At 40.6% G+C, this 121,896-nt stretch overlaps 4 protein-coding genes across 12 annotated transcripts; 1 reads left to right on the top strand and 3 right to left on the bottom strand.

Moving 5' to 3' along the window:
- Positions 1–12,807: 12,807 nt before the first annotated feature.
- On the bottom strand, positions 12,808–19,558 carry C5H9orf40 (chromosome 5 C9orf40 homolog). The gene is made up of 2 exons (XM_077817578.1): positions 18,982–19,558; positions 12,808–14,240 (listed from the first exon to the last, which is right to left on the bottom strand). The coding sequence occupies exons 1-2, from the start codon at positions 19,339–19,341 to the stop codon at positions 14,082–14,084; spliced, it is 519 nt and encodes a 172-aa protein (XP_077673704.1). The 5' UTR covers positions 19,342–19,558; the 3' UTR covers positions 12,808–14,081.
- Positions 19,559–23,387: 3,829 nt separating this feature from the next.
- Positions 23,388–56,305, bottom strand: CARNMT1 (carnosine N-methyltransferase 1). 2 transcript variants are annotated; one of them, XM_077817568.1, is made up of 8 exons: positions 56,131–56,305; positions 53,099–53,294; positions 51,892–52,055; positions 36,172–36,312; positions 26,726–26,904; positions 24,815–24,928; positions 24,053–24,169; positions 23,388–23,767 (listed from the first exon to the last, which is right to left on the bottom strand). In XM_077817568.1, exons 1-8 carry the CDS (start codon positions 56,202–56,204, stop codon positions 23,727–23,729), a joined length of 1,026 nt encoding a protein of 341 aa, XP_077673694.1. In that variant the 5' UTR covers positions 56,205–56,305; the 3' UTR covers positions 23,388–23,726. The 2 variants fall into 2 exon arrangements, with proteins under 2 accessions (XP_077673694.1, XP_077673693.1); XM_077817567.1 differs by having other exon boundaries at positions 24,066–24,169; positions 56,131–56,304.
- Positions 56,306–58,418: 2,113 nt separating this feature from the next.
- Positions 58,419–74,173, bottom strand: NMRK1 (nicotinamide riboside kinase 1). 8 transcript variants are annotated; one of them, XM_077817570.1, is made up of 9 exons: positions 73,841–73,928; positions 72,330–72,390; positions 71,393–71,483; positions 70,336–70,384; positions 68,310–68,481; positions 68,132–68,203; positions 66,394–66,500; positions 62,154–62,238; positions 58,419–60,451 (listed from the first exon to the last, which is right to left on the bottom strand). In XM_077817570.1, exons 1-9 carry the CDS (start codon positions 73,884–73,886, stop codon positions 60,448–60,450), a joined length of 687 nt encoding a protein of 228 aa, XP_077673696.1. In that variant the 5' UTR covers positions 73,887–73,928; the 3' UTR covers positions 58,419–60,447. The 8 variants fall into 8 exon arrangements, with proteins under 8 accessions (XP_077673696.1, XP_077673698.1, XP_077673700.1 ...); XM_077817572.1 differs by lacking the exons at positions 62,154–62,238; positions 73,841–73,928 and adding an exon at positions 73,954–74,173 and having other exon boundaries at positions 72,330–72,418; XM_077817574.1 differs by lacking the exons at positions 62,154–62,238; positions 73,841–73,928 and adding an exon at positions 73,954–74,173.
- Positions 74,174–74,340: 167 nt separating this feature from the next.
- Positions 74,341–101,453, top strand: OSTF1 (osteoclast stimulating factor 1). The gene is made up of 10 exons (XM_077817566.1): positions 74,341–74,634; positions 88,412–88,458; positions 90,630–90,680; positions 90,781–90,844; positions 95,083–95,136; positions 95,742–95,849; positions 96,393–96,442; positions 96,561–96,639; positions 97,112–97,210; positions 100,412–101,453. The coding sequence occupies exons 1-10, from the start codon at positions 74,601–74,603 to the stop codon at positions 100,468–100,470; spliced, it is 645 nt and encodes a 214-aa protein (XP_077673692.1). The 5' UTR covers positions 74,341–74,600; the 3' UTR covers positions 100,471–101,453.
- Positions 101,454–121,896: the final 20,443 nt, after the last annotated feature.

Below are 121,896 nucleotides of genomic sequence, written 5' to 3'. Positions count from 1 at the left end.
TAGAAGGGAGAAGAAAAGGGAAGATACACATCTCCTCTTTGCTGCCGTAAACGGCAACTGCCAGTCATGCTTTCCCAGGTGGGAAAAGGCACAATTGTCCTTCATCCAGTTTCTACTTTGCATTTGTGAGTTTCCAGTACAAACATCTATGGAACTGATAATTTTAGAGCAACAAATTAGATTGACTGACATCAAAATTCTTCATTACAGACACTGTACTAGACAGGGGCAAGAAGGAGCAATGAGAGGGAGAAAACTGGGGTTCCTCACTGCAAAGTTGAGTTTTAGGATGCAATATAGAAGACTGGTGTCTGCTTATCTTCATAATTTAATGACTGCAGTCAAATCTGTCCAACTCTAATATCACAAGAAGCTTTAGTAATGATTTATATATTCTGGTCATGAGACTGTCACCCACACACCTCTCCCTTCCACTCCCCCCTCCCCTTTTTTTCTATATTGTAGTTAATCTTTCATAGTAGCTTTTCCATTGTACCTGCTAATTACTAGATTTTATAATTAAGCTATGGATTTTAAATGCTATGTTACTTGTACACAGGTACTTAACAACTGGAAAAAATATATCTCCCTGTCTACAGGTTGTCCTTCATACCCGTGGGGATTCATGCTTTATAGAAATCATCAAAGCAAGTATGTTAAGTAATACAGAGCTGTACAAGAGAGCAATGACATACGATTGTTTTTTAATTGTGTAAACCTCTATACGAGATACCCTTAGGCAACCAACTGCCAAATTTAAAGTTTTTACTCCTAAACATGCGGGTGCTAAAACTTCTCAAAGAAAAAGGTCACTATGACTTTTTACCATAGGCAAAAAGTATTTTTCTTTAACCTTATTCTCAGAACCAGCTGAGTCATTCTGGGTGACATTTTCCAACAAATAAATTAATTCAGTCTGAGGCAGACACCCAGCATGGAAATTTTCAGCCCAAACAGCTAAATTTTGGTAAACCTATAAACAATTAAAAACTGGGTCTTACAGTGGGAACTGTGGGACAACTTTAGTAACAGACATTGCTACTAGCACTGCCTATAATGTAGGTCCTGGCTGTGCAATGAGTTGTGTACAGGTATACCCAAGCACCCTCATAGAGCCTCATAGGCTTCATTGTGTGTCCAAGAAGGAGCACGCATCTGCCTGTGTTCATTTCAGTGAGGGACCGAGGGCATTTGGCATTTTCACAATTCAATGTTTCTCACACCTCATTACAAACTATATGAATTCTTTCAGTCATGACAGATTTTATGTTTTCCCTGGCATTGGACAGGGCTCAATGTGGGTCATCTCTAGAACTAATTGTATAAAAATAAAGAAATCTGGTGTAGTATACTCCACCAATCCAATCACCTTAACGCCCTTGTAAACTTTACCACTATATTCACCAACATCTGATACATGGATTTTCTAAAGACCTGATATTTGGTACCTCCGGATATATCTAACCTCACATAAGCTAACTCGGGCTTGCGGGGATTGGGCTGCAAGGCTATAAAACTGCAGTGTAAATGTTTGGGTTCGGGCTGGAGCCTGAACATGTCTGAACATCTACACTACAATTTTACAGCCCTGCAAGCATAAGTCAACTGACAAGGACCAGCTGCAGGTGTTTATTGCAGTGTAGACATACCCTCAGAGACCACTTAACTATCAAGTTAATCATCAGGAATCTATGTAGAGTGTACCTCTTTACCACATTATCTCCTTGTGTCTGAATTATTGAGATGTTCCTATTACAATTTCCCTAGAAAGATCAATCAATCCTATTTCAATGGGACTCGCCTTCAGACCAGAGAGCTCATTTACCCATCCTTTGTCTTCAATGTATCATTTCTTATCTGTAAGGTATGGCTAAAAGCAACAACATCTACAAGAATAGGTGAGCTTAGCCAGGGGCTCTCTTATACCCACTAGAATCAAGTCTTCAGAGTGGCACATTCCTGGCTTCTGATATTCTGCCTGAGTGTAGTGTCTTCTTTTGACCACAATCCAGATATCATAGAATTGCAGGGTTGGAAGGGACCTTAGAAAGTCATCTAGTCCAACCCCCTGCTCAAAGCAGGACCAATCCCCAACTAAATCATCCAGAACAACTCAACCAAAAAGATAAGTTTGAGAACAGCAGATGTTCTTTTCCAGCTTTGTTAAGGGTATAAGAATTTCTCTTCAAAATAGAGGTGATTTTAGGGAAACCAATATCCACTTGTTTCCATGCCATATCCAGAACATACCTAACATATGTCCACTCTGGTCTGATGGATCAAGCCTACTGTTCAGGAAATATACAAAACCAGGATACTTCACTAGCCTGGCTTTAGCCAGGCAAGATCTACTGTAGGAATGTCCATATTTAATTTTGTGCTGAAAGAGGCAACACCCAACTCTGACATACATGCAAAGCTGCTACATAGGGAACTCCCAACATGTTTCTTTGTTTCTTCCTCCCCAAACACAAACTTTGGAAATAGGGTTTTACAAGTCTCTATCTCTGACTTTCTTTCACCTCTTCCTTAGCACTTTGGCTGAGAATAAGGGTTGAGGTGAAGACAAGAATGAGGAATGAAGTAATTATTGGTAACAATTGCCTATATGGTTCCTTTCTTCATCTCTAAATCTATGAGCCCTCATTTGAAAATCTTTAATACTAGTAAAGATGCTGCTCTAGGCCCTGAGTCAGATAGACCACAGGTAGAATTCTAAAGTAGATTGTAATATTCACATTTAAATTTGTCCAGGAAACAGGATTAACACCGTTACTCTATAAAAGTAGTCTATTAACTTTATATATGTAATGGTAATTATATTCATAAACTTTTCATAATGCAATATATCTTATACACACACACCATGTTATTATTAAAATACATTACACAATGTTAATGTAATGCAGAAAGTTGCTATATTGAGAATAGGGATAGAACTGGTCAAATAAAGTTAATCAGAATGTAATTTGTCCCCTATGTTATTTGATAAATACTCTTTAAGCCCTCATTTAGTAAAGCACTAAAGCGCATGCTTGAGCTTTGATTTCAGTGAGACTTAGCACATGCTTAAGAGTTTTGATGAATCAGGGCCATAGAGCCAGGGGAATAATTCAAAAATATCTGTGTATATGTATTCTGCAGATATTTTATTTGTAATATTCTTTCTTCAATTTACACCCAGATCTAATTTGGAATATTTTTTTTTAAAAAAACCCTGAATTCGCTTTGTCTTTCTTCGTGAAACCTAAAACTTTTTTAAAGTTAATTTTAATTAGTTCTAATGTTCACCTAGCTGTTGAAGGGGTAAATATAACCAAGTGTATTAGCTGAAAATTCACTTCACACAGGAGTAGTTAATACATGTTGTTGCTGCCAGACATCTCTACATGGACTAAGGACCACCCAAACTGTGACACTGATCAGTAGCTCTTTCAATATTTGTCATTAGAGCTAAAAGTTAATGTTATTTTAGACTCAAAAAAAGTTCGAGTTTACAAAATCTTTTGGAATTCATTTGAACATTTAAAAAACATAACTGCATTTGTTTCTTTACAAAAATAATAAAAAAAATCTAAAAATGATCACAGCTGCCCAGGCAAATTATAACATATAAGGGCAAACTTGAAACCACCTTTAACTCTTGAACACAAAGGCACAGCCACCTTGGTCCCACCAGCTTGGGTTCTGGATTTAGATCAATTCAGTCAGACCCAAAGATCAAATACTTCAGTCCTTCAAGCACTTGTATGTAAATTTTCTCACTTGAGTATTCCCATTAATTTAAATGGTATGATTTATGTGTTAAGTACACATACATTTGAAGGATCTGGGCCTTAATAAAGTGAAACATTTTTCTGGTCACAGATATTGGTATAGGAATAATACAGGTTGAGAGTGGGAGCATGGTAGCTGTACATACTACATATTTCCACGGTGGATAGACCATTTATGAGCAATCTATCCATGTTTTAAAACTGTAAAAAATGAAGTTGAACATTTAGAACTTTGCTTTCTGCAACTATCCTTTCTGTAATAAACATACAGTACTAGTACCTCTCCATGGTTCTGATCCTGCAAACCTGTGCTCATGGGAATGAATAATCTTTACTCGCAGGAGGAAGAGTTTGCAAGATCAAACTCCACGAGATGGGATAGTGTACAGCTTCAAGGGTTCTCTCCTAGTACCTAGGTTTCTTGTAGGATCAAGTCCATATTCCTTGAATAGTTGAAACGCAACTATATACAAAGAGAGCTGAAGTGTGGACGTAAGATTTTCCAATAATAATAAATAATAATAATATATTTATCATGCCCTCCAGAGTCTGCAAGTTCAAGTCCCTGCTGAATGGAGAACAAAGTGGTCTATTTTAAAGTAATGAGATGTCATATTAATTGTGTTGTACCTGTTGTCAATGGTTATATTGTAACAATTAATTTCTAGTTCTTGAGTGGCACAGAAATATTCGGTTTTAGTAACTGTGCCACAGCTGTAAGACAAAAATGAACTTTAAGATGTATCAAGGATTGATAAAAATACAAAGAATAAAGGTAATGGAAAATAATTTAATTTTAGTTAAAACTGTCTAGAACAGAAAAAGATACATCAAAAACCGGACAACACCCCAAAACAAAGCCCCAAAATTCAACTTCCCCATCAGTATTTTACAAGCAATTTAGAGCCTGATACTGAGATACTGAGTGAGCAAGCTATTATAGTCTTATGTATTTACTTTTTTATTTTTTGAGGTGCTCAGTTACTACAGTCATGGTGTCTCATAAAAACTTATCTTAGATAAATTGGCAGATAGATGGATCCATCACTGACAAAAAAGAAATCTAACTACTTTGTTTTTGAGAATGCTGTTTAAGTTTTCCTGCTCTTAGGAACATATTAAATCCTTTGAGTGAAATCCTGGCCCCACAAAAATTAAATGGAATTTTGCCACTGATTTTAATGAGGCCAGGATTTAACCCATTGTATACTATTTTGAATTCATTATCTGTTGAAACATTGCTGTTTTGCCGAGTGATGCGTTTCTTTTCTCCAGTTTTTTAATAGATTTTGTAACACTCAGACTGCAGTGAAATTCTGCTCTCTGCTGTGCAAATGGTGCTTCCATAAACAGGTCAAAGGGAGTCACGTGCTTGCATATTAGTTGTGTATGTGAACACAGGTATTGACCTCTAGTAGTATTTGTATTTTGATTCTCTAAGGCGAACTGAAAATCTATCTTTATAAATAAGTAACTTGCATCCCCAAATAAATATAAAATATGTATAGATGATGTGGAGAATACAAATAAATATATTGTTTAAATAATTGGAAATTATTGTCTCCTTGATTACTTATCTGCTGAGTCCTAAGGGCTTAATCCTGCAAACGCTTACTACTAAACTTAGTGTTTAATACTGTGGACGGCCCTATTGAAGTCACCATTTTAGTGTCTAAGTCTTATGGCAGTAAAGTACTACTCTTTTAATGTCTGCAGGATTGAGCTCTAAATTAGAAAACTGCATTTCCCCTGCAGAAACTGATGCTATTTCTATCTCTTATAGTAGAACAATACAGAAGAAACACAGACCTTGAAAATTAGGTCTTGAAAGGCAAAATGTTTCTTATTTTTATTAATGGGGAGTCTGAATGCATATATTCACAAACAAAAGGGGGAAAAAAACAAAAAAAATCCTACTACATAAAATGAGTTAAGATTGAGAGTAGTTATCAGTAATTGAAGGGCAAAAAAAACAAAAACAAAAAACCCAACCAACCAATCCAAACCACCACCTCCTTATATTAAAGGATGATAATGCACATTTAAGGCATCAAAGAAATCTATACCTTACCTTGTAGTTACACCATGCAATCATATTGCTTGTGACTAAGGCATTTTACTATTTGGGTTCCAGTTCAAGCTAATTTTTTTAAATCACTTCAGTTTGGATATTATTCATTTTAAGAGGTTTTATTCTGGGGGGAAGGGAAGTTTGCACTGCTCCCTGCCCCTCGCCTTCAGGGTGTCACTATAGAGTGCAACTGAAAGTACAATTTGGCTGTCAACATTGAACGAGTTTGATACACCTGATTATAAGAAAAAAGCTGTAAATTTTCTTCCTTCATGCCATGCATTCCTTGTTAGGATATAGATAATCAGGCCTGTCTGCAAAGGCCTGTACTTCAAGAATTTAGGTGTATTCTTATCACTTGGCTAGTTATGGAGGTATAAAAGAAAGAATCAAAATCACTGTCTGCTGGTGTAAGGTCCTTCTCTTACTGTGACAGTCTGAGGCCCTGTTCTTAGGCTAAGGCCTTTGGCTAAGCAACAGGCAGCCATAAACTGGGAAGGTTTCAGAGTAACAGCCGTGTTAGTCTGTATTCGCAAAAAGAAAAGGAGTACTTGTGGCACCTTAGAGACTAACCAATTTATTTGAGCATAAGCTTTCGTGAGCTACAGCTCACTTCATCGGATGCATACTGTGGAAAATACAGAAGATGAGCTTATGCTCAGATAAATTGGTTAGTCTCTAAGGTGCCACAAGTACTCCTTTTCTTTTTGCATAAACTGGGAAGCAATCGGTCACATCCTCACATTCCAAACTAGTCACACTGAAAGAAGGTACTATTGGGCTGTTAGGAATACAATCTTGTCCTGATACTGCCTATCACCTCCAGAGAAAGGAAAGTGCCTAGAAAATGTAAAAGGAAACTTAGTTTGATAGCATCCTGCCTGGCAAGAACCCACTTATCAATATCTAGGATGTGAAATCCTCACTTCTGTATTGTTTTGTTCCCACTTTGCTATTGTTTGTCTGTATAATCTCTGTCTGGTTCTGTGATTGTTCCTGTCTGCTGTATAATTAATTTTGCTGGGTGTAAACTAATTAAGGTGATGGGATATAATTGGTTACATAATTATATTACAATATGTTAGGATTGGTTAGTTAAATTTCAGGAAAATGATTGGTTAAGGTATAGCTAAGCAGAACTCAAGTTTTACTATATAGTCTGCAGTCAATCAGGAAGTGAGGGGGTGGGTGTGTGGGTGGGAAAATGGGAACAGGGAATGGGGGTAAGGAAATTGGAATCATGTTTTGCTAAGGGCAGGAATGGGAACAGGGACACAGGTGTAAGGCTCTGTGGTGTCAGAGCTGGGAAGGAGGATACTAAGGAAGGAAACTGGAATCATGCTTGCTGGAAGTTCACCCCAATAAACATTGAATTGTTTGCACCTTTGCACTTCAGGTATTGTTGCTCTCTGTTCATGCGAGAAGGACCAGGGAAGTAAATGGGTGAAGGAATAAGCCCCCTAACATTCCTCCTTAAATTCCATGTTATCTACAAGGAAGTACAAAGTTTTCTCTGAAACATAGTGCTACGCCATTTAACCACAGAAGGTTTTCCAACGTTCAGAAAAATTAGTACTTAAAAAGCACATTAATAACTCTGTAATATGAGCATAGTAGCAAGATTTTATGATACTGTATGGTCAAAATATACTGTGATTTACAAGCGACAATTGTAAAACTGTGTGGCATTTAGTCTATATCTGTTTATATAAATGCTGTACACATTAATTTGATAATCAGAAGCAAAATGTATCTGTTTGAGATCCCAAGAAGAAAAGGGAGAGGAAACAAACTAACAAAAAAATTGCAGAATCTGGAATATAAATACACTCAGCACTTTCCCTTTATAAAGAAAAGGGAGGTTTGACACTTAAGGTTTGATCCTATGAGACTAAATTTTATGTATTTCAATGTAATTAGAAGCATATTATGCATTGTTCCAATCAAGGGTATTACAAAACTGAGCTGTGTGTGGTGTCATATATTGTGTAAAAGTTCTATGGTCCTATATATAAAAACTAGAGATAATTAACATTTTCCTTCAAGTTTTCATTGAGGCCACAACTTTTTCTTTTAATTTCCTCTTCACAGCCTCATATTTCTCATGCAGTTTTGTTTCCACCATATTCAAATCAGATCCCTAAAAAATTCTGCCATCATAAAAAACAAAACAAACAAACAAAGAGGTACTTCACAAGCCTCTGTTCCCACTTTCATCAGTTCACAGTCATTCCAAGAAAATCCAAAGGTAATCTGTCCGATTGCCCATACAGTCTCAACTATGAAATGATATTATTAGAAAACAATTTTCCAGTTTTTCAGATGCTAGCAATAAATAGCATTAAGGAAACTGTTTTTACTTCAGACAAGAAACAGTCCATAACACTTTGGGATGATTTGCATGGGTTTAATTTAGGAAGACTGGTTTTAAGTACATTTGTTACTATTGGCTACCATTTCATTGCACAGAAGTGCTCAAATCACTTTCATATTAACAGTACAGTTCACTTAAAGAAAAACACTGATGATTAAAAACTGCATAGCTTACTGTATTGAAATCAAATCCCATAATATGCACTTTAAATTCAAGATCATTTTAATGAAGGAAACATATTCTTGTTTTCACTAGTTACTAAAAGGCAGAATCATTCATTAAAACTGTAAGAACACATTAGAAATTTCATCACATTTTAAATGCCAGTTATCTGTATACAAATTCTTAAATATTGCCCCTAACAATAACCCTCATTCTTATGAGTTAACATACTTACCTTCTTCATCCCTATGACTAATGAATAAACTTCATGTAGCCTTCAGCCACTGAATTTTAGACTGAAGTTTCCATACACCACACAATCAGATAAAGCTTGCTTTGCAATTGCAGTTAATGGAAACAGTGCTAAGAAACAATTACTACAAATTTCCACATGCTTAAATTGAAAAGCTTTCAGAGAGAGGAACAGGGTGATTGACTGTGAAAACTCTGGTGAACTGTTTTTATTGTAATGAAATTGAAGAGCTTGTGTTACCTTGTAATCAGGAACTTGTGCCTTCATCTGCTTTCAGTTGCAAATCACAGTAAATAAATGATTAACATTCACAATGTCACTTACTTGGATTTTCAGCAACAGTTCAGGATAACATTCCAATGATAACAAAATGTTCCGTTTTACAATAGTTTATTGTGTATGTACACTGCCACCTACAGTTTCAAGGTTATAACTGTATGCTCTGAAATAATTAACCCAGCCAAATGTACAGGTTGGTCTAAAAGTTATTTAACATCATAAGAACGGCCATACTGGGTCAGACCAAAGGTCCATCTAACCCAGTATCCTGTCTTCTGACAGTGGCCAATGCCACGTGCCCCATAGGTAATGAACAGAACAGGTAATCATCAAGTTATAGAGTAATGGTGTTAATCCTGTTTCCTGGACAAATTTAAATGTGAACATTACAATCTACCTTAGAATTCTACCTGTGGTTTATCTGACTCAGGGCCTAGAGCAGCATCTTTACTAGTATTAAAGATTTTCAAATGAGGGCTCATAGATTTAGAGATGAAGAAAGGAACCATATAGGCAATTGTTACCAATAATTATTTCATTCCTCATTCTTGTCTTCACCTCAACCCTTATTCTCAGCCAAATTGCTAAGGAAGAGGTGAAAGAAAGTCAGAGATAGAGACTTGTAAAACCCTATTTCCAAAGTTTGTGTTTGGGGAGAAGAAACAAAGAAACATGTTGGGAGTTCCCTATGTAGCAGCTTTGCATGTATGTCAGAGTTGGGTGTTGCCTCTTTCAGCACAAAATTAAATATGGACATTCCTACAGTAGATCTTGCCTGGCTAAAGCCAGGCTAGTGAAGTATCCTGGTTTTGTATATTTCCTGAACAGTAGGCTTGATCCATCAGACCAGAGTGGACATATGTTAGGTATGTTCTGGATATGGCATGGAAACAAGTGGATATTGGTTTCCCTAAAATCACCTCTGTTTTGAAGAGAAATTCTTATACCCTTAACAAAGCTGGAAAAGAACATCTGCTGTTCTCAAACTTATCTTTTTGGTTGAGTTGTTCTGGATGATTTAGTTGGGGATTGGTCCTGCTTTGAGCAGGGGGTTGGACTAGATGACCTTCTAAGGTCCCTTCCAAGCCTGCTATTTTATGATATCTATGAAGTGATCCATCCCATCACCCATTCCCAGCTTCTGGCAAACAGAGGCTAGGGACACCATCCCAGCCCATCCTGGTTAATAGCCATTGATGGAGCTATTCTCCATGAATTTATTGAGCTCTTTTTTGAACCGTTATAGTCTTGGTCTTCACAACATCCTCTGGCAAAGAGTTCCATAGGTTGACTGTGCGTCGTGTGAAAAAAATACTTTGTTTTAAACCTGCTCCCTATTAATTTCATTTGGTGACCTGTAATTCGTGCGTTATGACGAGGAGAAAATAACACTTCCTTATTTACTTTCTCCACACTCTATCATATCCCCCCCTTCATCCTCTCTTTTCCAGGCTGAAAAGTCCGAGTTTTATTAATCTCTCTTCATGCGACGGCCGTTCCATACCCCTAATAATTTTTGTTGCCCTTTTCTGAACCTTTTCCAATTCCAATATATTTTTTTTTGAGATGGGGCGACCACATCTGCACACAGTATTCAAGATGTGGGCATACCATGGATTTATATAGTGGCAATATGATATTTTATTATCAATCCCTTTCTTTAGGATTCCCAACATTCTGTTCGCTTTTTTGACTCGCTGCACATTGAGTAGATGTTCTCAGAGAACTATCCATAATGATTCCAAGATCTTTCTTTAGTGGTAACGGCCAATTTTGACCCAATTACGTATGTATAGTTGTGATTATATTTTCCAATGTGCATTACTTTGCATTTATCAACATTGAATTTCATCTACCATTTTGTTGCCCAGTCACCCCGTTTTGAGAGATCCTTTTGTAGCTCTTTGCACTCTGCCTGGGTCTTCACTATCTTGAGTGGTTTTGTATCATTTGCAAATTTTGCCACCTCACTGTTTACCCCTTTTTTCAGATCATTTATGAATACGTTAAATAGGACTGGGCCCAGTACAGATCCCTGGGGGACACCAGCATCACCTAAGGAACACAAGAATTGTTTTATCACACCAGTAGTCCATCCAATCTAGTATCATCTCTAACTATGCCATACCAGATGCTTCAAGAAAACATGCAAGAATTATGGGCTAACATGCTCCTAGCATAAGTGTCTTCCTACAACCTCTTCCCCCACAAACTCACCCTAAGGATCCTCTACATGCTTTACTTCTGGGGGAATTCTGCACCAAAAAATTAAAAATTCCGTGCACAACATTTTGAGTTGTCTGAGCCATTTTAGTGATTATCTTCAAAAAGTCATGGAAGACTGGAGAAATTCCAGAGAACTGGAAAAGGGCAAATATAGTGCCCATCTATAAAAAAAAAATAAGGACAACCCGGGGAAGTACAGACCAGTCAGCTTAACTTCAGTACCTGGAAAGATAATGGAGAAAATAATCAAGCAATCAATTTGTAAACACCTAGAAAATAAGTAACAAGTTAGCACGGATTTATCAAGAACAAATTGTGTCAAACCAACCTAATAGCTTTCTTTGACAGGGAAACAAGCCTTGGGGGTAGGACGGAAGTGGTAGATGTGGTATATCTTTACTTTAGTAAGGCTTTTGATACGGTCACGCACGCCCTTCTCAAAAAAAACCAAAAACTCCTTTGCCAACTAGACACTTCAAGGGGCATTGTGCCCAAAAGCCATTAAGGGGTATGATTTGTGTTCTAATCTTGAGAATGAGAAGAGTTCTGTGTCTTGTACTAAAGAACACATGACCTAGGAGTGAGAATCCTGCACAGATGATATATAGAAAAGAATCATACTCGTAACCAAATTTGCCTTTTCAGCATATGTAGTGTAAGATGTTTAATTTCACACACACACCATTTTTTTAAAAAAAATTCTAAATTCTTCTACCTCACATTTTCTTACCTGGAATTTTGAAGGTAACTGTAGCACTTTTTGAAACAGTAATTAGTTCTAGTCAGTGTTTGGTTCAATAGGCTGCTAAATAACTGGGTAGTGGAGTATGACCATAACCTTTGTGAATGTGCATGTTATTCATGTTTTACAGAAACACTGCCAGAAATATTAGCTTAAAACATCAAATTAAAAGTAATTTTAAGTACTACGCTTGCACCTGACTCCCTTGAGAGTCTGATTTTATAATATTTTCCTATTTTTAAAAATGATTTTTCTACTTTTCAGTTGGGTAAATAAACCACAAGAACTTATGGAAATAGGGAGACTGGCCACACACAAAGATGTCATCAAATACACAAAATAAACCAACTACGAAAAAAAAGAAAAATCTTACTTTCTACTAACTTCTTTCAGTTATAGTAAAGAGATGTTACTGAAAAGCACATAATTTAAAAATTATGCACAATTGACTTTTTAAAAAAAATTGACTGTGTCCCTTTAAATCCAAGATACTGTAAAACTTAAATAAAAATTATACAGTCAAAACAAACACTGAAAGCTTTAAAAATGGACCTCGATATAGTAGCAATGATCAGAGCATTAGATACACCTCTGGAGATGTAGGATCACATACAAATTAAAAAGAAATTTATTTTGTTTTGCTATAGTGCAACTGAGGTCTAGTCAAATAAAAACACCAACACAATCTGACAAATATCCAGAAATACTGGCCACTTGAGTTCAAGAAGTCTATTTAGGGAAACGCAGCAAAGGGGAACATTGAGGAGAGAACAAGGATACACTGAAGCAGCATGGTAAGAAAGATTTCCAGCAAAAGCTTCATGCTATGCCCAGGTCTAGCCCCGTTCTTCACCTCTGTGCGTACCACAAAAAAATGAATTCAAGCTGCACACAGTGTAAAAACTGAAGACAAAGTACAAATACTAAAGGATTTTCGAAATGTTTACTAAGTAGGCCATCCAACTTAGTACTGTAACCAAACATATCCAAGCAATAACAAATTACAATTACATGAGTAACATTCTGAAGACAGAAGAAAAAATGGGTAATTTAAATATAGTACAAAAATGCTCAAATATACATTGAAAACTTTATTGTTCTTTAGCAAAATAAGTTTTTTAAAAATTCACCAAAACCTTCTCAAAGCAGATATGATACCAACAAAAATATCTCATTTCCAGGATACTTGGAGACAAATCACATGAAATCAAAGTTCACTGATAAGACATGACATCTAATTTCGGACAATTATTAGTGACAAAAGTGTATCAAATAAAAAAAAATGAGCACTAAGGTCCCATTCCTGCAGCAGCACATGAATTTAATGGGACTACATAGGTGTGAAAAGTTATGTACGTGCACAAGTCTTTGCAGGACTGGGACCTAAATCACTCAACCCTGAAAAAGTGTGCCTGATCATTTCACTCTGCTCTTCTTGTCAGCTTTGTACATCTCAGGCAGTTCAACCCCACAAAATGCTCTAATCCCAATGACAACAAAAAATGGGAATAGCACTAACTTGAGCACGTGAAAAAGAAAACAATACACTCATAAGCCACCTACTGATTCAAGTTATCACTAGTGAGAAGGTGAAGTAACTTAGGGCAGCTCTCAGCAGAAAAGAAAATCCCACCATAGTCATTTCTGGTTTGCATAGAAATACTTGTATCTGATTTTTGTTTGTTTTTGTTCAACATCTAAAGCAAAAACATCAGAAAAGATTGTAAAGGTGGTTGTTTTGGTGTAGATTTTTTAAATAAGTGCATGGTATAAAAATCTCACTTTTATGTATGTCAGCTACATCTTTTCTGTTCAGGGCAGGTGGAATGTTTTGGCATTTGTCTTCTACCGGTAGCGCTCCAAGCTATTCATTTTGCTGGCTATGAAAGTCCAGAAATAAATTCTGATTTTCTACACATTGTTATACATCCATTTTTCAAATATTTCTGCCAGTACTGTGTCAGTAGCCTTCTCGCCATTGTATAGGTAAATTCACCTTTCCAATTTATTGGCAAGTGTCCAACAACGACCCTTCAATCAATGTAGACAAACCCATCCTTACTTATGCAGATTGGAACAGTAAGTATGTTTCTGACATTTTGAAAAAAGAATGTTATACTTTTGTCAAAGTAGGAAAAACCTGAATACAAACAAAAACAAGCCCCCTCAAAATAGATTTGCTACAAGGAATTAATTACTCAGGTCTCCATTTCAGTCTCTATGATTTCAGTCCTGGAAGTAGTTCTTGCATCTGTCATGTTCTCCCCATCTAAGTCCAGAATGCCAGACAGATCAATAGCAGGTAATGGTGCTCTCCAGTACTGGAATGAGTTGTATTGCCAAATTTCTTCCTCATGCTTTGGAAATAAAACATAACACGTTAATGTATGGCACTGCAGTAGAAAGAAGAGAATAACCCCCTTTGCAAAAGAAACTGAGCCAAGAGGTATTTCCCAGATGGTTTTAGGGTTATATATTTTACTTTCTTAAATGTTCTAAGAAAACGTAATACATTAAAAAATAATGGACAATCCTAACCAAATAATTTGCTTCTGTTTTTGGCGTAATTATTTAAATATTTTTGCTGAGGACTATTGTATTGTCTTTGGGTACCTTGTGTACAACCTTGTCTACTGCAGCTCACAGTTTATGCATGCAATGATATTTAAGAGGCAATGTTTCTGCACTTTAACTTTACACAAATCAAAATTGTTCATCACAAACCCTCCTTTGCTGCCTCTCACACAATATACGAACACTATGGACAATTTCAAAGTCTGAGACTCATGAGACGTTTCTTAGCTTAAGGAACATTCCAAAAGTGGTATCAGTCACAAGAATCGTAAGTATTTCCCCAGTAGAGAGCTGAATACATCTATGGTAGATTTATTTAAAGAATGGTAGCTACAGTGAAAGCAAAATATTAGAAAAGATTTCTAATATTTTCTGTTCATTTTTTCTTTCAATATCTACATATATGTAAAGACAAACAAAGCAAAGTTAATAATGAATTTTCACCAGGGTATATGATAAGCAGTGCAGATGACAACTAATAAGACTGGAACAAATTCATTACTGATTTACTCTGCAGACAGATTTGTTACAAAAAACTGTTTTCCCCCCCTTCTGTTGGCAAATCTATCTGTTTTTAGCCAGAGATCATTACTCAAATAAGCAGCACTAAAGTTAATGGAGTGAGACACTCCAAGCAAAGACTGTTTCTGTTGAAGAAACACAGACCATAAAAAAGGGAACATAATTAAACCTCCAAGTCATCCACTGTGGGATATATAAAATATTTGTTATGTATAAAAGTTGCTCCTCCAGACTCATGATTCCTTCCTACCCTAAGGGACTAAGCAAAAACAATTACTCCTGTCACAACTTAAAATGACATGTATTTCTGTATAATTTTGTTTTACTGTATTGTTTCTAATACTCAGAATCTTGAAACAATTCTTTCCATTTCTATTGGAGTTTGAAATTAATATGGTATTTCTAACTGCAGAATTGGCATCATTCAGTGTAGACATTGCTTTTGAAATAAAATTTTGCACCCTCTGCTGGCTCTGCAGTAGACGAAAACAAAATGTGATCAAATAATTACATAGAATTATCAGGCAGTCATTTGGTGTCATAGTATTAAGTGTTTGAACCCAACATGCAGTTTTTATGAAGATCTCTAGGCATTTTGCAAAGCCTACATCCACATACATGTGCACAAATACACTATGTTTTTAGCTAACAGCACTTTATCATCATTATTATTTACTATTTGTATTACCATAGTGCCTAGGAACTCTAGTCAAGGACCAGAACACCATTATGCTAAGCACTGTAGTGCTTTACTATCACAAATTGTGTTTTTCATTTATACGAGATCTTTGGAGACAGACTAAAACAGCATAGTATGCCCATACGTTAGATGTCTGTGACACAAGCAGTAGGAGAATGTAGTGCCATAGAGATAGAAAGGCTATTTACATTTTAATTAAAATAAAGACAAAATTACATTCATAATATAGGGGATTATATGCATCAAAATCTTTCAAATTTAAATTTTTATATTGCATAGTATCAATGATGCACGTAAAAAGTAACGATTTACATTGCTGAAGCTTCTAGAGGCTTCAAACAAGTTAAGGTACGATTGTGCTAGGAACTGTACAACCATATAGTAGACAATCCCTGCTCCCAAGTGGTTACAATGTAGGGCCCCAATGCAAAGACCACTCCTGCTTAACTTTAAGCATGGGCGTAAGCTGTTGTAGGAACAGGACTTCAGCTTATTTACCTAAAGGAAAAAATAAACAAAGAGTCCCTTTGTATCATGCACAACCTATACTGCCAAAGAAAGGATAACTTCAGACCACAAACGATCGCTGCAAGCGCCAAACACTAGCAAAAAGAATGTGTGGGAAGGGTCAGATCTTTTGTATAACTTTGGAATATTTTTAAAACAGGGCTTTGAAAATCCACTTGCCAAGGGTAAGTGGAAAGCCTACAGGCCTTAAACCATCTATATCTATAGAATTTAATCTTTCGTTTGAAAAGACTGATTTTTTCTAACTCTACCAATACAAAGATAAACTCCCAAATGTGACAAACGATGCTGTCTTCTTGAGTCTGCAAAGTCAGCTCTAGGACAACTGCAGTTATTCACAGCTTTGCCAAGCAGCAGCATGAAATTAAAAAAAAAAAAAAAGATTCCGATCCGTTTTGCTACTGTTATTATGACATCTATAGGAAGCAATAAAATTGTGAATAATGTCAATTTCATTATGCTGCTGTTTGGGAGAGCTATGAGTAGTAGAAACATCAATGGAAGAGTTAGCAGTTTGCTGGACCCCAAATAAACAGGTTAGAGGGGTAGAGTAACCAAGTAGCTCTGTTATCAGAAAACTCCACCTCTTCAGGAGTGTGTATGTCTGATAAATTTGGAACTAGAGGATATCAAAAAAGAAGCACCCTAAGCAGAGTTTATAGACACTAGTAAATTTGTCAAGACTTATTTGTCAACATATAGCCCAAAAGATACTTTAAAAACAGACATTTAAAAATCTTTCTGCAGAATTATTTTCAGCAAGTCGTATCTATCTCCTTAGTAAGACAGAACAAGGTATGTTTACAGCCTTCTATACAGGAAAAAAGGTTTACATCATTACAATTGGTAATTACAATTACCCTGACTTAAGGTAAAAACAGAGATAAATAATGAACTCAACATTTCCAATACAAATCCTTAAACCAACTTGTGCTATCAAAATACTCAGTGGAGGAAGGAGTCGGTCTTTTCTCCTTCCAAACAGAGATATGTTCTTGTATGAAGCATGGCATAGTATGGGTTTTCCATTGGATTAAAAAATCCTTCCTCACTTCATTTGTGGGATAATTCTACATATTTCATATGTACATTTCTGAGCATGAGGGAAAGAAAGAGGAGCAAGAGAAGAGAACACGATACTGTACATGGAAAGCAGAAAGCCCAACACAGCTGTCAGTTGTACATAGTTATGTCTTCAAGGACCCAGATTTTAAAAAATGGTTACCTAAAACTGGGGTTTTAAGTCTATAATTGGCCAGATTTTCAAAAATACTAAGTCTCCAAGAACTCCCCATTAATTTGGTCAAGGCTTCTATTTTCAGTTAAAACAGCTAAGTTGGCAGGGAGATGAACTAATAGATCTTTTCTACCCCAGCTTCTATAATTTATACTTGGGGAGGAGGTTTTACAGTTGTTTTATTCAGGAATTTCCTTCAACAAAAGTTAAGTGTTGTAGAACTCTTGCCTATCATTGCCATTTAGTTTTATTTTTTAAATATGCATTTATTTTTCTGCCTCATGACAGGTTTAAAGATGTGCAACAGGTTAAAAGTATGTACTTTCCCCCTATAATATTGAATATAATGGGCAGTATCACAGATCTGCGAATTGCACTTTTATAATAATAATAATAATTTAACTGATACTTATTTGTGACATCTTCCCACTGGACCAGTTGCTTCAAGTGGGTCACTCTGGAAGCACTGCACAGAACAGCTGTGCCAGGGAAAAATTTCAGTGCAAAGTTAGTCTCTGAGAAACCTCAACTCTGTGGATTTAATAATCTAGAAATGATGTCAGCCATTAACATGGAATCCTTCTTGTATGTATTCCAATGGTGAAGTGAAGTCAAACTAAACTGTCATGTGTTCAGAAAAAGTTCAGTTTTACCTTCTGCCTGGAGAATGAGCACTACAGAGAGGGAGAGTGGTGACACAAGTCCTCGTAGTGTTCCAGTGAGATGAAAGACCCCTGAAGGAGGCATGCGTAATCTATGGAAGACTCCATTTACAGGAGGCACAAGCTACACAGAAATCTTAGAAATACAGAGTAAGGTATCTTATCTAGTTAAAATTCAAGTGAGGTCTGTGCACTGTGTTAAACCAGTAAGTTTTGTGCAGTGGCGGTGGAACAATCTGTATAGTGGGGCCGCTGAGAGCCATTGAACCTAACTGTAAACCCTGTATACCATGCATGGAAACTACTTTAAGTACCTACGGTTTTGTGGTTAGAGACTGATGCAAATAACCTTTATATATTGCCCAGCTGAAGAACCACCTGTGTAGGAAAGCACTCACTTGGTCCAGCTACAAAAGATGTTTTGTTAAAAAGCAGAGATGATAATGCTCAACCTTCAAACAAGATTTACACAGAAGTAGCGGGGAGGAACAGCTGTATCTGGACAGTGAACAACCACCAGGTGTTTCAGATAAGCCCAGCACTTGTTTGGCCATACCCATGAATGGCAAGTGCCTTCTGTAGGCACAAAAAAGAGTTTGGTGTGAAGAGAGCAGCTAGGCAGGGGCAAGAGAGGGGCACGCTGTGCTTTCTGCACTGACTTTACCGGGCTGTTACCCATGCGGGACACACCCCCCACAGAGGAGCCGTGTGTCCGAGTCTCTCCCACCCCGCCTTTCCCCTCAGTGCCTCCAGCGCCTGGCACAGGGGCCCTGAACCGCCGAAACCAAGCCCGGTCTGCAGGCTAGGACCCTCTCGAAGCCCTAACAGCCGATCCACCCGAATCAGCACGACCCCTCCCCCGCCCCGGCCTTTACCTCCTCGGGTCCCCGCTCTTCCCCCAGAGGATCCGGGCCGCCTGCCCGCATCGCCGGTTCCGGCCGGGGCCCTACGTCCCCCCTGCGCTGTTGCCGCCTCCTCCCTCCCGGGCTGGCGGGGTCTCCAGGCTCCCTCCCAGGCCTGTTGCCTCTGAGCCCAGGCCGCTTCCCCGGAGGCGCCTCGGCCTCCTCCAGTTTCCGCTTCTTGTCCGGGCCCCCGGATACCGCGCGGCCGGGGCTCCACAGCTCGGGGCCGTCCCGCAGGCACCTCCCGGGCACGCGGAGCAACGGAGGGGGTTCGGGCAGGAAACGCTTCCAGGGCACGTGACACACTAACGGCTCCGCGTGCCGCTTGGCCATCAGCTGGCTGAGCGCGAGCAGCTGTACCTCCGCGGCGCGCGCGGCCCCAAGCACTTCTCTCCCAGCGGGCGGGACAGGGCTAGGTGCGCATGCGACTTGTGGGGGGCATAACGTCCTTCCCTCCCCTTCCGCGTCTCGTAGTGCCCTCTAAGGGGCGTGCTCATGCCGCCAGCTCTCTCGCTGCGCGGTGGGGTGGGCTGGAAGCCGCCATCTCCACACCAATGCAGGGGGGAACACTAGAGCCTGCCACGAGTTCTGGCTGTTACCGCGCGAACCTCTTGCCCGGCTGGTCACTTATCTATGCCACCCCGTCCCGCGCCTTTCCTGGTTGGGCTGCTTGCTTCGGAACTCTCTCCTGTTTTGTAGCTACCCAGTGTTGGAGCGGGGGGACGAAGCTGTACAACCTCACTAACCACCTGTAATTTACCAGGCTCCAGCTGTTTAGGACCCTTGGTATAAACTAGAGCTAAGCACTGCTGATTTAATGCCGCCCGGGACAGAGGAGCTACGTTTCAGCCCCTGTCTTTATCTTGGCGCAGGATGAGACCTACAATTCACCACAAGGGTCCAGCTGTGGGCATACCAAAGTCACATGAAGAGGGATTTAGTACATCCCTGCTTAGGGACATATCTCTGGGGATGAAGTTCAAATGTGGATTCACCTTGTTGCAGCTTTAGCCCATTACAAACTTTGCTGTCGCTTTAGCATAACTGCGTTCCAGGTCTAGGACTGAGACTTTTTTGGGGCTTAGCATGCAACAAGTTGATATTTCTAGTAATGATTATCTAAATAAAATCAGAAACACAGTGTGCAGACAGGTTTCAGAGTAACAGCCGTGTTAGGCTGTATTCGCAAAAACAAAAGGAGTACTTGTGGCACCTTAGAGACTAACCAATTTATTTGAGCATATGCTCAAATAAATTGGTTAGTCTCTAAGGTGCCACAAGTACTCCTTTTCTTTCAGTGTGCAGACAGATAGAGGAAAAAATGCATTCTGAAATAAAAGGGCAAGAGCAACTGGGCAATAATACAGGTGTAAAGGGACTGTATGATCAACATTTACCCTAAGTGTACCTTATTTTAATAAATTTAAAAATGCAAAAGGCTTTTTGAAAGTATCTATCTATAAAGAATTAAAGTAGATTGTACACACACACACAAAAAGCCACAGAAGACCATCAGTTGCCTTCTTAAGGCAACAGGTTTATTTATTTTTATTTCCCTTAATGGCAGCATCTAAACTTTCAACAGGCTTTACTTAAGGTTGGACTAATTTATTTTTATTAAAAAAGCAAAAATCTGGTTCCTTTTAGAAAGTTCAGACTACCTGCAAGTAAACCTTTACTGAAACTGCTGTAAGTCCAATATTTTTTCTGGCTAGGGATCTGAGCAGAACAGTTTTTAAAAATGTGCAAGTATTATACAGTCCTAGACAGCATTTAAAATAGTAAATGCTTTTTTGCCCATGTGAACTTTAAAATTGTACTTTCAATTAAAGCAAAATTGGACGCGTGAAATATCTGCCTTAAAAACAGAAAGCAAAAAATGACCCAAGAAAAAGGGACCACAGCTAGATGAGTGAGAGTAAGTTTAAAATACCATAAATTTTAAAATCTATTATCCCTGGAAAAGGCTTGATTCCCTACCATACCTTTTTTTACTTTTAAAAGGATTTTCAAAGGGGATGATAGTATAGCTAAATTAACCATTAGATTAATGTAAGGAGAACACCACAATTAATTTGATCCTTCCTCTAAACACAAGCTGTTTAATAATTATTCTCATAGAAAATATTTATATAACTTCAAAATACAAAACGATTGTATGAAATTACAATCTGTGGATTAATATCCATCTAATTTATTTAGTAGGTAATTTACTTAGAACAAGGAAACATAATATTAGAGGTAGATTTAAAGTACCAAGGGTAAATTGCCTTAAAGGTCCAACCAAGTATCCAACAATTAACCCAGGTATGCTGAAACAAATACAGAACTTGTTGCTAACAGTCAGAGGGACTGGTGGGCAGGCACACGGGGTCACATGTCCCCCCAAGATTTCTACCAGGGTTCACACCAGAAGGTCAGAAATACGAGGGTTGCTGCAGAGGCAAATTTAATGGTTCTGTAACAAATCCTGGCAGCAGAGGCAACGTGTGCAGGTGGGAGGGCGTGCCATATGATCTAATAGGCACTCGTTGAGCCTTCTTCAGTGCAATGCACAGCACCTCCCAGCTCAAAGCCAGCTCCCTGCCCTCTGTCCAGCCCCACCTTTGGCCATACACTCCCAGCGCAGCCTGGCCTTTGGCCACAAGATCCCAGCTCCCTGGACTCTATTCCTGGCTCTGTGATGGACTTTGAGAGCTGGGACAAGGCAGCTGGGCCCAGTTTGCGCACACATGCCTGCACAGCTGCATGAGGTTAAATGCAAGTCCTCTCCCTCTGTATAATGAGGGATCCCCACCTCACTCCTAGCAGTGCAATGCAGCTTGTAAAGCACTTTGAGACACTGCTGGAGCACAGCAAGCTGATTGCTGCTCTAGACATGCCCTGTGAGCCAGCTTCAGAGCCTACCCATGCTGAACTGAGACCTCCAGATTTCTGCCAGCCTGGGGGTAGCTTTGAATGACCTTCGGTCCTTGGGCAGTAACCCTCCATCTGTCCCCCATCTTCAGCAGGTAGCTTACACTGTCTGGACGGGCTGAGCCCCTACGCTCAGCCAAGGGCACATACATGAGGCTGCCCTAGCTGGCTGCTGCTGCTGCTGTCTGTGCAAAAGGGCAGACGGTGCCATCTGCAGGGAAGGGAAGGAGCCAGGATCCCTAACCCTTACTCTCGGTAGGCTAGGGTATGGTGTCTTCTCCTCCTCCTCTGTGCCAGATCCCAACACCTCTGCAGGTTCCCTGGGCTAGTGCACAATGCACCCTTAACTCCTTCCTGTCTGTGCTGGAGCTGGGCAACAGGAGGTGGCTGGTTTATGTCAATGGGCAGCAGCAACCTTGAGGCAGTAGCTGCCTTTCCATCATGGGAAGGGACAGAGCTGCTTCCACCAGCACGTGTGAGGAGGGGGTAAGGGATGAGCTCTGCAAAGACACAGGTCAGGGGAAGCTCCTGCGCAAGGCAAAGGTGCTTCACATAGGATTTGCTTAATTTTAAATTTAATGACTCCCCATTATTACAGCACAGCTGTACACTCTGGGCACAGTTGTCCCAACTGTGTAAACTGCTTTCTAAAAAGAAAAGAAAGTTGCAGGATTTTTCTATTGTCTAGTAATCCTTAAAATAAATGCTTCAAACACTTTATTTAAGCAACAGATAAGTTACACTGATAAACTTCAAATGGGCAAAGTGAGAGTGCAGCTCCTGCATTACCAGACCAAGTCTTATTTCCATTTCAAGGTTAATTTACTCCCGCTACTTTGTGACATGATGCTTTGCTTCACTCCGTACTATGATTTCATATACCAATATTCAAATTACCAAAGCCAACAAACTATTAGAATAGATTGCTAAGCTTAGCATGGCCAGAAAATTAAAATATTTTAGAAGCTCTTAAATTATATCTTTTGTTTCTATTTTCAGTCCTACAGAAAATGGTCCCAGGAGCGCTAAGTCACAATGAATGCAGCTTTCAAGAAACATTTTAGCACTGTTCAATAATTTCAGATTTTGTAAATTTTCTATTTTTAAATTGATGTTAAGAAATCCTTCTCTAAACTGTGGCTCAGCTTGTATCATACCTCTAAACATTCATAAAGCCACAAGGAAAAATGAAAACAATTAGAATTTTGTTTAAAAACTGAGGCAGAATACAAACATTTTTGTTTTAAGCCTCAGATCAAAAGTGGAAATAATATTCCCAGTACTGATATCAAACACAGAATTGTACATCCTTTCCAACAGGTCCTGAGAGCTGTAGATTGTGCATGTTACAGACAGCTGCAGATAAAAGGGAAATTATTTTGGATTTCAGTATTGTTTAGTAATGATTAAACCAGCCTTATCAAGACAACCTCATGGCAGACATAAAACCAGGAGTTTTAGACTTATGAAAATGGGATGTTTTTATGGATTCTGATGAATGAGGGCAGTGTATCTGTACATTTTCTTCCATTTTCACTAGTACAGTACAAATATGCATGGCACAGTATATATCTGGATAGCAATACAGGTATTAAGAAAATAGACACTCTCAAATTCCTGTTAAGAATAAACAAGGCACCACTGATTTGAGGTTGTATCCAGTCATTACCTAGTCCATTGTGTGTTGTAAATTTTAGCATTATCTCCAGCACTTTTTCTGAAGAATCTATTTGAAACACTTCAACTCTGGTTTCCTAACCACAAACAACACACATTCATAGTAGTATTTCATCATGGATAGTTCATTCACAGTGTATGTTGATAATACAGATTCTTTCTCCACCTGAAAATAAAAATTGAAGTTTTCAGAATATTTTCTGAAATTGCACCTGAAGCAATTCCCTCCAAAATGTGTATTTCTCCTCTGAACAGGCATCACTTATGTGTTTACACTCAGTGTTATTTGCCCTTTAATGAATTAAAAACCAGACAACTTAAATATAACTACAATTGGCAACATTAACATGTAAGCATCTTAAAAGTTAAAAATCTATATTCAACATTTAAAGGTAAAGCCCTAATATGTATAGTTTTGGTTGACCCATCTACTCCAATAAGTATTACTCACAATCTATCCGTACCTCTAGATGGAATCCATACTGTAATATAACATTTTTTATATCCTCATAACTCAATTCTATAGAAAGTTCATTTGCCAAGTTCTCAAAGTGGTAAAGGAGAGGACCTAGAATACAAAGATAAAGGGATTCAGTAACACTAATACCAATTTTATTGTCAGAAGTACACTTTTATCTAAAGTCAACTCTATAGCATTTCAGCTAAGTATTAAGCCAACAAAAAAAAAGTCTGACACACTGAGCTGTAAAATAAACTGATAATACGTAGAGCTAGCTGACAGTGGTGCCTGTAATTAGGTTGTCTACCATTTTCCATTATTAGCCCATTTTCAGTTGCTTTACCAAACTAAAATTTCAGCAACAAATGGTTCAGCCATCTGAGAGAACAAGACTGGGGGGAAAATACACTGTTTTGCCAATGTTAAAAAGAAATGGTTAAAGAATTTAAGAAACTGAGCACCTCAGTGCTTTGGAGTATGGATGTGACACTTTGAAGGGTGCAGTCCTCAGGCCAGGGAGATGTATTTTGTTTCCTTATGAAAATTCACTCAGATTTGGCTGAATCATAAGAAACTGAAAATCACTCTTGACACATGTTCAGAGGCTTGAGAGAATGAGGTAGCTAAAAATGCTGAAGATTCCATGGCTATGAATGCTGAGCAAAACCTCCCCTCTAAATGCTCCTCCCACTCACCAGGGGCCATTGGTCATGCCAGGCAATAGAAGTGAGAGCAAGATGATGAACAATTTACCTAAATTTATCCATATTCCTCCTGGTTTGAGAATTTTCCATATTGTATCAATGTAATCAATGACATTATGCGCTGTGTCTATGAAGAAGCAGGTTGCTATGCAGTCCCACATATCTGTACAAAGAAAATATATTATCGAGTGCACATGATCAGTTTTAACATCAATCCTCTGTGCAAGACTTCAGAGTTGGCTTGTATTTAGCATTTAGTATCAGAATATATAGGTATTTAGTCACACCTAAGATCAGCTTTCTCTAACAGTAAAGAGAATGGCTAGAAGTTAAATATTTCCTGACATTTTATTGAAAGGAAACCAGTAATACTGTATTACTGTAAAAGCTGGACAAAAACGGTATGCCTACACTGCAATTAAAAACCCTGGGCTGGCTCATAACAGCTGACATGGGCTCAGGCTGCTTAATTGTGGGGTAGACATTTGAGGTCAGGCTGCAGACAGAACTCTGGGACCCTCCTTCCTTGCAGCTACTGGAGTCTGGGCTCCAGCACAAGCCTGAACTTCCATAACACATTTAAACAGACCCTTCCCCTGAGCCCTGCCAGCACTGGGTTTTTAATTGCACTTTAGATCAGAGGTTCTCAAACTGAGTGGCAGAATACATTTAGGCGAAGAGGGATGAGAGAAGCTTTATGAAAAAAACAAACAAAAAAAGAAACATTTAATGTGGACATTTTACCCACAGCAATGAATAACTAGAGCAAAACGGATTCCTCTGCGCATATCAGGTCTTCAGATGACACTGTGCATTTGACTCTACATGGGGCTGCGCATTTTGATAGATTTCCATTAAGCTTGCACAGTATTACACAAACTTGTTGCCATCTGTACATTAATCTGTCTGCTATAATGCGGAGTGTACATTTAACTGTAAGCAGGGACCACAACTACAGTTTTGCTTTTGCTCTTATTACAATGGATCACTGGCTCATTCGTGCCACCGGCGGTGGGGGAGACAAGCAAAAAACAAAGAAGCTGAAAGTGATTCAAGTGAAGCACCACTGTCGCATATATGGGTATATGTACTTGTGTGGCGGCAACAGAGATTTAAAACTACTACAATACAAAGAAGGGGGACACGATCAAATAAGTTTGAGAACTACTGGTGTTCACGTACCCTTAGGGCCAAGGAAGGAAGAGCACCAGCTGGTTATTTAGTACTTTGTATAGACAAGTAACCTCCAGATAAAAGAAAGAAATCCATCATCACTTCCAGTCTTACTAGCACTAGGAACTGAAGTGGAAAATATTTAAGTACAGTTATCTTCTGTACATGAAATAGGGGAGAAAAATTACCTCATCAGTTGCAACAAAAATTATTTGTCCAGACAGATTTCACAAGTGACAATAAAGATGTTTCTGTTGACAGGAACATTGTGATCCTTGAAATACTGGTCATTGATATTTAATGAATATCTATTTGTTTTATTTGTAAATAAACTGTTTTAGTAATAATTTGCTATGTTTATTTTTAAACCAACAATAAATAATTAGACTTCACTTTATTTATATCCATGTAAAGCATATGCTGTTTATATTGTGCATTTCTTTAACATCAATCATTCGTCTAATTCAAGGAAAGAAAATAGGCATGAAAGATCAGTGTTGGAAGTTGTCCAAGATGTCACTGTTCTCATTAAAAGAGCAGAGCATATATAACCCTACAACAAGGATACAATTTAGACACTTAAATATGCGAGAGCACACATAACTTTTGCTTCTTTCAATTCAACTCATTTTGGTTGAGAAGAATCTAGTCGCAATATACAACTTTAGTGCCTACTTTAATGATCCAAGCCATAATTTGGTTTTAATTTTAAATAGAATTCTGTTCTTCCATACTTGGTATATATCTAGTATGTTCATGAATTCTGACCTCTAATTTCTCTACTTACTGCACTCTGAGTAAATTTCTTGAAAATCCCCTGCTGTCATAGAAAAGTTTGCACCAGAAGGAAGACTGTGGGGGTCAACATCAGGGAAATAAACTGGTCGTATCTGATCAGCAGATCTCCTGTTATTGCTAAACTGATGAATCCAGGGATAAAGTTTATGAGAGTTAATTTCTGAGCATCTGCAAAATATGAAAGTCAGAACGATTCAGTTTCAACTAACTGCTCATTATTACTTAGAAAAGTAAGTGTTTTGCAATAAAATTGGTAAGTATAAAATGATTTGATTTTCAACAATATGTATGATGAATTTAGTTGCTAATCTGGATGTTATAAAGTATTTCTGTAGGCTTTTACTTAGGTTATTATTCCAACTTCTTCAAGACAAATAAAACACACTAAGTTTTATTGAAGGGCGGGGGGGGGGGGGTCTTCTTTTTGCTTCCTGTATTTCAACCATGTTTTATATTTACCTTAAAAGAAAACCAATAGTGTAGTTCTTTCTGTAAGATGAGTGAAAATTGTCATTACATATGTTCAGTTGTGCTAAACCATTAGAATTCCCATTTTGTTTGTCATGGAAGAGGATACTTGTTTATTTTATAAATAAAGAGAAGAGTGATGACTTAAGTCCTTTCTTATTTTTATATTTTCCCAAGAATACCTATTTTCATTCTAGATTCTTGCTGAGAGTTGCCTTTCTTGAGTCAGAATAAAAGAGACTTTACAATACAGCAAAGTAAAAACATTTTTCTGAAACTGTCATTCTTTAAACAAAAATATGTATTTAGATTATTTCAATAGATCTGCAAAGTAAAATAATTTGCCAATGGGCAGTTTTACTAATATCATTTGAGCATATACATCCACAGTACTGCAATTAATCTTAACAGCCTCATGCCATTTCTCTTTCTGTACACCGCAATGTGGACCAACACATAGCAAAGTAACATGGACCCCTTACAAATTATTTCAACTATGAAAAGTGACTAAAATGACATAGTGGAGTCCCATGTTTATTGTATCAACGTCTCCAGATCACACTTGCTCAGTTTATTAAAAGATGCTTTTCGGATATCCCTGCAGACTCATCCTGGAATCAGAAGGTGAAGCTGTTTTCATTCTATCCAATGCATCACCAATAAAATACTGCAGAAAATTTTTGCCCTCAGTTATACTCACTCAGTCCCAATAATGGAAGTGGGATTGCAGAGACATAACTTTGAGGATAGTTGAAATGTGTAGGAATAACTGAGGATATAAATTGTCCTGCAAAATTTATGTTTCCTAGAACTTTGGATATTAGAGGAGTCGGGGGTGAGGAGACGGATGCGTACAGTAGACCTGATGAACACTGAAAGTGAAAGGCATCCCTCAAGGATCAGTGACACCACCCACCTCTGAAGAAGAGCTAGGTTCGTTTCCTGTTTATTGCCATGGCAGACAGTTCTATTCCACGGGTGCCCCATTGCTGGAATACATGGAGAGGTATGATGAAGCCCCCCCCCCCAATTCATGTTCTTGAGAAAAGTGCCTGCTGAAGGTGTTTGCAGTCATATTCTGAATTCCTGGAAGGGAAGCTGCTGTGATGACAAACAGCCTCAGTGCAGGAGGAGGGGGATCTTGCCCATCCTTGCAGGTTGATATAGAACACGCATTGCATGTTGTCCATCATGACCTTTATCTGTTTGCTCCAGATTAGTGGTAGGAACTAAAAGCAGGTATATCCGACAGCCCTTAGTTCCAGGAGGTTGATGTGCATAGTGGTTTCTGGAGGCAACTACCTGCTCCGGGCCATGCGTGTGTCCAGATGTGCTCCACACATCAAGAGGGCTGCATGTGTCATGATGACAACCATTGGGGGAGGGCAGGTGAAAGGGACTCCCTGCACAAACACTGTGAGGGTATTTCCACCAACTGAGAAATTCCCTTATGAAGGGGAGTATGGAAAGTAGTGTAGTTAGACTGTATACTGAGCCACTGCTGAAGGCAATGCATTCACAGTCTTGCATGGTCTATAATGAAAGAGACAGCAGCTATATACCCCAACAGCTGAAGACAGTTCGTGACCAGGTTTTGAGGGCTGATCTGGATTGCACTGACTATGTTGGATAGGGCCACGCATCTGTGCATTGGGAGGCCTGCCTTGCCACTACTGAATTGAGACAAGCTCCTATGAATTCCAACTTTTGCACAGGGGTCAAGGTGGACGTTTTGAATGTTCAATAGTAGGCCTAACCTGAGGAAGAGGTCTGTGGCTTCACAACATGCCCGTGAAGTTACATCCAGGGAGCAACATTTCAGAAGTTGTCTAGATAAGGGAACACAAGATTTCCTTTTCTGTGGAGGTATGCCCCTACTACTGACAATTTTTGAAAAGGCCCCTGGGACAGAAAATAGGCTGAAAAGATGCACTGTGAACTATAAATGGTCCTGACCAACAGTAAAACATAGGACTCTTTTGTGAGATTTTTGGATCGCAATATGGCAATGAGTGTTGTGAAGGTCGAGGGCCAAGAACCAATCCCCTTGGTTCAGCGATAGAATTATTGCTGCAAGTGTCACCATTTTGAATTTTGGGGCCTTCACAAAGGTGTTAGTAGCCTTATAGCTGGGATGGGTCTCTAACCCCCATTCTTTTTTGAAACCAGGAAAATACTGAGAATAAAACTCTTTCCCTCTGTACTGCACAGGAACAATTCTTCAGCCCCCAAGAAAAGGAGAGAGCACATTTAGTTTTGTAGCAGGTTCTTGTGAGAGGGGTCCCTGAAGATGGGCAGGAAAGGGTCGTTGGCAAATGGAAGAGAAGTAAAATGGATGGAGTACCCTATGCAGTTGATCTCCAAAATCCATTTGTCCATAGTGATTGACTCCCAAGCCTGCCAGGAGTGATAAAAGGTTGAGAAGTGGGTGGTGTTCTTCCCTGGAATCTCTGTCTCTTTCATTGAGGTTCATATAGTCTCTGGGGGAGCTCAACAATTGGGTAGGATGAAATCTCTTCACCAATGGGAAATTACTAAGCTTTCTCTTTTGGGCAGCTGTATGGATCCTGAGAGAATGCAAAGTAGCCCTGGAGTCCTTCAATGTATGCAGAGATTCGTCCACGCTGTTAACGAATAATGTATCAAAATGGAGGTCTTCGACCGTATTTTCAACCTGCTTTGGAAATCCTGAGAGCTGGAGCCAGCAGGCCTGCCTCATAACTACCGCTGTAGAAATCGAACAGGCGGTAGTATCAGCAGCATCGAGGGAGCCGGCAGAGGCCTGAGCAGCTAGCCTTCTGTAATAATTGGCTGGAATTGCTCTCTGTGTTCTGCTGGTAGATGCTTAATGAGTTCAGCTTGACATAACTGGTATGACTGTACTTTACCATTAACAGCTGGTAGCTGGCAATTCTGAATTGCAAAGTACTGACGAATATGATTTTCTACCCAACAGGTCAAGGTGCTTATGCTCCTTGTGGTAGGTCATAGATTTAGCATGGTGCTGCCTCCCACATTCATTAATTGCGTCAACCACAAAGGAGTTAGGAAAGGGATGAGAAAATAAAAATTTTGCGTCCTTAGACTGAATATAATACAGGAACTCCTCACTTAACATGGTAGTATGTTCCTGAAAAATGCGACTTTAAGCGAAACCATGTTAAGCGAATCCAATTTCCCCATAAGACTTAATGTAAATGAGGGGGTTAGGTTCCAGGGAAATTTTTTTCACCAGACAAAAGACTGTATTTTATTTTTTATATATATATATACACACACACACACACACACACACAATAAGCTTTAAACAAACAATTTAATACTGGTACACAGTGATGATGATTGTGAAGCTTGGTTGAGGTGGAAGAGTCAAGAGGGTGGGTTATTTCCCAGGGAATGCCTTACTGCTAAATGAAATAGCAATTGGCTGAGCCCTCAATGGTTAACTCTCACACTCTACAAGGCAGAAGGAAAGGTGGGAGGGCAGGCAAGCAGACAGGCAGACACACACCCCTGTGTGTGTTTGAGAGACAGAGATGCGCATTTCCCTTTTAAGTATGAAGAGTGGGGTCAGAAGTACACTGCCTTGTTAATTAGATCAGCAAGTTGAGACCAGGGGGCAGCTGCAGCTGCTGCCTTCCCTCTCTCTGTGTGTCCCCTCTGCTCTATGGAAGATGAGGTAAGCGGGGTGCAGGAGCGGGGGGAGGAGGATACCCTGACATTAGCCCCCCTCTTCTTCCCCTCCCCCCCACACAGTAAGCAAGAGTCTCGGGAAGCAGCTCCAAGGTAGAGGGCAGGAGCAGCATGTCAGTGGGGGAAGGGACAGCTGAACTGCAGGCAATTGATAGCCTGCTGAGCAGCGCTGCACAGGGAACTTAGGGAAGGGGGGAGCTGAAAGGGGGGCTGCCGGTCCACTCTGGTTCCAACCACCCACCAGCTAGCTGCAACAGGCTGCTCTTCTTGCAAGCAGTGAACAAAGCAGGTGGCTGCCACACGACATAAGAAGGGAGCATCACACAACTTTAAACGAGCATGATCCCTAATTGATCAGCAACGAAACAACGTTAACCGGGAGGAGTTCCTGCATTTCTTATCTGCTCCCTTGCATGTAGGTGGAGAGGGTGTGCCATATAACCTTTGCAGGGTCCAGTAGGGCCTCTAACAGCAAAGGTAACACAGACAGATGAAGCTGTTTGAAGGATATGAAGCAGCTTACGGTGTGGATCTTTAACCTTCTCAGGAAGGATCTGCAAAGAATCCACAATTCAATCAGCAAGTTCTTGAAATTGCTTGAAGTCATCCACCAAGGATGGAAGCGTCGGCATAGCTGCCTCATCCAGGGATGAAGAAGAGAGGTCGGCTGGTGGAGAGACCTTTTCATCAGCCCTAGATTCCTGTTCCTCAAAAGGTTTCTTCCTGCAGTTCTGGTCTCCTAGGGAGGGAGAGTGATGACTCTCTTTGTGGGTACCAGGTCAGTGAGTAGTTTTCAGAGTAGCAGCTGTGTTAGTCTGTATCCACAAAAAGAAAAGGAGTACTTGTGGCACCTTAGAGACTAACAAATTTATTTGAGCGTAAGCTTTCGTGAGCTACAGCTCACTTCATCGGATGCCACAAGTACTCCTTTTCTTTTTGTGAGTAGTGGTTCTCAAGGGCTAGAAAATTACTGATGATAGGCTGTCCAAAGGTCCCAGTATGGCCAAAGGGGTGGTGCATGTGGCATGGGTGGAGGCATCCATAAGTGTTCATACCAGCGAGACAGTGGTCAAGCCATTTCTGACAAGCAACACCAATCTCCTCAGATATCTCTGGAAAAGAGCCTCAATAGGAACAGAGGGAGAGCTTTGCAGAGATATTTGGGAGATTAAGGCAAGATCTTCATCAAAATCATCCTCTTCCAAATCACTCTGTAGTTGTGGAGCACCGGAAGAAAGATGAAACCATCAGTACCAGGTGAATGTCTAGAAATCTGGAAGCCCTCGGTAATGGGAGTATATCGGAGCCATGTAATGATGAGCTGGGCACAGCAAAGTCACGGGGAAAGCAAACTCCTGTGATACCAAGTGTTGTCGGTACCTTGTCCATGGCCTGCGCTGAAATAATAGTGGCTGAAGGAGTTGACAGTACCATGAATCTCAACTGCTTTGAGGACAATACAGAGCCGAGTGTGCTTCTCCAGTACTGGGTGAGAAGAGATAGAGCTCTTCTTGAAGCTTTGCTCCACTGGTAGTATCGATGACCTCCTGGAGCTTAAGACTCTGCAGCAGTGGTCCCCAAACTTTTCAGGGTCACACCCCCCTTTACCCCATCTGCATCCTGGCTGGAAGTGGAGCTGTAGCTCGGGGGTGGGTGGGTGGTGGGATGTGTGGACAGCGGTAAGGAGGCTGGTGCTGGCAGCCAGGGCCCCAGGAACGAGGCCAGGAGCGGAGCTAGGTGGCACTCCCTCCCCACCCCCTATGGGGGCTGGCCCGAGCGCTAGCCACGCCCCCCCCAAAGTTCCTTCATGCCCCTCCGGCGGGCACGCCCCACAGTTTGGGGACCTCTGCTCTACAGTCTTCAGGTTTGACTGGCCTGAAGAATCAGCAGCCTTGTGGGTACTAGGTCAGAGAGCAGTGGGTGCTGAAATACAGGAGTCATCGGAGACCACAACTTCTTAGAGGCAGATTTGCTACATGAAGAAACTTGAGGGACGGTCTTTGTGAATATTATGGAGGAATCTTGGGTCTTCCTCTTAGATGCCCTCAAGGAGAGCAGTTCATAAACAGTGACGGCAGCAGACTTATTCACAGACTGGTGTACAGAGGGAGTCCCCTGGCCAGGGGTAGAGGCCAGGTGCAGTGAACTCTTCATCATGAGGAATCGAAGTTTGATCTCCCTGTTTTTCTGGCTCTAGATTTTTAATGCCACATAGCACTTTTGGGAAATATAAGATTCTCTGAGTACAGATGCACTAGGACTAACCATCACTCATTGGGATTGCTTCCTGGCATGACAGGCAACATTTGAGACCAGGAGATCCCAGCATACCCTCCAAGAAAAATCAAACTCCCAGGAGAGGAGAAACTATCTACAGGGTACTAAAAAAATAGCTATATATTTATATTTAAACTACTACAGCCAAAATTACTACTAACTACTAAAAAAACCTCCTGGGACACAGTGGAGGTAAAAACTCAGATAACTGCTAAGGCTCCATCTCAGGCCGAGAAGGAACTGAAGGCGGTTCATCCACGCAGTGCTATATAACAGCACAGAGCACGAGACTAAGTAACATGCATGTGCAGGCCAAACGGATACTACGATGAGAAATCTCTGACCAAAGGTGCAGGAGTCTCAAGCACACTTAGAATGGAGCACCCATAGGGACGTTACTCGAAGAACCAGTGGCTTACAGAATATATTAATTATACCACATAACTAACTGGGGATGGATGAGATAACCTCTTGAAGTCCTTTCCAGACCTTTTTATGATTTTTATACAGGAGGGGACTTTGCATTTAGGGGTCTCAACACAACACAGGAAATCAGGTGTGTTAACCTACACATCTAAGAGAGATTACTCATTTATGAATGATAAAAGTGGGAACACTAAACATAAGCAGTTTCCCAACCACCAGATATCACTGCCTATCACGATGAACAACAAAGTCATTATTTCCTTTCTCTCCTCTCCCCCGTTTGTCTGTACATATACATCTGTTGGCTCTTGTTTATATTTAAGTATGTCGACACTGTAATTAGACACCAATGGCTGGACCGTGCCAGCTCACTCAGGCCAAGGGACTGTTTAATTGCAGCGTAGACGTTGTGGCTCGGGCTGCCGCCTGAGCCCAAATGTCTATGCCGCAATTAAACAACCTCTTAGCCTGAGCACAAGTCAACTGGCCCGGGCCAGTCACAGGTTTTTAATTGCAGTGTACACACAACTTTAGACTATAAACTCTTTGGGGCAAGGGCCATTTTTCTGATATATGTTTGTACAATGCTATCACAGCGATGTCCTGGTCCATAACTAGGGTTCCTGGATGCTACAGTAATAAACTTTTTTTAAAAAAAAAATTGTAAGAATCAAAGTATTAAGTGTTTTCACAGGTGTGCGTCACTTCAGACAGATGAGCCAGTCTACTGGCTATCTGGTTCCTTTTGAACCTTGGGAGATAATAAATGTGGTATCCTCCCATATACTTGCTGGCATTCCAACTCAAGGTAAGAACAACTATTGTATCTTGATATCTCCCCTCCCCAAATCCACTTTCTGTTCTTCCTCTAAACAGCTTATCAGTAGTAGGATTGGCTATTTCCTTTCTCGGACTTTGATAACAGCCAACCACTCTTCTCTCTCTGCTTCCCCATCAAATTCCCATGGTTCCTAAATTTGCATACAATGCTTTTGAATCAAATATTAACTTCACTCACTTAAATACAAATCTGAACCAAGTGTTTGATGGCAAACATGTTTAGAGAGGGATGCGATTTTAATTACACATTAATAGTCCATATCAATTTAGAAGTATGGAAGTTGTTTGAGTAGATGCTAAAGGCAAACAATTAGATAGGATTTTAGTATCCATCAAAAACTAGCTACATTAGCAGCATGTTTTTGAAACAATTTTTTTTTCAAAATGTGATAAACAAGATATGGACAAAGGAAAAGAGAGGAATGCTATCTACACTTTACATCTAGATATAATACATAAGAGTCCTTTTTACTAAATTAAGCACGAGGGCTTGTTTGTTTTTTAAAAGTCAGTAAATAAAAATGCAAGTACCAAAAGAGAAAGTATCGAATAAAAAAAATGGTTAGCAACTCACTTCATATGTGAAGCTTTTATAGTCCTGCTGGAACAGACTCTGAATTTAGAGCTTCTGCAGTGAGATCTTTCTAAATGAAATTTAGAGCATTAGCCAGAAACTGACTAAAAGTGGCACCAGATTCCTGCTCATATCATTTTTCAGATAATGTATTGTTGGAGATAACTGGTGAGGTACAAAACAGAAAGCAGCTTAACAGATAAAGAAAGATTGGAGCACTCCTGATTCAGTATTGTTTTGACTTGTCAACTGAAGATTAGTTATGGAAATAATTCTATTCTATATAGGTTCTTATACTGCACTCATTAACATACAATCTGAGCGCCTTCCAGTAGCGCATTCAGCAACATGACTAATATCTGTCATTAATGGAAAATGAACACGGGACATCAACATGTCACGCTTCTAATTAAGTGTGTGGTGTAATGCTTATATCATAGCCTCACTTAAACTTAACACTTATAGTGGATTCTACAGCTGTGAGCCTATGAGTAATTAGAAGGTGTACACAGCCGCTGGATGAGAAAGCTTGCCTAATACGTGTTTTGATATTTTTATAGCAATGAGGCATCTATTAATATTTTTCTGTCAAACAACAAAAAATGTATACGTAAAATTAAATAAATACTTGTGGAAATTTGCCTGAACTTTTAGCAATAAATGCAACCTATTTTATTTTTATTTATAAGTTTTCTTTGATGATTATCACCATAGTATCAGAACTCCTTGAACATATGAATCAATTTATACTCAACATTTTTATGAGATGGGAAGTATGTCCATTTTACAGATTTAAAACAGAAGCACAGAAATTATATAACTTACTCAAGCTCAAATTTGTGGCTGAGCCAAGATCTCCTGAGTTCCAGTTCAGTGCTTAAATCACAAGGCAATTCTTGCTTCTACAATCTTTATGACATACAGGTATGGTGATAGTAAATTTCCAAGTCAAATTTTGGAATAATCTCCCATTCCTCCCTCCTACCCTCTCCCAGACATTTACATGAATGCAAGAGATCTAAAAGATCTGGTTATCTAGATTAGGGATTTAGAAATTTATTTTGATTGGTTATTACTTTATTAAAGGATTGGTCACTGATTTTTGCCTCCCTAGTATATATAGGTTGCAACCAGCAAGTAAAATATAAGCTAAGTACCTGTTGAGTACAAAATTAGAAGAAAAGAGCATAAAGAGGCTCCATTCATTTCCTTGGCAAGCATAACCGAGCATAGCTATTTCCCAGGCCAATCTACCTAGCCCAGCACCAGGTACCAGGATATTAACTTTGGAGAGATCCCTGCAACAAAACAAAAATAGTAGTTAATCCTTTAGCCAATACGTCTTAATAGAATGTCTATGGTCTGGCTAAATACTGTGATTTTCATATATTTAAACAGAGATAATTCGATAAGAATTTTCATTTATATGTTATGATTTCGCCGTAGACAAATCAGACTTGTTGTGAACAGGTGCCCTGGGGGGAAAAAGCCCATCATACTGTAACAGAGTAAGTTATGGAATCTCGAAGTATTCTTTTTTTTTTTTTTGGGGGGGGGGGGGGGTCGGGAAGAAGAGAAATTAAAAAAAATCTATAGGCAAAAACCTGATTTGTGAAAAACAACATTCACACCGAATAAAAGATAAAATAATTCACACTTAAGCAATCCTTAGTTGCGGTGTAATACAAAATTAAAAGACAGCTATTCTTCAAATAGTTTTCTTAACTTTTCAGATGAGCCCTCTAAAAACAACTCTGTTTGTAAAGGTGACTTGCAAAAGAAAAAAACAGGTTTGTGCCCTTTCCCCCCCGCCTTCTCTTGATGCAGAGTGACAACCTATTAAATTTTTAAATATTAGAAATTCAGGTCTTGTTTACCCTAAAAGAGTGCTTTTCCTTAAGGACTATGGACAATTGCAGACCTAGTAGGGTTTGACATCAGAAACAGAAAATAAATGAAATCTTATTTATTGACATGGAAGTATTCAGCTGATTGAAAACTGTTAATATATTTAACTCAAGTACTTTTTATACATTCAGTACCCCCTTTGATTATGGATTTGGGAGCTCTTTCAAACTTTATTTATGTCACTGCAGGGCGTCTACCAATAAGAACAGAAAAGGTAAGACTTGATATTCCTGATGTTTCTAGAAAAGAACAAGCAGACAAAAACTGAGGGAGGAAAGAAGGGGGAGAAAATTTCAGGCCCCTTTTGTATGTCAAAAGCAAAAAATAGTGTGCACTCAACTTCTTCTCCCCCTTTGCAAGTCACCTTTAAGTCAAGAAGTCATTAAACGGATGTAACTAAGACACTTAAAAACAGCATCCGACTAGTATGCAAGACAAGACAATCCCAATTTTCAAGATGTGGAGGTGGGATAAAATGAAATGCAGTCTTCAGAATATTGAGAACCAGGTAGCCAGAATGGTTACAAAGAGTTGGCATTACCATGTTTCCAAAGCATAAAGAGGAGTGGGGAAAGTCAGCTTTGGAAAGACTGGCTTCAAGAGACAAATCCAGATTGCAGCGAAGAAAATGCTGACCAGCTTTAAAGATGGTCTTCTTTAAAAAAGACCATGCATGCAGTATAATTATAGCCATGTCGGTCAGGTAATATCTTTTATTGGACTAACTTCTTTCTCTCTCATCTACATAAGTCGGTTCAATAAAAGATATTACACCATCCACCTTAAAAAAAAAGTTACAAACTTGTTCCTTGAGATGTGTTGCACATGTCCCTTCCACTTCAGGTGTGTGCGCCCAGTGCACTGTTGGAGAGTTTCCCCTCAGAAGTACCCATCTGCTGCCCTGCGCTAATGCATGGTGGTATACAGGGTGGAACCACCCCAAATCCAATCAGTTCCTTTTTACTGGAGAGAACGATATGGAGGGTTAGTTATAGAATGGGCACATGCAACTTACGTCCAAGAACAACAGTTACTGAACAGGTTAGTAACTGTTTCTTTAAGTGATTGCACATATCCATTCTACTTTAGGTGACTCACAAGCAGTTCAATCCCACCTCCAGCTTGGAACCTACCTGAATAAGGACTGGACGACCACATACCCAAATACAGTATCATCTCTAGATTGCTGAGAGTCAACAATGTGAGGCAAAGGTAAGCACTGAAGACCAAGTTGCTGCTTTACAAATGTCTAGGACAGGCACATGAGCTCGTAAGGCTGCAGAGGCTGCATGTGATGTAGAAGAACGTGCTTGTATTCTGCTTAGTGAAGCTACACTGGCCAAGTCATAACACAAGCCTATACAGGAGGATATTCAAGTTGAGATCCTTTGAGAAGAGACTGGGAGACCTTTCCTCCTATCTGCAACTGCCACAAACAACTGTGAGAATGATCTAAACTGTTTGTTAGTATTCTACTTGGACAGGACCACTCTCCTGATATCCAAAGCGTGGAGTCTCTCCATCCTCATGAGCATGAGGCTTCGGGAAGAAAGAAGGTAAGTACATTGCTTGACTGATACGAAAATGAGACACACCTTAGTAAGAAATTTTGGATGTGGACCTAGATAAACCTTGTCTTTGTAGAAGACAGTGTATGGAGGAGAAGACAGAGCATACAACTCACCTACTCTCCTGGCAGAAGTGATTATCAGGGTACTCTTTTTGGTGCCAGAGACACATAACAAGGAGCATATAGCTAACAATTCAAAGGAAGGAACCATAAGTTTTGACAACACCAAACTCAAATCCCAAGGAGGAACAGGATGCTCCACCTGAGAGTACCACCTTTCCAAACCCTTCAAAAACCTTATTGACATAGTATTGGGGGGAAAAACAGAATTATCAATTGGAGTGTAGAAACCTAAAATAGCTGCTAAATGAACCTTAATTAAATGAATAGCCAGACATTGTTTCAGGAACAACAGATAGCTCAGAATATGATGTGGTGGAAACTGGACTTGGAAGACCTCTTTCTAGTGGGACAAGATGAAGAATCGTTTCCATTTAATCAGATAAGTATACTTAGTGTATGGTTTTCTATTCTTTAAAAGTGGATTTTGAATTTCCTTTGAACAAACTTCTTCCTGGGGCATTAACCACAGAGCATCCAGGCTGTCAGGTAGAGGACCTGCAGGTTGGGGAGGTGACTGTGGTCCTGGGAGACCAGATTTTGATCCAGTGGTAGTCAGCAGATCTTTGACCGAGAGGGACAGCAGAGTGGAAAACACTGCTGATGTCATGCTGGAGCTGCAACTTTGACTTGGGCATGAGCCTGCCTCATTTTCAACAATATTCTTGGTATGAGTGGGAGTGGAGCAAGTGTATACAAGAGCACGCTTGCCCAGGGCAACAGGAAAGGGTCCGTGAGGGACCCTGGACTGTGACCTTGTTGAGAACAAAACTGATTACACTTCCTGCTGACTTATGTTGCAAAGACATCTACACAGGGAGTCCCCCACAGCCACAAAACGGATGTGGCAATGTCCTGATGGACAGACCACTTATCATGACTAGTAAATGATCTGCTTAACCAGTCTGCCAGACCATTCTTCACACTTGCAATGTGAGAGGCTTTGAGGCTGATTGAACTGGCGATGCACAAGTCTCACAGCCTGAATGACTCTTGGCATAGCAGAGTCAACCAGATCCTCCTTGTCTATAGGTACACGTAGACTTCTCTTGATATGAGGAAGGAAGACTTGACAAATCAGTTGAATGGCCCTCAATTCTCTGATGTTTATATGCAGAGTTAAATCCTGTATAGATCATAAAACTTGTGTCTGCAGAGAACCCAGGTGAGACCACCTGCCTGAGGGCAGAAGCATCTGTAACTAGGATTAAAGCTGATTGAGGAGAAGCAAATGGCACTCCAGCCACACACTTGAGGGGTCTGTCCCCCAGCCCAGCATAGCCAGAATTTGAGTGGGCATTTGCACTACCACATCTAGAGGGTGATGAATTGGCAAGTAAACTGAAGCCAGCCATCCTTGCCATTTCCTGAGATGGAGCCTGGCATGCTGGACTACATAAATGCATGAAGCCATACGCCCCAGAAGCCTGAGGCAATTTCATATTGTCATGGTGGGGATGAATTTTCAGGTCTAAAAGACTAGCCAGCATCATCTGGAATTGTAATTGCAGGACAAATGCCTTGGCTTCTGCAGAGTTCAAGACTGCTCCTATGAACTATTTTTTGCACTGGAGACAGGACTTCTCTGTGCTGATAAGCAACCCTAGTGTATCGAAGATAGAATGGATGACTGTCACGCTGGACAGCAGCTGAGTCTTGGACTGGCCTCTCACCAACCAGTTGTCCAGGTAGGGAAAAACTTGAAATCTTGATTTTCTAAGAAATGCCACCACGACTGTCACACAGTTTGCAAACATACATAGGGAGCTGAACAGGCCAAATGGTAGGCATGCAAATTGGTAATGGCACTGGTTGACCATATATCTCAGGAATTTCCTGGGGCTCTGATGTATTGGCACATGGAAACCTGAGTCTTTCAAATTGATGGCAGCATACCCATCTCCAGGGAAGAGATAATAGAAGACAACATGACAATGTTAAATTTTATCTTTTTCCAGAGAGGTCTGTTGAGCTACCGCAGGTCTAGCATGGGTCTCCTTTTGCTTTTAGGACCAGGAAATAGCAGGAATAAAATCCCTTTTCTATGAGAAACTGCGGAACCTCCTCTGTGGCTGCCAAATGGAGGAGAGATTGCACCTCCCAAAGCAGAGCTTCCTCATGAGAGTGGTCCCTGAAGAGAGACTGGGAAGGGGCTTGGATAGGGTGACCAGATAGCAAGTGTGAAAAATCAGAATGGGTTGGGAGGTATATAGGTGCCTAGCTAAGACAAAGCCCCAAATATCAGGACATCTCATCACCCTGGGCTTGGAAAAAGGGGGACAGAAATGAACTAAAGGGTGTATTCCAATTCCACTGTACTTAAGACCCACTGGTCTCCAACGATTTGAGACCAAGCACTTGAGCAGGTAGATAGCAGGCTGGTAAACAGAGGGATAGGATAGGCTGCATGCTGTCCTTGACATAAACAAAAATATTTGCTTAGAACTCCTAGTCTGTCTGGATGAACTAGAAGCTGCTGCAGAAGAAGGGGGGAAGTTTTCTCCAGTAATCTCTGTTCTTTTTCCTCATTGGGTCATGGTAGTGAGGAATGAAAGCAACTAGTGATGTGGTTCCTGAGGACAAAACAGCTTTTAAATGCCCGAATATCAGGCCATGCAGCCTGTCAGTCTGCTCAGAGAAGAGTGACAACCCTTCAAAAGGAAGGTCTTGTATGGTCTGTTGGACCTCGAGGGAAACCTGGCAACTGGAGACATGAACATCTGTGAATCATAATGGCTGATGCAGTGACCCTAGCAGCAGAGTCGGCAGTGTCCACCCCCACCTGAAGTGAGGTTCTAGCCACTAATTTACCTCTTCAACAAGGCAAGAATATCTCTTTTAATATACCAAACCTCGGAAGTTGAAGTCATAGCACCCTAACAACCCCTGCAGTTAGCAATCCTGAAATGCAGGCCAGCCATCGAATAAAGCTTTCTGCAACAGGTCAAGTTTTGTAGCAGCCTTTGACTGCAAGGTAGACAATTGTTGCCCCTGGTGCTTTCTCATCGGCAGCTGAGACCACCAGCAACCCCGGAGAGAGGTGGGTGCAGAGGTGCTCAAACCATGGAGAGGGCTTGACAAAGGTCTGGCTGGAATGATTTAGTTGGGATTGATCCTGCTTTGAGGACCAGATGACCTCCTGAGGTCTCTTTCAACCCTAATCTTCTATGAGGGTACATGATATCTGCGCTCAGCTCGCTCTGATGTGGGGGAAGGAAAGATAGAGTCCACCACAGAACCTTGGTGGGCTCCAGGACAGCTACATTAATCAGAGCGCCACCCAAGAAGTCTAGCAGTTGCTAAAATGTCAATCAGCCTGTGGAATGACAAGAAAATCTCTTCCACCTGGATAGCCAAGGCAGAAACCACCCTTTTTAAAAGGTCCTGGTGGGCCCTTTAATCATCTGAACCACTGCCTCATCAGGTAATGAAGAGGACAAAGCCATAATCGGCTGAGGTGGAGCCCTCTCTGGCCTTTCAAAGGGAGAGTCGCCTGAGCAATATCTTCCTGCATGGTACTGAGCGTCGTATTGGTCACTGACTCCTGGTGTACTTGGCAGGATGGTTCTTAACACCTACTTGATGTTACAGAAGTGGGTGGGCACAAAGAGTACCCAGACATCTGTGGGAATCCCAAAGCATTCCAGAATGGCACTGGGAAAGCCCAGAAACTCAATTACTTTTGGCCCATGGATCCCTACAGGCTGGCCTGGAAGGGCTCTACTGTGGATACAAGGAGTGGTAAGCCCTCTGAGGGAAACGGCAAGGTGCACGACATGACTGTGAGACGTATGAACAGACCTTTTAGTCTGAAGATAAATCAGCCTCTTCTGACCAAGGCAGGCTGGGGGACTGATCCTGTCGGTGCCTGTGATCAGCATTGGGAGCCTGCGGACAACGATACTGGAGAAATCGTCGCTGGCTTTCCTCTTCACAGCACTGTATGATAGACATTTGGATATCCAGAGGTGCCCACAGTACTTAACGCAGTATTGTAGTAGCTGGCAAAGTGTGACCTGCAGTTGTCGGTACCGTGTGAAAAGACACCTGTATCACGAGCAACACCGGTACCTAGAGGCTGATCAAGTCCCTTGTCGCAGCAAATGCCTCCTGAGTTGATGGCACAAGGATAGCCTCCAGTTGGTGGGCAGAAGCAGACTGCACTGATTAGCTCGATGATGCCATCTCAGGGGATGGTCTTGATAATGCCTGTGCTGGAGTCGATGGTCTCAGCTTCAAATTGACTATTTCCATTGTCTGCATGCCTGCCAGCCTTCAGTACAGGGGATCGCCCTTTCACTGATGTTGAGTCCTTGGAGGCCAACTTGCAATGTTTCTCTCAGCTCTGAGGAAGACAATCAGTGCTGGGACTCAGCCAATAGAGGTGGAGCACTCCTCACTGAAACCAAAGTGCTTTGGCACCCATTTGAAACAGGAAAGTCTCTCAGATGGAGGGAGCAGAGCTGAATCTATCAGGAGAAATTAAAGTCTGGCCTCCCTGTGTCTCTTGGTTCTAGTTTAAAGTCCCTACAAATTTGACACCAATCGCTGACATGCAACTCTGCATCACACTTCAGGCAACTTGGAGTGGGGGGAGGGCGTCTCTCACTAGCACTGGTTTCTTGCAGGAGTGGCAGGGCTTGTATCCTGGTGACTGAGGCATGCCTTGGCGATGGTAACAATACTCAGAACAGGAACTGAAGTGTTTAAAAAGATAAACACCATAAAAAAAAATTAACTATCACTAACTAATACTATAAACTACTAACCTATCGGTGCCAGTAACAAGGACCTGTACTAAGGCAGAGATGATGTACTCCATCCAGGAACTTGAGTGGTGGTGATAGAGGTTTTGAGGAAATTCCTTGTACTCAAGTGAATCAGCTCTAGCCAATGCCTGGACTCATGTTAGCTAACTTTAAGGGTTAAACATTTCTTCAGTCCTTGGATCGTGAGAAATTAATCTCTATGTGCCTTTGTAAAGGAGGAAAGAGATGTTCATTGTGCTTTTGCATAAGAATTATTCACAAAAAGAAAAGGAGTACTTGTGGCACCTTAGAGACTAACCAATTTATTTGAGCATAAGCTTTCGTGAGCTACAGCTCACTTCATTGGATGCATGCTGATGAAGTGAGCTGTTGCTCATGAAAGCTTATGCTCAAATAAATTGGTTAGTCTCTAAGGTGCCACAAGTACTCCTTTTCTCTTTTTGCAAATACAGACTAACACGGCTGTTACTCTGAAACTTATCATTATGGAAGGCACTGCATTTAGCCGTATGGAGTGGAAATCTATCAACTGCATGAAAAAACTTGTACAGATACAGTCAGACATAGTCTTCCTTTCCAAATGCAAACAGATGGACATCGTACCAAAAGGACTGAAGGTAAAAAATCCATTACAATCTACATACCACACAGACTATGCTGACAGCTTGTGCCACATGCTCTCAAAGAAACTGCAGAATCACCTGATCAACATCCTCTACAGCAAACAGGGAAAGATTAAGAATGAGCTCTCAGAAATGGATACTCTCATAAAAAAAACAACCTTCCACACAAACTTCCTTGTGGCTGGACTTTACTAAAACTAGACAAGCCATTTACAACACACACTTTGCTTCTCTACAAAAGAAAAAAGACACTACACTTTCTAACCTACTACATGTCACAAGGGGCCACATCAACGGTTTCCTCAACCCACCCAGCAATATTGTTAACCTATCCAACTATACTCTCAGCCCAGCAGAAGCAGCTGTCCTATCTCGGGGCCTCTCCTTCTGCCCCTCCACCCCCACAAACGTGATACAGTTCTGTGGTGACCTAGAATCCTATTTTAGACATCTCCGACTCAAGGAATATTTCCAACATACCTCTGAACAACATACTAATCCACAGAGACCTCCCTACCAACACTACAAAAAGAAGGATTTTAGGTGGACTCCTCCTGAAGGTTGAAACAGCAGACTGGACTTCTACAGAGTGTGCTTCCGCCGACGTGCACGGGCTGAAATTGTGGAAAAGCGGCATCACTTGCGCCATACCCTCAGCCGTGCAGAACACAATGCCATCCACAGCCTCAGAAACAACTCTGACATCATAATCAAAAAGGCTGACAAAGGAGGTGCTGTTGTCATCATGAATAGGTCGGAATATGAACAAGAGGCTGCTCGGCAGCTCTCCAACACCACTTTCTACAAGCCATTACCCTCTGATCCCACAGAGTTACCAAAAGAAACTACAGCATTTGCTTAAGAAACTCCCTGAAAAAGCACAAGATCAAATCTGCACACACACAACCCTGGAACCCCGACCTGGGATATTCTATCTAGTACCCAAATCCATAAACCTGGAAATCCTGGGTGCCCCATCATCTCAGGCATTGGCACCCTGACAGCACGACTGTCTGGCTATGTAGACTCCCTCCTCAGGCCCTACGCTACCAGCACTCCCAGCTACCTTCGAGACACCACTGACTTCCTGAGGAAACTACAATCCATCGGTGATCTTCCAGATAACACCATCCTGGCCACTATGGATGTAGAAGCCCTCTACACCAACATTCCACACAAAGATGGACTACAAGCCATTAGGAACAATATCCCCAATAATGTCACGGCTAACCTGGTAGCTGAACTTTGTGACTTTGTCCTCACCCATAACTATTTCACATTTGGGGACAATGTATACCTTCAGATCAGCGGCACTGCTATGGGTACCCGCATGGCCCCACAGTATGCCAACATTTTTATGGCTGATTTAGAACAACGCTTCCTCGAGCTCTCGTCCCCTAACGCCCCTACTCTACTTGTGCTATATTGATGACATCTTCATCATCTGGACCCATGGAAAAGAAGCCCCTGAGGAATTCCACCATGATTTCAACAATTTCCATCCCACCATCAACTTCAGCCTGGTCCAGTCCACACAAGAGATCTGCTTCCTGGACACTACAGTGCTAATAAACGATGGTCACATAACCACCACCCTACACCGGAAACCTACTGACCGCTATTCCTACCTACATGCCTCCAGCTTTCACCCTAACCACACCACACGATCCATCGTCTACAGCCAAGCTCTGCGATACAACCGCATTTGCTCCAACCCCTCAGACAGAGGCACACACCTACAAGATCTCTATCAAGCATTCTTACAACTACAATACCCACCTGCGGAAGTGAAGAAACAGATGGATAGAGCCAGAAGAGTTCCCAGAAGTCACCTACTACAGGACAGGCCTAACAAAGAAAATAACAGAACGCCACTAGCCGTCACCTTCAGCCCCCAACTAAAACCCCTCCAACGCATTATTAAGGACCTACAACCTATCCCGAAGGATGACCCAACACTCTCACAAATCTTGGAAGACAGGCCAGTCCTTGCCTACAGACAGCCCCCCAACCTGAAGCAAATACTCACCAGCAACCACATACCAAACAATCAGGAACCTATCCTTGCAACAAAGCCCGTTGCCAACTGTGCCCACATATCTATTCAGGGGACATCATAGGGCCTAATCACATCAACCACACTATCAGAGGCTCGTTCACCTGCGCATCCACCAATGTGATATATGCCATCATGTGCCAGCAATGCCCCTCTGCCATGTACATTGGTCAAACTGGACAGTCTCTACGTAAAAGAATAAATGGACACAAATCAGATGTCAAGAATTATAACATTCATAAACCAGTCGGAGAACACTTCAATCTCTCTGGTCACGCGATTACAGACATGAAAGTTGCTATATTACAACAAAAAAACTTCAAATCTAGACTCCAGCGAGAAACTGTTGACCTGGAATTCATTTGCAAATTTGATACAATTAACTTAGGCTTGAATAGAGACTGGTAGTGGCTAAGTCATTATGCAAGGTAACCTATTTCCCCTTGTTTTTTCCTACCCCCCAGACGTTCTTGTTAAACCCTGGATTTGTGCTGGAAATGGCCCACCTTGATTATCATACACATTGTAAGGAGAGTGGTCACTTTAGATAAGCTATTACCAACAGGAGAGTGGGGTGGGAGGAGGTATTTTTTCATGCTTTGTGTGTATATATAAAGATCTTCTACACTTTTCCACAGTATGCATCCGATGAAGTGAGCTGTAGCTCACGAAAGCTTATGCTCAAATAAATTGGTTAGTCTCCAAGGTGCCACAAGTACTCCTATTCTTTTTGCGAATATAGACTAACACGGCTGTTACTCTGAAACCAGGAACATACAGTGTGCCATCAATCCTTCTCCTGCTCTTGGCATCACCACTCTGCCTACAGCATGATCCTATCATGGGGGCCATACAGAATGGCAGTAGAAGGTCACATAAGTTTGCACTGCTCTGAAAGAATTACACATGAGCCACAGTGAGGGCTGGAATCTGGCCCAATATGAGAATAGAAAACAAGTGATGATATGGTACCTGAGTGCATGGAGCTATAAACAAGCTGTCAATGTGGCTTGGGCATTTCTTTAAGAGATAACATATGAAACCAGCTATGTCAGATCCTCATGTTCACTGTCTAGACAACTGTGCTACCTTATAGAACTCCCATCCATTTTATTCTTAACACTAGAGTGTGTGAACCAATACAAATTATTCTAACTAGGTACTTCATGTATAATTCTAGCAAAACAAAGTTTAAAAGAAACTACCAGGTGACTCTTATCCTGACAATTCTCATACTGATAACCGTTTGTGTATATATTTTCCCGTAACCACACTTGACATCTAGGTGAATCTGTTGACATTACCAATCTCCATAGCATTCCTTAAATGTTATTTTCTAGGTGAGAGGTCATGTTCATACCAGAGAGTTTCATCCTCAAAGTGCACTTAGAGCAGACCTCCATAAAAGAGAATTCCAGAATTCCATGGCCATACTCGAAAGTTTAAGAGTTATAAACTCTGTATATAGTTAGATAAAAGTCCCATTTTCTAAGTCTAGTCAGAAGTTCTACCCATTGGTTTGATCACAAGATCCTGTGGCTGCTTTTCCCATTAGAAGCAAAGAGAAATGAATTTTAATTTTCAGCTTCCAACATCTCTAAGATTCCCACTCCCCAACCTTCTAGAACCAACTCTGATGGAAGAAAGGGGAAACACCATCTGCCCCATATTCAACAGCGAGAGTACCTTAAACACTGCTCTCTGCTCAGATGGGGCACCTTGCATTCCCTTCCATATCTTAACAAACTTGATTCCTCCTGTGAAGGGAAGCAGCTGTTCCCCACCAACATCCAAAAAGAGGAAGCAGGTTAGTAATATCCTTTTTTGCCCATACAAGTTTCTTCTTCTACAGAGTGGGCAAGGATGATGGGAAGAGAACACTGCTAGTAAACTCCAAAAATAGATGAACATACAAAATGGGTACTACTCTGTACTGCATCTGTACAACACTCTGTGTTGCCCTAAAGAGGCATAATAATCTGAAGCCAGAGATCTTCCAGATTTTAGCAAATAAACCACCCTGGATATGAGCATAGACATGATACACTGCAGAGAGAAATAAATGTATTATGTAAGCACCACTCACATTTCCATCATTGAGTAGTGTTTTAAACATAGCAAATTCTTTTAAATTACTATAGTATGCACTAAAGAAATCCAACGTATAGTATTAAAACATAGAAAAGATGTTTGTGCTTTTATTTCACAGAAACTCAGCTGAAGTGGAACTGAGATATGATTGAGTGGCCTAAACTAAACCAATGGGGACTAAAAACAATGCTAGACCTCCAACCAGCATTTTAGAACAAATATCTTGGTCATATAGCTACTGGGATGGAACCGATATCAAATATTTTGTCTAAGTGAAAAAAAATAACTCTTAAAATCATCATGTAGCTGTCAACTGAAGTCAATCTATGCCAGGATATTGCTTCCTACATGCAAGTGTAAAGTTTGACTTGAGTTTGTTGATCACAAATCAAAGGTTTTGACTTTTACCACTTCAGGCATACAGTGTTAAGATGCTGAAACACAGTGAGCTTTTCCATGGCCAAATTTTTGAAAATTTTAACCTGAGAGTTAATTTTTAACATTAAGACCATTACTCTTAAAAGTTAATTGAATATGATCCCTCCTTTAGCTCTGCATCTGTACAGAATCTGCCCCATACAGATCTGTACAGAAACTTCAATTAACTTGCAGTGGCTGATCCAATTTATTTATTTTTGAATTTATTTAGTGCATCTGTTAACACTCACTCTGAATATGTGTAAAACCTGAATCACTTACAGTTAAAACACAACATGATTAATCCAATTCACAGAGCACTTCTGCCTTAGGAAAAGCCAAACAAAATTAAGGATACTTGAGAAAACTGAAGCTTATTGTTTCATATACTGTGCTAAAAATATAAATTGGATGAAATTTTGAAGAGTGCTTAACGGCTCAGTACTTTGGATAATCTTATCCAATGTGTCTTGTTGGGAAAAGTTATCTAGGAATGACAGCTTTTTTTAAACTCATAGTTCAAGATAGGCTTTAGTCTGAAAAGTCTACATATCTGTTTCCAAACACGGTGAACAACAAATAATATGCTTGCACCATAAACATTTTATAAATACTTATATCCAGCTGGTCGCGTAAGAAATGGGAAAATAATTTAGACTTGACAAATTTAATCAGAACTGCTTTTACACATATACCATTTTTAAATCATTAGGAACAATTTGGCTCAATGCCAATAAAAGAGGTTTTCCACCTTCCTTTAACGTCACTGGCCTCTAAATATGCCCTCAGGCAAAAAGCCTGGACAGATAGGCATTGCTTTGCTGCATTATCTACAGTCTGAGTGGTCGCTAGGTGTAGCTTTTTGTAGATCACATTACAGTAATCCTATGAGACAAAGCTATAATAACTATGGCAAGGTCCACATCTAAAAAGAAGTCATGATTTGCTAGCCAACCACAGGTGGGAAAGCAAGAAGACACTAACTTGCTCATATAACCTGAAGAGGTAGAGGCAAAAAGCCACATAAAGGAAAAAAGTTAGCATTCAGAATTCTAAAGTAAAGAATTTCTCCTACCTCAGTTTTTGGGCTCAAGTCCAGATCTTTACTGTATTTCAAAACTATGGTCAGCTACAGTTATTTTATACTACTAAGCAGTTTATTCTGAATATGATTTCTTCACAGTTACATATTTTCCTATCAAAGCCATTTGACATAAAAACATTAGTCATGGCTCCACAGTTAAGGTTTGGGCAAGTTCTGCATTTGAAACAAGAGACTTAACTTGCATTATGAATGAAGAACGCACAGTATCTTCCCCAAAATTAAAGCTCTTTCTCGAAGTACAGAATGAATAAAAAGTTTTAAAATATTTGTTAAGCAAATGTTTTTCACTATTTACCAAATTTAACATACATGGATTCATAAGTACTGCTTTCATCTATGGGTTACAAGTCAAAAAAAGATTTAAATTTTCTTTCTATATCATTTTTCCTGGTAGGAAGAGTACACTTAAGATATCTGAAGTGAAAAGCTTAATAAATATTCTCCAACTTTCATCCGATTTGGCTTTCATATAGAAAACTGCTTCAGAGTTGCCACTGCAAATTCAGGTACAGGAACTGCAAATGGTTTTGGGAGTGACGCACCATCATAGCCTTCCTACAAAGCAAAACTAAAAGAGGGATTCCATGTAGCCAAATATAAAAAACTTGTTAGCCTTTAAGACAAGGATCTGTCTTACACAGAGGCTTCCATTTCACAAGAAAAAGCCACTGACAATATTGATGCTTGAACTGCACTAACATACCTATGAAATTTAGAATAATATAATAATGAATAAATATCCGCAACAAAGGGCAACTTTCTATTTTTATCATTTTTATGAGGGAATTTCTAAACAGAAGATAACTTTACTTAAATGTATAAAAACTAAACTTACTGTACCTTTTCTATAAGAAGACATTCCTGAATGCATTGTATCTAACAAGGGAAGAGTATTCAAGTTATATTTTTGAAAGTGCTATACAAATCTCATCTTCCAATGAAATCTTAGTGGTCTAAGTCAGTGGTTCTCAAGACAAATCAGACTCCTGAAAGGTGTACAGTAGTCTGGAGAGTTTGTTTACCCAAAGTTTCACCTCACTTAAAAACTATTTGCTTACAAAATCAGACATAAAAATGTCTGAGTGTCACAGCACACTATTACTGAAAAATTTATTATTCTCATTTTTACCATATAATTATAAAATAAAGCAACTGGAATATAAATATTGTACCTAAATTTCAGTGTGATACTTGAGCCTGTTTTGCACTGTCTGAGGAAGCTATTGGCTGTAGCAAGCTTAGGCTACAGCCAGAGCTATCAGTCCTCACTTTTATAAACACCAAGTTCACAAATGAAATTAAAACATAAGTGTCAGTGCGCCACTGTTTTTCCTCATTAAAAGAGCCTCAGTAAGTTTAAAAGTGAAATGATGTTTATTTATGACAACTGCACTAATTTCAGTAACTAAATCATTTATATTTACCTTCTTAGGACATGGATTTCATTAATGAGTTGTTTTCTCATTTTTATTACTATATCACTCTTGGTAAATAAATTTGGTCTTTTTAGGTTGTTACCGTATCAGCATTCATTCTACCTTCAGACACACAGACATGCGTTACTCTTTGTCAAGTCACTTATCAAGATATGCACACAAACAGATGAGAATTTTACAAGATACATTGTATCTTGTGTCTGAAATCAATATTGGGCCTGAACACTTACAAACAGGATTGTAAATGTAATAAAGCTGTACTAGGGGTGAAGGAACTTTTACTCATTTCCTCTCCCCTCTCACCAAGGATAACCACATTTTACTTCCCCTTCCCTTCAAGGGATCATATATTATGGCCTCCTCTTGAGCTGAGGCAAGTTGGACATGGATCCTATCACAGCACTCTCAGCAGCTGCCAAACTGGAACTTTGATTCCTTGTATTGTGCTGCTGTGGAATCACTAGGCTTAACTATATTACAACTTTTTGAACTCACATAATAAAAATATATTTAGACCTATCAATATTGGCCCATAGAGAGACAATACATAATTCTGATTTATTATTTCTTGGTTTAACGTTTTGTATTCTACTGTACTACCCTACATACAAGCATTTTTTGTTTATGCAATTAACCCAATGCTATTTGCACTTATTTTTAAATATTTTTAAATTCAAGCTTTTTTTTCCCCACTCTCTATAAACTTTTTACAAGTGACATGCAACATGGAAGGCCTATATATTTTCTTTTATAATAAATCTTAAAAACAAAGCACTATTTACCATCTCTCTTTTGGAAAGTTCTTTACAATTTCATTAATGATTGGCTGGTAGCAGGAATCTCTCTCAGGTTTCCCCGTTTCACTCCAGTCTCTTACAAACTGTTTCAAAGTGGACTTTAATTTATCCATGTCAAACGTTGACGCTGGCACAATCTTCCCATTTTCCTGATTAAAGGGCAAATAAAAGTTAGACAAAAAATAAATCCAGAAATTTAAGACGTCAAACAACCTTAGCTTTGAATACTGAAACAGACATGCTGTAGCAGCTATATGGGTGGTTTAGTTGATAAAGCACTCGCCTCTCACCTCTGGGACCAGGGCTCAAATCCAGCTTACAGTCCTATATGAAATGAGTTTGGTGGTATCAGCTCAGCCCTCAATAGACCAGCGTCCACATCACAAAACCAATATGTAATATAGCATAATTCAGCACAACTGGTAGTCCTTATTCAGGAAAGGACAAGGGGTGAGCTAGTATGGAGACCGAACAACCTCTCACTCTGAGAGGAAGGTCCCTCCAGGTCATTGATGAGGCAGCATGGAGAAGCTCACACTGGAGCTGCCCAGAACTGTACCCAGCCTATGGATACAAAAAAAAAAAAAAAAAAAAAGAAGAAGACTTCAGTTTCCATCACTGCCAGTCCCTTAAGGTTCATAAGTGTAAAACTTCATTACAAAAATAGAAAAATGTAGATCAAGTAGGGGGAAAATTATGCTAAAATTTTACAGAACTATAATACCACAAATAGTTAACTTACCTAAAACCCATAGGTGATTAAGAATGGTGTAAACTAATGTACTACAAAAACATTATTTATGGTCAATGCAGCCAAGTGAAAAGTCAACTTTAAAAAAATAACTTGGGTACAGTTAGAACTCCATTGGAGTTCTATCATACTGATCTGTTATTAAGAGTAATTACTGACACTTGCCATAGCAGACAAGTACTGTTCTCCTGAATGATTAACTGTACCTATATATAGAAAAAATAGCCAGAGATGCCTTTACTGAAAAACTATACAATATAATTCATCATGCCTATAAGACATGCAAAGGTGAGGGGGCAGGGTAATTAAGCAAATATGAATTCATGGGGGGGGGGGGAACAAAAGAAATGGAAACCTGAAGTGAGAAAAAGAAATAAAAAACTAAAAAATGTACAGAAATTTTTACTTCTGAAATATGAAAAGCGTCCAATTTTTACATACATCTTCTCCATATTCTTTATTTTCAAACATATGTTTGCACTCGTTCACAATGGTCTGTAGGATCTCTTGATTATGATCAATGCATTTCCGAATCTTGTCCAGATGAAGAAGAAATTGAGGAAGTAGGTTTTGTTGGTTAACTGGGAGGGATCTAAACTGTCTCTCTGTTCTGTTCACTTGCTCATGCATATTAGTTCTAGAAAATAAAAAAGTTAAAGTCTGTCAATGTTTAGCTTCAACTATAAATGCAAAGAACTCACATTTGAAGACACCCCAGATTACAGCTACCACAACTTCTCCATCTTTACTCAAAAAGCTTCGATCTCATTTCACAATGATCCTCTAACCAAGCCAAAAAACCTCAATTCATAAGAATTTTATAGAGAATGTGGTTATTTTTGACTGCATATTATGAAGCAGTTATCTATTCCCAGATCTGTGCACGTTAGCGTCACCATCAATGGCACTGGTTCACAAACTGAAGTCTACATTGGTTTTAATACCATTGGAAATTCATGGAAATAAGACTGATTCGGAAAACGGTTTGAAAATATCAAGCTTTTAACTGTGCATTGAAAAAGTAAAGAAAATAATATTAGAAGTACACACGCTATGCTGCATAAGATACAAGGAACTCACTTCACTTTTAATATCACTATAAGGAAGAAGTTTTTGTCAATATATCTACATGAACCATGATCCTTAAAGACTTATGCACATGCTTACCTCTTCACACTGAACAGTCCAATTAAATCAACAGAACTACTCACAATATGGAAAATTAAGTATGTGGATAAATCACTACACAATTGAGGCCTTAGTTCTCTACCTTGAACCCCTCATTAACAGAAAATTTAAGTACGAACACAAATTTCACTGTAACTACATAGGATAAAGTTGCTGTCTTCATTTTTAATTCTGATCTGTACAATATTTTCAAATCAATGTAAATTAAGGGTATTCCATAGCAAATTTAAGAACAGAAAAATGTACATACTGGGTCAAACTAATGGTCCACCTAGCCCAGTATCCTGTCTTCTAACACCTTCAGATGCTAGATGCTTCAGAGGAAATGAATTTAAGAGGGCAATTTATCGAGTGATCCATCCCATCATCCATTCCCAGCTTCTGGCAACCAGAGGTTTAAGGAGACCCAGAGTATGTGGTTGCATCCCTGACCATCTTGTCTAAAAGCCACTGATGCACCTATCCTCCGTGAACTTATCTAATTATTTTTGAACCCACTTATACTTTTGGCCTTCACAACATCTCCTGGCAACAAGCTACACAGGTTGACTGTGCATTGTGCAAATCTGCAGCTACTACTTTCGCTGTGTGACCCTTATTTCTTGTGTTACATGAAGGGATAAACAACTCTTCCTTATTCTCTTTCTCCACACCATTCATGATTTTGGAGACCTCTATCATATCTCCCCTTAATCATCTCTCTTCTAAACTGAACAGTTCCTGTCTTTTTAATCTCTCCTCACAAGGAAGCTGTTCCATGATTTTGTTACCCTTCTCTATACTTCTTCCAATTCTAATACATCTTTTTTGAGATGGGGCGATGAGAACTGCATGCAGTATTCAAGGCATACCACAGGATTATGGTTTTTAATATATGAAATGAGTTTGGTGGTATGAGAGAGAGAGGCATTAGGATATTTTCTGTCTTATTAGCTATCCCTTTCTTAATGGTTGCTAAGACAGTCATGTAGAGACATTCTCTCCTCTGAATTGGAACTCACTTCATTCACAGTTTACATGGGTATCTAAAACCACTCATTTCATATTTCTATATTCAAGCATTTGGACTGTTGAAGAGACACCCTTTAATTTCAATAACCTTGGTACAGTTTATAAAAATAAAGCTATTTGAAACATGTTTTATTGACACTAATTATTAAATATGGAGCTCATTTCAACTGAATCTGGTTAAAGCTCTTTTGAAAGAGATGGTCCTATAATTTAAAGATCATGAATGACACCTAACATTGTCCAAACAAGACCACTACACTATAATGGCCCCAGATGTTAAGTTAGTCAATTGAAATATAAAAAGTATAATATGGATCATAACATCCCAAATCTGTTTCATGTATTTAAATTTGCTAAAAGGTTCTAAAGTGACGGAAGACATATGATTTCCAAGTTAATGTCACAAGTGTGGCTATAAACAGTTGCTTTCTCTAGATCATTTATTTTTGGTTTAAACTATTTGATGTGTCTCCTCTGTTCTATACATTCGGGAGAAAATTATTTTTGAAGCTTTCTACTCTAGCTTATTGTTTTTTGAAGGGCCATAAAGCACTATTTTGGTAGGAAACCAAGCTCAGAGAGTTAGTTATATCCTTCAACGTCAGTACTGAATACAATGCTGTTAACTGGCCTGGTTTTTGCAGTGTTTTAATAGTCTGTAAAGTTCAATCTCAACAGTCAAAAATAAATGTTTATGAATAATTATATACTTTTACATTTATTATCCAAAACTCAATCAGGTTCACTTTAAAAAACAGAAAAATGTGCTTCTCACTTCATCTCCTGTAATTAAGCAACTTTGCCCGAAGGGGAAGATATGAAGATCCCTCAACACGCTTCTAGTATTTCTCCAGCTAACAAAGCACCAGCTTAACCAACACGCTCTGCTATCACTTCTATACATGCACTCAGCTCCACTTTTAAATAAGTTTGTATTTCCACAGTTATAAGAGAAAAACTAGAAACAACTGTCATGGGGGGACAGAGAGAGCGATGGGCAGCAAACACACACCTGTGGCGTGGGGAGCTGGGAAGGGAGAGAAAGGGGTGCATGGGAGAAAATGGGCAGAAAGGTTATATAGGCAGTGACTTCCTGGCTCCACCCGGCTAGTTTCTTCGGGGTCAGGGCGGGGGAAGCCCAGGCCTGGGAATTGGGTAGGGGGTCTCGTCTCTCGGCCTCGGGGGAGGGGGGCGTGCGGCGGGGTCTCTCGGATTCAGGAAACCTGGCGGGGGGGGGGTGTCCCTGGTCTTCCGCGGAGCAGGGTATCGGTTACCCGTAATATCGGAAGGCGTTGATGATTCTCCGGAAATGCTCCCCCTCCAGCCGCTCCTCCTCCTCCTCCTCCATCCTGCTCACCGTCCCCTGCTCCGGCTGCTTTCGCCTGAGCCGCTCGCTGCTGAACGGAACCTCCCCGTCGTCGCAGCCTGCCCGGTCTCGCCACGGCCGCTGTTCCCCCCCATCCCCTTCCCAGTCCCCCTGCCGGCGCCCCCTGAGCATCGCCCTGACCGAGGTGTGTCCTCCTCGCCTCAGGGCCGCGGCTGCAGCGGGAGCTGCCCCTTCCAGGACAGGCCGCACGCGGCCGACAACTCCAACGCTTTCCCCGCCCGCTTCCGGCACGAGCGAAAGAGGCGCACGCGCGCGCGCTGGCCGAGTACTTGCTTTATCTGACGGGAGGACACCGCCCTCCAACGGCGATACGCAATGGGCACGGTCCGCGCAGCCGCACAAAAGTCCGTCCGACCCCTCCTACCCGCTCGTGAGTTATCGTGAGACAACGCAAGAGAGAAGAGACGAGTCAACGGCCTAACCGCGGACTGTCGCGGGGGGAGGCGTCACCCCTCCCCTCTACTGGCAGGATCCAGATCGGGTGTCGTAGACACCAGAGGGAGGAGAGCCGGAGCCGCTGGACTGCAGCCTGGCTGCGGCAGAGACCTTCTCCCTGGCCAGAGAGCGTAGCGCGGCCCCAGGCGACAGCAAAGAAAGGGGCAGTAGTTTGTAACGGGGGGGAGCGAGAGAGAGAAGAGAAGGGATGAGTCAGTGGTGACTATTTTCCATTGAAAAATACGTTTAAAGAGGTGCCATACCGATATGTAAAGAAACAGGGTACCAGGGGGCAACTGCCCCCTCTCACCGTGAGCGGCCCAGCCCTTGCAAAGGGCATGGTTGGATAATTTAAGCCCTATACCCAGATCTATAGACACTCTTTTCTTCACCTGGGTACTGTATAATTTTTAACATTAGCGTTAATAAAAAAAATTAAATCTGCACGTCAGTAACACATATATTGTGATTGGACTCTGCTCCTTTCTGACTCCAGGGCAGTTTTGCTGTTAATGGCACTGGAGGGCAGGAGGGAGCCCTATCCTAAGAATGGACCATAACACAAAAAAGTAAGAGCAGAGAGTGTGAGACGAAGGAGTCGTCTTGCTTATAATAAGTGGTAATGAGGACAGCGAGGGCCAGCCAAAGCAAAGTCCAGCATCTTGTTTAGATGAAAATGAAAGATGCTTTTGGCTACTTGTTCCATTTTATATTAACTATTTTTATCACCACAGGACTTGTGCTCCTGCAACACAGCAAAACACTACGTTACACAAATGATAGTAATATCCTAAAAGACAGATCTGTCGCGTTGATATATTTTTAAAATATATAAGAATATGCAGGGATACAGAGGTGTCTAAATAGGATCCCTCAGATGGAGAAAATCTGAGAATAGAAGGCAGATATAATTCCAGCCTCAGTTAAAGTTAACGGTAGCTAGTTTAGAAAAAAATTATCTATGGCAGTGGCCCCCAACCTTTCCACACTGCTGTACCCCTTGCAGGAGTCTGAATTGTCTTGCTTACCCCAAGTTTCACCTAACTTAATTACTTGCTTACAAAATCAGACACAAAAATACTAAAGTGTCACAACACACTATTACTGAAAAACTGCTTACTTTCTAATTTTTACCGTATAAATATAAAATAAATTGGAATATAAATATTGTACTTACATTTCAGTTTATAGTATATAGAGCAGTATAAACAAGTCATTGTCTGTATGATGTTTCGCTAGTTGGCTGTACTGACTTCGCTAGTTCTTTTTATATAGCCTGTTGTAAAACTAGGCGAATATCTAGGTGATTTGGTGTACCCCCTGAAAGATCTCTGCGTACCCTCAGGAATACGTGTACCCCGGTTGAGAACCACTGATCTATGGTATAATACATTGTATTGTAAAGATATCTTTAAAATACAGCTAAAATCTAAAGATGTATCAAAGATCATAGCTCTTAAGGACTTAAAGTTAACTAACAGGTTATACCCATTTCTATTTTACCTTCTCCAACCACAGTTAGGAATAGAACCCAAATCTCTAATTTAACAACCCCAGTTTTATCTGTCTTACTGTACTTATACCCCAGAGACAGAATCCAGGATTTCTGAGCATCAGAATAAAAAGTTTCTGGCAAGTAGCAACTAGTCTAATACATACTTGCTTTGCTATCATATGACTGCACACCTCCCTGCAAAATAAACGTATATGTTTAAAGCCATTTATTGTTCTCACAAGCCATTTGAGAAAACAGTATATTTTATTTTTGTATAAAACGGAGATACAGAAATTCACATTAGAAAGTATTTCATCTTAAACATATTTCTACAAACACTTACACTGTGCTTCTGTTTTAGTAGATCACCACAAATGTATTTTCTGTATACTGTAAAGGTCTTAATATTGCATTCATGATCAGAAAGTCAAGATAGCTACCATATTAAGTCATCAGGCTAAAAATATCCCAACCAAAAAAACCACATTTCTGTGCTACCAAAAATGCCTGAAAGCGAACAATACTAGAACTTTTAGGGCCAGAAGGACCCTGTAGTACGGGGTGGCCAACCTGAACCTGAGAAGCAGCCAGAATTTACCAATGTACATTGCCAAAGAGCCACAGTAATACGTCAGCAGCCTCCCACTCCCCATTAGCCCCCTCCCCAGCTCCCAGCGCCTCCCACCTACCATCAGCCCCACCGATCAGTGCCTCCCGCTCAGCTGTTTCGTGGCGTGCAGGAGTCTTGGGGGGAGGGAGGGGAGAGAAGAGAGGAGCGAGGGCATGGAAGGCTCAGGGGAGGGGGTAGGAAGGGGTGGATTAGGGGCAGGGTCTGTACAGAGCCAGGGGTTGAGCCGTGAGCACCCCCTGGCACATTGGAAAATTGGCACTTATAGCTTCAGCCCCGGAGTCGGTGCCTATATAAGGAGCTGCATATTAACTTCTGAAGAGCTGCATGTGGCTCTGGAGCCGCAGGTTGGCTACCCTGATGTAGTAGGTTATATGGCTTTCACCTTTAGTTTGAGTAGAATTAAGGTATCTAGACAATCCTCAAAAGATAGTTTGTTTTCAAATAGTTTTAAGTCCTCCCTGTGTGTATTTATATATTTTTATATGAAGAAGAAGCTGGTACTATTCCTTAGCTCAGTGTTTCCCAAACTTGGGACGCTGCTTGTTCAGGGAAAGCCCCTGGCGGGCTGGGCTGGTTTGTTTACCTTCCGCGTCCACAGATTTGGCCGATCGCGGCTCTCACTGGCCGTGGTTCGCCAATCCAGGCCAGGGGCTTTCCCTGAACAAGCGGCATCCCAAGTTTGGGAAACACTGCCTTAGTTGATCTAAACCATATAATTTTTCTGTTCTCTAATCACATTGTTTTTTCATTTATTTCTAATCATTTATGATTAATGAGAATCTTATTCTTTCCTTCTCCTTTTTTGTAGCATCTTTTGTACATTTGTCATCCAGAATCTTTTACAACTCCAAACCTCTTATTTTCCAGGCTGCATGTTTTTCATCCTATCACTGTTAACACAGCTGAACTACCACCAACCTCTCTTCTCATCCTACAACTCTTTCTAATGGCCTAGTAGTTGCTCTTCAGATTATCACTATCCTTTCCATATGCCCCAAACAATAGACTACATCTGGAGTGTTGTGTAACAAGCACCATATGAAAGAGGAAGAATTCTGTGGTCTCAAGAGCAATACCTCTATTTACATACTTCCAAAATGGCTTTTGCCTCTTTAACAACATCATGTCATTTAATACTCATTTAATATTTTATGAGCTATTACTTCTATTTTTCCCTATATTACTCATATGCAATCACTATGCATTTGTGATTTTAAATTCCAAAAATATTTTACTTGCATATGAAATTGTGCACATAGTGTATACTTATGAAAGTATATTTATGAAATATCCAGGGCTATATTTTCATACATTAAAGTAATTTTCAAATTCTGTATATTACATGATTAAATATTAAATCAGGTTTAAAGTTTGACGCAGAGTTACAGATGCCACTCTGAGCAAGGCTATCACTTTAAAAATACTGCTCTGGACTACTGGATGACCTATACTGTCTGTTCATCAATATTTATAAGTCTAACAGAAATAGCAGTCACTACAGTACAATGTGGATTTGTATAAACTGGTGTTACTGATGTACATACAGTAGATTGGCAAAGTGATCCATCCAGACACCATAAAATTGACCCTGAATCCATACTGGAAAGAATCTCAACTTCTCACATGGTTTTGCTGTGACCTGCTCACCTTAAAAAAATAAAAGTAAAGATATCAGTTCACAGATATTACAGGGCATCTATTATATGTCCATCACAATTCTTGTCACCTGCCTGAAGCTCAAAATACGTAATTCTTTCCCTCTACTGCTCAAATTTTGTCAAACCTTTTTTCCCCTCAAACATAATGTTACCACTTTCTCTCAAAAACTTTCAAATATATCTCTTAATTCTGCAAAGTTATCCACCTATTGATCTGTTCCAGATCTGAAGAGTTGTAAAACAAGTATTTATATTCAGTTTCTATATAATCTACATTAAGATACTAAACATCCCTCTCATTCATAAGGATGGCACATCCACACAATATCACTGACTGTATTTTTAATTATTTTTCACTTAATTTTAATTTTTCAATTAATGTTAACTTGCTTCACTCTGAATAGCTGATATTTGTGATGACCTTCTCTGCATGCCTATTATGCATGCTATGTATTGGCACAAACCATAACCACGAGGTTTATTTGGCTGGGGTTTTGCTACCTCATTTCCCCTCTCTCTTATTTTTAATAGTAAAGATCAGTCACAACTCTGTACCCAGTTGTCTATATCACGTATGATGTATGTTTTATGAACATTCAAATGTTAATGGATTTTGAGTTACAAAATAAATGTAGAGACTGACCAGCGATATCGATACATTCACTGCACCGCATCAGTATCAAAGAGGTAGTAAAAGCATTGCACACGTTATACACAGTAGAAAGGACAGACTTATGGGATCAACTATTAAGACACAAACTTGCTTTTTCTTTCAGATAAAGATGCATTGATTCTTCCTCTAGAGTTCTTTTTAAGAACCAGTTGAGATATTATTTGACAGACTTCAGTTAGCTTAGTGCTGCAACTCCTTTAACTACTGTTTAATTAAAAATAATAATAAGAAAAAAGGTGTGTGTATGCTTCCTAATCTAAAGAAAGAAAGGGGGCATTTTAGCTAAATCACTCTAATGATTGTGAGAATTCAGTAGAGAGAGAATAAAATCACCCCATAACTACAAATCAAATAAAGTGTGGAATAGGGGATTAGGAAAACTAGATTTACTAAATTTCCCTGTTCTTCAATATTTAAATCATTATTCAAGAGCCTTCCTATTCTCTCTAGTTGTGAATAAATCCACAGGCCTAATTCCTCCACTTATGAAAAGCAGTGGTTTGAGAATTTGGGGGAACATAATAAAAAGGTTACTCCTAACATGCAACAAGCACCAACAAGAGTGAGAACAGAGAGGGGATCTAAAATGATAAAATAACTCAGTCTTTCAGTGGGGTCAAAGAAAATAGTCAAAATCTAGCTCTAAACGAAACGCCATAAGTTCTTCTCTGACCAAGAAGCACCAACATGGGCTCAGTTTTTAAAGTTTTACTTAAAGCCCACCCATAGTAAGCAATTAGTATACTCTATTAGCATACCACAAAAGGATGAAGGGCTAAGCCAATACCGGTGTACTTGGAATCTATGGTTCCAGAGAGTCCAAGTATTTTAGATCTAAGATTCAGACCACACACACAAAAAAAGCTGTTTCTTTAGCTTTTTGCTTCCTATGTAGGAAAACAAGAGTTTTGTAACACAGGACTTCAAATGCTAGGTATTTACATTATCCCTTAATATTGGCATAGATTTTTGTTAATGAGTTCCCTTATCCTGTTCCAATTTCCCGAAGACGACTTACTTATTCCATGTTTCTAGCTCCCGTACTATATCATTATACACATGTGAAAAAAGGTCTTCCTCAGATTTTGTTCCATCCAAATAAACTGAGAAAGAAGGGGAGAAAAAAGTGTTCACAATATTACAGTTCATTTTAATTAGTAACTTCCTATAAATTTGTATAACACCCAGCACAATCCCGAATGGCATCTGTAGGTGCTATCATGATAGAAATCAAGAATACTTCCTCTCCCAATATTGCTTAAATAAAAGTCCATAAATAGGGGATCAATCCACCCAAAAATACCAGATTCATTTTTAAAAATACATAGTCCAGAGTCATCCCAAAAGGACAGAAATCCTAGTTCTATGGTAAGCTGAGAAATTCAGCAGAAATTTTCCCTTGTAAGGGAAGCCCCTTGGTGAAGAAGGTTGGGAACCATTACTGCCAGAACTTGCGCAGCCAACTAGAAAGTGGATGGTTAATGCAAATTAATATTCTTCTGTGGCCCATTATGTATGTAATCATTAGGACCTCCAGCTAGGTTGTAATAACTCTCCTAATGGGGAGAGGATACGATGATGAATGTGCTGTAATCTCTAATACTCCTGGGTGTTTAGGCTAAAAATATATATTATATATTTACTTTATTTATTTATTTATTTATTTGAGCGGGGGGGAAAAGACAGATTAAATCTTTGTGCTATGCATACTCTTTTATTACTTTCCCCATCCCTAAAGGAAATAATGACAAACTTAACAAAACTGTTTTTCCTACCCAACTATAAATATGGATTGGCTGATGAAGTCCAGGTCTACATTAGAAAAGTATAGTTATATTGGCAGATCCTCCTAGTGTGGAGGCACCTATTAAACTGGCAAAAAAGTGCTTATCCCAGCTTGGCAAGCAAAATAAGCTAGACCAGCAAGAACACTTATGTCAATATAACAGTCTACCTGCAAAAGCCCCAGTGTATAGAGACACTGCAAAAAGAAAAATCAAGTCACACCCCCAACTGACATTGCTATCCCAGCAAAAATATTTCTAATGCAGACCGGACCTGAGGAAAAGTTGGATATGGCTCTTTTATTGTTCCTTTTTGCAGGATTGACATTTATTCTGTCATTAAAAAAAAATAATAATAATAAATCCTCTCCAGACAGAAGGTTTGAGAGATTTTGAGAATGCTGATTTGAGTCTCTCAGCATCCTTCTGCAGCCCTCTGTTATCTGAGCATATCAAATTTCACGCTAAGCAGGATTTGATCTGATCAGTATATGGATGAGACCCCTCTTAGGAACAAGAAAACATTCCCACTTCAGCCAGTACAATACCAGGCAATTCCTCAGCATAGCGTTTAGAGGGCAAGAGGATCAACAATGAAAAGCTGGGATTGCAGGGGACAATATCATACACACAGGGTTCTTAAATTATCAGGGCTTTGGGCACCACTAGCTTCATTTCAAACAGTTGAACTGCATTTTCTCAGATTGCAGAGAGAACACCCATGTTGCAGGTGCTTATTCAATAGAGTCTTCCATTTTCTGGAAGCCTACATTCATTCCCCTCTTCTGTTTTCCATAAAAGATCCAGGTTTCTGAAAATAGACCAGCATCTCCTAATTACAGAGTGGGGATGTCAGTCTCCCTGGGCACAAGACATGGTTTTTTTTGTTTTTTAACTATGAAATTGAGTAGAAACCGAAGTCTCATAATTCAGCCTCTCATTCAAGAGAAAAGAGCAGCACTCCCAAAAAAGAACACAAACAAGCAGATTCTCTAAGGGTTAAAAAACGCTGCTAAGACAGAGTAAAGGTTTTTTTCACTTTTAAACAACAAGCTTTAACCAATGTAACAGCTAGCCAGTTTTGTTGTCTTTTTTAATAAAAAGGCAAAGATACTTTGATGCAATAGAATGGAATAAACTGTTCCTAGAGAGTAGTTATCAGTGGTTCATAGGCATGCTGGAAAGACATAACAAGTGGGGTCCTGCAGGGATCAGTTCTGGTCCGGTTCTGTTCAATATCTTCATCAATGATTTAGATAATTGCATAGAGAGTACACTTATAAAATTTGCAGACGATACCAAGCTGGGACAGGTTGCAAGTGCTTTGGAGGACAGAATTCAATTTCAAAATGATCTGGACAAACTGGAGAAATGGTCTGAAGTAAATAGGATGAAATTCAATAAGGACAAATGCAAAGTACTCCACTTAGGAAGGAACAATCAGTTGCACACATACAAAATGGGAAATGACTGCCTAGGAAGGAGTACTGCGGAAAGGGATCTGGGTGTCATCGTGGAACACAAGCTAAATATGAGCCAACAATGTAACGCTGTTGCAAAAAAAAGTGAACATCATTCTAGGATGTATTCGCAGGAGTGTTGTAAGCAAGACATGAGAAGTAATTCTTCCGCTCCACTCTGAACTGATTAGGCCTCAAATGGAGAATTGTGTCCAGTTCTGGGCGCCATATTTCAGGAAGGATGTGGACAAACTGGAGAGAGTCCAGAGAAGAGCAATAAAAATGATTAAAGGTCTAGAAAACATGACCTATGAGGGAAGACTGAAAAAATTGAGTTTGTTTAGTCTGGAAAAGAGAAGACTGAGAGGGGACAAGATAACAGTTTTCAACTATTTAAAAGGTTGTTACAAAGAGGAGGAAGAAAAATTGTTTTTCTTAACCTCTGAGGATAGGGCAAGAGGCAATGGGCTTAAATTGCAGCAAGGAAGTTTTAGGTTGGACAGTAGGAAAAACTTCCTGTCAGGGTGGTTAAGCACTGGAATAAATTGCATAGGGAGGTTGTGGAATCTCCATCATTGGAGATTTTTAAGAGCAGGTTAGACAAACACCAGTCAGGAATGGTCTAGATAATACTTAGTCCTGCCACGAGTGCAGAAGCCTGGACTAGATTACCTGTCTAGGTCCCTTCCAGTTCTATGATTTTATTTGTAAATCAGTGTCAGGATGCGTTACTTCTAACAGGGCCCCAGCTAAAGATTATGTATGACTATATGTCCCATAATTCCAGCATAATCCATTTGAAAGTGACCCAAAGGAACAACTCTACTTCTGAGATGATCCTTCAAGGCTTTTTCTTTTTTTTTTTTTAAAGGCAGTTTCTATTCCCTCCCCCCATCCCATCTCTCACACACCCACTGATTTTCAAACATGTGCTTCAGCTAATTCACACATTTATTTTGGCATAGTTCACTCTAGTAGAGAGCCTGTAAGAGGCTCTATGTACACCCAATACATGATGCACAGAGCCTTGCACGATCTCTTGCCACTCGGGTGAATTTCACCATTAACCTTTTTGATAAATACAAATCTTTAGTATGATATTGATCAATAAAAGAAGAAAGAATTTAATGCCTGATCATGAACAGTGTTGAGCATGCCTAACTGCCATTCAATACAAGCTGAAGGTGCTCCACATGTTGCAAGATCAGGTTCTAACAGCGTTATTAGCTTGGTATTATGCAAACTTCCCTACATAGTTCCACCAAAGCACCAAAATCCTGACATGTCTTATGTCAGACTGTGTAGTGGCTTGGCAATGTGTACAACTTGGAGGAATCTATTAAACTTATTCTATCTAAGGGATTGTCTACACTACCACGCGGGGTTGATCTAAGATACGCAACTTCAGCTACATGAAGAGCGTAGCTGAAGTTCATGTACTTAGAACTATTTACCACATTGTCCTCACTGCTGTAAGTCAACAGCTGACACTCTCCCATCGACTCCGCTTGCACTCCTCGTTTTGGAGGAGTACCGGAATCGACAGGAGAGCACTCAGCGGTTGATTTATCGTGTCTATAGTAGATGTGATAAATCGACTCCCGCTGGATCGATCACTTCCCGCCGATCCGGTGGGCAGTGTAGACAAGCCCAAAGACCTAAATCAGGATTGTAAGCCACATTCTAATGCATCAACTCAATGAGCCATATAACTCCCCACAATTTTTCTAGTTAAACACACACACACACAAACTGGTTTGTCACATGGAGTTTAGGAATCACTAGTCAAGGTGACCAATGCATTTTTGTTTATTCCTATAACTCACAAAGGTGGGTAATCTCTACAAGATTTTCTTGCATGAAGATCACTTATCTATGAGCAGACAATAAATGCATCTAACACTGCAGCGTAAATGCCAAAAAAAAAAAAAAAAAAAAAAGGAAAAATAGAGTGATTTGCAAAAATCACTACTTTTAATCATTTTTATATGTTTAAAGATTATGTATATCATACCAATATTATTTGTATTTTCTTCCATTTCCCTCTTATGTTTCAGATACATAGGCCATACATGTCCATCGAAGTATCCTGGTGGATCTGCCGGTTGATAAACTCTGGTACTACAGAAAAATATATTTGCTTTCTTGTGCAAGTTTTACATTTTTTTTTCTGGTGTGCTCACATATACCCTTCATCGTTTATTTAGTACGAATATCTATCCAAAATATTAAGAGAGAGGGAGGCTGTGTACCTGCTGGTCACAGCAAAGGAGACTCCTTAATTATAACAGGATTTAGCATATTGCCCACATGACCTCTATCAAATCACCTATTTCTGCCGATCATTTCAACTGCAAAACTGGGTAAGAGCAGATTCTTATTGAAACAGATGTTGCATCTTAAACAAACTTCATTGCATAAGTAAGTTACATAAGAATAGCCAAAATACACTTCTATCACAGAGAATATTTTTCACATTGGTCTAAATTCTGAGAAGGAACTAGTGATTTTGGTTGCTCAACTTGCAACACCTTAGAACACTGGCTCTCAACCTTTCCAGACTACTGTACTCCTTTCAGGTATCTGATTTGTCTTAAATACCCCAAGTTTCACTCACTTAAAGACGACTTGGACTTGCTTACAAAATCAGACATAAAAAAAATAAAAGTGTCACAGCACACTGACTGAAAAATTGCTTACTTTCTCATTTTTACCATTATAAATCAATTGGAATATAAATATTGTACTTACATTTCAGTGTATAGTATATAGAGCAGTATAAACAAGTCATAGTCTGTATGAAATTTTAGTTTGTAGTGACTTCACTAGTGCTTTTTATGTAGTCTGTTGTAAAACTAGGCAAATATCTAGATGAGGTGATGTACCCCCGGAAGACTTCTGCATACCGCCAAGGGTATGCATACCCCTGATTGAGAACCACTGCCTTAGAGGGCCTGATTTTCAGAAGTGCTGAGTACCCACCTTTTGATGATTGAATTCAAGGTCTCTTAAATTGGGCTCCTAGAAAGAAAGGAGCCCAAAATCTACTAGTCACTTTTCAAAACATAGGCCATTATGAATATAGGAATTCTGCAATCAGTGAATCAGATTCTGACCTTAGATTAACTTGTGTCATTCTAGAATAACACCATCAAAACCAGATTTGCAACAGTAACTGAAGGCAGAAAAGGGCCAATATCTAACTCAAATAATACACAACGTAACTGCATGTCAACTCTGCCACTGAACGGCATTGTAGTGGCACAGTTTCTTGTAGCTGCAAGAGTAAACACTTTGTTTCTGTCCCCTTTTAAATAATGCTTAAGTGCCATTGTACTGTAATTAACCTATATTTTACGTTCCTTGGGCGAGGGGCTTTTTACTTTGTTTCTGTACACTGGCAGTCTGAACAGTGATTGGTGTCCCCATGCACACCTACAATATGAATAATAATAATAATAATAGTGATAAACAGGGGATGGATCTATACATTTAAGGATTATAGATGCTGCTTGAACTTCCCTGGGAACCACAAAGGCTCTACCCTCAGGGATGGAATAGTAACAAGGCGGAGCTCACTACCTCAGCAATAGCAAGATCACACGAAGGGACTGAGGAGGGTCAGCAGTCTCTGCTCTAAGAGTTATTACAGTTGGTGGATGTGTGAGAACACACTGGCATACAGGAACCTTTTTATCTTACGGGTACTAGGGCATAGTGATCTGCAGTGAGCAATAATTTTAAAACATTACCTCCTTCTCCTCTTGCATTCTTCATATGGAATGGTCAGAAAATATTTTCTATCCCATACTTCATTAAGAGGCCTAAGATGACAGCATGTTTAGTCATTTTGTTTCCCTAATATCAACTGTAAATGGGGCGTGAATAACATGACATTTTAAAAATTATTTCTTAGGTAGCATTGCTTACTCATAGTTATACAGAAGAAAACCTTCAGCTATTAAAATGTGAACTTCTTCTGTACTTTTCAGATTGAGAGGTGTACTCTTTGATTCTGCTGTTGAGACAGAAGACCCCGTTGGGTTTTTCATCCATGAGTATATGCTTGTCACCATTTCCTCCATATAAAGGGCATCAAGTACTAGAAAAGACACAAAAGGTTAGGTGTTTTTGTTTTGGCTTTTAATTTTTGCATTATTTCTGAGTTAAGCAGAAACCCTGTCAAATGGTTTAAGAGCTAAATGTAGGTGTTAAGTAAAAGACGCAGGGTTAATTTAAAAGAAATGGAAATTTAAATGTTAACGTTTCCATTTACTACTGGAACCTAAACCAACAGCACTGAACTTGGGCATGTGAACCAGAATGTCCAGCTGATTCATCTAGTTTCACTGTCAACTGAGTGAAGTTCAGAAGTTGAACTGAAAGTTACATAGCTGATGAATGTTGGTAGTAAACACAGAATTCAAGGTTTAGGCTAATGTTATAAATACCCATGTATTACAGGAAATCTTAGATCAGCTGCAGGATATTAAACTGTAGGTTTATAATTAGAGATGGCCTGATGACTAGCCTAGAATTTAAAGTTTAGATTCAGATCTCAAATTGCAATTTGGACTCATTTTTAGTTATAATCTACAACACATTTGGTCTGTGGTACAGTCCTGAACTCAGTGAGACTTCTTGCATTAGAAAAAGGTTGAAACTTGAATCCGATCTTGCTTCATTTAGGATGTGATTCTGGGAGGTGCTAAGCAGCCTTGATTCTCAGTGACTTCACATCAGGAGTTGAGGATGTTACGGGAAGTGCTCAAAATCTCCCAGGATTGGGCCTACACTAACTTTGCAGGCTAACAGCCATTCAACAAAACACGGACATTTCATGTCATGAGGTGCAACTCTACAAATGGGGAAAAAAGGGATAATCATTTAGCAAATAGTGCAATTTAATTTAATCTGATAACTTTCTATATTACATCTGATTTCATTTAACTGGCCTGGAATTGAAACATAACTACCACTGACTTTGGGTTGGGGGGGGGGGGTCAGAATTTCACCTCTGGAATGTAGTTTTCTCTAAGTTACTGTCAAACAAGAATAAGATATTAATATCTATATTTTACTTATTTGGTTTTAAGGTGCATATTGCTCGTTATGGGCCAGATTCTGATACTCATGTTGACAACATACTCCACAAGTAGCCCTATTAAGTTAGTGGGGCTACTTGTAAAGCAAGAGGCTACCCAAAATGAGTAAGGATGCCAGAATATGGTCCTAAATGACCAAACAAAAACAAACATTTAACACTGTAAAATGGTGTAATTGGTATTAGGTTTGAAATCACAACTACTAATGCTGTTCAGAAGAGTCTTAATATTGACAGGTTAATAAATTGAAAAGGTTTCACTATAAGCAACAGACAGTTGGCTGTGTCATGCACCATAATTTAGAAGACCACGAATAGAGAGAATAAAAGTCTGTTGCAGATCGTTTGTTTAACTAGCCTCTAGAAAAGGAAAGCACTGGATGAAGCAGTCTGGAGACCCATCTCCTCAGAACTTTAGATACATGCTGTCACTAGAAGAAATGTTCATAATACCCTATGCTAAGCAAGAGCTGTTTCTGGAGAAACAGAAAAGGCTAGCTAATTTGCAAAACAGAAAGCTATAAAGTCAGTGATAAATGCAGGAAGTTAAAATATTATTGCCATTCCATAGTAATAGTATTGTGTAATGAGCAAATAAAGGTATGCTCTATTAAACTGTCCAGTACGATGATGATGATGAACTTTTAAAATACTGACTTTTTTGTTAAACCAACATCCTGAAAAAATCCTCTATCGAATTATATATATTTTTTGCCAGACATACCCCACTAACCATTTTTTTTAAAAAAAACAAAGCAAAACACTGTCCCCATTGAGGACTACATTGATCCAAAAGAAACAGAAGCTAAAGTTAATACATAATGTTCAAAAGCAATATACCAATTCACTTACCATCATATTGCTTAAATCCATGTTCATCTATCTCTATTTCAGATTCTGGCTAGAAAGAAAAAAATGCAATGAAGGCCACCATCAGGTCACAAGGCAATAGTAACCCTATTACTCTGAATTCCCTTGTGTAGTATTTATGGTATGGATGGATAGAAGGCCGGAAGGCCAGTGTGAACGGCTTAGGGAGAAGGGTTAGGTTACTAGGATATGAAGCAGAAAATGTAACATGGGCAGGGGGAGAAACAGGAAGCCAAAGAAGCGTGTGGTGTAAGAAAAGACCGTAGTAGAATATTCACAGTATTTTTCATAAACAGTGGATTGCAACATAGCAGGAGTGTTGCTCCCCGCCCCTCCCAATTTAATCTTGATGTATCATTAAGACCCCCCAAAATTACTCTTCAAATAAAAAATAATTTTTCCCACATGTCCCCCACAAAATAGTACCATCCAGGTAAAATTATTTACTAATCTACCGAAATTGATATTGATAATATATCACATATTATATAAACACAAGCATCTCTGGATTTTAATATTAACTTCTGAATAAACTATAGTTTTACTAGTGAACAAGAGCCACATCAGGAACAAGAACAGGCCCCTCTCACTCATACAGATACAGATATGCTTTTGCATTTTAAGATATGAAAGAACAAGCAACAATATTTAATTTTTGTTGCTATTTTGTTTCTATTTGTTATTTTCTATCTAGAGTTAAAAATGAACTGCAAAAAGATGAATTCAATAGCATGAAGCATTCCCTGAAATGCATTTGTTTCTCTACTCACCTTTAAATATAATATCAGAGGATGCAGCGAGATGATTATTCTGTTAGTCATGTTCCTAATATTTTTTGGCAACCGAAAGCTTTAACATTATTATAGCATTCTTAATTATATTTCCCTCTCTTCTAGATAATACTTTATATTGACTCTATGAACGGAATTTCATTTTAAATTGTCACATACTGGTAGATCAAGACAAAAGAATAGAGTCTTGCAGGAACTACATTTAAAGTCTACTTTTATGTATGAAGTCATTCCATCAGTTCAGTTACCTTAAAGAAGTCATCTTGATAGAGTATACTGCAGTTCGGAAGCTGTTTCCCAAGTCGTTTTGCCAGTGTTGTTTTCCCCCCATTTGTCACACTGATTTTGAAAATGGAACAAACAGTGGGTCAGGACAAAAATAATGAATAATGTGCAATGTGCGCTAGCAAAAAGGCAATTAAAAAATCTAATTTTATTCAGAATATTAAATACTGTTTGCAGTTTCCTAACATTTGTTTGGAAAATACTTAGTCCTGCCATGAGTGCAGGGGACTGGACTAGACCTCTTGAGGTCCCTTCCAGTCCTACAATTCTATCTTTTAACTAATTTTAGTCTGCTTATAGGACTATGGAAAAGAGGAAGACTAGAGTTGATGTCTGAGAGGGTCAATCTATGGTGGAGGGTGGGACAAGATATCAAAAATTAAACCAGTGGCATAGCTAGGAGTGGAAATTTGGGTGGACCCTGACTTTCAGGTGGCCGGGCAATGACAGACTGTGGTAGCTCAGCTTCTCCCCCAATGCCATGCCCTCTTCCAAGCCCTGGTACCCCCAGACACAGGGCTTCACTTGCCGAGCTGGGCATGCGCATAGGGTGGCTCAGAAAACGGCAAGGCAGAGCTGTGGGAGCGTAGCTTTCTGAAGGGCGGGCGCATACCTCTGTCCTGGATTTCAGGTGCCAGAGTGATGCTCCGGGGCACTGTGGCACCACTATACCCCTGCTCAGATTTGGATGGGCCTGGATGCTAACGGCCCACCCCGGCCCATCTGTGGCTATACCCCTTAATTAAATACAATTGACAGTACAATGTTAAGCTTAAGTTTTTTTAAAAAAAGTAATTAAAGACAGCTATATTCACACTCAGGGATTGTTAGATCGCAATATGGAGTTTGAGGCAATCTTAAATTTTTGTTTTAACAGAGACTGAACTTGTTTGCACTTACCCTCCAAGTCCAATGACTAACACCTTCATAATTTGTGTCCTATCCAGTTCCCTTCTTTCCACTGTTTAAAATATGAACAATGAACAAACCTATTTGGACAATGACAAAATCAGCTGCTACACAGGAAAACACCAATTATCCACAAAAAGCATTTTAAAGGTTTTCAACCTCTACCACTTTTATTGAGTTGTCTTCACAGTCTTACCATGAGGGCTCCTTTAAGGCCCAACCCTGCAATTGCTTACTACCAAGCATAGTTCTCACTGTTATGAGCAGTCCCATTAAAGAAAACAGGACTACTTAGTGCAATAGTAAAAAGTGTTTGCAGATTGGGCCCTTGAACATAACCTAGGAAAGGGGGGTGGGGGGAAATGAGTGTGTGTCCTGTTTTGTTTCAAGTTTCTTCTGGGAACTTCCTTTTCTGATTTTTTATTTTTAACATTACAGTATCAGGAATCTCAGATCTTGTTTTCCCAATTTTTTGGAGGATTTTCTTGGACACTTTGGGTGTTCACCTAGACTGAATTCTTCCATCAACCTAGCTACCACTTCTTGGGAAGGTAGATTACTTATGCCAACGGGAGATAGGTACTATCTACACGGAAGCGCTGCAGTAATGCATCCGTGCACTGTAGCATTTTAAGTGTAGATAAGCCCTTAGCAAATGACAAATATTTTATAATGAACATCAATAAAGGCCTTTCAGTGCAGGTAAGGTTTGATGCAAAAAGCAGTATTAGCTGACAAGTCAGATACCATCTACACATATCTGAAAAACTTTTAACTCATTAATTTATGTCATTGTCTGTATCAACTATAGTCACAATTTAAAGGAAGGATTCCAGAGTAAATAAAACAGGCAACTTTATTTGTATATATGTGAAAAATAAAGAAAAGTGGAAACCAAGAGTGGGTAATAAAATATTTTGTTTGCAGTATAATTGTAGCCAATTGTTCGCAGGATATCAGAGACCAAGGTTGGTGAGATAGTATCTTCTATTGGACCAACTTTTGTTGGTGAGACACAAATTTTTGAGGCAGAACTCTGTGTAAACTTCAATGCTTGACTCTTTCGCCAATAGAAGTTGGACCAATAAAAAAAATTACAAATATACCATCTTATTGCACATGGCAAGGTCATCATCAGGCTTACCATAAGCAGCCTACAATGCCAAACATTAAGGCACCAATCCTCCCAACACAGATGTACACAATTAGTACTTTAATTTTGCATTTCCTAATTTTTCAGCTGCAATTTTTAATTATGCCACTGCAAACTACTGGTATATGTAAAGTATCTGCACAAATTATTTGAAGTGGCACAGTTACAGGGGTGTGTGTGTGTGTGTGTGTGTGATTTGTAAGGGAATGCACAGGAAAAATAAGGTTCCGAGAGAATTTTCAACTTTATCTGCCAACTTGGCAGTAGTCACTAGCCGGTGCGTGATTCAAGAAACTGGCGTAAGGACAGCATTTGCAAATATGCCCCACAAAATACATAGCAAGAGCACCTGAACTAAGGGAACGGCGCTGCTGGAGCCGTGGCTCGGATTTCATGCGATGTTAGGGTGTGTAGGTGGCACCGCAGCGGTACCATCAGGTCCAGTGCGACCCACCGCGTTACCTGAGCAGCCGAGGCCTCTGTTGTCGCTTCCCCAGGCCGGTGGTCTGCAATGCAAGACTGTGCAGCGAAAGCACAGAGGTGCGCGTGAACTACCAAGCCAGACCGACGCCCCGCGGAGCGCTGCCCCACCAGCGGCTGGGCTGAGCAGCGGGCACCCACCCCGGAAGACGAGCGCTCAGGCGCCCCTGCGCGCGGAGACAGGCAGCAGCCTGCACGGCCCACCCCGTCCTGTCCCGCTGACTGCCGGGATTGGCCGGCTCAGGCTGGGTCGGCGAGGGGCGGGGAGCCGCCTGCCTGGCGCGACGCGCGCGGAGATTGGTTGCCTCGCGCTCCCGCGTCCACCCCTGCAGCCCCGCCGTCCGCCTGGTTCCGCAGCCGCCCCTAGAGGGAGCAGCGCCCAGCGGCCGGCTCGCTGCTGCTCCGGCTCCTCTCACTTCCTCACCGCGCCCGCAGTGCGCGCACTCCGCGGGGACTCGCTGCTGGGACGCCCGCCGCCGCTCCGCCTTGAGCCCCGCGCCCGCTGCAGAGGAGGGGCTCCGCCGCCGCTGGGCTCAGGTTACCGGGCAGGAGGAGGGACCGGCCCAGGGCAGTTTGCGGGGAGGCGGAGGAAGGGGTTTCCCGGCTCTGTGCTAAGCCAAGCCGCCGCGATGTCCAAGCCGCCACCTAAACCAGCTAAACCAGGTAAGGGAGCGGCCTGTCGCCGCGCTCCTCCTGCACAGGAACAGCAGCCGCCTTGCACCCCGCCTGCATTTGCATCACACGGGCCTGAAGTTCATGCTCGGCGCTAGACACGGAGCTGGGCTCTGACACGTGGGCGATGTTTTTCCTTGCTCCCTTTTTATGTGTCCGGCGCGGGGCCCCCTTTGCGATGTGCTGAAGAAGGGGTGGGAGGGGCAGGCTCCTCGGGCTGGCAGAGCACCAGGAAGGTTATGGCTCCAGGGCGAGGGGCTTCCTTTTTATCTGGGACGTGGCTCGGGCTGTCACTGTCAGAGCGCACTTGCTAGTGGCCGAGAAGTAGGAAGTGAGCTGAGCTCTTCAAGTCCCCGCTGAGGCTTTGTGGCAAGGAGGAAGACGCAGAAGCAAATGGTCTTGGGATCATTTTACAACCCTTTTTAGTAAACTCGCTGCTGCATGACAATTGCGGAAGGACGGAAACAAGCCTCGGTTAAAATGCTCTTCTAAGGCTGCTCGATGAACAAGCTGCACCGAGAATTATTCTGTGACTAAGGAATGTCAAGCTAGAAAGTTGAAGCTGATTGTCACTATGGTGCCTCCACGTGGAAAGAGGTGTCCTAACAAGCACCCTTCTTGGGAGCAGTTTTCCTTACTTGCGATAGCATTCTGTGATTTAGTACTTGCCATAAATCTGAGACTTGCTCCTAAAAAGACAAGATTTTTTTCAGTTATTATTACCAAAAAAAAAAGCATTAAAATTGTGACAATAACTGATGAAAGATCAGAGAATCAGTTGTGAACTCTCAAGGCTTGATTGGTAAAAGTGTGTTGAAATTGCCAAAGCACAGAAGACTATCTTCTTCCAAAGCCTGAATACACAGTTTGTCCTCTGTTGAATGGAGCCTTGGATAAGGATCCAGGGCTCTATACAAGGTATGATCTACTGGGATCCAATGACTTTTAAGGTGCTTAGAGTTGTCACCCTTAAACTTTTGAATTTTCTGTCATTTGCAAATATGTGACAATATCCTGTTGCTTAAATTTCCGTTTAGGAAAAGATGCTATCAAGATGATTCAGTGCTTGATTTGTAATGAAAGAGGTGCCAAGGCCTGAGCAGTTTTGTTACTTTAATAACTGACATAGTATAAACCCAGAGGTGCCGGGGCTTTGAACTGCCAAGCCTAGAAGTGCCTGGGCTCAGCCCTGGCACAAATTAAGCGCTGATTAGATCCTAAATCTAGTTTGCTGTTAAGTAGGGAATGGTCTATTTCCATTTTAAAAAAATGCTAACACTTTACTAGTTCTTGCATTTTCTAAAATAAGTGTGTGTGAAGGGATTGAGGGTTTTATATATATGCTACAGCTCTTTCTCCTTTTTAGACTTAAGTAAAATACCATTTTTAATTCAGTCAAGTAATTTTCTTTAAAAAAGAGGGAGAAATTAACTATGCCAGTCTGTATGCTTGTGCAAAGGAAAGTTATCTGGTGACTTAAACTTCGATAGCATCTCTTTTAAAGAGAAACCAAAAGCTATACTACATGCTTGGTTTACTCAAGGAGATGCAGTTTAATTATAAACATACACATTTTGTGAAGGAATGCATATTTACCAATAGAATCATGGCTCCTTTAATGAGCCACCATCAGTTTTGGTTCTGTTAGAATTAATAACAAAATTGTCATTGGAATTTAGAAATCGCCATATTGGATCCGATTTATGGTGTATCTAGTCTAGTATCCTGTCAATTTCAAGGAAGGTGCAAGAAATCCCACAGAAGACTGATGTGGGATAATCTGCCCCCATGAATGTCTTGTCCTAATCCTTAATAGATGGAGGGTAGTTAAGCCAAGAAACATGAGGTTTTCTATCCCTTCCAATAATCCTTTTAGCATTAACTGTCAAAACCTGGGATATTGCTATCTATACAAATGTCCAGGCCCTTTTTGATTTTTGTGAAATTATTGGCCTCAATGATATCCTGTGACAGTGAGTTCCAGCCTAACAGCTTTGTTTGAAAAAGTATTTCCTTTATCAGTTTTGACTTTGCTACTTCTCAATTTCATTGAATATCCCCTTCTACTTGTGTTTGGAGACCGGGAGAACAGAAGCTTCGCCTATTTATCTGAATGGAAGAAGGAAGGGCCTCTGAGCCGGAGATGATCCTTAACCCTTACACAAATTTAATCTAACTAAGCTCCTGAGTAAGGACTAATTTCCTGAATAATTTGCAGGATCTAGTCTTTAATGTAGTTGGAACATGTAACACATACTTATTTAGATGTCACAAAGTTTGTTTGGAAAAACTAATTAACAGATTTTTAAATGATCAGAAAATTCTATATTAAGTGCTGTATTTTGGGGGAGAATATACTGTATTTTTAACAGATAAGAGGTTGAATCCCTATTTTAAGTGCAGAACTTAACTCTAAAGTAATTGTGGAGCTGTGACTGGTGCCTCTAATAGAATTACCACGTACCCACTAAAATATTTTTCATCTTCAATATCTTGGCCACTTGCTATATTTCTTGAAATACTTAAAGTACCCAGTTGATAGTGTTGACTAAATAGCCAGTTTTTAAAAGTAACTTCTTTGCATTTGACTGTTTAAAGTCACAGAAGCAAAACCCCTTGTAGGACCCGAAAATGGACATTCCCCTATCAAATTATTGCCCCACAACGAACACACGCCACCCACTAGGTATAAAAATATTATTCATACCTTCATCACCTCTTGGCTGGACTGCAGAAATACAAATATACCTGGGCAGGCCGGCCAGCCCCAGCCAGTCTGGGTCAGGGTACAATGCCGGGAATGGCAGGAGGGGGTCTGGGGGCAGAACATGGGCAGGACCACGACAGGCTGTTTGGGGAGGCACAGCCTCCCCCAGCCTATGATACTCACCATCCATGGTCAACAGCTTTGCACATTTGGCACAGTGGAACTCAACGATAAGAATAAAGCTTGTCTGTGTGGGAGACAGAACTTTCTCTAAGACTTCTCCAAAATCAAGGAACAAAACTCCCCCAGGAAGTAAGGACCATTACAAACCTCAGTTGTTTCCATTCCAAGTGTAAGACCCATTTCTTTGACCTTGTCTTCTCTAATAACAAACACATAGCAACAGCTATATTTAAAGAAGAAATAAATAATAATTAAAAAAAAAAAACCACAAGCAAGAACAGCACAAAAAGCCCTACCAAAACAAGACACACCACTTTGGGGAGAGGAGGAGAGGACAAATGTGACAGATGTATATTCACATTGCTTACTGTACTATGGAAGCCAGTCAGATGTTGTGGTGATGAGCACAGTAAAAAATAGAAAATAAAAATCAGCTGAACATTAAAAGCCAAGTTTCAGCCCGTGATGGATGTTCCCCTTCATTGCTGAATGCTAAGCCCCTTTGAAAATGAGACTTTAAAAAATGCTGATGGAACTATCACTGTTTGTCTTTCTGTAAAAGATTATAGCTGAGTGAAATTCAGAGGATTCCTAGTAGAGTTGACCCAGTTTTAAGACCCAAGTGTGAATGGGTGATCTTTATGTCTTTAATTAATTGTATTAATCTTCTAATTTACCAGACAGGTTAGTTAGAATTTGGTTTTTTAAAAAAGGTTTTTCAATGAGTTTGTAATCTGTAGACCTATTTGTACAGATAAATTATAAACTGGATTACCTCTCAGATACTTTTTAAAGGGATATTCAGAGAAGTTTTTTTAATTGACTGAACATTTCTAAACTTCTTAATTCTTGAGAGAATGCCTTGTGCAGACAGTTTTCACAGCAATAACTTGTCAGGCCATTTCAGGGAGAGGCTGTCAGTCTTTTTTTAAATGTATTAAGAAGCCATTTTTATATGAAGGCTATATTGTGCTTTTCATCTTGATAAGGCTACTTGTATTAGCCTATAATACTATCGTTTTCCTATGAATCTTTGTTTTGTGGTTCTAAATGTTCCAAAAGGTACCCACTGTTACAAAGAAGTAGACATAAAGCTATGAGGAGCACACCCAGTGGTATAATTTCCTTGGCAATGGGATACTCTGTAGGAGTTCTCCTTGGGGAGCACCTCCTGATGGTGGTTGGTCATACTGTGCTGGATTTTTCTTGTTCACAGCTGCTAGGTGTCCAGTCTGTAAAGCCAGGCAGGAATAAGGAGTAACAAGCCTAGCTACCTCTACTCTGGGCTGCTACTACATAAGTGAAGTAGATAAGAAAACAGGAGCTGTCTTCAGGTATTGCAACCACCAGCAGCAGAGGAATGTCCAGAAAAGCAGAGCAGAAAGAAGAGACAGACCAGGTGGCAGAGAAGCATTTCTAGTAGTAGACAGAAAGTGAACAGATGGGAGGAAGAAATAGTTGATTGGCCTTTTTTTAAGAAAGAAAGAAAAAAATCACAATGAGGATATCTAAAAATACATAAGCACTCTCCTAATATCTGTTTTGCATACAAGCAACAACTGTAGTTGCCACAGGGATGTTATATGATTGCAGATTGGACGGGGGCTGAACCATGAGATAATCTATCAAGAATTGTACACATTAAGAAAAAAGTTTGAGAACTCTGGGAGGGGGCAAATGATGGTTACTTTAAAAAAGAATCCTAGCCAAATAAGTATATATAATCTTAACATCTGAAAGTTTAGTATTGGACAACAGCTGTGTATGTTTAGTAATCCTGTCACATAATCTACTTACATGCCAAATGAAGTTACAAATCTGATGCTGCCTCCCTCCGTCCAATCACCTCCGAGTTCATTTTCGGGCATCTGTGGTCTTTGTGAAATCATGACATGTTTCTCTGCTGGTTAAGCAGAGAACCTGGTTCTTGGGTCAGTGGAAAAAGTCTTTCCTGGACTGCTGTATTTATTTTTTTTTATCCCCTGTGAAAACTGCTATCTCTACCCTGTATGTGCTAGAAAGCAAGAATAGTACAATGTGCCCTATTCCAGATATATCTGTTCTTGGCAATTCAAATGAGGTGAATGGGAGTAAGATGAAAATTTCAGTTATTGTCAATAGTCAGTACTATGCAAGTTTTGGATCCTCCTTTTTCTTTCAGCAGTTCCATTCTATCCTCAAACCACATTGCCCTTTTTAGAGTTTAACTTATTTAAATTTTGTGTGTTGAGGATGTTAATCCTATTTACAAACATTGCAAACCTGACAAAGTGAATTGCCATTGCCAGCTGTGCTCTTGGACTATGCTCTATGTCCAGTAATACTGTATTTCTGAATAAGAACAGTACAGACAGTCCTTGACTTTATAACGTTCAACTTACAACGAATGGCACTTACAACGTTTCTGAATTGACCCCCTGATTCGATTATGACAATTGATTTCAACTTTATGATGCTTGGTCCCGCAACGGAGTGTATTGTGGTTCTGAGTTACGACGTTTCGACTTACGACGCAATTTTCAGGAACCAATTGTGTCGTAAGTCCGAGGACTGCCTGTACATAGATCTGTGGCAAACTTCTTGGAGTGTGCTGTTAACAGCTAAAAATGCATTACTTCTCCATCCTCTAGATTAAATAAGTTAGCCACATAGGTGTGCAGAGCACTTCACAGAGAAAAGAAAAGACCCTGCCCCAAGAACCTTACAGTTTAAAATGAGATATTGGATAGGGAATAGGGATGGCAAGAGGAAAACTGGGCTATACAGGATAAGGTTATGCAGTCATTTGTGGTGTAACGTATGCATAGGGTTAGTTCCTATTTTTAACAACTTTTATAAGTGTTAATTGTTTTAATGCAGATAAATGCAGCCACTAATAGATCTTTACACTTGCAAACAGGATTGTAAAATATCAGTAGTGAAACTGATAAGATTGTTAATTTCATGGTTCAGAAAAGAAAAGCTGAAGAGGAGGCACTGAAAGGAACACTGCATTCATTCATACTTGGAAAGTCTTTGGAACCAGAGGAATTTTGTTGTTTTTGTTTTTTAAACAAATGCTTACATTCTAGATTCACTGATAGTTTAGGTCCCCTTGCTAGCCAAAGAAAACTTTCTGCTAGTCAGACATGACTTAGAAAGTGGATTTAAGGAGCACTGAATTGCTGTGGGTTTTTTTTTTTGTTTATTTGTTTAACACCCCCACATACCACCTTTATTATATTGAGCAGCTTACATTGGAAATACGAACTGATATTTCTGGCCCCAGTCTGGATAGTCATTGCACTTGGGTGGACTGCTGTGAAGAGCCCAGCTCCATGTAAGTGCAGTAGTCTGCTTGCATACCACAGATTGCAGGATCAAGAGCTCTGTGAATAAATGAAGTTCCCAATATTAAACAGTGGGACACCTGAACTTCACTTGTAAAGTTATTTGCAAGTCAATTTTATGTTAAATAATTTTTCATACCTTTTCCTTGAAGATATCCCAATACAGTTTGTTTTTAAACAACTGTTAAACACTCTGGGCACCTACAATATTTGAGGTGCTGATTGATACAGTATTAGTGTAGCTAAGGTGCTCTAACTTACTCTCCATATAGGCCACCATTAGCAAACAGATTTGCATGGCCTTCCATTTTGCAAGTTTATCTACATTTAATCAATCTCTTCAACAGAATACTCACCCAGACTTATGCATTCAGTGGGACTTCTTGCATTCATAACTCTTTGCAGCATCAGGATATTAAATATCCTGCATTAAATGCTGTGCTGGATGCATTAGAAATACCTATGATAGACCTTGTTACCTTTTCTGGGGCTAACAAATTTATTTATCTAAAGTAGTTCCAATGAAAAAGCAGTTTATTTTTGTCAATTCTTAATCCTGAAACTTTAAAATCCACAAAGACATAGAACTATTTTGCATGAGTCTGGTGGTGATAAAAATGAGACAAGTGATACTCAAGAACACTGGATATAGAACAAGCAGGTTCTGTGTAAAATTCTCCAAATGGCCTTACCACTGCATCTTAATTCTGATTTGCAACATCAGGGGCTCGTTCACCTGCATGTCTACCAATGTGATATGCCATCATTTGGCAGTAATGCCCCTCTGCTGTGTACATTGGCCAAACCGGAGAGTCTCTATGCACAAGAATAAAAGGACAGGCTTGACAAAGCCCTGGCTGGGATGATTTAATTGGGGATCGGTCCTGCTTTGAGCAGGGGGTTGGACTAGATGACCTCCTGAGGTCCCTTTCAACCCTGATATTCTATGATTCTATGACACAAATCAGACATCAAGAATTATAACATTCAAAAACCAGTCACAGAACACTTCAACCTTCATGGACACTCAATTACAGACCTAATAGTGGCAATTCTTCAACAACAAAAAACCTTCAAAAACAGTCTCCAACGAGAAACTGCAGAACTGGAATTAATTTGCAAACTGGACACCATCAAATTAGGCCTGAATAAAGACTGGGAGTGGATGGGTCATTACACAGACTAAAGACTATTTCCCCATGCTAATTTTTCCCCCTACTGTTACTCACACCTTCTTGTCAACTGTTTGAAATGGGCCATCCTGATTACCATTACAAAAGTGATTTTTCCTCCTGCTGATAATAGCCCACTTTAATTGATTTGTTTCGTTAGAGTTGGTAAGGCAACCCCCATCTTTTCATGTTCTCTGTGTGTGTGTGTGTGTATACACACACACACACACGCTACTACTGTATTTTCCACTTCATGCATCTGATGAAGAGGGGTTTAGCCCATGAAAACCTATGCCCAAATAAATTTGTTAGTCTCTAAGGTGCCACAAGTACTCCTCGTTTTTTTTGCTGACATAGACTAACATGGCTACCACTGTGAAATCTGCTATACTAGTTCTGGACCTGAGAGAGTCATGAGTTCAAATTGAACCAAGTGGGAATATTAACAGTTTGTCTGCAGCAGGGTGGATAAAAATCAATGATTAAAAAAAAAAAAAACATTTAAAAAATTTGGATTTTTTTTAACTTAAATCTGATTTTTTGATAAAATGCTTTGAGGAAAAAACCTATCTAAAGATAGTTTTAATTAAAACACATTATAGCTCAAAGATATCTCATCATGGAATAGGAATTATAAATTCTAATTCTATAGTATGAGACAATATATTTGTGTAATGTTTAAGAAAAGTTTTGAAAATGAGTTCCAGTAGTTCATGGATTAGAGACCCAATCTTATGGGGTTCCAGGGGCTTCTGTATAGATTATTTAGGTTAATCTTTCTATCTACCCAATGGGACTCAGTGCTCAGTCTAGAAGATACGATCAGAGATGCTTACTTTTGCAGTTCTCAAACTGTGGATTTGTGTCTCCAGAGATAACGTGTGTTAACAGCAAAAAATGTTTTTTAAAATAAATAAATAATAGAGGAGAAAAACAACAGACCTCAACCCTATTGTCCCTCTTCAAATTTGTGTACCCAGAGTCAATCCCTTACCTCTGTCTAAAAGTGCAAAGTTTGAAAAAGTTCAGTGAATATAAGATTGTTGGGGGCGGAATAGATCTGGACAAGGAGAAGAAGTCTGGAGATAAATGTGAGAAGGGAGGGACAGGCAGTAGAAACAAAAGTGAAACTGCTTGAGCGGCAGATTCCAGAAGTCTTGAGGTGTTTCTGAGTGTAGCCTTCATTGATTTGAGATTTACCATACCATTCTGTCACTAGGAGGGAAAACGTATAATGGCAGCAGGCTGTAAAAGAGACCCAGTTTGAGAATAAGAACCATTCAAGAAATATATGTTTGCTGATGATGTTTTAAAGAAAGTCACACCAGTGAACTGGTGGAAGTCACTTAAGCACTTGGATTCAGAGACTGCTGAAGTGATAATCTCACTTTTAACAGCAGTAGCTTCTTCTGCCGGTGTAGAAAGAATATTTTCTTCCTTTGGACTAATTCATTCCAAATTGAGAAATCGTTTGGGATCTGAAAAAGGAGGAAAACTTGTTTTTCTTTTCCAGATTATGAACAAACAGGAAAATGAAGGTGAAGAAGACTGAGTTAGCTGCAGAAGCCAGTGTTGACCTGGCTGACAGTCTATTTAATTTTGGGTTGTTTTTGTTTTTTTTTAAATTCATTTAGCTATTTTAGTTAAACAATTTTAACAAAAACAAACCCTATTTTAAAAAACGTGAATGTTTAATACATTCAAAAATTCATATGCTTGTTTCGTTAAAATATTATTTGTTTGCTGTTGAAGGAAAAAAAATCCAGAATACATAATATTGTTGTTTTAGTTATATAAAACAATTTAAATGTTTGTCTGGTAATGTTCTTCTAATACAGCATGGCAAGAAAATCCTCCAAATATTAATGATTAACCTGTTGAATTGGAGATAGTTCACCTCCCAATGACTTCATAAATATCTGCTTCAATTATCTTTGGTAAATGAAATAACCAATCATTCATTTTCTGATATTGCTGTAAAACAAATCTGAAAAGTTTTCAAAATAAATCACTTAACAAATGTATAGTGTGTACCTTCTAAAAATTGAAACCTACATCGATCTCTGAGTTGTGAAGAATATGTATTAAGGTTATAACAACCAACAAGAATGCACTTTTATGTAGAAATTCATGGTTAAATTGAGTCTTCCTGACTAGTGATTTAAATCATGATTTGATTTAAATCAAATCCACCCTGGTCTGCAGTGTTGATTAGGGACTCTGGAAAGAGCACTTAATTCTTTTCTCCTCACTTACCCATTGCCACAACCTTTTGTTTAGAGGCAAATCATTCTCCTGCCCAGTTACTTCCATTGCCATGGAAATACCTCACAAGTTGTTCCAAAATCCATGTCCCCAACTCATCAGAGAGTTCTGGGAGAAGGGACGTGCAGGAGCTACTGGATTTAGTGCTGTTCTGAGGCCTGTAAGATATTCCTTTCTTCCCTACCCTCAGCCCCATGAATATCTAGAGCATAATCCAATATTTATGCTGTGTGTTGGGGCTAGGATTTAGCCCTTATTACCCAAATCAATTCTAGGCACCTGCTCCCAGATTTTGAACTGTGCCCAGTGAAGCCTAATGGGTGGAAGGATGACGATGACTGTATGGCAACCTCAAAGCCCATGATTCTAGAGCCAGCCCAGGGTTAGTTTAGTCCATTAGAAAATTAAATAAGTCTGAGGGCATAGAGGTGCTGCATCAAATCTCCCTACACCAGGTTCTAAGATGGTGATTTATGACACTCAGGGTATCCCTTTAAGCTAGTTAAGATGGTTTTCTGGCTGTTTGGTGTTGGCACAGCAATACAAAGCAGTCACAGAAGTAGCCAGAATCTGGTCCCTGGTGTCCTGTTTTCCTGTGGGAGAATATGAATAATTCAATCAATGGGAACTGTTTGTATCCTACAACAGGAGAACTGGGCCCCTGAATTCTAATAGAAGAGTTGCATCAACTCACCCTGCCAAGTACCAGCTCCACTAAATATTAGTTTATTGCTTTATTTTAATGTTCATTTTCTAGAAAGAAGAAATAAACAGCTCCCCAAGCTAACTTGTGTTTGTTCTACTTCAGAAGCAAAACTTATTTTAACCAAATAGAGTTGAAAGCTTTCCCTCCCCTTCCTCTCCGGAAGTTCAGCCTCGCTCAGATGTCGAAATAAGTAGCTTCACACATAATGGATAATTTTTTTGAGGAGTGGAGCTGAAGAAGAGGAAGACAGGGAAAGCTTTAGTAGTGAGTGTAATAGAAGAGGGGATTGTTGCATGGTAGTATGTAAAAACTGCAGGCTGGTACAGAAGAGTTGGAATTGGGGGAAGGAAAGAACTGATTAGAAGAACCCTAGTGTGAGAAAACTGTAGCCTCTTGTCAGGAAAACACTAGGCACTTATTTGAAAACAGCCCTCCATTAGTACTGCTGCAATTAAAACAAATTGCAAGTTACTCAGAGGAAAAAAATGCTTTTTCTAATGTGATAATATTTTTCTTTTTAAATTACATTATAAAACACAAATAAAGTTGTGTACTCATCTTGCTTGTTTGTAACAGAACAGTCACAGCACTTCAAAATGCTGCTTCTAATTTGCCACTGCAAGCCCTTTAAGGATTTCATTTTTGTAAACTGTATGTGTTGTTCATAGTTTTCAAACAAACCAGTTTCTTAGTTGGAAAGGAAGTCTTAGAAGTCTCTATGAGCATCATGTTTCTGTGCCTAATAGCATTTTATGGGAGCAGTAATCCAGAAAGGCCCAGAGAGAGCCAGGTTGGCCTTATGCGGTTCAGTTGTTTCCTTTAACTTAAGTAGCAGAAGCAGGTCACTGATTAGAGAGCATCAGTAGTTAAACAAGTCATTTACATGTTCTATGATAGACTCACACTTTAAGGCCAGAGGGGACCCTCATGATCATGTAATCTGATCTCCTGCACATCACAGGCCATAGAACTGCACCTACCCACTCCTGTAATAGGCCCATAACCTCTGCCTGAGTTACTGAAGTCCTCAGAGCCTGATTTAAAGATGTCAAGTTCCAGAGAATCCACTATTTACTCTAGCTCAAACCAGCAAGTGACCTGTGCCTGAGATTGCAGAGGAAGGCGAACTCCCCCCGCAGGGTCTCTGCCAATCTTACCTGGGGAAAAATTCCTTCCTGACTCTAGATATGGCAAATCGGTTAGACCCTCAGCATGTCGGCAGAGGTGATACATGGGGGCGGAGGGGGGGCATGCAGGGTCAAGTGCCACCCAGGATTGGCCTGCTGGTGGAGGGGGAGCAGGGAAAAGGGTTCTGTCCTCCTGCTGTGTCTGTGCCCCCCCCCCCCAACTTCCATCCCCCGGAACGCTCAGTCCCCATCAGTCAGGTGCAGAGGGGGCAGGACCAGCCGCTTCTCACACCTCGCTGAGTTAAGTGCCCCTCTGTGAAGACACTTCTCAAAATAGTGGTCCTGTTGAAAAAGAACTTGGTCTGATGTACCTAATTGAAGAGTTTTGAACCTTTCATGTTTCTAAGCTCAGGAATGACTGTAGAGAACTTGTGTGAGTGTGAGAGTTCTCACTTTGCTGATCAAGTCCCATATTACTTTCTTCTTCAAATTTTTAAAGTTTTGGTGCAGCTAAGGGGTCAAGTTATGTATTGGAAAAAAAAGTCATATCCTGAAGTGCCTATATGCATCTGGCAACTCAAAGCTTTTAGAGTTTATTCATGAAGATATACCATTTAAATATAATTCTATGAAAGACTGTGCTACAGAAATGTCTTTCCCTGGAGGTTACTCCTGTGTAGGCTTTTAAAAACAGGAGCTCAGTAAGTATATGCTTCCGGATAGCTCTTGGTGAGAGCCTGGGTGTTGTACACAAAAAGGTCAATCCAGAACTGTGGAGCTTACTGCCAGATGAAATAAGAATGACCCTCAGTCTCACCACTTTCACAGCTAAATACCTATCTCCATCAGCCTCCTTGAACACATCACTGCATGCCTAACATATTTAAAACAAAAACCTCACAACTTTAAAATCCCCTTTAAGTTTGCTTCCTTCTAACAGGACTGGAAGAGAAAGCAATATCTATCCTTCCTTACAGAAGCTGAGGGGGCATGTGGGTAATGCATCTAAGAAAATAGTTTAACTCTTCCCATTTGACTTCTGGTTTAAAGATCTGCTTTTGAAAAATGCTATTTAAGCACACAGTTTATTTTACAGTGCCAGACCTCAACTTTAAGTTCATGGATGCCTGTGAGAATGAGCAACATAGAATGTGGTTCCCAGTTATACAACACCATGATGCACCATATTCTGGGTGCAAATTGGTCTGATTCACCATAAGAAACATTATGATTTTTAGGAACTAGAAATACTATGTGGAAGGACTAATGATTGAAACTTCAAGCACTTAAAACTAAGCACTGCAGAATTGTCTGTGTAAGATGTTTTTTCAGCAAATTCTATAGGTTTCAACAGTTCTTTGAACAGCTGATAAGTTACCCTCTCTTATAATTTATTTGGTCCTTCTTTGTTTTCCTAAAAGTAATGCAGTGGAGGATATTTCATGTCTGTATAGAAGCTTGTTCTGCAGTTTTTATGTATTTAGATTTTTGATACTCTGCAGTAAGAGCAGCCATGCCAGCTAGTGGGTGGCCTTGACAGTTTTAAAACTATTTAAAACAAACAATCCTAATGTAGAATAAAATTTTAATTTAAATTTCCAAACAGAAGCCCTACCTGAATCTCCCCTACTCATCTTGTGGATAGGGGAAAGATGTAGTAGTGTGCACATGCGAAAAAACAAACAAACAAAACCACAACACATTACTGGACTTAAGGGGACTCCTGAAGGAAAAAAACTGATACAACTGACCGCGTAAATCCCATTTATATAGTCTGCTTGAAAAAATGCTACAGTCAAAGACCATCATGTTAGGCACTTAATTCCTCTGTGCCTTCCTCGGTGCTTTAAGGCCTGATCCAACCACCACTGGAGTCAGTAGAAAGATTCCCATTGATTTCAATGGGCTTTGATCAGACTCAGAACCTGGTTTTGTGGAACTCCGTTGAAGTCAATGGCAAAACTCCAGTTGACTGTAATGGTGCAGGATGAGGGCCCCATGTCCTTCCACAGAAGGCAGGTTCTCTTTAGCTGACAGACTGGCTGTTGACATGAAAGCCATACTATGGAGTAGAGCCTTAGTGGGACTTTAGAGTTAATAGATACAAAACAACACATAAGGGGCTGTTTATTTTAAATTAACCATAATACGACTGGGGGAGGAAGTGCAGCTTTGACTTTTTTGAGCTAGATTTGTAATGCTGATGATATATTCTGCCCTAAGGAAGGGAGAACTATCCCCATTCCTCTGTCGTTAATGCTTTTTCTTCTTCTTTTTAGGACAGGTCAAAGTGTTCAGGGCCCTGTATACATTTGAACCCAGAACTGTAAGTACTTAAGTTTTCATATCACTCATAGAACAAAGTGATCTAATTGCGTGGGCTAATGCATCAGGACTGTAAAAAAAGCGTAAACAGCCTTGCTACGCTGCTATATAAATAAAAACTAAATGATTGGTTTAACAGAGCTATAACTAGTTTCCAACACTAAACAAGAATTCACTGTCCATTTCTTTCTCAAGCTCAGATTCCTCTACATGCAACTTCTGTTAGGTAATGCTGTGAGCTCTGGTGTGTTCTTGGTACCATATGTCCACAATAGAGGATTAACAGATTCTGAGACTGGGCTCACTTACTTTTTCCTCCTCCCAAAGGCAGCATAAAATTCAGCAGGACAGAGGGGGTGGATGGACTGGGATGCAAATCAAACATGGGGGTTAGTGAGCATTTGTGTAGCCCACTGGTGTTTACAATAAAACCAGTACACCTTTTCCCATGAATGCTGACCCTCTGCCCCTCCATCGTGGTTGCGGGTTTGAGGGGCTACTAGTTTGTGCTCCTTGTCTATCCCCATTTAATTAGGTTAATTGGATTGGTAGCTGAGAAACATAAACCAAACCTCCCCTTAAAAGTTTGCCATTTAGTACTCGTGCTGAATAAGCACATCTTCTGAGTAGCCTTTGCCAGAAGGGCTACTGTGGAGTCCTACCAAGAACTTAAGGTGCCTTTCCCTGGCAGAATCCCCAGGATAAGAAGAGTATTTTCAGAAAGGGTTACATTACAATCAGTAAGGGGGCAGTACAGGAGTTAGTTGTCTTTTTGAAGTCTGCCTCCTTTAGAGTAGGTGTAAGGGTGTTAATGAGGCAAATAGGAGTGCAATTCACTGCCAAAAACCTGACAGAATTAAAGTTCATTCACAGTGCCTTGTACCCTTCCAGAATGTTAAGTGTGGTTATACTCACGCCTCCGAAAACTAGGAAATAGAGTTACAGGTTAGCAATTTACAAAACAACTGAAGCATAAGTATGGATTTTAAGAGCACTTTGAAATATTGGCTCTTAAAACCAGAATTTTGCTTTCAGGAGGAGCCACTGCAGAATGCAGGCAGAGAGCAACTACTATCCACACCCCCTGTTCTCAGTAAGCTGCCGAGATCAACACTTGAACTCCTAGTACATGGGTGCTACTTGGGCATGTCTGAGACATTCATTTACTGTGATGTCACACTACCTACAAAACATGGATTTGCAGTAGAGCTCCTGCCTGCAGCATAAACACAAATGACTTTCTGTGGCTTGTCAGTTTGAAAAGCAAATTGTAGATCCATTTTTATACTGACTAAGTATTTAAATATTGCTTTCCGACTGGGCAGTGGGTGCCAGACCCTAGCTGAGATCAATCCCAAGTGGATGGTTATCAGTTTGGGGAGGATCACAGTCATAGTTTGAGTCCCAGGTAGGCACAAAAGGTTAAAATATTATTTTAAGTTTATTTTAATGTTAAAATAATTTTGGCCGGGGGGCGGAGGGGAGAAGAGATCTGTATCTCAGAAAACCCTTGGCTCAAACAATCTCAAATTTGGATCACTAGTCCTATCCTGTATCCCCTTCATCAGTTTCCAAAATATTTATTTGCACTACGTACATTTTAGAACATTTAGAAAATTGGCTATTAAACCGTAAGCTATTGTCAACCTTAATGATAAGGATGTGATAGCCCCACTATAAGATTTCACACACTGCTCTGCTTTAACCTTCGTAAGATTTCACACACTGCTCTGCTTTAACCTTGTCCTTCCAAAGTCAAGTCGTTGAGATGTCTTAGAATCTTTGGCGTTTCCTTCTCCACACTATTTTTATTTTTTAAAACTAGATTACATGTCATTAGTACAGACAGATAAATGACAGATTCAGTTTGCCCAAAGATATATTGTGCAGAAGAATTAAAAAAAAAAAAAACCTAATTACTCCCCATTCCACTTAAATAGTTTCATTCAGTACATGGTAGGAAGATTACCAGCCTCATACGGTACTGCCTGTCACATTTCTTACTTGTAGTACAAGTAGCTTGACTTGCTGAGAATGTAAATGACTATCAAGCAGTTGACTTGACACTGGAGATTTTTGGATGGTGCAATATTACCACAAAAACTAAAGGTACTGTGCTCTTTTCATGTACTTGCTTTATCTCTTCACACATATTTATGTTTGTTTTTTCAGCCAGATGAGTTGTATTTTGAAGAAGGGGATATCATCTACATTTCAGATATGGTGAGTAACATTATTTCAGCAGCGGTGTCACATGTAGACTGACTAAGTTTAAAATGCAATAGACTGTTTTTTAATTTTTTTTTTCCTCCTTCCCCTCCAGAGTGACACAAATTGGTGGAAGGGAACCTGCAAAGGCAGGACTGGACTTATTCCAAGCAACTATGGTAAAGTCTAGAATTTATTTTTCTCTTTGTTTACATATCACTAAGTAGAAACTACTAGATATGATTATTTTTTTGGACACTGGTAACAGTGCTGCAGTTAAGGGTCCAGTATCAAAGTACATCAGAATACTTAATCAGCATTTCTCAAGTACCTATCACCACCATAGGTAGACATTGTATATAGGTTATAAAAAACAAACAAACAAAACAAAACCTGTGGGACTGTCCAGACATGCAGGAAGTTTTTTGTCCTACTTCTTGCTCTAATTATCGGTTTCCTACTCTGGTATGCTGTCAAGTTTTTTGTGGTTCTTTGGGAAATGCTTTGACTAAGGAGTGATCTTAAAAACTAAACATGGTGATGGTAGGACTGACTATTCTAGATATCCTTCTTTGTGGAGGAGTTTGAAAGGCTATTGCTGGCTCACCTTGGAACCCCTTCAGTCTATACATGTGTGTCAAAGGGTGTCCCTGCCCTATAGCACCTCCTTCTGTCCAAGAGGTTTTTAGAGGCCTGCCTGAGTTTCCCCTTAACTCAGGCTCCCTTAAAGTCTACTCCAGTGGCTCTCAACCTTTCCAGACTATTGTACCTCTTTAAGGAGTCTGATTTGTCTTGCTTACCCTCAGGTTTCATCTCACTTAACAACTACTTGTTTACAAAATCAGATATAAGAATACAAAAGTGTCACAGCACACTATTATTGAACAATTGCTTACTTTCTCAATTACCATATGATTATAAAATAAAGCAATTGGAAATTAAATATTGTACTTACATTTCAGTGTATAGTACATAGAGCAGTGTAAATAAATCATGGTCTGTATGAAATTTCAGTTTGTACTGACTTCACTAGAACTTTTTATGTAGCCTGTTGTTAAACTAGGCAAATATCTAGAGGAGTTGATGTACCCTGTCAAGATTCCTTCCCCACTCTGAACTCTAAGGTACAGATGTGGAGACCTGCATGAAAAATCCCCTAAGCTTATTTTTACCAGCTTAGGTTAAAACTTCCCCAAGGTACAAACTATTTTACATTTTGTCCCTGGACTTTATTGCTGTCACCACCAAGCGTCTAACAAATATATAACAGGGAAAGAGCCCGCTTGGAAACGTCTTTCTTCCCAAACTCCTCCCAAAACCTACACCCCCTTTCCTGGGGAAGGCTTGATAAAAATCCTCACCAATTTGCATAGGTGAACCCAGACCCAAACCCTTGGATCTTAAGAACAAGGAAAAAGCAATCAGGTTCTTAAAAGAAGAATTTTAATTGAAGTAAAAGAATCACCTCTGTAAAATCAGGATGATAAATACCTTACAGGGTAATCAGATTCAAAACATAGAGAATCCCTCTAGGCAAAACGTTAAGTTACAAAAAGAAAAGACACAAAAACAGAATATACATTCCATTCAGCACAACTTATTTTATCAGCCATTTAAACAAAACAGAATCTAACACATATCTAACTAGATTGCTTATTAGCCCTTTACAGGAGTTCTGACCTGTATTCCTGCTCTGGTCCCGGCAAAAGCAAAAACACAGACAGAGAGAACCCTTTGTTTTTCCCCCCCTTTCAGCTTTGAAAGTATCTTGTCTCCTCATTGTTCATTTTGGTCAGGTGCCAGCGAGGTAATCCTAGCTTCTTAACCCTTTACAGGTGAAAGGGTTTTTCCTCTGGCCAGGAGGGATTTAAAGGTGTTTACCCTTCCCTTTACATTTATGACATACCCCCGGAAGACCTCTGTGTACCTCCAAGGGTACATGTACCCTTGGTTGAGAACCACTGGTCTACAGAGTTTAGATATTAAACAAAAAATCCCCTCCTGCAGTTCAATTTATTAAATCCTGCACAAAGTCTTTTAAAAACAGAACTCAAGCTTACGCAGTCTTCATCCATGAGTGTTCGTCCTTTCTTTAAACTTCCCTTCTTTCTCCCCAATCACAATCTGGGCACAGCCCTTCCTCCCTGAGGGTTTGTCTTCCTGTGTTTCCAGCACCTCTTGCCTGGAGTTAGGCCTTCTCCTTGTTAACTCAGGGTCCTTCAGGAGCCTTCTTACTCCCTGCAGTGCTTGCAGGCATCTGACAACCCATCTGAAGCTGTCTCCTCCTTTGTAAAGTCCAGGTGCCTCCCCTTAAAGCCCAACTGGGCAGAAGGTAATCAGTCGAGGTGCACTGAATCCTGCTCCCTTTCTTGCAGGGGCAAGTCACTCTGTGACAGTATCTTTTAAATACATTGTGGTTGACAATCAACTGCTGTGGTGGCTCTGAGAAGATGTCTGAGATAGCATAAGCCTGTTGCTTTAAAGAGATTTATAAATCAATACCAGAATCTCTAGGTGGTTCTAATAATGAATACGGAGCTAATACAAATTGCAGAGTACCAGTATATTGGGCTTCCTGTGCCTCTTTCTGCTTAGAAAATGGACCGCTGTTTTGTTTACCAGCGGTGACTTCTTTATGAATGTCCTAATTAACCATAGGTAGAGTGAGCTGCAACAATCCAGGGTCCTGGTGACAAATTCATGACATACTGCGATGGTGCTGACCAGTTCCTCAAAGTCTTTTCTTCTTCAGCTACCACCTGAGTTGCAGCCTCTGAGCTTGCCTGCCAGCTCGGGTCCCATTCAAAATCCAGCAGGAGGTGGTGCCCACCTTATAACTTTTATCCCAGTGGTTACATCACTCACCTCTCTGCCACGGGGCGGGGGGAGGATTTGAACATGGGGGGCTCACACGTCTCCAGAGAGTGCTCAAACCACTGTACTATGGGATATTCTAAGGTGGGGATCCCTCAGTCTCTCCTGCTGAAACTGTTCTATGGTGCCTTACCCCATCCCTAAGCTACTTTGAGGCACAGTACATTGGCCTGAACTCTGATGTAAACTTAGTATGGATAAATGAGACACAAGTTACAGGAGGTCCAATTCAGGGTATATGCCCTGATACAGCAAGCATGCCTATCCAACGATCTTGTGCTCCATCTGCTTGACCTGCAGAAGCACAAACTGAAAACCAATGTAAATTTGACAATACTGATAATAGGAAGATATTAAGTGCCACAATAATTCCATCATAAGGAACTGAGGGGAAAAATTGCCATTTGGCAATAGTACGAAATAATGGGAAAGAAATTCAGTCTTCTGAGAGAAGTACAATCCATATAGAATAAAAAGAAGAGTTCTACTTCACATTGTATAGTGCTTTTAGTGTACTGTATAATTAAGCAATTCTGTTTGCAGAGTGGCTAAGATACAGTGATCAAATTCTGCTTTTCCCTCCATATATTAATTGTTTAACAGCATTTGTGTGCATAATCAAAGAATCTCGGATTTGCATTTTTGCTTTGTTCAGGATTAATCAAGTACTTCAACATATGAAACAGTGCAATTATAAACCACTGTTTGGGTGATATCATAAATGGAAAACTCAAAGAAGGTCTGGATAGCGCAGGGGATTTGACAATGGAATTAAAATCCTTTCATGTAAAGCAGGGACCCCTACCACCACATTCTTCAGAGTACCACTGACATGAATACCACGGACACGTCCTCAAAGTTGCCTAATGCTTGCACCTCAGTTTTTCCAAAGAGAATAATTCCATTTGCAAACCAACTCCCTGCTGCTCTGCTGTGGAGTTTCACTAGCTTTGCCACTTCCCACAGCAACAGCATAGGGCCCGGGAAAACCAAACACACATGCTTCACCCTGGCCTTCTGGAGCGCACCCCTCATCACCTTCTGATCTTCACCAGCACCAGTCAATGCTTTCCTCCCCATTCCAAGTCTTAGCTAGAAAGAACACTCACAGGAAATGTGAGCTTCAGAGTGCAGATCACTAGATGCTGGTGGTCAACCATTACAGTCACTTCACAAGCTTAGCACATTAGGCTAAGAAATACCATGTGTGAAATTGTGGCCCAGTTGCAGTTAAAGGTAATTTTGCCATAGATTTCCAACAGGGTCAGGATTTCATCCTGGGACCTCTAGCTTCCACAGCCTCTTTTGAATTGAGCTTATGTGCACAGGAAGTAGAACAGTCTCAGTGACTAACCCATCATTCTTGAACCCACTTCCACAAGAGACAGGAAGACCACTAACCTTAGCACCATCAGAACAAAATGCAAAATCTACTTCTGTACACTAGCCTCTCGGACTTAATTATCAAGAGTCTGAAAAAAATGAAATACAAAAATCTTTACTATGAGAAACTGATCAGAATTTATTGTGTGTCTCATTTCAGTGGCTGAACAAGCTGAGTCCATTGATAATCCATTGCATGAAGCTGCCAAAAGAGGTGGGTGTGGGTGTGTGGTTTGGACTGTGATACCCTGGACTTCTCATTTAGAGAATTTTAAATTTTGTAATGCCAAAAGAAGTCTGTGTGTGGTTTGTGTATGTATGCACATGCGTGCCAACAAAGGCATTCTATTTGAATGTTATTTGAATAAAGACGGAATGTGCTGCATATTTTGGCTGGCTAACCTGAATATTTTGAATACCTTTGGTATCTAAATTCTGCAGCATTGAGTAGCAGAGTAAAATAAAAAAAGGGGATGGGAGGGAGGGCAGGGAATTTACCAGATTGCAAATGGATGCAATATATAATGTGTTTGTCCTATTCCATTACTGATTAGCTTTTAAGGTGGGAAAAAATTGTCCTCTGAACAAGATGTTTAATGGTAGTTGGACTATTTTTTCCCCCTCCATAACCTGTAGCAATAACTATTACTGCCAAACATGGTTTCTAATGAATTGCTAAACAAAAATTAAGTTCTAATGCAACATAGTATTTATACAGAGCTAAATGCCCTTCGTGGTTCTGCTACTCAATTCTTCAAACAAAATCTCTATTAAAAACAGTGATTTGAAAAAACAAACAGGTTTTTCTATTTGTTTCAGGAAACGTGAGCTGGTTGAGAGAGTGCTTAGATAACCAAGTTGGTGTCAATGGTTTAGACAAAGCTGGAAGCACAGCTCTGTACTGGGCTTGCCATGGTGGGCACAAAGGTACAGTATAGCACTCAATCAATTCTACTGATTATGTTCTATTTTTTTCTATTTGCTGGGCTAATGGACCACTTACTACTTAATCTGCTATAATCAGTAACAAAGTCTATACTCTTATGTAATTCAGGTTAGCAAAAAAAATAAAAATAAAAATAAAAACCAGCGGAGAAGGGCTCAGATATGTCAAATGTAATGCATTTTTTAAAAAAATAGAACATCTTTAAATCCTTTTATTTTAAAAGCAGACAGACATTCTTAATCACAGTCTGATTATAAAAAATGAGAGACGAAATGCAGACTGCTGAGAGGAAGAGCAAAAAAATGGTGTTTGTCACTGAGGTTTATATTTATGTTTCACTTCTGTATCTATTTGTAGTGCTTGCTCAGCAGTCTTCAAAGGCTTTAATGATATGGATTTTCTCTAACTAATTGGGTTTATATCCTTTCTCTGTGCAATCCTGACTTCAGTGCTGTAATTGGAATATAAGAAAGCAAGTTTTGATTTCATCAAGTTTTCTTTTCCTTTCCCTTCATTTTATGTAGATATAGTGGAAGTGTTATTTACCCAGCCAAGTGTAGAACTAAATCAACAGGTAGGAAGTTTATCCTGTTTATTCAGACATTTACAGTGCTGTTATTGTTAATTCTTAGTGCAAATGGATTATTTTTTGCTGTGTTTTAATCCTGTTGCTTTTCCCTGTAACTCCACAGAACAAATTGGGAGATACAGCTTTGCATGCTGCTGCTTGGAAGGGTTATGCAGATATTGTAGAGATGCTACTGGCAAAGGGTAAAGATCTTCACCAAGATTTTAATACTCTGTGTGGCAAATCTGCTTCCTGTGTGTAAATCACTGCTGAGTTTGTAATTTGCATATTTTATCAATTTGTTTTCTATAATCTCGTTATGGTTCCTAGCTAGCCCAGCGTATATTTGCAAACCATGCAAACCCTGGAAGTTGTCTGTGCAACAGGCTGACCCATCCAGGGTAAAATTTCACTCTGCTGTGGAAGACAAAAATAGGTACCTAAACCCAGTAAAGCAGCAAGGGAGCTCCACAGCTTCTAAGTAAGAGCCTGATCCTAAGCCCACTGGGTATCTTTCTATTGACTTTGGATAAACCCCTAGATGAGCTGTCCATTGCCCCTTCCCATTGGTTATGCTGACTAAGCTACTTGTGTGAGAAGGGATTTCATTTTACTGTTACTGAAGGTTTTGCTAGGGCAGTATTTTTGGACATAATTGGACTTTATTTTTTTAAGGGGCAAGAACAGATTTAAGAAACAATGAGAAGAAATTGGCTCTGGATATGGCTACCAATGCTGCCTGTGCTTCTCTGCTTAAAAAGAAACAAGGGAGAGGTATTGTTTGTTTCTCACTTCTTTGTTCAGTTGGAACCATGGGGAGCAGGGCTCTAACAGACCTCGAGTTCATCAGGCATGAGCTCGGAGATGCATCCGATGAAGTGAGCTGTAGCTCACGAAAGCTCATGCTCAAATAAATTGGTTAGTCTCTAAGGTGCCACAAGTACTCCTTTTCTTTTTGCGAATACAGACTAACACGGCTGTTACTCTGAAACTCCCCTGACAGATTAACTTTTTAAACACAGGTATAGCTCCACCTATACATACTACACACACTGATACAGGGCAGTTTTAAAAAGCTTAAAGTCAGTTGTTCAGGATCAGGGATGAGATAGGTGGACTGTGGGAGGGAGTAGAAGTGAGATGGGGAACCTGTATGGAGTGTTGAAGGGGTGGAGAATGAGTTGAAAAGGAAATAGGACGAAAGTATATCTTAATTCAAAGTTAGCAACAGTTTTGTTTGGGGGATAGTTTTATGGAAGTTTAACTAGGCAAGGAAGAGCTATTATAACCACTCTTAAATAATGTTAATGAAACATCTGACAACTCCTTAACCTTGAGTACTTTATGGAAGTAAGTTAGGAGGTAGTAGCATAATATTCAATTTCCTGCAACATCAGAATATCTCGTTTGTCAATTTAGGGTCAGAAAAAAACAGCTATAACAGAAGCCACACTGGTTTTTCCTAGGTTCCTATACATTTTTCTAGTGTGAATTAATCTCCATGAGAAGTATTTTTTATCTTCCTCTTTCAGAATTCTGGGATTCAAGCCATCTACTACTGAATCCTTCTCTGTTCTAATGTCCCTATTAGTTACATTAATTTTTCCTTTTTCATCTCCAGAAAGCTAACCTTTATTTCTGGAATATTTCTTTCATTCCTTCTAGACAACTGAGAAACAAAAATCATGTCATTTTTCATCAATATCCACCTAATCTATCACCTTGTAATTTGTAATATTGTATGCAGTTTTCATTTCAACATCAGTGTTTAACTTCTTGCTCACTTCTCTCCTTTAAATGATCTTCCATAATCTTCCCTCTTGTTAACACGGTCACAGCTACATGTGTGCTTTTCTTGTTCCCTGAATTTCTCTGACCATTCATATTTGATACTGTTCTTCCCCTCTTCTTATGTTTGTTTTTCAAATGCATCTGCATCTATTGCACTCCTTGCAATTTACATTTCAGTACTTGCTATGTACTATTTTAGGACTCTTCCTGTTCCTAGTATCAAACTATCCAAGTTTAGTTCTGCTTCCAGTATGTTCTCTGTAGCATGAATGTGGCATATTTATAGCTTCTGCGGTCTGCTTTAACTCATTTTACAATATTTTAATTTGTGCATGTTTTTAAAAATGTGTTTGTACTTAATGGCACTGCATTCAATTGATTTGTTCTTTCCATAAACCTTATTTTTAAAGCATTAGGAACCCTCTTAGCTGGTTTACTTTTCAGAAGCTACTGTAGTAACATCAAATCATAACAGTTGTGTTTAAAAGTTTGGAGGATTAGGGAGAGGAGAATATTTGAGAAATTCTGATGTTTGGAAAGTGTGATGCACTCCAGAATATTAAACTCAAGACATGATCTCTTCCCCAGAAAGTTTATATTGTAATTCAGGTAAACAAATACAGTTGGGGATAAGTATTCAAATATAAGGTTGCAAAGGGATATTAGAGATTCTTCATTGGAAGGCTGTAAAAAAGGTAGATTTAAAGGAGATAAAGGGTTGGCAGAGACCTGCAGAAAGAAAGAAGATCCTGAGAAGAGGAGGCGATGAAGGGAATTAGAAAAAAGGAATGGGAAGAAGATAGGAGAGAAATGTGCTGGGCCTTTCTGAGAATGAGAAGTCAGAGGCTGACCTTGGTACAACAGTGTCTGGAAGGGCCATAGCCCTTTGATAGATAAGGCTGTGTGGATATTTGCACTTACAGCTGGGACTAAACCTTTATTAAGCAAGATGGTGTATATTCCCCACCTTTACTACCCTCACTCTTAAATATTAAATGGATTTTCTGAGATTTTAAAAACAAGTTTTTTTGGGCTCCCTTTTAGCAAAACAATTCCCGAGATCAGAGTTTAAAATTGACTTCTCAATTACTCCAAAATATAAGACATGGGCTGGCTTACTAAGATGATTGTTTTTTCAATACTGCATAACTTCAGAATTTATCATCAAATATATTTTATTAACCAGTGTAGAACAGATTATGCATCAGTTATTTTTGATGGAGAATGGGTTGTACAACACAACTCTGCAGATAAGTCATATTTGAGGAAACAGACAGAAGCCGTAGTTGGTTAGGACTGCCTTCCATTCCTTCACTGGAAGAGATGTAAATGAGAACCTCCTTGCAGGGCTCATCTCCTGTAGGAGGGGAACTCCTGTCCAACAACAAAAGAATTTCCCCTTCTATGCATCTCTTTAAGGAGCACAAGCCAGATGCCCTTCTCTTGACATTACTACATATCTGGGTGAGGAGGACCACTTTCCTAGTGTCCACTAGTCCTATGCCCTCCCTCTCTGCTGTATCCAATTTTCTACTTGCCATCCAGAAGCACAAGGTTTAGATGTGTTTTATACATGCAGTTTTTGAAAGTATAAGTCCATGTTTAAAAAGTAACACGTAGTCAACAAGAAGACAACCAGGTGGGGAAGAGAACAAGGGACAGTAGATGACAGGAGAAGAGACAGGAGATGTCTGCATGGGAGTTAAAGTAGAGGATGAAGACTGACTTAGAGCCTTCAGAATGAGCTAGGGAAACTTCTTCTAGTTCACCAATCAGATATTCTGTGTTTAAAACTTTCCCATTAGAGAGGTTTAAATTGTGTCCAACTTTCTTCTGGTGTGCAAGCTTTTCAGGCAGCCAGGCTCCTGGAGCTTCACATGAAGAGAACTGAGCAGTAGGCATGCCAGTGTCTCATCAACTGAACTTTCTCCAAAAGACGTATGCAAAGGTTCGTGTGTAGAAAAGGTGACCATTTGACCAGCTCCTGGCTAGCTCCTCACCTACAAATATCTTAAACCCTAAGAAATCCCGCCCCCCCCAAAAAAAAACAAAAAAACTCTTAATGTAGTGTTAAGAGTTGCTCACATGTGTTTGCCCACAGCACTACAAATTTAAACTATTAAAAGTTTTGTGTTTTTATGCCTGATTCTGTCCCTGGCTAAAGTAGGATTGTTTTATTTTCAGATACAGTGCGGACATTAAGTAACGCAGAGGAATACCTCGATGATGAAGACTCCGATTAACTTCCTTCATAATGTCTTAAAAACGATAACCTCTATTGCCTGTCATTCCCAAATCATATCCTTGCAACTGTAAAAAATACCTTAGAGTAATGAAGTCTTGCAATCTCTCACTATAACATGTAAACAGAGGGTGAAATCTCTTGCACAAGGAGACCCCACAAAGGCTAGGAAATGCCAAATTTTAAATCAGAGTTCCCTTGAAATCATCATGCTGGAGGTCGTATGCTCTCTCTCCCCATCTTGCTGTATGGGGAATGGACTTAGCCCTCTAAACATGCAGTTGTCCCAAGATATCCCGTCAGGTACCTCGTATCTCGAGACTACACTCCTGAATCCTAGCTGTCGTCTTTGTCAGCATAGATGTTCTCCCACTGGGAGCACTCCCAAGAATTCTCTTGAGGTGTCTTTCTTATGTGTGGATAAGAACTTGCTTAAAACATAATGCTGGCAAGGTGAGCATTATTTGACATAGGGAAACCCTGCAGGTAAGAGATGGGATAATGCAATGGTGAATGCATTATCTACCTCCACAGAGCAGGAAGAGACAATGTAAGGCTTCTTTTTATTTCCACCATATGGGAGTGGAGGTGTGGGGTACAATGGCAGGGGAAGAGCTGCCCTGAGCAGTTTCTTGGTTTATTATTATGGGCCTAATCCTGAAATCCTTACTTGGGCAAAATTGTCTCTGGAATCAGAGAATTTTGCCTTAGGAAGGAACTTGGACTCTGACTGGATTACTTTGCTGTTTGAATTGTATTGGTGTTGGAATCATTAGCATTGAAGTGAGGAGGGAATATTTTTCTGTTTATCCTGCCTAAAAATTTTACTGATCTTTTGCTTTTATTTTTAAAAGTGTTCTTGTTTTTCCTTTAAAGTACTTTACCTCAAAGCTGAAATGTTTTTGAAACTATATATATTATATTAAACCAAAAAAAGTGTTGAGAAAATTGCCTAATCTGAATAAATCATTTAAAACACTTGAAGTTATGTTATATCCTATGAATTCAGTAGAGCTGGCAAAAGTAAGTTGAACCACTACTTTTTAGCCTTCATGTGAAATTACTCTTTAAAAGCTTCCTTCAACTGGCATACCTTCCAAACAGCTGTACTCAAGGCACTAGACTGTGCTGCGGAGTTCTTGATAAATATGTTCTGTCATGAAGTTATAAATGGGATAATATTTTGTTATGTGTATGCATTAGCAGCTTGAACAGTTCCAACACCACAATACATTTTAAAGCAAAAAACTTGGCAATTTGGCAAGTTCTTACCCTCTTGAAAAACAAGTTAGGAAGAGGGAAGAAGATGAATCAGAGAATTTCACAATTAACCTAGGTCATGGCATGAACGTGTCCGCTTCTGTAAGAATGTTGGGTCATATTTCCTTTCAAGTGTAGAGGAAAAGATGGTATTAGAACACTGGTTAAGTACGACTGAGACAAGGACTGTCCTGTTCCACACTCTCTCTGGTTGTGGTTAACTGGCCATAGAGTTCACCGCAGCCAGATAACCTGTTAAGACACAGCAGCCCTGGTTTACAATGAGTGCTGAACAACATTTAACACTGAATTAGTCAGCATGATTTGGGAGTAGGAGTTGCTTGCAATGATAACTCTGCTGGCTCTCTTCTCTTTTCCCTGAAGCAGGACTTCTCCAGCACAACCTGTGTTTGGTCATCCTCCTGCAAGTTGCTCAATTGCAGCTAAAGAGGAGACACCATTTTAAGAAAAATCAGCTTCCACTCGCATACCCATGAGATTAGCAGCCTCCTATCGGAGTAGGGGACTGGCTGTTCACTTCCAGGTCCCTCTGTAACACTTTCATGCAAAGCCACCATTAAGGGACATTTGTGAGGTACTAGAAAGGGAGGAATGGTGACAGATATTAAGTTGGACTCAGAAGCCTAAATTTAAACTGCATTGATCAACATTTTTATTTTAAGAAGGGAAATTTTGAAAAGTGCATGATTGTGTCAGGCAGCAGCTGATACCCTAACACTGTTTCTGGGATCAAAATAGTTACTAAGTGTCCAAAAAGAGCTACATTTTTTCTTGAACAACTATCAACACATTTAATTGTCACAGTTGCTCAGTTCCACAAGATGTGTACAAGACCCAGCGGTTTTCATTTACAGCATTATGTGCAAGCAGTTTCTGGGGATCTTCAATCTTCAAGTCTGTCTTAGAGTTTTAGCTCTGAATGATTCAAAAACCAGAATAAAACTCTGGAAACAGGGGGAGGCAAAGTTCAAGGTGAAACCATGCAAAAGGTATCATGGCTTTCCTCTGAAACCACAATGCAGTACAGGCTTCCTGCAAAATCTGGAAACTTCTGCAAAGCTAGCTGGCTTCAGGCTTGTAAGAAAACTAGTTTATTTGAAAAAAAAAAAAAAAACACTCTGTGGCTCTGAATTAAAGATGCAAACATAGTGCTTTCTCTTGTGAGTAGGGTGACCAGATGTCCCGATTTTATAGGGACAGTCCCATGGCCACAAAGGTACTTAGGCACCTGAGTTTAGGGGTTTAGGTACCACTGTGATCTATAAAGCTTACATTGAACCCTGTAGGCACTACATTCACTAAGTGCCTAAATTTTCAGGCTAGAAATTCCCTGGGTGCATAAACTTCTGCATCTGAGCAGGCACACTGCTGCCTCCCTCTGAGTGCTGAAGCATCTATCTCCCACCTAAGCCACAGAGCAAACTGATGAATAAGAGGAAAATAAGTGTGTGCATCCCTATCTCGTGTGCGGGATCAGTTCAGTGGGTGAGCTCAGAGTTTGCCTACTGCATCACGTCCCATCCAAAATCTGGCCAGAGGTAGAGGTGCTACCTTCCTGATAACTTTTAGTCTAGTGATTAGAGCACTCACTTGGGATGTGGGAAAACCCGGGTTCAATTCTCTCCTCTGCCTGAGTGGGGGAAAAGATTTGAACTAGGATCTCCCATCTCTGAGGAGACTGTTCTAGCCACTGAGCTACAACGTGTGCGTCGAGGCAGGGTTTACCCATAAAGAGGGGTGTTTGCCTCTCCCGTTGGCTGGCTTAGGAAGCTCCTGGCCTCCCATGCTGATTTTTGTGGATCACTGACTTAGACACCTCTCTCTCCCCCTTGCATTATATAGGCGCCTACACGCCTGAGTCAGGTGTTGTGGATTGCAGTGGGTTGTTCCTGTGATTTCCTAAGTGCCTAGAAGTTAGGCATTGCAACACCTAAGTCCTTTTGTGGAGCCAGGCCTAGGTGACATATCCCAAGCTACTGAGGTACTGCTTTGGCAAGGTGTTTAAAAAAAAAATCCACTCACCCACTCAGCCTTCTATCCCCAAATGTCTCATCTCCCTGAAGTGCAATTTGTGTGCATGTGATTTACAAGAGACAGCATAGAAAAAGAGATGAAGTCACACAAAATACTCACATCATGTGGCCCTTTAACATTATCTGCAGCTTAGGTCAGTGTTTGGCAGTTGCTAATAGTTTTAAATGTAGAGGATATTTCATGTATATTGTGGCTTTATACATGATTTTTTAAAATCCAGGAAAAGGATGTGCTTTACAGTCAGTTTATCTGATCTTTTGATAAGCTAGTGACAGGTGGAAGGAATTTCGAATGTTTAAGTGTTTGCAGCACAGATCATTCCCAGTTAGAAGTACTGTGTGTTGGACTGGTGGCTGCTTAATTTTAAAAGTTCAAGTGATTTCATTTCATTTTAAATTTTAAAAAAGGCCATCAATCTCCAACTTCTTAAACAGATGAAAGATGAAGTTTGAGGGGAAGTACTGCAAGACAGCTTATTAACCACAGCGTACGCTGATCATCCAAAAGCGTCACATACAAGCAGAAGCATTTTTTCAGGTCTTTGTACCACATGATTCTTCAGAGGAAGTGAATTTGATCACCAGAAACTCTTAAGAAAATCCAACAAGTTATTTGATTAGTTTCACTATAGAAGTTTTGAAGCTAGAAATAGTGTTTATTTTTAATTTTGACAGATCCACGAATAGTTAACAGAAGTCATTCTCGAAGGTCTTTCCTAAATATTACATGCAGAATTTCAATTGACAGTGTCTAGAGCAGGACAATTGCTTGGTATGTCAGAAAAATTTATTTGAACTCTGACAACCTGATGGTTATGATGTTACAAATGTTTTCATCTTACCCTGTGGACAAAGGGTGATAATTTGTGTGAAGTCTGTGCATCTCCCCTAGCCAATATGCTGATGCACCCTGCCCTGACAACCAGACTAGCCTTCAACCTTCCAGTCTGCAGCCGCTTCCTAGAATCCTGCACTATTGCCTTTCATTCCCTGCCAAACTCTCCAATCCTCCTTTGTTGGGACCAGAGCCGAAATCTAATACTCATGGGACAGGGGAACTATTTTCTGTGTGTTAAATACCTACCTTCTATAAGGATGATAAAGAATGCTTAGGCCTTCTCCTTCAGTGGATGGAACACAGCAAAGATCTATGAAAAATATCTTTGTTGAATAGTTCTGGATGGATTTACACCAGCATGGAAGGCTGTGCAACTCGGGCCCAACAATATGTGGGACCGGGATTGTGTTTAGTTTGTAGAGAGGCCTCCTCACCCTCTGCCTGTTGAGAAATGAGTTTCACTCAGCCACAGTTACATGCAGGAGAATTTTCAGGATCTGCACTAATATATATCCACTTACCCCCAATCTCTTTGGAGGAGGTGCATAGGGGCAGTAATAGCATATGAGAATCTATTTTCTTCCACCAGTACCGGTAAATTTCTCCACACAGATTTGCTTGGGATTTATATAGGGGATAATGAATTTCACCCTAAGAGAAAAGGGTCTCTTGTCCCTTCCCTCTTTTCCTCAGCAAAGATCTAATCGAACTGCAAATGCTGCAGTGAGCCTAGATTTGACCATACAAGTATATAAAATAGAGATTGAAAGATCTTTTATACTACCCACAAGCATGCTGGGCACATCCCAGGCATATCAAGAGACACGTCTCTGGTCTGACGATCTTGCAATCTAAATGACGACAAGGGAAGATATACAAGGCCCCAACAGGCCCAACTCACTCTTTTTGTGTAACTTCAAGCCCAATATAAAAGTTCGTTTTTATTTGCTTGACCTGTTTTGTTTATTCTATGGCTCAGTGCATTGCTTTATTGCAAAGTTAGTGACTGTTTCATTTGAATTCATGTCTACCAGGAAAATCTCATAACAATGAAATTAGTCCATAGTGCTCTTCGCAGACCTACAACATAAAATTATAATTAAATTCCTAAAAATTTACAACTGATTTTAGTGGGTTCTGCCTGTTCAACGAAAGTTAAAACCTTTAGTTCCACATTAATAATTTATCCTAGACTTGACAAGATTTTAATTTTTTCTTGTATTATTTCTGAGCATAGATAAAAAGGTATGGCACACTTCACAATCTGAAATTCATAGTAGTTTTCTTCCTTCTCGCTCTACCAATTTTTAGATCTCTATGAAATGTGGCAGATTGCCAGCACTACTATGATGGGTCTCGCACTTTCTTTTCTTGGAGGGAGAGGGGGGTTCAGGGCATCGTTTTTTGCCCCTGAACTGGAGTATTAACTGCCCCACTAGTGTCCTAGAGGAGGGGAGTGGAGAGGGAGGGACCCAGGCCCTCCCTCTACTCCGGGTCCCAGCTCAGGGACCCTAGGGATAGCAGTAAACCACTAGTACTAGTGGTTCCTTCCCCTGGGCTACTTCCCTCTCCTGCCCTTCAGCTTGTGGGGCTTCCTGCCCTCCCTCTGCACAAACCAGGTGTCCCTTTACCTAGGGTCTTGGTCTTCTTAGCCCACTGCAGCAGTTCTCCAAACGCTCCTCTGCTTCCCTCCAAACTGCTCTCTGCTCCAACACCAATCCACTCTGCCTCAACTCCTCCACTTGTCTGATTGAAGCAGGGGATTTTTATCATGTGACTGGCTTCAGGTGCTTTAATTGGCTTTGGATGCTTTAATTAATTTATAGCAAACTTTCTTCCCTCTACAGGGAATATGGCTCCCTTCTGACACTCTCCTGCTGCCCTCTGGCCATGCTGTATCACATATCCCCTGGCCCCTTGCTCAACACTATGTGGTTGGGCTACTTGGGACGAGAAGCAGTGCTGTCGTGACAGACCATCAGTGTCGCTGTGTTGGCTTCCAACCCTGTGCTGTACCCAGAAATGGAAGGGCTGCAGGGATAGGAACCACCTAGTCACTCTTGCGTTCTTCTCCTTGTTTCTGTGCATCCACTGGAGTGGGGCGTGGTCTGCCACAATGGTAAACCGCCACCCCAATAGGTAGTAGCGGAGAGTCTCCATAGCCCATTTTACCGCCAGACATTCCTTTTCAATGACAGCGTACTTTTGTTCCCTGGGGAGGAGTTTCTGGCTGAGGTACAAGATCGGGTGTTCCTCGTCCCCTATGATCTGCAAAAGGACAGCTCCTAGCCCTACCTCCGAGGCATCTGTTTGTAGGATGAATTCCTTCTTGAAGTCTGGGGCTATGAGTACTGGATGGCAGCAAAGGACTGTCCTTAAATCTGCAAATGCTCCTTCTGCCGTATCAGTCCACTTTACTATCTCAGGGCCTTAAGCCTTTATAAAATCTGTCAATGGCCCTGCTCTCGTGGCGAAATGAGGGATGAATCTCCGATAGTATCCTATCCCTAGAAATGCTCTGACCTGCTTTTCGCGTACTGGTCGAGGCCAACCTTGTATTGCCTCCACTTTATTCCATGGGGGTTTCACCAAACCTCTCCCTACTACATACCTGGCCTCAGCTAGTCCTATCACGCACTTGAGAGGCTTGGCTGTAAGGCCAGCCTTCTGCAGGGCGTCTAGCAGCGCTTCTACTTTTCCTAGGTGCGTTTCCCAGTCAGGGCTATGGATGACTATGTCGTCTAGATAGGCGGCGACATACTTGGCATGGGGTCGCAGCAATTTGTCCATAAGTCGTTGGAATGTTGCAGGGGCCCCATGGAGTCCGAAAGTGAGGACCGTGTATTGGAACAGGTCATCGGGTGTAGAGAAGGCAGTCTTTTCCTTGGCATTCTCGGCCAGGGGAATTTGCCAATATCCTTTGGTCAGGTCCAGGGTGGTTAGGTATCTGGCCTTGCCTAACTGATCAACTAGCTTGTCAATGCGTGGCATCGAATTGGGATACTTGGGAGACATTGTATTGGGAGACAGACATCGAATTGGGATACTTCATTCAACTTCCGGAAGTCATTGCAAAACCTCAGGGTGCCATCAGGCTTGGGGTCTAGGATGATAGGGCTGGACCACTGGCTGTGGGATTCTTCAATAACCCCGTGTTCCAGCATCTTCTTCACTTCTGTCCTAATTTCTTCCCTTTTAGCTTCCGGTATCCAGCACGGTCTTATCACCCTTACTCCGGGCCTGGTGACAATATGATGTTGGGCCAGTGTCATACGGCCCGGCTGTGTACAGAACATGTCCTCGTTCCGTTGGATCATATCAATGACCTCTGTTCGTTGTTCTGGAGTTAACTCAGGAGATATCTTCCCCTGCCCCCATGGGTCGTCTGTCTGGGGTGGAGCTCCCCGAATGACCAGGCACGTCTCTCGGTCACGCCAGGGCTTCAGTAAGTTGATGTGGTAGATTTGCTCTGGCCTTCAGCAGTCTGGTTGTCTGACCTTATAGTCCACCTCCTCAATGGCTTCCACTATCTCACATGCCAGCTGGCTAGGAGTTTGCTTTCTGCTGTCGGTACTAGCACCATTACCCGTTTCCCCCGGCTGAAATCTCCGTACTTTTGCTGGGCCTCTTGTGCTTTTTCCAAATGTTCTCGTACTATAGGAGTTACTTGAGTTATTCACTCTCTCATCTGTGTCACATGCTCAATGACATTCTTTCCTGGGTTGGGTTGTTCTTCCCAATCTTCCTTCACAATATCTAATATTCCGCATGGGTGGCGTCCGTTTAGTAGTTCAAAGGGAGAGAAACCAGTGGACCCCTGGGGGACTTCCCATATAGCAAACATTAGATACGGTAGAAGGGTATCCCAGTCTTCTCCGTCCTGTGCTACCACCTACCGGATCGTACTATTAAGGGTCTGGTAAAACCGCTGAACCAGTCCATCTGTTTGTGGATGGTAGACTGAGGTTCATATGGCCTGGGATGCAGAGTAGGGTACATAAGTCTTTCATTAATTTTGACATGAACGGGGTTCCTTGGTCTGTCACGATCTCCTTAGGGATGCCCACTCTAGCAAAAGCCTGGAGTAGTTCTTTTGCTATTGCCTTGGATGTGGGGTTTCTTAAAGGAATGGCTTCTGGATACCGCGTGATGTAATCAAGGATGACTAGTACGTTTCGGTGGCCCCGTGCCAATCTTTCCAGTGGGTCCACTATGTCCATTGCTATCTTCTCAAAAGGGACTTCAATAATAGGCAAAGGTACTATTGGGGCCGGCAAGTGAGGTCGGGGGCTATGCAACTGGCATTCAAGGCAGGAGGCACAATAACGCTGGACCTCTGCACATATTCCTGGCCAATAAAGCCTTCTTAAGACTCTATCCAGTTCCTTGTCTACTCCTAGATGTCCCCGAAATAGATGACTGTGAGCTAACTCTAGTACTGCCCTTGTGTGTTTCCATGGGACTAAGAGTTGCTCTACTTCTTCCCCTTGTATTTGCGCTATCTTGTATAACAGATCGCGTTTGAGCACATAATATGGCCTTAGGTTTTTCCTTCCACAGGTACGCCATTTACTTCCACTACCTCCTCTCTCACATTTGCATATAGCGGCTCATTGGCTTGGTCCTGCCCGAAATTCTCATGTGCGGTACCAATCTGACCTAATTCCAGGGGGCCTGTTTCTACTCCACCTCTGAGGTTGCCCCTACTTGGTCTAGGAACCGCCTCCGAGTCCTCACTGGCCTGAATTATCTCCTGGCCTCCTGAACGGGTTCGCCTACCAACAACGGAGGTTTTCTGGTTCTCTGCTAGAATCCTGGTCCCTAACCTTTTATCTGCCCTCCTTTCCTGCCTAGACTTTCAGGGTTTTCCAGGGAATGAGTAACTCTGAGGCAAATTCGGCAAACATTGGAGTGAGACTATCCCAAGGGTTGCTACCCTCGCTTGGCTCTATTGGGGAGAGTAAACTCTCAAACCCGGGGAAGTCCTCTAACAATTAAGACAGGGTAGAGGAGCCTGGGGACCACCCCTGCAGTCACCCTGGTAGTATTCCCCTGGATCTCAATCCATACTGGGATTGTGGGGTAGAAATTTACGTGCCATGAATGCACGTTACCCTTGTGTTTTTGGCCCGGGTTAGTTGGTCTTGGCCCACCAACTTTCCTGAGACCAGCATGACAGCACTCCCGGAATCTACTAATGCTATGGTTTCGATTCCATTAATTTTTACTGATCTTGTATACCCATGCGAGGTCATTGCGACCCCTACCAGGCCAATTAGGCCACATTGCTCCCCGTGATCCCCCAGATTACATTGCATAGGCTTTTCCCTGTTGGGGTACTGGGCTGCTATATGCCCCAATTCCCCACACTCATAACACTGCCCCCTTATTCGGGTTGCCGCCTCTGCCTGGGGCTATTTGGCCAGCCCTCTCAGCCCTCTCTTCCCAAACCCCCAGGTCCCTTCTTGGCCTCGGGCCAGTTCTCAGTGTCTTTCCTCCCAGTTATGGTTCTCCTGGAGTTCTCAACAGTCCGGGGCCTTACGTTTGGGACTGGCTTCCTGGTTTGCCGCGTCTCACCCCCTGGGGTCTGGAACAGTTTGCTGGCTGCCAGTTGTCTTTCTGCGAGGGAGACCAACTCATCATAGGCGGAGGGGTCATTCGGGCCAACCGAAGCCTGGAGCCCTGGTGGTAGCCCCCTCATATACCGGTCCAGTACCAGGAGCTCCATCATATTCTCAGAGCTGAGGGTCTCAGGGCACAGCCATTTCCAAGTCAGGTGGATCAGGTCAAACAATTGTGATCGGGGTGTCTTGTCCTCCGTATACTGCCACTCATGGAACCTCTGGGCTCGCAATGCCTTCATTACTCCAGATCTGGCCAGGATCTCTGCCTTCAGCTGTGGGTAATCTGCTGCAGTCTCCGTGGCCATATCATAGATGACCTTCTGGGCCTCCTCACACAGGAACAGGGTGAGGATACCAGACCACTGATCTCGGGGCCAGGCCTCCCACAGGGCTGCTCTTTCAAAAGTCAGGAGGTATGCCTCCACATCATCCTCCTGTGTCATTTTCTGTAGGCAGTGGCTGGCCCGTATGGTCCAGGTCCCATTGCAGTTGTGGTTCAGCTCTATAAGGGCCTCCATCTGGTTCATCAACTCTTGCAGCAGGGCTCAGTCCTGGGCAGCCTGACTCATCAACAGACCATTAGTCTCCTGCTGCATCCAAGTCGCCTCCCGTTGGGCAGTTGCTTGGACCTGGGTAGTCTCCTGCTGGGCTGCGATGGCTTGTATTAGGGCCTTGACCACGTCGTCCATCTTAGGGACGGGAGGGTTTTGGCTAACCCTGGTTTAAGTCCCCAGCGCATAGATCCCACTGCTAACACCACGTGTGGCAAATTGCTGGCACTACTTTGATGGGTCTTGCACTTTCTCTTCTTGGGGAGGGTTCAGGGCACCGTTTCTTGCCCCTGAACTGTGGTATTAACTGCCCCACTAGTGTCCTAAAGGAGGGGAGTGGAGAGGGAGGGACCCGGGCCCTCCCTCTACTCTGGGTCCCAGCCCAGGGGCCCTAGGGATAGTGGTAAACCACTTGAACTAGTGGTTTCTTCCCCTGGGCTACTTCCGTTTCCTGCCCTTCAGCTTGTGGAGCTTCCTGCCCTCCCTCTGCACAAACCAGGTGTCCCTTTACCTAGGGTCTTGGTCTTCTTAGCGCACCGCTTTCCCTCCAAACTGCTCTCTGCTCCTACACCAATCCACTCTGCTTCAACTCCTCCTCTTGTCTGATTGAAGCAGGGGGGTTTTATCATGTGACTGGCTTCAGGTGCTTTTTGGCTTCGGGGGCTTTAATTTATAGCCAACTTTCTTCCTTCTATGCTCCCTTCTAACACTCTCCTGCTGCCCTCTGGCCATGCTGTATCACAGAAAGTTAGTTGATTTTTGCTGTAAGGTATTTCAGTATTATTTATTATAATATTTTGCTAGGAAATCTTCCAGAGATCTGGCATCCTTTTGTCAACAGGCTCCAAGGAAAACAAGAACAGCAGCAAAAAAACAAAAATAGATTTCAGGATTACCCAGATCCTGAGAGGTCCTTAGGAGCCTAACTCACATTACTTTCAATGGCAGTCAAGCACCTAAATACCTTTGAGGATCTGGCCTTGTGTTACTACATGCACCAAGGGACTGTCTAGTAAACATTTTGATAATGGAAGAGAAATTTCTTAAGGAATGTTGCAGAAGCTCAGGCGTTGTCTATATAAGAAAGTTCCACTGGTTTAACTAAAAGTGTTGTTTTATACCAATTTAATTAGACTGGTGCAAACCTAGCCATGAGCGTTTATTTTGGTTTTATGGCTTGTCTACACATGGAAAGTGACTGGTATAACTATTGTTATACTGGAATAACTTTCTACTATAGCTATGCTAGTATAAAACGCACCCCTGTGGACACAATATTCTAGAATAAAAGGACTTTATTCCAGATTACTCAATCTTTCAAGTTTCCCTGTGTAGATGAACCCTCAGTGTCACAGCAATGAGATAAAGTGAGACTCTTATTTGCAATAGAAGGGCTTTTAAAGTTTTTCAAACACAAGTGACTGATGATGATGGTTCACATCTGGTCCCCCTCAGCTGTTAGACTGTTAACTGCTACTGTAAATGTGACAAGGTTATTGTCAAACAGTTGCAGGAAATATGATTGAAAGCCATCTAGAGCAGTTAAATCATTTCCTTCCACTTCAATTGAGGAAGGTTGAGTGAAACCCATTGATGACACCCACTATTAGCAAAGAATCATTTTCCTTGTGATCCTAAGGGTGGAATCTTCAAAGGGACGTAAGTGTTGCAATGCTGAACATCACGGTGCCTAGGAAATCATGGGAACACCCCCCCTCAAGATAGCCAATGGGAGATGCTGATGTGCTAAACCCTGACCCTTTCAGGGAGGTGCCTAGCTCTCCTAGAGATCCACAAACAGGAGCCCCTCTCCTGGCTTAGCCACCTATGTTGTTTCTTGCAGGAATGAGTTAGGCGCTTGCCTCACTCCACACAAGATAGGGGAGAGGAGATGGTGGTCATGTCCACCTTATAACCTTTAGCCCAGCGGTTTGATTAGTCACCTGAGAAGTGGGAGACCCCCACTTTTAAATCCTCTCACACTCTGCCAGTGAAGGGGGAAATTGAACCTGGGTCTCCCACACTCCTGCTGAGTACCGTAGTTGGGCTAAAAGTTATAAAGTGGACACCACCCTCCTCCAGCTCGCTTCTGAATGGAGCCTGATGCATTGTAGGCACACTGAGCACACCTACCAGATCAAGCCCCGCATGCAAGTTAGGTAGATGAATGCCTGTTTTCCACTGGTTTGTGGATCACTCTGGGGCTTAGGTAGGAGATAGACATCTGGATGCCTAGTAGGAGACAGCAGTTCACATGCCCAGAGACAGAAACATAGGTGCAGAGGAAGCTTTTACACTGGAAATTTAGGTGTTCAGTGAGTTTAGGTGCCTATGGGGTTTGGTGGGATTTGTGGAGCAAAAACAGGAACTTAGGCACTTAAGTATTTCTTTAGATCCCACCCCTAACACCCAGTTCAGTGCCTTATCCACTAGATCATGTTCAGCGTTGGACACTTGGTATAGTAAAGCCCCAGCTCATGGAGTCATGTGACTACATGAGAATTTGAGCTTTCATTTTTTAATACGAGTGTATACTTCTAGCCCTCATGGCTGCAGAAGAGAGCTTGAAAATATGATTCAAGTGTACCCTAAATGGTAAATAATCCAAACTGCACTTAAAAAACCCAAAAAGACAAAACAGATTATTTAAACTGGTCCAATGATTTTCGAACATCCAGGGTTGGCAATAGTGTGTGCCGCCTCTTTCAGACACACAGATCAAAGGCAAAATTAGCTTCAGTGAAGAATCTCTTTGCACATACTCTAGAAGGGGTAGGTATTTAGCTCCAGCACAACATCCATAAATTTCATGTTCATCCTAGCAAATTTACTTGCAACTAATGTTACAGTTACAAAGAGCATGGATTATCAAACATCTGGATACAAATTTGCAGGGGGCAAAAAATGTGACTGTCTCCCAACTCCCCAGCAAAGATATGATTGCAAGACACAGTAATAAGAGCTCATTTTAAAAAAAAAATCTCACTTTAAATGGATGTGTTTATATTATGGAGACAAGATGGGTGAGGTAATATCTTTTATTGGTTTAAAAAGCAATATTACCTCACCCATCTGGTTTTTATTGGTTTAAAAAGCAACATTACCTCACCCATCACTGCATCTAATATACTGGGACTAACATGGCTACAGCACAACTGAATATATTGATACACACGGCAGAAGTTAGAATTAGTATATTGTGAAGCACTGTATTGTAAGCTACACTTCTGAAAAGTGAAGAACCTGTTTTATTGTGTTTGTTCATTTACAGACCAATTTTGCTCTCATTTGAGGTGAGTGCCAGGAGTGCCCCCTTTGAAGTCAGTTACACCAGTGTGAAAATCAGCATGAGATCAGAATTGGGACTTAACACACATAATGAATTCATAGAATTCATGCCGCCTCTTTCAGACAAACAGATCAAAGGCAAAATTAGCTGCAATGCAGAATCCCTTTGCACATACTCTAGAAGGGGTAGGTACTTAGCTCCAGCACAACATCCATAATTTCATGTTCATCCTAGCAAATTTACTTTCAACTAATGTTACAGTTACAAAGAGCATGCATGCCTTACAACTGTTAGTTAGTAAGTAATCCAGCTAGAAATACGTTAGATTTCCTTTTGTTTAATGGCTGGTAAAATGTTTTTTTAATGAGATTCTATCGCAGTTAATAGTATTTGAAATTCAATAGGTGATAAATTAAGTTTTGTGTAACTGAATGATACCAGCAGAGCAGATTTCGTAAGAATCACTGTTGCTTGACATAGAACTCTAAAACAAAATTTAAGTAATTAAAATCAGTTATTTAAAATGTGGTTCTACTCTGAAAATTAAGTGTAAAAATGTCATTGTGAGGCTCCATCTTTGTCTCGTTGATTTCTATATCAAGTGTTTTGTTTTTAACTGTCATCCTTGAGAACACAACCTGGGCTTTGAAAGCTAAGCTGTATTCTTCCCATCTCAGGCATCTGCACCAAACATAAAAGGTTCTGCAAGCCAAGATGGGGTTTTACACGAGTCAGTGGGCCTATCACCTTTCATGTGTTTGCACAAGTGTAACTGACTGGAACCAAATAAACCTCTTGATGCATGTCATAAATATAAAGGGAAGGGTAACCACCTTTCTGTATACAGTGCTATAAAATCTGTCTTGGCCAGAGGCAAAACCCTTTCAACTGTAAAGGGTTAAGAAGCTAAGATAACCTCGCTGGCACCTGAACAAAATGACCAATGAGGAGACAAGATGCTTTCAAATCTGGAGTGGGGAAACAAAGGGTTGGTCTGTCTGTGTGATGCTTTTGCCGGGAACGATCAGGAATGCAGCCTTACAACTGTTAGTTAGTAAGTAATCTCGCTAGAAATGCATTAGATTTCCTTTTGTTTAATGGCTGGTAAAATAAGCTGTGCTGGATGGGATGTATATTCCTGTTTGTGTCATTTTATAACTTAACGTTTTGCCTAGAGGAATTCTCTATGTTTTGAATCCGATTACCCTGTAAGGTATTTACCATCTTGATTTTACAGAGGTGATTCTTTTACCTTTTCTTTAATTAAAATTCTTCCTTTAAGAACCTGATTGATTTTTCATTGTTCTTAAGATCCAAGGGTTTGGGTCTGTGTTCACCTGTATAAATTGGTGAGGATTCTTATCAAGCCTTCCCCAGGAAAGGGGGTGTAGGGGGATATTTTGGGGGAAGACGTCTCCAAGTGGGCTCTTTCCCTGGTCTTTGTGTAAGACGATTGGTGGTGGCAGCATACGGTTCAAGGACAAGGCAAAGTTTGTACCTTGGGGAAGTTTTTAACCTAAGCTGGTGAGAATAAGCTTAGGGGGTCTTTCATGCAGGTCCCCACATTTGTACCCTAGAGTTCAGAGTGGGGAAGGAACCTTGACATGCACAGTAGAATCCAGTGCATTTTTGAATATGCAGTTGCACATGCAGTTATGAAAACTGACACTACAGATTTCAGAGTATGGCCAATGTCTGTCAATTTCTAGCTAGTTAATCGCATAGTACAGCCTAATGAAGTTATTCACATTAGTGAATATTTACTTGATAGCACACTAGCTAAATAAATATTATAAAGCTCAATTTTTCACAGCTCCCTTCAAAGTCAGTGAAAGTTATGCATATCTATCACAGAACAAAATTTGGCTCTTAGTAGAGAATACTAAGTGTTTTGCAAAGATTGATTGAAACAAACAAGTTGGATTGCTAACAAAAGGACAGAAGTTAACTAAGAGGAGCACGTTATTGTTTAATAATTTAGAGTAGTCAATCTCATTGACTACTTTCCACCCGTCTCCAAAAAGCACAAAAGCAGCACCCCCTTCACTCCCCCCCCCCCCCCCAAGAACAATCCTTCGTCAGTGTGGTGTTTAGATGTTGCTTGTAATTATTAGAACTGGGAGCACTGGCTGTTGGGAGTCTGAAAGGACAGGAAACAGGAAGGAGGGGGGGAAGTTGAGGAGGCGGAGTGAGAGCTACTGAGGGTGCAGTAGCAGCAGCTTGGTAAAGAGGTTTCCACTTTATTTTTAAAGTCCTGTTGAAGTTTGTTAGTACCTTGCCTGGTTGCTACAACATTCTGGTGTCGAGGATGGATCTTCTGTCTCTGAATCCACCTGCACCCTTTCTCCAAAGTCCAGGTGAGCCTCCAATTGCTTTTACTGCCTGGATCCATATGTTTGAGACTTATCTGCTTGCAATCACAGCTACAGAGATTTCTGAAGTAAGAAAGTGTGTTCTGCTAATCCACTGCCTTGGAGCAGAAGGGCAGCTTATATTTTACATTTTTCCCCTTGCAGATGATGAATATGAGACTGCACTCACTACATTAAAGAACTTTTTTGTGCCAAAAGTGAACGTTGTAGCTAATTGCTACAGATTTCACCAGTGTAAGCAGAAAACAGGGGAGCCTATAATGCAGTATATTGCTTCCCTGAGGAATCTGATTGTAACTTGTGACTTTGGGAATATGACAGATGAGATGATTAGAGACCAGCTCATTGAGAAAACAACCATGCTTCATGCAAGAGAACGCTTACTTCTAGAACCACAACTTACACTAGAAAAGGCAATAACCATTGCTACTCAGATTAAGTCATCTACAGTTGAAGCCAAAATAATGAGCATGGATACAGGAGGCACTGTCCAGGCTGTGACACCTTTGCAGAAAAGTTCACTATCGCTGCAGACAAACGATTACAAGAGGAAAACTAATGGAAAACCACGGAATCAGCAAATTCAAAATACAGCAAAAGCATGCTTTTGCTGTAGATCCCCACAACACCTTGCAAGCTACACAGGATGTTAGGCAAAAGTAGCTCACTGCCATCATTGCAAAAAGATTAGACATTTTGCAAAAGTATGTCGCAGCAGCAGCCAGTTCAATCAACAGGTGCATCCAGTTACAATACCAGATGTTACTGTGCTGAGCGTGGACAAAATCACTACTGCACATATTCCAGAACAAATAAAGTGCACTGTAAACGTTTCCGCCGTACCCTCAGGCAAATCACACTCGATCCAATGTTGGACACTGGCTCAGCAGTATCTATACTACCTGATTCCATGTATTTGCATTACTTTAAAGATGTGCCTCTTACTGAACCCAGTAACTTGGTGTGCTATTTGAAAAACCATATTCCAGTACATGGCTGCCTGCCAGTAATAGTTATTTTTGGTGATTGCTGTGTAACTGCAGAGTTCTACATTGTCCACAAAGGCACTCCTATCCTTGGCAGAGATTTATTGGCTGCTTTAAATCTCAGGGTAGTTAATGGACTAATTGATCTTCCTCAGCAAAGCACCCTTGTGGTACACACACCAGTTTCAGCTGGGACCCAACACCAGGTTGAGGAGAAACTCGACTGTGCTTATGGGTTTCTGCATAAAGTTAAAATGCGGAATAATGTGATGCCTGTATGACAGAAGTTACGGTGCTTACCGTTTTCAGTCAGGGAAGCTGTTTCAGAGGAACTTAGAAAACTTGTTCAAAAAGGATATTATTGAAGAGATCGACTCCTCAGAATGGGTTTCACCTATAGTAATGACTCAGAAGAAGGGTGGAGGCATTCGCCTTTGTGTGGACTTAAGGGAGCCAAATAAAGCTGTTGTGATTGACAGCCATCCTCTTCCTCACATAGAAGAAGAATTTGCAGAACTCCCGTGGAGCAAAGATGTTTTCTACTCTTGATTTGCAGACTGCATACCACCAGGTTATGTTGCATGAAGACAGCAGAGACCTCCCAGCATTTATTACACATGAGCGACTATTTAGTTTTAAATGTGTTCCATACAATCTCACATCTGCCTCAAGTGCCTTCCAAAAAATGATGTCATTGATTCTGAAGAATCAAAATGGACTTCAGAAGTATTTCCAAACACGATAATATCATCCAGATAGCGCTGAGGAGCATGACAATAACCTGCAGTCTGTACTAAAGTGCATCAGCAAAGCAGACCTCCAGCTCAATAGGTCCAAATGCAAATTTAGACAAACTGAACTCTCCTTTCTGGGGCATACAATTTCACAGGCTGGACTAAAACTGGATCCAGATCATATCCTGGCAATTTCAAATGCTACTCCTCCAACAAATTTGCAAACCTTACGTTCCTTCTTGGGTCTTACCTCCTGGTATGCAAAATTCATTCCCAATTATGCTTTTGTTATTGAACTGTTATGAGAATTACTACGGGGAAGTACAACCTTAGTGTGGACAATGGATGCACAAGCTAGTTTTGAAACGGTTGTATGATTGTACATAGTCCAGTACTTGCACTATTCAGTCCTGTATTGCCCACAATTGTAACTACTGATGCTTCTGATTATGGACTTGGGGCTGTCCTCACACAACTTCAGGAGGACAACACAGAGAGGACTGTTGCATTTGCTTCAAGGACACTAAGTAATGCTGAGAGGAAATATTCTACAGTCGAAAAAGAATCACTTGCTTGTGTCTGGGCTACTGAAAAATGGAGAACTTACCTGTGGGGCCACACGTTCAAGTTGCGCACAGACCACAGCCCTTTGACAACGTTGCTCACCACAAAAGGACTGGGAAGAGCAGGATACCGTATTGCTTGATGGTCTGCAAGACTACTCTTTTTCAATTATGAACTGCAATATAAGCCTGGAAACCAAAATGTGGTAGCTGATTGCCTTTCTCACCTGCCTTTGCCTTCACCAGATGGTCCACCGGAGGAGGAGGAGGATGTAGTAGTTGCACTTTTTACAAGCACTCTCAGTTACAAGAGACCAATTTGAAGCTGCTTGTTCAGCGTGTCCAATTCAAGAAAAACTATGGGAATTTCTGACAAAGAGATGGCCCAGTAACTCTAAAAACCTTGACCCAGTTTTGCTGCCTTATTTTAGAGTTTGGGATGAACTTTCTTTGCTTGATGGCTGTGTGCTATGAGGTACACACCAGCTACTTGTGCCAGAAGAATTACAGTCAAAACTCATAGACCCGGCACACGATACTCATCAAGGAATTGTGAGAACCAAACAACGACTACGGGATCTATATTGGTGGCTAGGGATGGACTCTCAAACTGAAGTACTCATAAAATCCTGTGTCACTTGCCAAATGCATGATAAGACAGCAGTGACATGTACTCCTCCATTACAGCCTGTTCCTCTTCCTGAATCTGCATGGGAAAAAGTGGCGATTGACTCAGACTCATAGATATTAAGGTCAGAAGGGACCATTATGATCATCTAGTCTGACCTCCTGCACAGTGCAGGCCACAGAATCTCACCCACCCACTCCTGCAATAAACCTCTCACCTATGTCCGAGCTATTGAAGTCCTCAAATCATGGTTTAAAGACTTCAAGGTGCAGAGAATCCTCCAGGAAGTGACCCGTGCCCCATGCTACAGAGGAAGGCGAAAAACCCCCAGGGCCTCTGCCAATCTGCCCTCGAGGAAAATTCCTTCTCGACCCCAAATATGGTGATCAGCTGAAACCCTGAGCATGTGGGCAAGATTCACCAGCCAGATACCCAGGAAAGAACTCTCTGTAGTAACTCAGATCCCACCCCATTTAACATCCCATCACAGGCCATTCAGCCTATTTACCATGAATAGTTAAAAATCAATTAATTGCCAAAATCATGTTATCTCATCATACCATCTCCTCCATAAACTTATCGAGTTTAATCTTGAAGCCAGATAAGTCTTTTGTCCCCACTGCTTCCCTTGGAAGGCTGATCCAGAACTTCACTCCTCTGATGGTTAAAAACCTTCGTTTAATTTCAAGTCTAAACTTCCCAATGGCCAGTTTATATCCATATATGACATTGCAGGACCCTTTGATACTGCTCCAAGTGACTGCCGTTATGCCATCCCTTTAATAGACTATTTCAGTAAATGGCCTGAGGTAGCGTTTACATCGCAAATCTCTTCTGCTACAGTAATTAAGTTCCTCATTTCAGTTTTTAGCAGGGAAGGTAACCCCAAAGAACTGATTTCAGATAATGGTAGTCGATTTACTTCCCTGGAGTTTGAAACTTTTCTAGCAGAGAGGAACATTTTACACAGAAGGTCATCCCTACATTACCCTCAAGCCAATTGGGAAATCGAACAGTTTAACAGAAGTTTGAAAAAGAGTTTGCAAACGGCTAAACTGGAATGGCAATTGTGGATATCCTTCACTACTGATTTCTTGCAAGCATACCAGGCTACAAGACATGCCACAACACAAAGATCACTCTACGCAGAGTTACTGCAAGGGAAACAGATGAATACTAAACTGAACATTGCTGGATTGTTAAAGGCATGACCTGATGCCCCAACCGAGGATGATGTGAGAAAAACAGTTGAACAGAACCAAGCAAAGTCTAAGGCTTTCATAGACAAGCGGCAGGGTGCTAAGGAATTAAACCTGCATTGTACTGGATGCAAAGTAGTCTGTTGATTAAGAAATTTAATTATCTGAGTATTGTCAGGACTTCCATGTTCAAAATGGAAGCATGGGCATTGGCGTGAAGTTAAGCTTGCATTTGCACCACCCTTATGAAGAGGAACTTTTTGGCCACTTTCCAATAAATAAATACAATCTTGATGTCCAGTCATGGAATTATGCCAGGATGCCAGGACTGAGCCACAAGTTGTTCAGGAAGCTCCTCTTGTGAAGGGAGAGGAATAGTCTGAATGAAGAGTGGCCTCATTAGATCTGGGGATTAAATGCCAGATTTTGACAGAAAGAACAAATTCTGCTCCTGGACGTCTGTATGCAGTTCCTACAGCCTTCAGTCTGATTTCACTGCTCAGGCATCTGACAGCAGAATTCAGCCCTTAGTATGGTATGTGTACACTGCAGTAAGACAGCCTGAGCCTGAACATCTACACTGCAACTTTATAGTCCCACAGCCCAAGCTCCACATGCCTGAGTCAGCTGACATGGGGCAGCTGCAGGTGTTTTACTGCAGTGTAGACATATCCATAGTGTTTATCTGCTTTTAGGTGGTAGACTGACTTAGTTTCATCTAGGATTTTTTTCCCGTTTAAATTGTGATTAGACTGAAGGGGACAAAAAAGCCAAGAACAGTTGCTTTATTTTTGCATTGTTCTGTAGAGACTGGTTACCAGTTGCCCCCCCCAACCCCATTTCCCAATAAAGTTAGTAAACAGAATATGCTTCTTTATTATATTTTCTCAACTTCTTTTTCTTGTAATTCCAGTAGCATTCCATCAACTGGAAGAGGATTTAACTTTCACTTTTATATTAAATAATGAATATGTAGGCAATACAAGTCACCTTCCCTCAATAACCTTGTCTACATTACATGTAGTTGTTGTTGCAAGCAGTCATCCACATGAGCAGCTACCAAGAGAGGGTCTTCAGCCATCCTAAGATGACAAGCAATTGTCACCAGAGACTCCATACTAAGAAGAGTGGACAGAGAATTCAGCAAAGGACACATGGACAACAAGATGGCATGGAATCAATATACTTCCCAACTTATTAAAAATGGACATTAATAGTAAGCACTAAGGACTAGTGGAAAGGGGCAGGCCAAAGATGGCTGCACTGTGGTTTTCCCAGTGCAGCCAGACATGCCCCTAGATCCCACTGAGCCACAACAATGCTGTGTTT

Source organism: Eretmochelys imbricata, chromosome 5 (assembly GCF_965152235.1).
Source record: "Eretmochelys imbricata isolate rEreImb1 chromosome 5, rEreImb1.hap1, whole genome shotgun sequence".
Classification (NCBI taxonomy): Eukaryota; Metazoa; Chordata; order Testudines; family Cheloniidae; genus Eretmochelys; species Eretmochelys imbricata.
The sequence above is the reverse complement of the archived record's forward strand: the minus strand, read 5'-3'. Positions and strand labels throughout refer to the sequence as shown.

Excerpts from the sequence above, each read along its gene's own strand:
- CARNMT1 (XM_077817567.1), bottom strand. The coding sequence starts at position 56,204 with ATGGAGGAGGAGGAGGAGGAGCGGCTGGAGGGGGAGCATTTCCGGAGA. Across the intron at positions 36,313-51,891 it reads AACTTTCCAAAAGAGAGATG|GGATCTCTCCAAAGTTAATA; the intron begins GTAAATAGTGCT and ends GTTTTGTTGCAG. Across the intron at positions 24,929-26,725 it reads AGAAATTTACTCAGAGTGCA|ATATGTGGGACTGCATAGCA; the intron begins GTAAGTAGAGAA and ends TTCTTTGTACAG.
- C5H9orf40 (XM_077817578.1), bottom strand. The coding sequence starts at position 19,341 with ATGGCCAAGCGGCACGCGGAGCCGTTAGTGTGTCACGTGCCCTGGAAG. Across the intron at positions 14,241-18,981 it reads AAGAGCGGGGACCCGAGGAG|CATGAGGAAGAAATTTGGCA; the intron begins GTAAAGGCCGGG and ends TTATTTCCAAAG.
- NMRK1 (XM_077817569.1), bottom strand. The coding sequence starts at position 73,886 with ATGAAATCCGAGCCACGGCTCCAGCAGCGCCGTTCCCTTAGTTCAG. Across the intron at positions 71,484-72,329 it reads TTAGTCATTGGACTTGGAGG|TGTGACAAATGGGGGGAAAA; the intron begins GTAAGTGCAAAC and ends TTTCAAAATCAG. Across the intron at positions 60,452-66,393 it reads AGAAAATACAAATAATATTG|GTGAGCAGGTCACAGCAAAA; the intron begins GTATGATATACA and ends TATTTTTTTAAG.
- OSTF1 (XM_077817566.1), top strand. The coding sequence starts at position 74,601 with ATGTCCAAGCCGCCACCTAAACCAGCTAAACCAG. Across the intron at positions 88,459-90,629 it reads ATACATTTGAACCCAGAACT|CCAGATGAGTTGTATTTTGA; the intron begins GTAAGTACTTAA and ends TTGTTTTTTCAG. Across the intron at positions 96,640-97,111 it reads AGAGATGCTACTGGCAAAGG|GGGCAAGAACAGATTTAAGA; the intron begins GTAAAGATCTTC and ends TATTTTTTTAAG.